The sequence below is a fragment of the Candoia aspera genome, chromosome 1 (assembly GCF_035149785.1).
Source record: "Candoia aspera isolate rCanAsp1 chromosome 1, rCanAsp1.hap2, whole genome shotgun sequence".
Classification (NCBI taxonomy): Eukaryota; Metazoa; Chordata; class Lepidosauria; order Squamata; family Boidae; genus Candoia; species Candoia aspera.
The window spans coordinates 304,694,084-304,838,262 of NC_086153.1; the positions used below are offsets into that span (position 1 = coordinate 304,694,084).

Sequence of the window (144,179 nt, forward strand, 5' to 3'; positions counted from 1 at the left end):
TCTGTATTTGCATACTATTCCTTTAATAAATCAGTTATCTTTAAGCCTGAGCTTGTGAGACTGAGTATTTGGGATTAGGCAACCATTACAACTCCTGTATTTTACCAAGTAAATCTCATTCTTCTTCTTCTTTCGTATCCAGATCAAACCTTAAGTTGCCAATATGACGCCACCTTCTTGGCTTTGTCATTGGCCCAAAACAAGTCACTTTCAGGGGGGAGATGGGCGGGGACAAATTAGATAGATAAATAAATAAATAAATAAATAAATAATCGGCAGGTCGGCCAAATTCGGTATCTCTCCACGTTCACATGGCGTGTTATTATCCATCAGCAATCCCCATCTGAGCATATTAGTCTTACACTTAGGCACTCCAACCCTCAACCTATACACAGAAGGAGCCTCCTTGAAGATTGTGAGTTTTGCTTTTTAAGCTAAAATATTGTACTATCTCACAATCGGGCATACCCTGGGCAATGGCAAATTTGTCCCGCCAGCTAATCCTTCACATGGATGGAAAATATAAAATGATTAGAATATAGTGCTGGGTGATGGGCCCCTCAACTCAGATGGCACTCAACATGCTTCTGAAGAAGAAGTGAAGTCTTTGGCCACATATAGTTTAACACAAGGGAAATAGCAAGAGAAGGGAAATGAGTGCAAAAAAGAGAAGTATATAATGATTTTCAGTTGTAGGTACTTGTAGTGTAGCAACATCCTACAGTGGTACTTAAAAGTTTGTGAACTCTTTTGAATGTTCAATATTTCTGCATAAATATGATGTAAAATGTTATTTGTTCTCCACACAATTCATTTATTGAGGAAAATGATCCAAAGCTAAAATAAATTAACAAGTATAATGGTTTTGATTCATTTGTTTAATTGGGTTCCTTTTATCTAGTTTTGGGACTTGTGTGGAGGGTTCACAAACTTCAAAACACCACTGTATATATATCTACTCAGGAGTAAATTCTGATGAGTTCTATGGGACTTACTCCCATGTACATATGTAAAGGATTCTAACCTTGGTTATAACAGAACACAAAGCTTGGGAGTTGTGCCAAGGACATTAACAATGTTTCTGAATATATCTAGTATGCCCAAAATAAATACAATCCCCTGTATGTTTTCTTTTAGTGGGTAGACATCCAAGGACCAGAACAGCAGTAGGTGCAATTTTGGGGCCACACTAAAACCCAGACTTTATCTCCAAGGTTACTTGTAATGACTATATATGACATCTGCTATTAGAAACCGGCTACTGCTGGATAACAGTTGCTAGGAAACACAAGCATGGGACCATGGTTGTATTCCTGTGCAGCTTGTGGTCTTCCTAAATACATTTTGTTGGCCACCATGAGAAAAGGATGTGGAATAGATGGGGCTCCTGTCTGATCCAATAGGGTTGTTCTTATCTTCCTATAAAATATTTATTTCCATTTATTTTTAGAAACATATTGTTGTATTCTTTCAATGACAATTTGTGAGTCTTTTGCATGGGAAAATATAGTTCAGTGGTTAGTTGTACCTGAAACCTGGCAATGGGGGTTCAAATTTCTTATTAGCCATACAGATATTTCAGTGGCCATTAGCCTAACCTGCCACATGTTGTGAGGATGGAGAAAATCTACATATGCCAACCTGAAATTCCTTGAAAGAGACATTATACTTATGACTCCAGAACATCAAAATTATGTTTAATGTGTGTAGTCCGGTTTTATGGCTGCACATGCTTCAAAAATGGTTTGGAAGAGGTGCTTCAGAATTCACAACATCGTAGAAACAGCATTTCTTTAAAGTGGGAGCCTGAAAAAAAACTATAGCCACTTTAAAGACGCACTGAGCAAACACTCTCACCTCTTCTTAAACCACCTCTTCCAAATAATTTTCAAAACCATGCACAGCCCTATTCAGCATACTGTGAGGACAAATCTTGGCTATGTTCTCATGTTGCACTAAATGATGGTATTGTTTTTTAAGTTTTTGCTTACTGCAGCTGTGAACTGAGCCACTACTGCTTGTATGTGCTGTTATGGAAGATGCTGCTAAGGATTCCATCATGAGGCAGATTATTATTTTTTTCTTTTTACAATAAAAGGTAATTATGCTTTCATCTAGCAGCAATGGAACTGCCTTGAATGATTACATTGTAAATTTTCGGCACTGACAAAATCATGCATCGTGGCCATACTGTTAATGAGAATCTAGTCTCAAAATCCAACCCAAAGTATTTTACACAAAATAGAGCACCAGGTCCTCTGCTGAGAATGTTTTTGAACAATTTATTATTCACGCTATGTTAGTACTCATTTAATTATTCATTTTGTTTATTTATAGTTGAGCTATTACAGATAATACGGTGAAAATCCCCAGCAACCTCAAACACCAGATGCTAGTTTTCTATCTGCAGTCCCATAAGGCAAACCTAAGCACCAACAAGAGGACTTTAAAATAAGCCCAATTACTTTTGTGGCAGCATGTTAATTTGCCTAAAAGAAAATCAAGCAAATTAGTAATGAGCTTCTAATCACTGTTTGCTCCTTCCTTCCTTCCTTCCTTCCTTCCTTCCTTCCTTCCTTCCTTCCTTCCTTCCCATGCACATAGAAGCATAGGAAGGTGCCCTATTCTAAGTCAAATTGTTGAGCTACCTAGCTCATTCCTACCAACGGCAGAGGGTGTCAGTTTGGTGTTCTCCATATATTTTGGGGTCCAATACCCTTCAGCCTCTACCAGCATGGCCAATACCAAAGGCATCTCTAATCCAAAACATCTGGAGGGTGCCAAGTGGCTTACTGCTAGTTTACATTGTCTGGCAGAGGCAGCTCACCAAGATTACTGGCAGAAATCTTTCCCAGAGTTACCTGGGATTCCAGGACTTTTTTTCTCCATTCCTTCTTAAATCTTATGAGAGACATTAAATAGAAAATGTGAATGAACCTCTGCAATGCAGGTATGCATCAATTTATTGAATGGAAGAACAAGTGATGATTAGCGTGGAATCCCAGCTCACTAATAGCAATGGAAATCATGTAATCTGAATGTCAGGAAGGATGAGGTGTTGTACTGGGTTTAAGAAATTTTTCTATTCTTAGGCTGAAAAGATTATTGGAAAGAGTTGCCTGATTCAACACTTGGAATAATTTCTAGCTCTTGATAAGTAAAAAGAGAGTCCTCAATGATCTGCTTTTAGTGTAGAGATGAGACAGGGATCCTGAAAAAATGGCAGGGGCTTTATAGGTTGGTTAAATTTAGACAGCATCCTCTGAATATATTCTAATCAAGTGCTAATTACTATGAGGATGCTAGCTCGTTCAGATCAAGCTGGAATTCTCCAAAAATATCTGTCCTGACATGTTTGATGAACCTTCCTGGTATGTGGTTTTCATATCAGAGTCAGTAACCAAAGCACATAAAATTGTTATATATTCTTGCAGGGTGAGTTTACTATATTTATCTGTTTAGAAAATGTTTTCATAGGTATGGCATTTAGGCCTACCAAACACACCATATTAAGCACCTCAGAATCAGAAATATGGCAGAAATAAATAAAATACTTGAGATAATTTTTATAAAACATTTACTGCATACAGTAATAACATAATTTACAAAATAAAATAGAACTTTTAGACAAAAATATCATAGTAGTAAGAAGATAAACATAACAAAGCTTTCTAAGGATTCTGAAGCAGCATGTGATTACTTTTTTCTTTTGAGCAAATTGCTGGGTTTTTCTCATGAAAAAAGAAATCAGTATGATGACAGACTTTTTTATCCTGAAATCTCTCCACATTGTCCCTCAAGTTATATGCTACATTTTCATCCAATTGCAAGTAATGGGTAGCTTGAAAAATGCCTCTGATTATCTCTTAACAAGCAAAATTCTTTGAAGTTCAGCTTATCTTTTTTTACTCACTATTTTAAAACAGTATATTTTTTCTGGGACTTCCGGTGGGGACATGGCAGACTGAACAGCTGTGCCCGCGGGGCACAGTATATTTTTCCTAAATTCCAGAACAAGATTTCTGAAACTAGTATTTTGACCAACTTTCCTTCCTTCCTTCCTTCCTTCCTTCCTTCCTTCCTTCCTTCCTTCCTTCCTTCCTTCCTTCCTTCCTTCCTTCCTTCCTTCCTTCCCTCCTTCCCCCATTAAAAACCCTAATTATAAACTATTTTAATTATTTTTAAATCCAATATGATTATATATATTAAGTCTCTGGTGGGAGGAGATGGGCGGTGACAAATTTGATGAGTAAATAAATTTAAAAAATCAGATTTCATACATATTTCTATTGTAAGCATTCATAATTCACAGTTATTTATACTGGTATATAATTCACACAGGCTTAAAATAAATCAAGTGGTTATACCTCATACCTCATGCTTCTTATTAATCTAGATACAACAAAAATAGACAATTTTACCTGTTTGTGTTAATTTTCAACATAAATATCATTTCCCCGAACCTCTTTGGCCATTGCCTTATCGGTGGGACATCTTTTTTGCCACCACTTAAAACCAACTGCTATGTTTGCAACTGTTAATAAATTAGTATCATTCCTTGACTACCTAGCTTTTTATGTAACCCAGGCCAACAATGAATGGATCACATCAAAATATATCTCACTAATATTTTCTATTATTATTTCTTCATAGAACTTAAAACACATTCTCACTGAAATATACATCATCTGTATATGGATATATACCACCTGATCTTTTACTGAGTCCTTTCAGTCAAATAGATTGGATGTTGATACTATTTCATACTATCCTGATAGTATTACTTTTGAGGCTACTTAAAAATGTGTTGATAAAAATTGTTCTTTAAACATGTGATTTATAAGGGAGTGTACATATAAATACTTACTGGAAAGTCAGTTTGGTGAAGCAGCTAAAGCACCAGGCTAGAAACCTGGAGACTGTGAGTTCTAGTCCCACCTTAGATGTGAAGCCAGCTAGGTGACTTTGGGCCAGTCACTCTCTCTCTCAGCCTTAGGAAGAAGGCAATGGCAAACCACTTCCAAAATCTTGTCAAGAAAGCTATAGGCACTAGTCCATGAAGTTGCCAGGAGTCAAGACTGACTGGAAGGCACCCAACCAACAACAAGAACAAGAACACTGTCTCCTAGTTTATTTCTAAGACTTCACTGAAATCAGCATAAATGAATTTCCCATTTTTGTTGATAGGTCTATAATATTGGTTTTGTTCTTTAAATAATGTGTAAACTCTCCCTAATAAACTTTTTCTTTATTTAGGTGACACTAACTCACTAACTTTCAAATAATTTCTTAGAACTGTATGTTAAAATATTACTAATTAATAGCATGTCTACCTTTACAATATTGGTAACAACTGAAATCTGCATCCATTTTTTTGTGTCTTTACTATTTCATGTTATACTGTATCCCCAATTCTGTTATTATTTCCTGCATTTGGTGGAAAAATACTGTTTCCAACCTTCCCTAACTTGCGCTCTTATTGCATGAGCATTTATGAAGACTCTAGATATCATTCCACGCATCTAGAAGGCTCCCAGACTCGGGAAAGCTGATCCACACTCTACCTCTGTTGTAAAATATTGCACATGTTGATGTTAATCCTGTGGACTAATTTCATTATTCGCTGTTTAGAATTCTATTTACTTCCATGATTCTTCCTTGTCACATTCATTCATTTCAGTGTTGCAAGCACAAATACAATATGATGTTAATAAGCTAAATAGATTGCTCTCTGGCTTCCTTCTGATCTAACCCGTTGCAGGTTTTTTTCCACAGTGAAGTAAGACCTGAGTGAAAAATGCAGGAACAACAAATCCTAAATTTCAATCAAGCTTAAACTGAGGATAATAGAGTAACAGTTTCATGTTACTCTTTCTGCCATGAAATATAAGTAGCAATTCACTTAAACCCATAGGATAGTAATACTTACGACAACTGTTATGATTGCAGGAAATTTACAATTGAAAATCTGCCCAAGATGCCAAAGTAGGAATGCATTAAAACACTATATCCTTAGAGTGATACACAAGTAAAGTCAAAGGCAGACAAAAATAAGGACTTGCACAACCTTTTGACTGACAAGAAATTCCATTTTTTCTCCTTGTAATTAATATTGGTGGAATTAGTGACCCAGAGGCACCAGTTAGGCTACCCACTTCCACCAAAGCAAGCATGCCATAGGCCCAAGGGCAGCAGGGTATGGGAGCATTTCAAGCTTGTAGGTGAAACTACTGTTTCCATCCACCGTTAAGTCTCAGGTCAGCAGCAGGAAGGACCCCTGGCATCTTTCAACCTTGGGAATGTTTAAGCACCGTTTCTGGCATCTTCAGGTATCCTTCCCACCGGGCAGCGCTAGGCAACCTGTGTTGCCAGTTAGAGGCAAGGTAACTGCTCTCAAGCACAGCAAAACCCCTGTGCAGTTGTTAAATCAGTTATCAGCCAGCAAGCAGCATGTGATCTGAAGGCATCAGACACAATCAGTACTATCATGCAGATGATGGCTTTGCATGACTAGACAGATTCTGAAACTTCCTCCATGTAGTTTCCTTGATAACCAGATCCTCTGATGTGCCCCCTTCAGCAGACAAGTTGTACAGGGAGCAGGTATCAGGAAATGAGAGTAGCAGGCCTGACAATGATGTCCACTTCACCTCAGAGGTTTGGTTCAGTCCAGGTAGACAGTGCACTAATCTCCCCATCACTAGCACTTCCCAAGATGCAGGACTCAGGCAGTTTACTGATAATTCATGCTGAGCTGTTGGATGTGACTACCGCAGATGAGGTGAACACAGCCAAGATCTGCAAGGTTGAGGGCTGTCTTTCTGGGCAAAACCTTAATCACAGCTTCATGGTCACACACAGTATGCCAAACATGGGAAAGCAGCCTGTCATGCAAAAATTACTGGCACTGGCTGCATTACTCATAAACTTCAACTGATTATTTTGTAGGAAGGTCTTGGCTTGGAAGGGGGCAGCACCAGGATCATCTCCACTGGGACTGAGGTTGCCACCAACACTTTTACAGGCAATTGCCATAAGATTGCTGGCTATGTCCACTAGAGTGTAAAGGGGAAGTCTACTGTATGTTAGACCAATGCCAGATAAAGTACTACATACCCCAACACCTGTTCTTTCTGGAAGCTGCACCCCACACCCCCATGGAATCCTGCCAACCTGCTCAAGCTGGCTGTGCGTGACATGACCAGGCATGAACTTCAGTAGAGGAGACCTATTGCCAAGCTGGTTTCTTGGGCCATTCTTTGTGATAAACTTCTTAACTACAGATAGTCATGCTGAACTAGGTTCTGCTCGTGGTTCTTTTTTTAAGAAAAGTGCTGGGGTTAACTCCAGCAGAAACTGGGCTCCAAAGATGGCAGAGCCTTGGCAGGCTGACTTCACACTGGAGTCACGCACTGCCTGAAATACTTGGGTGCCAAGCCAGCATTTTATAGAATTGTAGAGTTGGAAGGGGCTGCAAGACTCATCTAGTCCAACTCTTTGCAATGTGCAGAAAAAACAAACGATCTATGAGAGATGGTTTAAGTCTTGCCTCTGAAAAATCTCCCGAGAGGCAGAAGCCACAACCTCCACAGGTACAGTTCTGCTGTTATACAGATCTGACCTTCATATATGGGTAATGCTGATATCGATAATGTCAAACTCGTGACAGCCCAAACCAAGATTCTAACAGAGGCTTCTTTAAATAGACTTATTAAAAGGGAAAAGGAATTAGTTTACAGAAATCTTGTCAATATTTTAACCATTAGGATTCAATTTATTGCTGAATTTGTTAGGGTGGACTTTTAAAAAAAAATTGGTAACAACCCTTTGTACTGGTGACAGCTGTTTTTTAGATAAGAGAAGAATATGCAGCTGTTCTGAACTTGCACTGTTTTCCAAATTACCTCTTTCCCAGGCACCAAGAAAACCTTAACACTGAGCCCTAATGCTTGACCCAGGTGGTTCAGACAGGGTGTGCTGGCTCTGAAGTCACATCCACTCATATTGATTTCTAATGTTGAGATATAAATACAGCAAGTGTCCCTAAGCAGTAACAGCTAAGAGCATGCACAAAGTGCACATGCACAGCTAAACTCAGCAAGCAATCACCACTGTAATATTCAAGTTATTTCCCCCAAATTCTTGCTGATGGCTTGTTTTGCTTTGGTTGACTCTGGGCGGTTTTGCCTTCAGGGTGGTTGTTCATTTATGTTCCAGCACTTTGTGTGTTGCATTCTCTTGCTTTGGCTCTTTTGTCTGTGGACACTTCATAGTACATTTAAAAATACAAATATTTGTGTTGGGTGACCCGCTAACTGCAGGGTTACGCATGTACGGTGTATTCTTTTCATGCTGTTCTGCAATGTTGATTCAGTCCATAGTGCATTTTGGCATGCATGAGTTTGGGGTTTTTTTCACTTGTTGCAGTTTTTCTTTAGCAATTCAAGTGTAATCTCCAGCCACAGAGAAGGTAATGATTGCATTATGATTGAAAGGGTTGTCTTGTGAGAGATAAAAACCAACCAACCCAGAACCAGGCAGTTTCTCCTCACATTTCTTTCAATTAAAATACCAATAGCCCAGAGCAAATGGTTTCTTCTGAGAGGCTATAGCTGAGGTTACTGGATCTGGACTGCAAAATCTGGATGACCATTAGATGACAGCAAGGAGCTAAGAGCTTTCTGTATCTCTTTGCTACTATCTACTGGTTGTCCAGATTTTGCAGGCAAAATTGTTCTGAATCCCATTGTTTCCTTTTTACAGAACATCCAGATCCAATCCCAGTTCCTGATTATCTGAACTCAGAATAGGAAATCTGGATTTAGTTTGTCCAGATTGTGGTTGGCCTGGAATGGGAATGACAGAGTTCTGGGAATGAAGTGTTCTCTTCCATGTTCAGAACGAAGTGGGTTTTTCATTTAATTAACCACTTTTTCATTTTTTTTTCCTTTTCCATGTTCATGCAGTTCATAAGCTGTATCAATTGATTTTGCACATTTATTGAGGAAGAGGAACCAGAACTAAAGAAGTAATTAATGGCAAACAATACATTTCATGGACATTTGAAAAGACAGGTTTGCTTGTTTGTTTCCAGATCATATATAGATTTGTTAACTATGAAGAAAACAGTTTTGCAGCTTTTTGAAAGTGTTACTGTAGCTCTTCTTCTGCTGTTTACAACAAAATACACTTTAGGTAAGATGAGACAAATTTTCTTGCCCGTAGTTCATTGCTAATTCAAATTCATTGAAGCTAATACGGCCATCAGAATCCTGATCAACCTCCCTATAAAAGAAAAGCATTTTAGATACTTTAATTAATGAAATAGATCTATGATATTCTATAGCATGAAAATATGTGATTCTGTAAGGCAAAGACTGATCCCTAATTAACAAATATCTAAGGCAAGCACTTCAAATGTGCAAATGGACTTGTACAATTAAACTTTCTCTTTCCTTTTGTCCCCCAGAATGCCTTCAAATCTATTCGATTGTAATCCTCTGAAACTTATTTAGTGGGTATTTGGAAACTGCAGCAGAGAAGAATTCATTCTTCCAGAAGTGCCGGTTCCAAGGTAGATGGACACTTCCAGATAACACCCAATGAATCCTATACGATTAAGAATACACTGCGCTGTGTACATTGTCAAATGCTCAGATAATGAATGTATGATCTAGACTCAACACAGTACATATAAAATTTTGTAACTTTTTAAATACAGCTCTTCATATACAGCAAGTAATTGTAGAGAAATATTTAAAAATTGGGCATCTGCAAGCAAAGACTGTTCAGACTGTTCATGTAGTCTCCAGAACTTACTGTATTTTAACCAGTCATGTTAAATTTTCAACACCCAACCTGGCAATCTGGCACTTGAAAAATACAGGAATGGTATTTTACCATATATTAAGGGCTGATGATACATTGCTGAATATAAAGTTATTTGACTATTCTCTAATACAGTTTTTAATTGCTATGGTGATGGTGCCTGATAAAAGTCAAAATAGATCATTAGCATGACAGAAGAAGAGCCAATCGTGATACCATTCTAATGTTTTATCTTTTTCTGTGTGCAGAAAAACAACACTACTCTTCATTTCAAATATATTTCTTTTTTTAAACAATAAAAATAATAATTAAGTTTTTATCTGTATTCTGCAGAAATTCTCGAACTTTGGGGAACCGTAAGTGCAGACAAAATGAGGAGTAAAGCCCAGAACAATGTTGACAGCACTCCTGTCATTCCTGAGTGTACAACAGATATTTTTAACAGATATGTTAAAGCACTACAAAGGAAAAACAGTCTAGCAAACTAACAAAAAAGAATAGAACAGGATTTACAAGCTGCATAAAACTGAAGAATTTTCAACCTAACATTAGATTAATATTATACTGTAGATACTGAAACCAAGGGGGTTCTGGCGATTCCAAAGAGAGTCTTAAAAAGTTTTCATCTTTTTTTGCTTAAAGTTCAAATTTCACAATCTATACAAAGTATTATCTCTCCATGATCATTCTTTTTGGTACATTCATCTTTGGGAAAATAAATATTCAGAATCGATAACTGGCAAATAGAGGGAGAAAATGTAGAGGCAGTGAAAGACTTCGTATTTCTAGGTGCAAAGATTACTGCAGATGCTGACTGCAGTCAGGAAATCAGAAGACGCTTAATCCTTGGGAGAAGAGCAATGACAAATCTCGATACAATAGTTAAGAGCAGAGACATCACACTGACAACAAAGGCCCGCATAGTTAAAGCAATGGTGTTCCCTGTAGTAACATATGGCTGTGAGAGCTGGACCATAAGGAAGGCTGAGAGAAGGAAGATCGATGCTTTGGAACTGTGGTGTTGGAGGAAAATTCTGAGAGTGCCTTGGACTGCAAGAAGATCAAACCAGTCCATCCTCCAGGAAATAAAGCCAGACGGCTCACTTGAGGGAATGATATTAAAGGCAAAACTGAAATACTTTGGCCACATAATGAGAAGACAGGACACCCTGGAGAAGATGCTGATGCTAGGGAGAGTGGAAGGCAAAAGGAAGAGGGGCCGACCAAGGGCAAGATGGATGGATGATATTCTAGAGGTGACGGACTCGTCCCTGGGGGAGCTGGGGGTGTTGACGACCGACAGGAAGCTCTGGCGTGGGCTGGTCCATGAAGTCACGAAGAGTCGGAAGCGACTAAACGAATAAACAACAACACAATGAGTCTGGACTACTTCTTCTGTATTTATCCCATACTTTTAATATCCTGTTTATGATCAAGTCATCTGTTACAGGCTGTATAATTCTATTTATATTCAACCAAAGACATTTATGTGACATTCTGGGAATCCTGCTACTTCATCAAGTATATTCCTTAGGGCTGTAGGGGATCTCATCATTAGAAGCAGCAAATTCACCTTAGTAATACAACACGAAGAGAGAGTCAGCCTCACGTTCCCTCATCAATTTTCGGTTCCTAGAACTGAGTTAGTCATACAGGAGAGAAAACTCTCCAGGACAACTGTGCCTAATTCAAAAGAGCCTATTACATTTATAAACATTCCCCAGAATAATATTAAGCAAATATTTGTCTGAATAACTATTCTAATAAAAAATCCCAGACATTTTCTCTAAATACTTTTCAGCAGAATATGAAAGAAAAACAAAGAAAGCTTTTGAGACAATTATTTGGTTGTAGTTGTTAAGGGTAGTTCTTACATTCATTGGAAGGTGGCAGTTAATTTTTATGCTGGATCTGGATCAAGACTCTGCCATTGTACCCCCAAATTTCCCCAATTTAGCACTTAATTGCATTTTCACAAGCAAACTTAAGCCAGAGTGATTAATATGCTTCAACTATAAACTTATGGTAAAAACAAAACAAAAAAACAAAAACCAGGGTGCTTTTGCACTGAATAAAATGGTGACCAGAATAATTCTGAGGTTACAGCTATTTCCCTGTGAGGAACAGTTCAAGCTGGGCCATTTCACTTTTGAAGGACGTTGCGAGAGGACATGATAAAATTATTCATGGTGTGGAAAATGTGGATAGGAAATGTTTCCCCATCACTTAGAATACCCAAATCTGGATCATCCAAAGAAACTGAATGGTGGGAGATTCAGGGCAGAAACAAGAAAAGACATCTTCACACACCACGTGGACAAACAGTGGAGTCTTCTCCCACAAGATATAGTGATAACTGCCCATTGGATGCTTTAAAATATTAGGAAAATTCATGGAAAAGTAAGCTATAAATGGCAATTTATAATGATGTTTTTATATTATCTCCAACAAGGGAAAGTGCTGTTAAATCCATGTCTTGTTGGTTATCTAGGGCAGGACTAGATGGAATTTTGCACTGATCTAGTACAGGTTAGATAATATTGTTAAAGAAAAATAATGTATCATTGGAACATGTCCTTTAAGAGGTAACAACTACATCTGTTCGCCTTGTAAGCTACCCTGCTTTTGCTCATTGTTTGTGAAACCATTTTTTTGTTGCTGTGTATTTTTTTTAATGCTGAATTATTATATTGATGTTTGTAACTGTATTCACCACCCAGAGTCCTTACTTGAAACAGCCACATAAATTGAATAAAATATAAACAAACAAACTGAATTTGTGAGTTTCTAAGTACAATCCAGTACAAATGAGTAACTGTAATGAAAATTACATGTTTCATTTAAACATATGTTTGAAGTAGGCGAAATATTTATCTCTTTGATTCAGTAAATATAAATCAGTAGACTAGAATAACTGCTGTTTATTATTCATCAACTTTTCCTTGTAATTTTTAAAACTATTTATTTTGTGGCATTCAGCACCTAAGGCTAATCTTTTACTGGAATGGTAGAAGTTAGTATCACAACTTAACTCACTACAGAATATAAATTACCCTCTTATTAAATTAGATAATTAAAGCCTCCTGAAACTCTCCCCACCCTCCTGGCTGCATAAAGCCACCTCTCCAGCTGGAATTTTAAAATCTCAGTGTATTGTGTAAGCAGCATCAAGAATTATTATTTTTGGTATGCTCTCTGTTGCAACTGTGCCCCCTCCAATTAATAGACATCATTTCTGACGCAACACATTCTCCCACTCAATTTTCAGTGCTCTATTTCCAGACATTTTGGATATCTGAGACATTTCATTAGCTGCTGGTCTACCAGATAATTTACCGGTACCTGCAAATCTGAGCCAGATGGTAGGAATGAGAAGGAACAGAACAAGAGTAGTCTAGGCATACAGAGTAGATCATAGAATTTGCCTACTACCAAGTCAGATCATTGGTCACCAAACTCAGTATTGTCTGATGATGTGATGACTGCCTAGTCAGCTTACCATTAAATTTGATTCATACATGATTGAAGAAGAAATATCTTTAATGGAGTGTGGTATGCAATACAGTGAAAAAGTTGCGAATAGAAGTTCCCGCGCTTTCTCTAAGTTAAACAGCCCAATGAACTCACCCCCTCCCCTTTCTTCAGTATGCAGCCCCCCTTCTTGTGCCAGTTTGTTCAATTCTGTGCAGATGTCTCCAACAGCTCAGCAGCTTGACCCTGGAGGCCAGAGATAGCCCAAATAAGATGCTTTCACACTCCTGGCTTTCCCCCCTCCCACTTCTATTGACTCGCAAGTCTCGACACGTGTTGACTTCATTCATGCATGTGGGTCTGATCAGATGTTCTGGGAATGTCTGATCTGGGAGCATGACAGATTAAAGCAGTTTCGAGCATGAATCTTTCCCAGTCCTACTTGGAGAAGCTGAAGAATTCAAACTATAATCTCCTCCGTGCACAACTGCAGCTGATCTGTAGAGTACAATATAGGGAATATATCCAGTTTGCATCCATCAATTTGGTTATTTTCGCTCACTGGACAGAACAAACATCACTGTACCTGCATGTAATGGTTGCTATATTTTAGAGTGAAATTAGCACTACTGGCAATAGGCTGCATTTCTTGAAAAAGACTGTAAGAGAATATCAGCTGTGCTTTTTCCAGTTTGGGCTGCCTCCTGCAGCTGCTGTTATGGGTTTTCTTTTTATTGGTGAGGATTCTGTGTCCTTTCTCTATGTTGTAATGTAATAATTATCACAAAACTTATATTACATAATAATTGTGTCCCCATTCTATTTAACATTTATATGAAGCCACTGGATGCTACCATCAGGAGTTGTGGGACTGGGTGACACCCAGATTTACTTTGCCTTCCCTTCATCACTGAGTGTGCCAAGCTCTTTGGTTTACTCCTGCTTGGATGCAATAGTGGGCTTGATATAGAGGAGTACAGAGGTTACCTTAGAGAAAATATGAGGCAACTATTAGTAGAATATGAGCTCAGTCCAGGAAAACAGGGAAGCTGAGAAAGAAACTCAAGATTGAATTTACTGCCTTTACTGTCTTTGGTATACGTGGGAGGGAAGGAAATTTACTGTCAGATTTTCAAGATTCTGTTATTATAATCTGTGTCAATAGAGTTCTAGTATTTCTTGTGGTGTCTATTTCCTGACCTGGCCTGCTCTGAATGGCTGACATTGATGAGGTTAAAATTGAATTAAAAAAAAAATTAAAAAGTTAAAACTGAATTCTGGCAAGTCAAAGGGTTAAGTGGTTGGGGGAATATTCTAGAGGGGAATATGTTTTCCCTGAAAGGGGAGGTCTGCAATTTGGAGGTGTTCTGACTTGGTCTGGTTCTGTCCCTGCATCGTCAGGTCAGCACAGTGGTGTGGAAGGGTTACCTTTAATGGTATGTGATCTATCAATTGTGCCTCTTTTTGGAGAGGTCTAATTTGGCTTCCATTCCCCACATGTTGGTTTCCTCCTCCTTAGATAATTATAATCTTACTGGGGATGCTCTTGAAGGAAACTCAATTATAAAAGGTCCAAAATACAGTGGCCAGGCTTCTGCTGGGTGCTTCCAGAAGGAAGCAAGTGACACTTATCCTGCTAGGCTGGACTAGCTCCCAATAGATTTCCAAGTTGAGTTCAATGCATTGTATCAACTCTACCCAAGGAATAATTCGTACCAACTGTTGTATCTTGGGAACTATGACATTTGGCTAAAGGACTGCTATGTGGGACTTCCCTAAGAGAGGCTGCCAAGACAGAGGGTGCTCTTGATGGCTCTGGAATTCTCTCCCACAGTTTGATCTGCATCTTCATGGGCCTGTTTTAACTTAAGACTTAACTCCATAGCCTTTTCCCTCTAATATGCTTCTTAGTCTGTCTTGTGAATTCATATGATGACACCTTTTTATTTATATTCTACTTGATGGCTGTTTTTTAATCATGTTCTGGTATTTGATTTTTTGGGTTGGAATTTTTTTGTTGATTGGCATTTTTTGTTATTTTTCTGCTAGGAGAATAACATAAACAATTGTCAAAATAAACAAATAAGATGCATGAGCCAGCTCTTCCTTCATATCAGGTTCTTTGTCATATCCACAAAGAAGAGATTGGAAACATCTTCTTCTCTTTTTAATTTCAATTATTAATTGAATAAGCCAAAATTATAAACCACAGTTTGAAATGGGATTGTTTGGATAAAACATGGCAAACATATCACAGTTTATAAATTATAACAAATCATGGTTAGTTGAAAACAGAAGGAAATGTTTTTCATTTCCTCCTTTCAGCCATGCCATGATTGCAGAGTTCATTCCTGGAGCAGTAAATCACATATTGTATTCAGCCAGAATAAAATATTACAAGAACTATATTATTAGATAAGTGCAATGATGGTCCATGGATAACCATTAGCTGTGATAAACTTCTGAGCCGAGACTGCCTCTAGACATGATGATACAGACAAACAAATGGCTGATGTCATCTTATGCTACCCAGCATGTTGTCTTCCCTGGGACTTTTAGCTGCTAGTCCATGAATAAAAATTAAAATATTTCTTTTGAAAGACATTTTCAGAATCATAAACTATAGGTAGCACTGTTGTAAAATTACATTGTGCCATTTGTCATTATAATACAACTATTTCCTGGGATGTTAGGGAAGAAGGGAATTTCAAAAGGTCATCTAATCTATTTCCATTGCTCTTTTAAACCAGATGAGAAGGTTGATAAATGTACAATCCTTTTTCTACTTGATAAAGGTATATTTTTGCTGGCTATTATTATTATTATTATTATTTCATCAGCAAATACTGATTATCCTTTCAAACTATCAGCAAAGAATAAAACAAATAATGCAATAATGTTGATTAATTAGACACCCAACTGATGACTTGCCATAATACAATATTATTACTGTTTTCCCTTCCTCAGTGCAATCCTACAGATGCCTATAGTTTTCAGGAAAACTCACATTGTTTTTCACATACACAGGAAGGATAGATCCTTTTGTCTGATCCACCCAGACATCTGATAGATCTCGATTTCTGGAGGATACCTGGGGAGTTTCTCAAGGCATTAGTAAGCAATTCTGTCAAGGCTCTAATTGACCTTTCGAACATGTAATCAAAACAGACTGGTGGTGAGTATAAATAATAGATGAAGTTCAGTTTTAGTGCCTGAAAGTTGTGAGGGTCTAGGAGAATTAAAACAGGCTTAGACTCAGTGCCAACAAGACAGAGGGAGTATGGATGCAGAAGCCAACATATTTCAGTAGACTTTAGCCCCAGCTATAACTGAACTTCCCTATGCAGAAAACATCCACAATCCAGGATCCCTCTTGGATTCACAGCTTCTGCTGGAAGAGCAAATTGAGGCTATGGCCAGGAGGGCCTTTGCACAGCTTTATTTTGAATATTTTTGAGGGATTATTATTATTATTGGATATTATTATTGAGGGACCACCTCTCCCCAATTACATTTGCCCTTCCTATCAGATCTGGCAGAAGACGCATGCTTTGGATCCCGTCAGTTAGGGAACTACACTTGGAGGGCCTGAGGAGGCAGGCCTTCTCTGCCATGGTGCCCACCTTATGGAACATTCTACCACCCGAACTGAGGTCAGCTCCATTCCTACTTATTTTCTGGAAGTCCCTCAAGTTCCTCTATCAGCTTTGTCATCAGGCCTGGGGGTCCCAGGGGACTGGTGAGATCTTTAGGTGGCTCCCCTGTTAATCTAATTTTGTCAGGCTTCCCCCCTCCCCATCCAAGGATGGTTTCATCGTTTGATCCTGTGTGACTGCCACAATAATTTACTGCATGTCAAGAAAGGAGGGGGAGAGGTGGCTGGCAGGAATGCAAATTGCTGCTATTTGAGCTAATTGCCTGCAATCAGGGTCATGCCGGTGGATCTGTGAAGAAGGTGGGGACGGACTGTAGATACTTTTAGTGAAGCCGTTTGGTACTCCTTTCTCAGTCATGGCTTTTTCTTTTGCCCTATACATATGCTTCATTAAACCTAGAATCTGCATTTCACTTTCATGCATGAGATGGGTTTTTATTGGAACTAAAAGTGTCAGTGCTTACATAAAGCCATGACTGAGCAAAGTCTTTACCCAGGGTAGTTAATACCTCTGAGGAAAGTTAATCTCTGAGCTCCTTAGAGTCAAACTTTGACAGAATGGGACACGAGGATCTTAACAACAATGGAGTGGCAGCTGATTATTTTAACACAATTCTTCAGCACAGCAATTCCTGGAAAGTATCTAGACTGGGGTCATTCACACATACCTTGAACTCGCATCATATCATGCAAATATATATATTTGGAGGTGCTTTAGGCTGAAATCTTAAGTAAAGTAAAAAAATTATCTTTGTATTTTAAAAGGCAAATGGCTTACTTTGGCTAATCACTTCAGGCAAAAAGGGAGGAACACAACCGAATACAGTGCAAGTAACTAAGAAGACAAAACTGTTCTTGCTTGCTTCTTACTTTAATATGCTTCTTAATAAAAGTATAAACAAGAACTGAAGCGGCAATGAATTTATAACAAATTCTAAGAACCCACAGGCCTCTCCAGTCATGCACTCAATATGCTTTCTGTTTTGCATGCTTATTCCAACATGCTCATACCTCTTTTACTGACGGTACCTCCTATTGCCATGTATTATTTATTTTATTATTTATTTAGAAAACCCAACATTGAAAAACAGATCTCAGATGGAACAGTTAAAAGCAGTTTATGATAAACTAAAAACAATCAATTTATATTGAATTACATAAATAAATAAAAGCTTCTAAAAATAACATGCTTAAAAGCATAAACAGCTTAAAAGCTGTGAAACAGGGCAAAATAATGCCAAATCTGTAGGCACAGAAGCACCACTTTAATGAGTGCCTACACGACTAGATAAATCTTAAGCTACTGCTTGAAGATTAAAAAAACTCAGTGCCACCCACATCAGAACTGGGACGGCATGCCACGATGTTGGTAAAGGACTATCACATAATTTAAGTAGTATTGCTTCTTGTTGGAGAATGTATATTGTCAAACCTTTATTGTTAGTCAGTGACCACCTTCATCCTCTATCCTTTCTTTAGGCCTTTTAAGCATGCCAGTTTTTATTTCTGTCATGTGAAAAATATTGGTTGCTACCCGTATAAAGGGCTCTGAGATGAGAAAGTGGAAGAATGCCACTCATGCCTCCTAAAGCATCACAATTCTTATCTGCTATGATCAGTTCTAGGGACGCGGTGGCGCTGCGGGTTAAACCGCTGAGCTGCTGAGCTTGCTGATCAGAAGGTCGGCGGTTCGAATCCTCATGACGGGGTGAGTTCCCGTTGCTAGTCCCAGCTCCTGCCAATCTAGCAGTTCAAAAACATGCAAATGTGAGTAGATTAATAGGTACTGCTTTGGCGGGCAGGTAACGGCGTTCCGTTTAGTCATGCCGGCCACATGACCATGGAAGTGTCTACAGACAAACGCCGGCTCTTCGGCTTTGAAGCGGAGATGAGCACCGCCCCCTAGAGTCGGACACGACTGGACTTAATGTCAAAGCAAACCTTTACCTTTACCTATGATCAGTTCTAGGAGGAAGAGATACATGATAGCAACACTTTTGCTCCTACTGCCAAAGCAGGTCAGGAGACCAAGACTAATAGACACTTGTAGAGGAACTGAGGAAGCAAATGAAAGCCATACAGAAGAGAGGAATATCATAGAAGATAATTTGAATACCAAGCTCAGGGTTATAGAAGTCTTAAGTACAACAATGTTTTACAAAGGAGTTGGGGAAAAGTTAATGAAAGCTTGATTAAAATAATACTTATGATCGACAAATATTGAGAAATTATAAAAAAGCATTTTTTTACAAGCTTAAACTGGAAGCTGAACAGTTACTGCAGTACTACTGTACTGGCAAACTGATTGAACACTTAATGCACGGAGCCCTGCTGGGATGAAATGACCTACTGACTGATGTTTCAACGATGGCAACTTTTTCAGTAATGTCTTTTCCTCTAATAAATCAGCCACTCCTATCTATTTCTAATGCTTGTACCTTTGTTGATGAGCTTCCTGCAGTGCTCTGCAATTTAGTCAGAAACATGAGTATTAATTTCACTTTTTAAAAATATTGCTAAAGAAAATGAAATAAATACTTAACAAATGTAGAACAACTATTTAAAAAATGATAATGCTTTTGTAGAATATAGTATAGCTCTACCAACAATCAAATCCCTCATTTTGAGAGATGGAACGATCAAGGAAACATTTTAGTTGTCAAAATATCAAGATGTTAAGATCTTACTCCAGTTTTTTCAGCAATAAACTAGTTGAAAAATGAGGGGATTAAATACCAAAGGCAATATGCGAGATGAGCGGTAGAGAAATTAAATAAATAAATAAATAAATATTGTACTGAAGAAAAGGATTCAAAAATTAAATAGAACTGGTTCCTTTGTATTTGAAATTCTTTCTTTTATGTTATAGGATCCCAACTCAAACTATGTAATTAAGGAAAGCAATGTTTTATTATTTCTGGGCAAGGAGTTTAAAGAAAAACAAGGAAGCAAGAAAGCAACTTCCACTGACGGTTAGGATACTCATATAACATTTTTTAGAATAAACACTCATGTGCACATAAATCAAGTCTTCGATTAAATCAAGATGAAAGCCATTCGCTTACCACATACACATAGTGACACTGTGTTCTGCACATAGGAAGTGATCTTAAAAGTCATTAAACGTTTACTGGAAACCAAAGATTAAAAAAAAAAACTGTGTAGTCTTTTTAACTCCTGATTAGTCTTAAACAGGTAAGTAATTGGTAATAAGTTTTCAGAATCTTACCTGTCTCTTGGCTGTACGTGGAATAGCAGGGATTCATTATAGATATTTTTTGTGCAAAGCATGTGCTCAGCCACAATTTACAGCTCTTCCAGCTCTTGTGGCATTGAAGCAGATCAGCCAAGGAACTATCATATGTCTACGCATGAACTAGACACTTAGACTTGAATGTGTAAATAGTACTAGCTTTTTTGTCACTGGCACACACAAGACAGACTTCAGTGGATTAGTTTGGGGCTACAAAGAAGCCTTTAGATCAGCCTTTCTCAACCTTTTGGTTGAGAAAGGACAATCTAAAGGCTTCTTTGTAGCCTCAAACTAATCCACTGAAGTCTGTCTCGTGTGTGCCAGTGACAAAAAAGCTAGTACTATTTACACTTTGGAGGAACCCTTGAAATATTTTTCAGGCCTTGGGGAACCCCTGCACATTCAGGCTCAAATATAGGCAAGAAGTTACAAATTGTTATATTTGTTTCATGTGTAGGCTTGTATATATGCATTAACAGTGTTCTTAAACTAAAACTAAAGAATGAAACTTATCTCTTTAATGTGAAGCTGCCTGAATTTGAAATAATTTTTTAAATAAATTGTGACCTCCCGGGGAACCCCCAGTGACCTTTTGCAGAACCCTAGGGCTCCACGGAAACCTGGTTGAGAAACCCTGCTTTAGATTCTGAATATAAAGTTATACACTATGATAGTGATTTCCAGCTTCTCTTCAGTGGCCCACCATTAGTTTAAGAAAGGTAGACTAAGGTGCATATGACAAAATAACAAAATAATATATTGTCATATGCAGACTACTCTAAGAGAGCTATCTAAGCTAATCTTAAGTATGATGAGATAAGGGAAATGGGTCAATGATAGTCATAATTTATTCTTCTATTCCAACTGCTGAAGAACTTTTCACTCTATTCAGTATTTTTCAGGAAAATAAGTCAATGAAGATTCTCAGTCATCCAGGTGGAATTGTCTGTAGGCTGAGTCATGGCAACTGGATTTATTTTTGGTTGAAACGTTTCACTGCTTGTCCAAGCAGCTTCTTCAGTCTGGGCAAAGGTTGGTAAAGGGACCCCATATATGTCTTCCAGGGTGGCTGCATTGTCCCTACACCTGAATGGCTTGTTAATTGTGCCATGGGGGTGTGGATTGTCTTTGGGATGTCTTACTCCTAAATCCCTTGTTCATCCCCAAGTGGATCGTTAAGAGTGGCCTTCCTGGTAAACTTGTGAAGTGGTCTTAATCTTCCTGGGGGCTAATGAAAGGGCAGCATGAAAAATGGGGGACAAGTTGTGTCTGAGGCCTCCGCCTCTATTGAGGGAAGGATTTTCCACTTTGGCATGAATGGATTCCTTAACCCCTCTCTCAAACCACCTATCTTCTCTGTCCAAAATGTGAACACTGTTGTCCTCAAATGAGTGTCCTTTTTCTTTTAGATGAAGGTAAACTGCTGATTCTGGTCCTGTGGTGTTGCTCCTCCTGTGTTGGGCCATCCTCTTGTGTAAAGGCTGTTTGGTTTCTCCAATGTAGAGCTCAGAGTACTCCTCACTGCACTAGATTGCATATACTACGTTGCTCCTCTTATGTTTCAGTGTTGGATCTTTAGGTGTACAAACCTCTGTCTTACTGTGTTAGTGGGTTTGAAAAATACAGATATGTGGTGTTTTCCAAATATCCGTTTTATCCTTTCCAACACACTGGCCATGTAAGGAATGACCAGGCTCTTCCATTGACTCTGAGTATCAGCCCTGTCTGCCGTTGCTTTGGGTCTAGGGGTAGACTTAGATTTAATGTCCCCTCACCAACCTTTGCCCAGACTGAAGAAGCTGCTTGGACAAGCAGAGAAACGTTTCTATCAAAAAAAAAGAAATCCAGTTGCCATGACTCAACCTACAGACTATTTTTCAGGAAGCTATAATCCAGCTAGAACAAAAGCAAATTGATAAAAAAAAATATGCTTTCAGTTGCACAGACTTTTCACAATAACAGTACCTTCCATAAAAGAGGCAATGAACTACACCATGCTAATTTTAACAGATGGCACTGTAAGGGGAGAAGGAGAAGGAAAAGGAGGAAGAGGAGGAGGAGAAAACTGAAGAAATAAATGTGCAAAATCTATGCCTCTGACTGAGCAACTGAAATTATGTTTTTGTCAGTAACATCGCAAACGTTCTACAAACTTCAAGAAATGATCCAAACTACTTGGGTTTTTTGGGATATATTTCACAACTTATTATGAGTGCAATATTCCTGAATTAACAAATATTAGGTAGGCTAGAAATCTGAATCAAAATATTTAAATTTCAAAAGACAAATTATAAACTATTAGAGAACTGAACTTCTTAACTTTCAGCAGTTTATCTAATACCATATTTCACATATATGTAAATCTATAATGTTAAAGATGCTAATGAAATCTTAAAGTAAACAAAATGCAAATTATTTTGCAGAAACTGCCATATCTTCCTTTAGTTAACTGACATTGCAACAATATTTAACAGTTATAAAATATTAATTGGTGACTTCTGGGTAATGCTGGTGATCATTAATATGAGCTAATGGTTTGCTATCCATGCTGTTAGCTTCTTCAGAGCAACCTGAAATGTACTTGGCAATAGAAGTTACATCCCCATATACTGATTATGTTCAATGGAGCAAAATGCCCAGAATTATAAAAGATAAACTACTGCAAGGCAAATAGATCAGAATAAAAAAACCATACCATTCAGATGTAATTGTCAGGATGAGAAAAGCAAAAGAGTGAGATTTGGAATGGTGGACAAAACAGAACTACTCCTCTTTAATAAGGTTAAATTTCTAAAATTAAGTACCAAGGGAGTGTATAAAATCAAATGGAGGTGTGGGGGTAGTTACATTGGGCAAATTGAATGTTCCATAGGATGTGGAATTAAAGCACATGAGTGGAACACTAGCCTTAAAAACAGGGCAGTCAGCACTGACTGATCACCAATCATAAGGGCCAAATCAAAAATAGAATGTCAGCATCCTGGAACAAGATAACAGATATTTTCCTAATATTATGAGAGATGCACCAGAAATATATAAACATACAAATAATTTAAATAAGGAGAAAGGTTATCAGCAGTCACGTACATAGCAATTAGCAATTGGTTGTGGACATTTCCTGTCCCAGGAAAGGAGGCAGTATATAAGATCACGACACCTGTTACTGAGTTTAGTTTCAGTTCTGCTCTGAAGCAGCAAGCAACATAACTAATGAAACTCAGCATGTATTCATTGTCTCATATGGCATTACCCAGAAGCCATTTTGCCAAAATACAGCCGCCGTGAAAACCTACATTCTAAAAATATTAAGGCTGAGCTTAAAAATAGAAATAGCAGTAGTATTTTTACTGGGTATGCTCTTATACTTAAGGGCAGCATAAGAAGACATTATTGTCACATAAACAAGTGTGTCTATCTGTTTGTCTTTACCTACCCCCAGCACTTCCATAATTTAAATTGGTATTGGGTACTACAACCAAAAAGAATGGTTTTGCAGCTTTATAAAAGACCTGAAAAAGAAGCATTTTAAGGAACTTTTTAAGCCTCATGAACCTCTTCGTATCCTGGTTCCCCTGTCCTTCAATTTTAATTATTCATAAGATCAATTATTCCTTTGGAAGTGATACTATTAATTACAGTACATTAGTCACCATTGCTTTAAAATGTTGATCCTAGGAAACTGCCAACACAGAATATAATGCTGGGTGGAAAATTACATTCCTTCTAACATTTGTTGACACAATGAATATTAGGATCAATCTGTAGAAATATATTTTATAAAAAAAAAATGCTACAGCTTATAGTCATTAACAAAAACCAATTATTTAGGAGGTCAAAACAGAGTTGTTCACATTTAGATTTTCTTAGACCATATTATTCCCTACCCTCAGTGAGTGATCCCCCCCATCTGTTTAAATATACAAACTCACATAAAGGTTTCAGACAGCTAGATAATATAGATTGCTATTATAACTGTCCTCTCAGATGGAGCAACAGAACTTTATATTCAGCATATGCAATTGCATAAAATATGCACTTTAAAAAACACTGATGTGCTCTAATGTTTATTAACAGACAATTGTGCCATACAGCTACAAATCAGAAAATTGATAGAAATTATACTACATTAATCTATACTTTCAACATCTGCTTAACTATTGATTAAATTACGTCAGCTTTGTTCACAATAAAGTGTTAATAAATAGAGACAAATACAAACTTAGGGATGTTTTGCTCTATTCAGAAAAAAAGTATATACCACTCAAACTTTTTCAAATTCCATTAATTTCATTGGAAAGCAATCAATATTCTGGGCACTGTCTCACAAAACTGTCTCACAAAAATCTAAAGGACTTAACAAGAGCTAAGGTTTCTCTAGATCAGAGCTTTCCAAACTTTTCATGTTGGTGACAAACTAACACACTGCAGGTGCGGCCGCGTCACCGGAAGTCACGTGGAATCAGCTGTTTCGACCCGATTACGCATACTGCACATGCGCAGTACCTGTATGATCCCTTGACCGCGTGACACACCTACATACTGCAGCTGACACACTAACATGTCGCGACACACAGTTTGGAAAGCTCTGCTCTAGATCCTCCTTGTAGTTGTGTTCATTGAAATATTTCAGTGAACACAACAATGAACACAACAATGTAAAAATACTGTTTAGTTTTACAAAACAGTCCTAGCAATGAGATCCATTGTCTCTTTTGATGTGCAGGTAAAAAACATGTTTATGGGCAAGATTAAAAGCAAAATACCTTCAGATGAAAACTGTCATAACTTAACCTAGAGGCCTGTTTGTGGAAAATAAAAGAATATTGATAGTGTACCAATCTTACATGAGTTTGCTATTTGTGAACTTATTAGTTCATTTTTGCTCAGTTTAAGTAAAAACATTAGAAAGAACCAATTTCCTTCAGTGAAGCTGGTGGCACTTTCAGACATGCATAGCCCTATGTAGAAAAGTATCTATACATCACTTGTGAGAATATTTATTATTATGAAAAACTAATACATAATGTGTAAACCTTAGCTAAGAGTGTTTATTCATTTGTTACGTATCCTATCTTTCATTCATCTCCTGTTATTTAAAACAAATTTAGATTGTTTAAAAATATCACTTTTCAAGGTCTTTTTTCACCACAAACTGCCCCTAAGTTATGATTATGAATATCAGTGTACACGCTGAATATCTTACTCACTGCTAAGCAGAACTCATTTACTATCTGTGCAGATGCCTACTACTGATGCTACCTAAGTAGGACAAACACACACACAAACAGAGTTTACAAAGTAAAACAGTAGACTTAACAGCAGTTTTGAACATTATGCTAAAAACACATGACATAGATATATTTTATAACTGTAGAAATGAAACTTCATTCAGATCAATACATTTTAACACCAAAGCAAGAGTATAGTTAATATTAATAACACACACACATATATTGAATTTACAACACTTATATCTTTCATAGTTTCTCATAATATGAAATAGGTGGTTGATTACTGTTTTCATTATCAGAGTATTTTATAAAATCATACCATACAGAAAAAAGTATTTTTCTCCCTTATTTTCTTCATCTGATTTCAATTTATATGTTAATTTTTCCATTATTGCACTAGACCATATGTTATCATACCAATTTTTCTTACGTGCCCCTTCTAGAAGTTTCCAATATTTTGCTATTACTAATCTAGCAGCCATTCATAAAAATTGTAATAGTGCTTTGCATTTCAGATTTGTATCATTATCGGAACTAATGATAAAAGGCATAAATGTTTTCCCTATTCTTTGATTAGCAATTAATGCAATTTCCTGAAATATCATATTCTAAAATTTACTAACTTTTGACCATGACCTTCACAGATGTAAAAAGGTACTTCATCCTGTCAACCCCTCCAAAATTGAATGTTTAGATTTCTTATGTGTTTGTTTTCATAATAAATGATATATTAACTAGGGTAAGATGCCAGGAGGGTAAAATCTTTGAATGGGTTTCCTGCAAAGTTATTGAGGGCAACCTATTATGCTAATAGTATAAAACCAAATAAAGGACATGTGACTTATAACATGTTTAACATTGCAACAATTTTGATCCCTCGGAAGGTCTATACTGCTGCAAGTAAGTTTTGCAAATTAGAATCTTGAACTGACAGTTTTTCTTTTGGGCTTTGAAGCTAAAATAATCTAGGAAAAGGAGAAGAAAGAGGAAATCATAGTGGTCTCATCAGTGAGCTGTTAGATCTAAGTATCACCGCTCTAACAGTGTTTAATAACCTGATATGTCAGATGAAAACACAGAAATACCAATAATAGTGGAAACTTATTCCCAAATATCATTATTTAGGAATGTAAAACTGTCTGCTTCTTCAACATTTCTGTATTATAACATTTCTATCTACCAATCTCTTGCCAAAAAATTATATATGTAAATTGGCCCTCTAAGTATTTATTCTTCTTAAAGGAGAGGAAACTTTCAATAATATTCTTTTTGGTTTCTCTAAACTTGCTTTTTCTACATAATTTTTCCTTTTAAATTAGCCCCAACTTTCCAATTGTATAAGTGGGCCTTCCCCCTTTTTTTAACCTTGATTTTGTCCCTATATGTGTATACGAATAAAGCAAGAGTTTTATTCATATATACAAAATAGTAGTCAGTTTGCCTTCAGCAAAGGATTGTTACCTTGTTGTGGTGCTGGAGCTTCAGCACCTCAATGATGCCATGAGCTAAACCGTGAAGGGCCACCCAAGACGGGAAGGTCATGACAGAGAGATCAGACTAAATGCGATCCCTGGGGAAGGTAATGGCAACCCACCCCAGCATTCTTGCCGTGAAAACTCAATGGATCAGTACAACCAGAGATATGTCAGTATACCATCGGAAGATGAGACCCCCAGGTCGGAAGATGGTCAAAATGCTACTGGGGAGGAACAGAGGATAAGTTCAACTAGCCCCAGACGTGATGACGCAGCTAGCTCAAAGCCGAAAGGACGGCTAGCGGCCAACGGTGCTGGTGGTGAACGGTGAATCTGATGTTCTAAGGATCAAAACACCATTGGAACCTGGAATGTAAGATCTATGAGCCAGGGCAAATTGGATGTGGTTATTGGTGAGATGTCAAGATTAAGGATAGACATTTTGGGCGTCAGTGAACTGAAATGGACTGGAATGGGCCACTTCACATCAAATGACCACCAGATCTACTACTGTGGACAAGAGGACCACAGAAGAAATGGAGTAGCCTTCATAATTAATAGTAAAGTGGCTAAAGCAGTGCTTGGATACAATCCAAAAAATGATAGAATGATCTCAATTCGAATTCAGGGCAAGCTGTCATGAGTACTGATGGCGAGCGGGAGGGGGCCTCTATCCAGGGGGGAAAACGCATGCGTAGTACTGAGGAATTAAGCAGCCATTCAAAGAGACACAGATCAGACCCGCCTTAACTTTTGGGGTTTATCTGTCTGGGTTTTCCCACGCTTCTTCAGTTTGTTAGGATTGATGTCCTAACTGTCAGGAATCACGCTGAGACGAGGAGTAGGTCTCTAGTGTTTATTGCTGCTACATAAGTCAGAATCCTAACAAACTGAAGAAGCATGGGAAAACCCAGACAGATAAACCCCAAAAGTTAAGGTGGGTCTGATCTGTGTCTCTTTGAATGGCTGCACGCGGATTCGAACCGCCGACCTTCCGATCGGCAAGCTCAGCAGCTCAGTGGTTTAACCCGCAGCGCCACCGCGTCCCTTGCATGCTATATGCCAGCAAATTTGGAAAACACAAAATGGCCATCAGACTGGAAAAAATCAACTTATATCCCCATACCAAAAAAGGGAAACACTAAAGAATGTTCAAACTATCGAACAGTGGCACTCATCTCACATGCCAGTAAGGTAATGCTCAAGATCCTGCAAGGCAGACTTCAGCAATTCATGGAGCGAGAATTGCCAGATGTACAAGCTGGGTTTAGAAAAGGCAGAGGAACTAGGGACCAAACTGCCAATATCCGCTGGATAATGGAAAAAGCCAGGGAGTTTCAGAAAAACATCTATTTCTGTTTGATTGACTATTCTAAAGCCTTTGACTGTGTGGGCCATAACAAATTGTGGCAAGTTCTTAGTGGTATGGGGATACCAAGTCATCTTGTATGCCTCCTGAAGAATCTGTATAAGGACCAAGTAGCAACAGTAAGAACAGACCACGGAACAACAGACTGGTTTAAGATTGGGAAAGGTGTATGGCAGGGCTGTATACTCTCACCCTGCCTATTCAGCTTGTACACAGAACACATCATGCGACATGCTGGGCTTGAGGAATCCAAGGCTGGAGTTAAAATCGCTGGAAGAAACATTAACAATCTCAGATATGCAGACGATACCACTTGGATGGCTGAAAGTGAAGAGGAGCTGAGGAGCCTTATGATGAAGGTGAAAGAAGAAAGTGCAAAAGCTGGCTTGCAGCTAAACCTCAAAAAAACCAAGATTATGGCAACCAGCTTGATTGATAACTGGCAAATAGAGGGAGAAAACGTAGAGGCAGTGAAAGACTTTGTATTTCTAGGTGCAAAGATTACTGCAGATGCTGACTGCAATCAGGAAATCAGAAGACATTTAATCCTGGGGAGAAGAGCAATGACAAATCTCAATAAAATAGTTAAGAGCAGAGACATCACACTGACAACAAAGGTCCGCATAGTTAAAGCAATGGTATTCCCAGTAGTAACATATGGCTGCGAGAGCTGGACCATAAGGAGGCTGAGAGAAGGAAGATAGATGCTTTGGAACTGTGGTGTTGGAGGAAAATTCTGAGAGTGCCTTGGACTGCAAAATCAAACCAGTCCACCTCCAGGAAATAAAGCCAGACTGCTCATTTGAGGGAATGATATTAAAGGCAAAACTGAAATACATTGGCCACATCATGAGAAGACAGGACACCCTGGAGAAGATGCTGATGCTAGGGAGAATGGAGGGCAAAAGGAAGAGGGGCCGACCAAGGGCAAGATGGGTGGATGATATTCTAGAGGTGACGGACTTGTCGCTGGGGGAGCTGGGGGTGTTGACGACCGACAGGAAGCTCTGGCGTGGGCTGGTCCATGAAGTCACAAAGAGTCGGAAGCGACTAAACGAATAAACAACAACAGTCAGTTTGCATGATCTACTGATAATAAATTTTAAAATTTTAATGCAGATTTATACAAGGGAAGATAAAATACCATGTCCAATAAATAAAAATACTCTCATACTATTTCCAATACTAAAACGAAAATGCTTCACTTTTGAATTTGACACCGACTGCCACCTCTAACAATATTTCCACAGAATGGAAGCAAAAGCTTGATGCACTTCAGCATTAAAAAAAAAAGATATATTATAAAGCAAACTATATGTGACAAAATGAAAACATTACCTTTCGTTCTATTATTCCATTACTTAAATATGTTTCTTTTTACAATTTTATTTTTATCCATGATTGAAAACATTTAAAATATCATGACCAAACCAGGTTCCATTTCAGAAGGAACGATATAAACAAAATACAACAATAAGAGCAGACAGCCCATGAAAGAATATTGTCAACAAGGAGACTATATTCTTTGACATAAAAATGTGAGGTAGCACAAAATGTAAGCTGTTCCTATTTGTTTGGTTGAGTTTTCTTGCTGGTTTCACTCACATACCTACCAACACGACTACCAGAAATTTAACGAACAGTGATATTTTGATACTTTGAAATAAGTTGCAAAGCTGTAGTGCTTAGTATCAAGGACCAACTTTTGGCTCAGCTTCATTTCACTTACAGATTTCAACCCCCGGAACATGGGAGGGAGACAGAAGAGTGAAAACAAGCACCCTGAAATATGGGCTAAAATAAACACGTTTTGAATCAGAAATGGGGAACTTGTGGCCCTGTTTAGGCATTATCCAATCCTACTTTTTACTGCTAACAGTAGTAGGCAAACCACATTGCTAATTCCAGGCCAAGATTGAGAGTGTCTTCCACTGTAGCTGCCAGCACATCCCGTTGCCAACAAAATGCATCTCCATGTGTAGGATGGCTGTGGGTTGATGGGGGCCAGCACCTACAACCTTACAACAGGAATCATGATTGCCATCAATAGTTTTACAAACATATTGCTGTAAGAATGCCTGACGTTTCCAAAGTGTAATGGGAATGTGGATGTTTGACCAGCAGTGTCAAGCTTAGCCTTCCCCAGTGTTTCTCAATGTTAGTGACTTTAAGATGTGTGGACTTCAACTCCCAGAATTCCCTGTGAATAGGGAATTCTGGGAGTTGAAGTCCACACATCTTAAAGTTGCTGAGGAACACTGGCCTATCCCAATAAGTAATCTGTCAGGATAACCCCACCTAGTGGAACTCCACTTACCTGTTTTCAAATGGTTGCTTGAGAAGTGAATGGGTGTGCAATACATAATATAGAAAGGCAATCAGATGTGTCTTTCCTACAACTCCCAGGAGGAAAGATTCATGGCCTAGGCCATCTCTGCTTAAACCATTTTTCTTTGTAACAAACCTCTTGAGCTTAGAGAAAGCAATGCTACGCCAGATTCTACTCATGGTTCTTTTTCTAGATAACATTTTTTTTTAAAAATTGAAAAGACTTCATGTATTTAACATGTTTTTCATACCATTTTATTTCTCAGCCATAATAATATAATGTTTTGGTTGAGACAATAAGGAGAACTCTGGAGTTGCAATGATTTATGTTGTTGTTTTTACATTGTTTTCAGTTAACAGTTTTGAACTGAAATGTTTTATATGGCTGCATTTTATTCAGGATGGGATTGCATATTTTTGCCTTTTATTGTTTATATGTATTCACTAGAGATGATAATATTATGAAAAACTAAATAGACACACTTTTAAAAAGTAAGCCATACACAATAATTTTTACTAGGCAATTTCATGGAAGAATGGGTTTTTACAATTCCTAGAACATCAAAACAACTACCACTATTTTCTACCTAACACTTTCACATCTGTTACTCGGCAACAAACTTTACTGCTAATGTCATCATAGTTAACTAGGATACAGTAATTTTCTCCCAGGTAATAGTTTCTAGTAAGCAGTGGGAATTTTTATTTCCAGTTGTGGACGCAGTGTTGGTAGGATAGCAGTTTTCTAAAAGTTCTACAAATACTTGTGTAAGCAGTGTTCCCAACTGGTAATAGACAGTTATTAAATATTTCTTCCTATGTGAACTTTCGAAGTGCTGTGCAAAGCAAAATGAATTCAGCCTTTTCTAAAAGGAAGAAGAAAAAGTGTTGGTTTTGCCCTCATAAGTCTGTGATTATGAAATGGCAGAAAAAAATTAAAGGTAGCACAGACAGAAATTTCAAAGACTTTTCTACTACATACATACATATTAATGACAGATTAAATATATTAAAACGTACAGACAAATGGAAGTAAACTCCACTTTCAATCTTACTTACACTTTTCCAATTATTTGTACTTTTTTCAAAATATAAACAGTAAAGTTCTTTAATAACCACCGATTTAAGAAGTTTTTCAAGTATTGCCTTAATAGTAAAGTGTGAATACCCTATCTATGGTTTCTAATGCTAACAGCAGCAGAATATACAGGCTTTCTACAAGGCAAATATCAAATCAGGATTCTCAACCAAGTTCTCATAATCTCTTCGCAAATGCTGATCATTCTTCTGTCTTTCCACACTACTTATGATCTTGGCTCTCATCTTTTTGTTAGATATTTATTTAAAACATTTGTGTTCCACCTCCCATTGAAGAAAATCTCAAAATGATTTAATCCTCTTTTTCCTCTGTTCTTTTCCTTACCCATCCATTTTTCACAGATTTCGCTTTTGCCAGTATCCATATAGATTCATCTACGGTTCTGTGAAAAAGTGTTTGCTCCCTTTTGTATTTTTTTTTATGTTTCTGTATTTTTGCCACTGAATGTTTTCAGAGTTTCATGTGGATCCTCCTAATAAATAAAAATGTGAATGAACAGGTAACATTAAATTTTGATGCTTGCTTAATTTATTTTATAAACAACGTCATCTAACATGATGGGCCAGTGTGAAAAAGTATCATTAACACCCCCCACTGTCCCCAGTTCAGTCAATTCAATTGAAGAAATAACTTAGACCAGTTCTCTGACCTGGTCTCTTAGCGCAGATTTGGGGCATTCCTACATTATATAAATCTCACCTTTTACTCCTCTAATCTTAGTGAAGTCATTCTAATACAGATTCTAGAGGCATAATGCCCTGTTCAAAATAAATTTCCAAAGACCTCTATATTGAAAAAAATATTTATTTTTATTTGTTTATTGAATTTATATAGCCGCCCATCTCACTTGCATGTGACTCTGGGCGGCATGCACAATTTGTTACTTATTAGCTGGTAAAGGGTACAAACCCATTGGGAGGGGGTTGGACTGTTATGACTGATTTTGTCTGGGCTGTTATGCTTTGTGGTTATGTTTTTAATTGTTTTAAACTGCATATGGGATGTTATAAACCACCCAGTCTTTTGAAGTGGGGCAGCTATAATAAATCTGATAAATAAATTTCTAAAGTTCAGAGACTCCAGAACTTAGTGTTGAAATGAAGATTTAAGCCAATAGTGAATCTTCCCAAGTGTGGCCATGTCACCAAAAACACTCTAAAGCACAACATAAAATCATCCAGGAAGTTAAAAAGAAACCCAAAACAGCAAAACCAAGATCTACAGGCCCCTTCAGCTAAGGTCTGTGTTCATGACTACACCATCAGAAAAGCACTGGGTAAGTATGGGATTTATGGGAGTAGCAAGATAAAAACCATGGCTTAGTAGAAAAATGATATTTTTGTCAAGTTTGTCAAAAAGTACCTAGTTGAATTCTGTAGAAATGTTTTATGGACAGATTAGTCAAAAGCAGAACTTTTCAAGCTGTATATGTTTAGTTATGTCTATCAAAAGCCAAACACTTAATTCCACCATAAACCATCTCATATAAACTGTCAACACAAAGATGGTGGCATCACAATTGGGAATCCTTTGCTCCTCAGGGACATGGATGACTGAGGGAAGCCTGTATCACAGAACTCTACAGGAAATATCAGACTATCTGTCTGTCACCTGAAACTGAAGTTCAAGTGGGTCATGAAGCAAAACAATGATCTCAAACATACAAGCAAATCTACACAAAAGTGTACAAACAACAAATTCAGTGGGTCAGAATGGCCATGTCAGTGCTCAGACCTAAATCCCATAGAAATGTTCTGGCAGGACCACAAATGATCAGTTTATGCTAGATGCCCCTCAAATGTTATTGAATTGATGCAGTTCACCATGTAAGAATAGGTCAAAACTCCTATACAATATAATGAGTGCTTGATTACAAATTATAAGAAGGATTTAGTGAGGGGTGATTACATAGTACATCTAAGATTTGCTCATCACTTCGATAAGTAGTTCAACTTTTCAACTTGATAGCTGGAGCTTTATTTATGAAAAATGCAGTTACAATGGTTTATTCCATTTGTATCTTGCCTTTCTGCCCAGAGGGCACTTCTAAGTTATCTCCCTTCTTCAGGTCCACTGGATAGCCAATACAAGACACATGGCAAAGAAAAAGTAGTTCCTAGCATGTGCACTGATGTACCAAAGCTGGTTTGTGATAGCAATGGCACTGATACCATGGTTCTTCAGAATAACTCAATTGGGGGTTTATAGTACCTAGTCTGTGTTGTCGAGGCACCTAATAAACAACTACAATTGCTGGGGAAAGCATGATTTTAGGTGCAATATACTCTATAGCATAGTTGGGCAACTTTTTAGTGGCTGAGGACTACATGTAGCAGTTTTGGGGAGGCTGAGGGGCTTGGGGAGGGATTTCAGTGGGGACAGAAGTTTTTTAAACTACAATTTTCTTGGGTTTCCCATCTCAGAATTGTAAGAAACATGCCAACAAATTCTATCAATGAAGATCAGAAGAATAAACTAGATTTAAATATATTTCTTTTTCTTTTCTCTGATCAGATAACCTTTGATCAGGTTATCTTAACCTTTGGGGGGGGGCTATTTCTTATTCATTTTCTGAACTTTACATTTTTTGTTGTGCAAGCAAATAATACGATGTATGTATGTACACCCTATATTGGGGATAAGTAACATGGCAGCTTCCAGGCTGGACTACAAATCCTATAGTTCTATACTATTAACATCAGTATGTTGGGCTGTAGGGAACCAGCCCAAAACATCTGGAGAGTGTCAGGTTGCCTACCCCTGCATCAGACAAATAGAACAAGATTAACAGAATAAATTATTCTTTTGTGAATCATCCAGAGTCGTCGCAACACGAGATGGGCAGTAAAGAAATATGATAAATAAAAAAATAAATCCATTGGAAACATTTTAAAAACTCAGGAAAGTTTCATAATAGCAGATTCAGCTGGAAAACAGACAGAAAACTCTAAAGGAAGCTGTAGTATTCTAAATACATAAGTTAAAGGATATACTTAAAGCATGCCAAGGATTGCAATTGGTCTTAATCACCTTATTGTAGGAGAAAAGAAACTATAAACAAGTTTAAAGCCAAACTTAAGAATTTTTCTTCAGCTACTTTAATTTTGGGAAAGGCTCAAATATTAATACATATACTAGTAGTTCTCACTTATCAAATGCCTTGTTCAGCAACCGTTCAAAGTTACTACGGCGCTGAAAAAGTAGGGTTATGACTGGTCCTTGAACTTGTGGCCATCATAGCATCCTTGCAGTCACGTGTTCGCAATTTGGGTGCTTCGCAGCCAGTGTGCATTTATGATCATCACAGTGTCCCACAATCATGTGATTGTCATTTGCGACATTCATAACCAGCTTCCACCAAGCAAAGTCAATGGGGAAGCCAGCAGGAAGTCACAAGTCATGGTCATGTGATGCCATGCTTAACGACCTGTGGTGATTTGCTTAACAACCACAGCAGAACTGACATTGTAAGTCAGGTGTGGTCACCTGCCAGTTCACTTAACCACGTTGTTTAGCAATGGAGTTGCCAGTCCCAATTGATGTTGGTAACACATAATTGGCTTCGTACAATACTTGAACAAAGAAGTAAATATCAGTGTGCTACTCTCTTCACATTTAATTGTTTTGGAATTAAAAACCTGCTTAAATGAAATAATTTTTCCTTATTTTTTTGATGGCCTTGACAATGGGCCCAATTCAAAGTAATACTTATGTTTTCCATTGACTACTATGGGAAAATTAATTATTGACTTGCTTGAGATGACATGTGCAGGATCCTGAGACATGTTTCAGAAGATGAAAGCAACCCAATTTTGGATAAATAGTGCAGGGATTGTAAAATCAGACTCCCTTAAATATTTGTTTATTTGTTTATTAGAAAAGGGCCAGTAATTTCTAATTTTGGAAGGAATTTGATAATGTCTGCAGGCTATTGGATGATATGTATAGGCATATTATTTATCTCCTCTGTAGATAGACACTTGAATTTCCATCATTTACACAGAGAAATTTTACAAGGCAGGGGGTGGGTGGGTTAGGATTCATTAATCTTCTCTATTCTTTAGTGAGCAATATTGACGAAACTGCAGGTATTATAAATGTATTCTGTTGTAAGAAACCTACATAACAAAAGTTTTGAATAAAATTAAATGACAATAGTTAGGAAGACCACTATTTGAACAAATATTTTGATCTCTGTATTTTCTTAAAATATAGAATATCTAATGTACTGCAAATATTAGAATGTGGACACAGATCTCTAAAAATCTTCCAATGATTTCCTATGGTCATGTGGAATAAGCCAATGCATTGCAATGGAATTCAATGCACCTTTTTTTATATTCAAATTGTTGTAAGTAAGGAATTCCTTCAAAACACTGTATCTGTAATGCTCCAATGAATTTTTCCTGCAATTAGATGATAGAATAATAGTCACAGCAGTGGAAGAGATCTCAGAAGTAATTGAGTCCAACCCTGTTCTTGGTGAAGGATCTGTTAAAGCAATTCAGACAGATGACTATCCAGCCTCTGTTTGAAGACCTCAAGTTATATCATGTACTCGTCAAAGATGCTCTTATCTCCTTCAATCTTCAATTTGGTTCTTTAACCATTGGCTTCTTATTTTAGACAGTGCCAAGATTTTAAGGGTGTGGGGGAATTTAATACTCAATATAAATTGTTCTTATATGCTGATGAGATGGCTATCCTTGATCATTATCTAATGTCATTACTACAGCTTACTGAAATTGCATAGCAATATGGTTTATATTCTTGTTATTCCATTAACTGGAACCAGTCTAACTGGCTGCCTTCGGGATCCACTATATCTATAGACTACTGCAAAAGATTATGATTGACAATACTGTATGGATAGATTCTAAATATTTGGGTTTATATTTTTCTTGAAATGAATCACAGTATCTTGAATTAAACATGTCTTAATATATACAGGCAACTTCAGTAGATATAAACTGATGGTTAAACTTCCATTAAGTCTCTGGGGCAAGATTAATGTATATTTTAAGAAAGATTCCAATGTTAATCCCCATTAGGTATTTTACATGGATAGATAAATTAATGAGGATTTTTTTTTTATGGCAAGCTAAAGTCCCTCAAATATCCTTGGCCAAACTCAGATTATTTTATGATGAAAGTGGTTTTAACCCACTAGATTTTCAACTGTATCACTGGGCTTTTATTTTAACATATATTTTTTTCTAGAACAAGACCTTATATGAGTATTCCTCTTTCTGGACATTCTTGGAGAGTAAATGAATAATACCTGGAAATCTTGGCAGGTTTTATGGTCCAGATATATTAGAAAGGAGTCTTCACCTCCAGCCTTGAAAGCTTCCAGACACATTTGGTCATTAAAAGCTAAGCAATTATATTTTAATCCCAATTCATATGAGAAACTGATATTGTCAAATAAACCATATTTGAAAATAGTGGGAAATATGTACTGATGGTTGAAATGCTTTGGCCAAATATGAGATCAATACTTTAAATCAGTTGATTGGTGTTTTAAAGACTTTGAGAGATTGCTATTTGAATATGATTTACTGACATCATTTACTTAGCTATACAGACAATGGAACAGGTACTAACTAAACAGTATGGCCTGGATGCTTTACTAGGTGCATTGCTTTAATTTAAGCAAATCCAATTCTATAAGGAATTAAAAAGTAAAATGCAAGTTATATATCTAAATTGTAGAATGAAGAATTGGAATATCCAATATTGGGAAATCAAAGAGTCTAGAAGTTAAAAAATACAAAAAATATACTTCTTATGATTTAAATATGAAATTAAAACCAAGAAGGCAAAATGGCTGTCCGCTGAGACACTAGAAGTAGCCCAAGAAAGAAGGAAAGCAAAAGGCAACAGTGATAGGGGGAGATATGCCCAATTAAATGCAAAGTTCCAGAGGTTAGCCAGAAGAGATAAGGAATTATTTTTAAACAAGCAATGCACAGAAGTGGAAGATGACAATAGAATAGGAAGGACAAGAGACCTCTTCCAGAAAATTAGAAACATTGGAGGTAAATTCCAGGCCAACATGGGTATGATCAAAAACAAAGATGGCAAGGACCTAACAGAAGAAGAAGAGATCAAGAAAAGGTGGCAAGAATATACGGAAGACCTGTATAGGAAGGATAACAATATCGGGGATAGCTTTGACGGTGTGGTCAGTGAGCTAGAACCAGACATCCTGAAGAGTGAGGTTGAATGGGTCTTAAGAAGCATTGCTAATAACAAGGCAGCAGGAGACGGCGGCATCACAGCTGAACTGTTCAAAATCTTGTGAGATGATGCTGTCAAGGTAATGCATGCTATATGCCAGCAAATTTGGAAAACACAAGAATGGCCATCAGATTGGAAAAAATCAACTTATATCCCCATACCAAAAAAGGGAAACACTAAAGAATGTTCAAACTATCGAACAGTGGCACTCATCTCACATGCCAGTAAGGTAATGCTCAAGATCCTGCAAGGTAGACTTCAGCAATTCATGGAGCGAGAATTGCCAGATGTACAAGCTGGGTTTAGAAAAGGCAGAGGAACTAGGGACCAAATTGCCAATATCCACTGGATAATGGAAAAAGCCAGGGAGTTTCAGAAAAATATCTATTTCTGTTTTATTGACTATTCTAAAGCCTTTGACTGTGTGAACCATAACAAATTGTGGCAAGTTCTTAGCGGTATGGGGATACCAACTCATCTTTTCTGCCTCCTGAGGAATCTATATAATGACCAAGTAGCAATGGTAAGAACAGACCACTGGAACAATGGACTGGTTTAAGATTGGGAAAGGAGTACGGCAGGGCTGTATAGTCTCACCCTACCTATTCAACTTGTACGCAGAACACATCATGTGACACGCTGGGCTTGAGGAATCCAAGGCTGGAGTTAAAATTGCTGGAAGAAACATTAACAATCTCAGATATGCAGATGATACCACTTGGATGGCTGAAAGCGAAGAGGAGCTGAGGAGCCTTATGATGAAGGTGAAAGAAGAAAGTGCAAAAGCTGGCTTGCAGCTAAACCTCAAAAAAACCAAGATTATGGCAACCAGCTTGATTGATAACTGGCAAATAGAGGGAGAAAACGTAGAGGCAGTGAAAGACTTTGTATTTCTAGGTGCAAAGATTACTGCAGATGCTGACTGCAGTCAGGAAATCAGAAGACATTTAATCCTGGGGAGAAGAGCAATGACAAATCTCAATAAAATAGTTAAGAGCAGAGACATCACACTGACAACAAAGGTCTGCATAGTTAAAGCAATGGTGTTCCCTGTAGTAACATATGGCTGCGAGAGCTGGACCATAAGGAAGGCTGAGAGAAGGAAGATCGATGCTTTGGAACTGTGGTGTTGGAGGAAAACTCTGAGAATGCCTTGGACTGCAAGAAGATCAAACCAGTCCATACTCCAGGAAATAAAGCCAGACTGCTCACTTGAGGGAATGATATTAAAGGCCAAACTGAAATACTTTGGCCACATAATGAAAAGACAGAACACCATGGAGAAGATGCTGATGCTAGGGAGAGTGGAAGGTGAAAGGAAGAGGGGCCAACCAAGGGCAAGGTGGATGGATGATATTCTAGAGGTGACAGACTCGTCCCTGGGGGAGCTGGGGGTGTTGACGACCGACAGGAAGCTCTGGCGTGGGCTGGTCCATGAAGTCACAAAGAGTCGGAAGCGACTGAATGAATAAACAACAACAACAAGATGTAGGCAGACTATTTTTTGTTAGTTTAGTTGGCAGAGAGGAGTAAAATTATAGTGAAGACAGATAATACTTAACTGTTTGTCTTTTAACTGGGAAGGAATGATTATGGAACTATTAATGCACAGGCCATTTTCTTCAATTACTTTTTCGTCATTAATCCACATTTTTACTGCTTGTTGCTAAGGACATCAACAACATCAAAACAAAAGCATAGCAATAAGCATGCATAGTAATAAGATAAATGAATCTCTATCTTAAATACTCAGACACATCTAAGACACTTTCTATTTCCCATAGGTTCCATTTTGTTTCAATCTTTTTACTTTGTTTTCTGTTTTCTTTTGATGTTATTTAAAGATATTTTGACCAATATCCCAATAATATAAGTGCACCACTGAATATAAAACCATTTGATACCATAAAGTAGAAAAAAAAGCTGAAGTGCTCTTTGAATACTTATATTCAAGTATTTTCACAAATAAGTATTTTCTTACTTGGACAAAAGCTTGGCTTGCAGTGCAGCTCAGCCATTACTACTTTTGACAACTGCTTGTTTAGCCTGACATTTAAGGCATTATCCAATTATCATTGGATACAATTAATTTCCCCCTTTTTATTTTTTTCCAGAAAAAAAGCAGAAAAAGCTTCTCCACTTCCCAGCTTCTTGTCTGATCTACTCCAAGGAAGATTGGAAAAATAGGGGGAAAGGAAGACTTTTTCTCTGGAATTGTAATAATTCTGTAGCAACACATTCTTTTCCTAGTAAGGAATGAGAATATTTTAGGGTTTTTTGCGGGGGGGACACACATCAAGTTTTGGCTAGTAAAATACCATTTCAATTCTACAGAATAAGTACAAAATATAAGAATTAAGAAATACTTTAAAACATACATTAAATAAAAACAATACACAAGGAAACAGAACACAGGTACAATATGTAAACCATTAGAGAATATTTTGTAAAGATTATGTTATGTGAATATTGCTTAAGAAAGAAGATCAACGGAAATCTGCTGCAGAAATCACCAGAACTGAAATGATACTGCACTGTGTACCATGTTCCCATGGCAACTAGTCATGGGAAGATGAATGTTTCATATTCACTCTGTAGTATAGGTCTAAATCAAAATTTCATAAAGAGCACACAATCTTGGCTGAAGGTATCTACACAAAATCAGATTATTTTCATATTATTATATAATTTCAGGTAATTTTGGATTAGAACAGATAGAGACAATGTGCCTCTAGTGTGTGATCCTATTCATCTAAGTGTAAGTCAACTCGAAATGAGAAACAAAATATCAGCTTCTGTTCAAATATTACCTTACATATGCTGATCAAAAAACCCACAAAAGCAGCAATAGCTAACAGACCATTTTTGCCTCATGGCCATATGCAGATTGCAGGATATATAGGGACTGCTATGGGATGAAGCATAGGCTCTACAAATTACCCAAATACATAGTATTTAATGATAATAAGTTCATTATTCATCATGAATACCAACACACAAGCTTACTTTAATGGATGAAAAATGGAGTATCAATTCAATCTCAGAAAATCTGCTTCTGCAAAGGTTATTTACTAAAAAGAGAGTCTTAATTTTAAGATCAGTTAAAAAAAAAGAAAGGAACATAATATAGAATGTGTGTGTGTGTTGTGTCTGTGTGTATAAGGAGAATCTTCTTAAAATCAGGTCTTCATTTTAGGTACCCAGATATAGACACTGATATACACATAATTATAATGCTCAGTTGCCCTATTTTGTCAATTTAAGACTGCCATCTCCAATCCTGGAGATTTCCCTCCTTGCCCCAATAAGTATCTACAGGCAACATACTCATAGATTTTTGCATGTATATGTCTGCATGTGCATGCATGTGTGTGTGTATATATACACACGCGCGCACACACAGAAGAGATCTCACTGAAAAAAAAAGCAAGACCAGGAAAAATATTAAAGTACTATTAATTTAAGTATGTAATTTTTCTGTAAAATATTTACAGATAATATTTAAATTAATTGCCTATAACCTATAAAAATAGTTGATCACCCAACAGCATATTCACATATAAACCATTTTCCCTTACATATATAGACATGTGTATGTACAAACACATTCATACTGTATATATCCCATCTTCTATTACAAGAAAAAGGCAGAGAAAAGACTGTAATTAGTTGAGATGAAAAGGAAGCTGCATTAGGAAGGAAAAGAAAAAGAAGATAAAACAATAAAAACAAGATAGGGATGAAATAGCTGAACACAAGAAGACGGGACGTTTATGCTGGGCTTATCAAGCATGAAACCATGGAGGCTGACTCCACACAAAATCCTATTGAGTGTAATGGTCCTTTCTCCCAGGTAAGTGTGCATACCCTGCTGCTATGTTTAGGATGGAATTGCTTAGATCAGCTTAGACCATGCGGTAACAGTGGACACTGGGGAAGAAATGTATAGGAGAAAGAGCTCTTCGTAGTTTGCAAGAGACACGAATGCATATATTTTTGTTGAGCTGTAAGGCAAACACCCTAGAGGGTACATATGCATATCTACCCTGAAGCAGAAGAGAAGAAGCCAGCGCCATCATGTTTACCTGAGAATGAGAAATGTGGAAAGTCCAGCCACTTGTTTACATGCAGCTTAATGGCTCCATCCCTCACTTGCCCATCCTCTCATGTTCGAAAATGTTTGGCTCTATTCTGCAAATGTTATTTGTAGGAAAATCTTGGCTTCCTTTACAGGAAGCAAGGTTTTAACGGTTACTAAAATAAAGAACAGAAATCAGACGTGTATACACTGTTACTAATCCTCTCCACTCCTGTCTTATGGCAAGCACAAGGGGAAGAAAGATGCTGATTGGAAAGGTAGCTTGGCATTTATTATAAGCTGAGAACTGGCCAAAGGGAAGGAAATAGCAATTGGGACTGGCAATGCTGTCGCTAAGCAACCTGGTCGTAAAGTGAAATATCATGTGTCTGTGCCTGACTCACAATATCAGTTCCGGCTGCGGTCGTTAAACAAATCACAGCGACTGTTAAGCATGATGTCACATGACCATGATTTGCGACTTCCTGCCAGCTTCCTCACTGACTCTGCTTGTCAGAAGCTGGCTGTGAAGCCAGCTACAAAATATATTATTGAATGCGTACTATGTTGTTTTTTAACGGCATTATTAATATGAAAAATTTAAGAATTTATTCTGAAAAGCAGTATCATACCCAGGCAACAATCTAAGATAAGTACTACATTGTGAAATTATTTATATTTCTTTCACTGATTCTCTTTAAAAAGCTATTTAGCACCACCAAATGGTTCAGTAGATATATTGTCAAATTACTGTATGTTCATTTTGCTGTTCCATATGCACTGTGAAGATTAATGTACATATTAAAACTTACACTTACTTGTACGCATCTTCTAGAAACCTGTTGTTCTTCTATGAAATTAAACAAATAATTGTTTCCAGTGGCAGAGAAAGTTGTTTAAAGAAACACTGTGACTTGACAAAGCATGCTACAAATTACATAAAAATGGAGAATTTCAAATAGTAGGGCTGTGCAAAAACCACCTAATCCATTTTATAACTGGATCAATAGCTCATAAAGTAGCCAGCTCTGCCTTATGTGAGTCTGGGGAAAAGGCTGCCCCAACTCATTCAAATTCTGAAGAATGAATCAGAAAAAAGGAATTCCTCCCTCCTATCATCTAGTACAGGAAAAACAGATGCCTAATCCCATCCATAACATCTTTTTTTTAATCAGGATGGAATCAAATTTGCAAGAAAGTTAATCTACCAGGAGGGAGGAAGCATATGAAATGCTGAAAGTGTTGCATGGGTTTTTAAGTTACTGCAGCAACAGCTTTTCAGACATCTTTGGCAGCATTCTCAAAGCCTTCCTATTATCCTTTGCCAAAGCAATTTGACTGCGCTTTGCACCCTCCACCTTCTTGATGTCTTTGGAAACTGTCTCTAATACAATATAGTAATAGAGATAATAAGCAAGAAAGAAGGACAAAGTACAAGCAAGTACAATTAATTAGTGCATGCTGAGAGTGGGGGACAGAATACCGAGCTTTGATTATTTTGCAGGAAGGTACAATGCCTGCAATAGACCAGACCAAACCATGCACACTTTTTCAGAGCATAATCAAATAATTCAATTTGTCCTACCTGAATGCTTCAACAATGATCCTTTCTGGCAACTTTGGTGCAACAATACCAAAAGCTTTTTTGAAATCTTCGAAAGATAAAAATCCTTTACCTTGTTGGGAAAATAACATAGAGAAGGGAGTACAGGTTGAAAGATGCTTAAATACTTAGAATGTATTTTAGTCTTATAAACCAAGACTGAAAACAGAAATTTCTGATGCATGAGAAATGAAGGGCTTCACAATGTTTTGGAAACAGAATGCAAGTCACTTGATTTGGGGGATGAGGGAAAGTGCACAAAGTTTAAAGTGCACTTAGCTACAGAATTTGACTATGTCGTGAGCTAATCATTCCACATGGGTTTAACACCCAAAGAAAACCAGGAAATCTGACAACTTTCAATAACTTGATTTCCTACATTTTAATTTGAGGAGGAGAGCTTGTTAGTCTATGGTGGCAAAAAATCAGCAGCAGTCCCAGTTGCCATTGTTAGATGAATCCCACATGGTTGCAGCATCCTGTGGTCACATGATCACCATTTGTGACTTCTACCAACTTCCCCATCGACTTTACTTGTCAGAAGAAGGCAGTGAAAGTTGCATATCTATTTATTTATTTAATTTGTCACCACCCATCTCCTCCCACCAGAGGGACTCTGGACGGTTTATAACAAAGTAATCAATAAATCAATAAAACAATAAATATACAATATAATTAATATATAAAAATACAATATATAAAAATGCAAATACAAGTAGACAATAAATATAAATAAAAATAATGTGACCACAGAGACGTTGCAACAGCTGCAACCACGAGGACCTGTCATACATCCCTCTCGTTCACTGCTATTTTAACTTTGAGCGGTTGCTGAACGAGCGGTTGTTCAACTACCTGTAAGTGCTTCAAATCCTGCCCAAACAGGTGCAGAGTGAGATTTGCCTTAAAAGCCTCTAACAATATTGGTGATGGGAGGAGAAAAGTTTTTATGCTGCCCTGAGCTGCCCAGAAAAAAGGATATAATTAGAATATAATAACAAAACGTATTATCAATAAGATATTCAAATAAAGTTATTCCACATGGTGGGGGACTTACATTGTCTGTCAAAAGAAATGAATAACTGTCTTATTTCACTATGGTAAAAGTGTACAACCTTCTTCGTAGCCATAAGATTTAAAAATTCTTCAAATGATAATCCTAAGAAAAAATAAGGTTAGGGTTAGACAGGTATCAATAGAAGTAAATAATTATTCTTCCAACAAATAAATTCAAGCAGCACAGTACAGTCTACCATGTGTAATCTTCTGCATGTGGTCAGTGCAACTTATTCCTAATTGTGTCCACATAATTAATGCATTAAAATGTAACCATATATAAATTTAGATAAACTAAATCCCACTATGTTCATCACAAACCACATCAGAAATCATGATCACGTGACTGCAGGGATCCTGCAATGGCCACAACTTTGTGAATAAAATTGGTATGAACATTGTGGAAATTTCAATTCCACAGGAGTAACAGGTCCTGGATTTTTTTAATGTTGTGGTATAATGCACCGTTTGGGTTAACTTGAGGGTATAGACTAATAGATAAACACAATGAGAGTTTTAGTAGTATATAGATATTCTTAATTTAAACTAAACATTCTTATAAAAATCAATAGACTACTCATGACTACGTTGTGGCAAGGTTTGTGATCAAATCAAAACCAATGATTACAATTAACCATAAACAGAAAAACTGATTGCTTTTTCTGATGATGAGAACACATTGACTCAAAGGTGGTACTGGAAGTTCTTACTTCCCACCTAGATAACCTAAGAGACTGCCAGTATGTTAGGAGAAAGATGGAACACAGAAATCCTGTTATATTCTGAAAGTGAAAGTTAGTAGGAAGGTTTAATTTAAAAAAATAATAAAATGTAAAAATTAGCTTTAATTGAATAAAATGTAGGTTAGTGAGCAGTTTTTGATAAAATCAATATAAAAGTAGGAAGTCATACATATGAAGATAGTTTGCTTATAACAGCACACAAGAAATCTGAACTGTCCTGTTATCCATCCATCCATCCAAATTCAAATCCTGAACTTCTTCCCACCTTTTCAAACCAATGGACTTTTGGTGGTTCTTTTCTTGGCCCTGAAGCTCTCTCCCATCTCTCCATTCTCTACCAAATGTCTTTCTCTGGTATGAGAATCAGGGACTTTGCCTGACAGCTCCAATATTCAAACCTAAGGTCAGGAGTTTCCAACACTGGTATATGAAACTAGTTCTGGTGGAAAGTCAGTTGGATGTCATTGAATGTCATTCTAATTCTAATTCTAAGCTCCAAGACTAGCTAGCATCATCACTGTCATTGTCATTTTCAAACAGACAGCCCTTACTTTCAGGTTGAAATCTAAAGAGATACTCTATGTAGAAATACATGTTGCATAAATAGAAAGTACATGTAGTCCTCATTTAGTGAACACAATTGGGACTGGCAACTTGGTTGTTAAGCAAAGTGGTCGCTGAGTGCAACTGCAAGTGAGCTTATGATCTTACTTCACCTTTCCTTTGCTTTACAGACCTGCGAAGATCGTAAATGCAACAATTGGTTGTAAAGTTACTTTTTCATTACTGTCGTAACTGCGAACAGTCTCTAAATGAGGCATTCACTAAACAAGGACTACCTGTATACAACAAAGGGGATATTATAACAGTTGTTGTTTATTTGTTTAGTCGCTTCCGACTCTTCGTGACTTCAGGACCAGCCCACGCCAGAGCTTCCTGTCGGTCATCAACACCCCCAGCTCCCCCAGGGACGAGTCCGTCACCTCTAGAATATCATCCATCCACCTTGCCCTTGGTCAGCCCCTCTTCCTTTTGCCCTCCACTCTCCCTAGCATCAGCATCTTCTCCAGGGTGTCCTGTCTTCTCATTATGTGGCCAAAATATTTCAGTTTGGCCTTTAATATCATTCCCTCAAGTGAGCAGTCTGGCTTTATTTCCTGGAGTATGGACTGGTTTGATCTTCTGGCAGTCCAAGGCACTCTCAGAATTTTCCTCCAACACCACAGTTCCAAAGCATCGATCTTCCTTCTCTCAGCCTTCCTTATGGTCCAGCTCTCGCAGCCATATGTTACTACGGGGAACACCATTGCTTTAACTATGCGGACCTTTGTTGTCAGTGTGATGTCTCTGCTCTTAACTATTTTATCAAGATTTGTCATTGCTCTTCTCCCAAGGATTAAGCGTCTTCTGATTTCCTGACTGCAGTCAGCATCTGCAGTAATCTTCGCACCTAGAAAGACGAAGTCTTTCACTGCTTCTACATTTTCTCCCTCTATTTGCCAGTTATCAATCAAGCTGGTTGCCATAATCTTGGTTTTTTTGAGGTTTAGCTGCAAGCCAGCTTTTGCACTTTCTGCATTCACCTTCATCATAAGGCTCCTCAGCTCCTCTTCGCTTTCAGCCATCCAAGTGGTATCATCTGCATATCTGAGATTGTTAATGTTTCTTCCAGCGATTTTAACTCCAGCCTTGGATTCCTCAAGCCCAGCATGTCGCATGATGTGTTCTGCGTACAAGTTGAATAGGTAGGGTGAGAGGATACAGCCCTGCCATACTCCTTTCCCAATCTTAAACCAGTCCGTTGTTCCGTGGTCTGTTCTTACTGTTGCTGCTTGGTCGTTATACAGATCCTTCAGGAGGCAGACAAGATGACTTGGTATCCCCATACCACTAAGAACTTGCCACAATTTGTTATGGTCCACACAGTCAAAGGCTTTAGAATAGTCAATAAAACAGAAATAGATGTTTTTCTGAAACTCCCTGGCCTTTTCCATTATCCAGCGGATATTGGCAATTTGGTCCCTAGTTCCTCTGCCTTTTCTAAACCCAGCTTGTACATCTGGCAATTCTCGCTCGAGCGTATAGGAGTTTAGGGGTAAGTTCCCGTGACATGAATGTCCCAGACATTTCTTCCCCCGTTATCTTATCATTGTGCATCAGCAGCATATAACACATGACAGCTGGGTCTTTCATTAGCCAACCATTTTTTCTGACTTCCCAGATGGTTTGACCAGGGGGAGATGAAAATCAGGACAACCACAGACATAAGTAAGAGATCCCATCTTCACATGGTCTTTCTATATTTTCATCTCAATCAGATTTGGAATGACAATTCTGGGAAAGGAATTTCAACAATATTGTGGGGGTCTTAGTTGGCTGGATAGAATTAATTTAAGTCCAAATAAGAGAAAGTCTGTTTCGAGTTAAATCCAACTCCTGCAGACTTAACATACTGAGTAAACTACCTCCATTTGGAAATGTGCAGAATATGCTTATTCCTTCTTTACCCAGTCAAGCATGTCATGTGAATAGTGAAAATGATTCATCATTTTGAATGTTTAATGTCTTTTATAATGTATTATTTAGGTAAAAGATATAGGTACAGGAGTTAACATGAGTAAAAGTAACAAAAATATTTTTTAGTCAATTCCTTTACCCATATTTTTCCTTCAAATAGGGTAGGAAAAGCTAGTTACTTCTGTGGTCTCTATAAAATCAATCAACAAAATTTGCATCAATGAAAGGCTCTATTGCATACATATTAGCAATGCTATATTGCTAATCCCTGCTTTTGATGACATCAGTTGATCAATATGAATATCACCATTTCCAGAATTATCTAAAAATAATCTAATTCTTAGAAATTTGCACCTCAGTATGGTCTGGACCTACTATATTTCTATTTTTTTCTAATTAAAAAGAAGATTAAAAAATACTTTCTTTTGGATAAAAACTGTCTTTGAGGTGGTATTCTATTTTTGTTTTTGCAGTTGTTCTTATCTGCCTTCAAGATATGCCATAATCAAGTTCAAGCAGAGATGACACTATTGATCTAATCTCATGTGCACCATGAATTCAAACTCACACATCTGGAGAATGTTACAAGGTAGCTGTGCCATAAAACACTATGAATTCTCTCTAATGCGTAAGTCCGTAAGTACATTTTATTTCTTCAGTGTTTGATGACTTCTACCATACACAATATACATTACTTAAACTGCCCAGAATCTCAGTGTTAAATAGTACTTGTATTATAGGTTTCTTTTCCATATTATATTATTTCAGCCAATTAGAGCCACATCATATAATTTTTGTTTCACTGAGCTGTTAGTAATGTTATTTCCACAATTAATTTATAGAAATGTCATATTTATAAATAGGTTTTCTGTTTCCAGGATTACAGTATCGACTAAGTTTAGAACACTACAAAGGAAAGGAGTTTCTAAACACACTGCATTTCCTTGCGTGGATATTCAGTCTGATTAAAGCAAACTGTTTTTCTATTATGAAGTAACCAATGCTAAACAGAGTTGCAATTGACTATGATGTTTCAGAATAAGCTTTAGATAAAGTTAAATTCTTTTGCTAACTAATCTATATTTTAATCTCATGAATGTAATGTAGGGCAGAAATGTGTAAACAAAAGACTTTTTTGTGCCAACGCGGTGGCGCTGCGGGTTAAACTGCTGAGCTGCCGATCGGAAGGTCGGCGGTTCGAAACTGCGCGGCGGGGTGAGCTCCCGTTGCTAGTCCCAGCTCCTGCTCACCTAGCAGTTCGAAAACATGCAAATGTGAGTAGATCAATAGGTACCGCTTCGGCGGGAAGGTAACGGCGTTCCGAGTCGTCATGCTGGCCACATGACCCGGAAGTGTCTATGACAACGCCGGCTCCAAGGCTTAGAAACGGAGATGAGCACCGCCCCCTAGAGTCGGACACGACTGGACTTTACGTCAAGGGAAACCTTTACCTTTACCTTTACTATTATCAGACAATAACAACATGTTTCTATAATATCATACACTGTTTCTTTGCTTTACTCAATTAAATATTTGTAAACCAATTTAATAATTTATTGAAATCTGGAGAAAAGAACCACTGCTGGGGCAGATTTATCTCTCACTGTTGGAGGGCCTTCTATCTTCCCAATATGCTCAGGACAGCTGGGAAATAATCTTGAGCAGATCTGAGAAATACAGAGGGACCACAAAGGCAAGAATTCCTGTTGCTTAACGAAGTTGGGTTTGGCTCAAATTCTCATGCAATAACTGCACCACCTGTGTGCAAGTTCCCTACCATCTGTATTTTTAATATAAGCTATCACAACTAAGAATAAACAAAATGCATATTTGCAAGCTGATGTCCAATAGGTGTCTCAAATATTTAACAAAGTTACTACATCATCTTTTCAAACCTTATAATTTTTGATTAAGCTCTTATCAGTAATGCATAAAAAGAGAGTCTCATGCTTATAATACCAAATGGATTTTGTTTCACAGAGGCCATAACTGAATCCACTTCCACCTAAAATAGAAAACAAATAGTACCATCAACAAATGATTCCTTAAATACTCACATATAAACTAATTCTTCAAAATTATTAGGACAAATACATAATTATCTAATTAATTAAATTTTTATTCCACCTTTATTTTTGGTCCACTTCTTGTTTTCCCCACAACAACCACCCCGTGAGAACACAACCTTAAGAGAAAATAACCAAAGATTAAAAACCTTGAAGTCCCATTGGATTTTAATGGAAAAGTTAAATTTGTAAAACCAAAATTAATACAATTTGAAAGTACTTAACTGGGTGGTAACAATGGTAACAATGTCTCCAGAAACATATGCTAAAGAGTATATTAAGAAGCCATTATATTAAACTCTAAGAGAATCAATTTTTGCAGACCCAAAAATGCAGACCCAGTGAAATGAACTGGACCTAAGTTACTCATGACAATGAATTCCAATTCATTATATTAAACCAGGCTGTTTTAACCACATTTGTTAAACATGGGTGTAAAAATGGGGGTTAATGTTTGGATTTGTATAATATGCTAAGCCAAAAATAACATATGAATCAGACGAAGTTAATTCAGATATAATCTGTAATTCAAATTCCCCATGCAAGTCTGAATTATTGGCAAAGTACTAATTTGAACATGGCTTATAATTTTTGCTGGCAAACAACAGTTTGCTATAAATTCAAAACTATACAACATCATATACTACTTCTCTGGGTCCCATCACTTAGGTTGGAGCTAAGAGATGTGTCTTCTCTGTTGCTGCTCCTGTCCTTTGGAACAACAGCCTCGGATTCATCCGGCCCCAACCCTGCCCACCATTAAAGACTGGTTTTTTTCCTCAGGAATTGGGTCTGGGATTGATATGACCTGTTGGATGACTTTTTTCCTGGCACTTTAGACTTCTGTATGTTTCTGTTGTGGATTATGTTTTTCATGCTTTGTTTTATTATGTGTTTTACTGGGTTACTGTTGTTCTATAATGATATACTGACCTGAGTTGAGTGCTGAGTGGGCAGCTACAGTATATAAAATAAATAACTCAGAAATGGCAATGGGAAATCAGCATATGCAATAGAAGAACACAAGTTCAGGACTGACAAAACTTAGTTCCATGTTCGAACTGAAGTGAAACAATACAAATGAATATTAACTTTTAAAAATAATTTTGTCTTGATCAACATTCTCTTCTAGCATCAAAGGAACTACAGTTTTGATAAAAATGAAAACTCCAATTGCTACTTCTATTTCCATTTGGTTAATTATCACTGTAGTAGAAATAACTAATTTTATTCCCAAGCAGTATACAACTTATTTGAATATGGCATAATTGTATTTAATAACTTTAATTATCTATTATGATAGAAAGCAATTTTTGTTTGCCAAGTAACTCAACTTTACTTTGAATTAAGAGATCAGACCGGCTACAAATTCTTCAGAGTTTTGATGATGAAACTATAGGTTAAGACCTATAATTAAGACCTCTACTATGTTGATTTCTAGAGAACAGAGCAAATTAGTTTTTATTGGCAAAACAAGAATACAAGTCCCTGCATTACATAAATTAGAGTTACTGCAGCATACTCCTTTTAGCTTTTATTATTTTATTTTCTTATTTCAGTTTAGGCACTACTGAACTACAAACTGACTTTGGGCAGCTCACAACATGAGCAATGAAAACAGAGAATCCTACAAAAGCTTGAAGCCTGGCTAATTGTCTGGAATGTTAAGTCGAACATTAAACTCTAGTTTAGTGCACCTTCAGGAAGGCTCTTCGGAATAAGTAAAGACCCTACTACAATCAAAGTTCGGCATACTAGGTTAAGGGACACTGCTGTTACAGGATTATTTTTCATTGTTTTCCTTTTTTTGTTTTTTTGCATAGGCTTTTTGTTAGTCCCTCATAGAATAACTATGACTAGAGTAGCATTTCAATTGGAGTGAATGAAGAAAGAAAGAAAGAAAGAAAGAAAGAAAGAAAGAAAAAGAAATGATAAACTCCACATTGCTACAGGTCCTACTTGTCCATCATAATGACAGACATTCCTTTGAAAGGAATGGGGAGAGATGCTTGACCCATCATTGCTCCAAACCACATTATAGTGGAAGAAGTGAAATGCAAATGCAGATTATTGAGTTAGAAATTCCATTCATATTCCTAATTTTTCCCAGAAAAAAATCCTTTCCCCTTTAAAAAGCAGCAGTTTTGCCTTTTTGCCATGTTACTATTCTCTTCTTCAGTGAAAGATCAGAGACAAATGTAATTTATTCAAAAAGATCTCTTTATCACAGAACAAAGCATAGAAAAAATGTTCAAACAATAATTGTTGCCTAGTCCATGCAGAAGCTCTAACTGGAGTTGAAACAAAAAGTTAATTGGAAGGGTGCCAATCCCTACTTAAATTGTTTACTCTAATTTTCTATTAATTTTCATTCCCAAACTAATTGTTACTAACTCTGGTTTATGCTAACACACTGAGTGAAGGTTTGATTTGCTTAGAACTATTACACCACAGGCTGTTTGGCATTATCTCCTCAACATTCTGATCCACAGTGTTAGTCCCCAACCACACTGCTTCTTGCTGATCTGGGAGTGAGTTCTGCTCTTTTCCCTCTAAGACCTGCTCTTTCAACCTCAGCACTGTACTCTTCCAAACCAGCTTTCAGCTGATGAATGGCGCAGTTCTGGGATTCAGTTCAATATAAGATTTTTAGTCTAGCCAAGAAAATAACCTAGCTTGAGATTGGACCTTAAATCCAGTAAAAGACAAATGCTTACACAGTATTCTGAGACATTTTCCCATTGGCTAAAAGCATCAGATGTTCAGTTTTTTAAATTTGTATACAGGAGTGAGTACAAATCACGTAGCCAGAACATTCTGCTCTCAGCACAATTTGTCTCATGATGGCTGATATTTGCACACAACACTGTAACATATTTGTCCTCTCATTTAACCTAGAGGGAAAAATCTTTACACTTATAGTGGCAGCAGTGCTATAAAAGCCAAACAAAACTGAATATACCGCGGATGCTATTGTAGTAAAACTAGATGACATTTCAAAGTACAGAAGCAATCCTTTTAATCTGTAAACCAGATTGCCACTACCACTTTTGAGGGGCAGGGAAGTGTCCCTTTTCAGTTTGCCATGCCACATGCAGTTTGTGTGTCCCTCCCTACTTCTTCACAAAGTTAATAGTAAGGGATATGCTGGATATAACTACTGAATACTGCTAGGTTTGGAAGGCTGAATCTTAAAACAAGATTAAACAAGAAAATTACCTGCAATATTTCAAAAGGATAGCCAGAACCACCTTTTTAATATTTATAAATAGTTCTGAAAAACTTCTTTGAAAATTTCATATTAATAGAGATTGGATTATTTAATGTCTTGGGTTCAGCATATTTAAAGAATAAGTCAATCCTCAAGAAAAGAAATAAATGGTACCTTTGAAGGTTTATAGCCAAAAAGCATCACTATAGCAACCTTATAGTCCTCTCTGTTTAAGTATCCTTTGTTGTCTTCATCACATGCCTCAAATACCTAAATAAAAAATAAACAAAGATAATAGGGATTTTAAAAGCTCACCATTACTTATCTTGAAATATACTATGGCTGTGAAAATCCTTCAGAAAAGGTGCTTCAGAACATACAATAACATATTAGTTGGTGTTAAAACTATTAAAGTGACAGTGTCTTTTTACAGTCTTGCGCAGCTGCTTCAGAAGCTGTTCCCAGTTCTGTGTGTTTGTGCATGCACAACAACATAGTTATTTCACAATAATTTTAAATTAAATAATTTTTAAAGGGAAAAGTTAGCCAAGTTTGATCACATTTATGACTAAAACCATCTTGCAAACTAAAAACAGCTCTAGTTTGAAATTTGATTTTATTGTCTGTGATGTATAATGTTATGTATACATTACATACTATATAATATTATACAAAGTCCTAGTTTTCTGGGAAAGGCTCTAATGCTGGGAAAAATGGATGAAAAGAGGACGACCAGAAGCAAGGTGGATGGACTCAGTTACAGGGCAATGAATGTACCATTGCAAGACCTGAAAGACCAGGTTAGGGATAGATCGTCATGGAGAAAATCTATCTATGTGGTTGCTAGGAGTCGAAAATGACTTGATGGTACACAATCAAACAATCAAAATGTATAACGTGTTATTTTAATAAAATCATTGCAAGAATAATTCATTTCAATAGGACTTACACAAGTAAAGCTTTGATGACTATATTGGAAATATTAACAAAAAATATGCCAACTATCAATTGAAAGGTTTTATTATTTCTAGATATTAGTTTATTCACAACATTTTTATTTCATGTGTTAATTCAACATTCTCAAGGTGGTTTTGCAACACTATGTAAAGTAATAAAAGCTGATCAATTAAAAACAATGCTGGGGAGACTAATAAACTTTTGCCTTTAAAGTAGCAAACATGGCAAGAAGTAAGTGAGAGGCTGCCCACTATGAAGCAATCACCAAGAAGAAGAGCTCTCTCTACCTTTATCAGATAAACAATAATCTAGACATGGTAACATAATGGCTTATGAATGTGCAACAAATGCCCAACACAGGGTATATGTAGGACAGAGCTCGCCAGCCCAAAGCTAAACTGTCCACCTCTTTTCCTGTTTCTTCCTGCCCTCGTAAAGGTTGAGGTGTCTTTCTAACTCTGTTGTGTGCTACACTGGCTATTTAAGAGACTATTTTTCCAACAAAGCCAATGATGCAGTGAATTTGGCAATCCTAACCACAGCGATGTATGAATTTAAGACCAATAAAAAAGAATTTATAATGAAGATTCACAGCTTGAATATCTTTTCTCAACAAATGCTGCCTATTTTTTTCAGCAGCTGCTCAAATAATCACAAAATAAGAAAATGTCAAAGCAATCCTGAGTTGGATAACAGTATTAATGCAGTTCAGAAATACTTTGATATACTTTGAATGTATATGAAAGAGTTTAGAGAAATAGACATGAATCAAATAATGCTATATTTCTCATTAAATAAAGAGCTCTGCTTTTTTTAGTTACAGCATCGTGCAGCAACATGCCTTTAAAATAACCCAAAGAGAAAATAAAAATGGGAAATTGCCTACTGATTATCACTAGATGCACTTTGCAAAGAAAACTGTTAATGAAATCCATGAACAAATTATCAGGTCTTGAAAACACACCAGGGCCACTTCAGAATCTTTGAATAAACATTAAAAGGATCAGCCAATAAGCTTTGTTATTTTAAATTCTAAATATCAATTACAAATATATTAGAGATTATGAAACTTTCACAGTAGGTGAGTAAAAAGCAATTCTCACATTTTAGACAACTGGGAAAAATGGATCTAGTTCTAACTTTCACTGAAATATTTTATTTTATTATTTTATTTTATTTTATTTTATTTTATTTATTTATTTAAATTTGTATCACCGCCCATCTCCCCCAGCAGGGGACTCTGGGCGGTTTACAATAAAAATAATAATAAAAATATAAAAACCTAAATTACAGTCTAAAAACATAAATAAGATAATAAATATAAAATATTAATAATGATGTTAGTGCAGACCAAAAAACAAACTTCCTACCTGGCTAGATTAAAGGATTAAAAATTCGTATCTTCCAGATATAATGCATGTCTACAACTGTAACATTATTACACTAGTTCAGAGTAGTTTATTCAACATATGGTGTATGTCCAGGGTATCAGCATAGTACCAGAATAGCACTGATTGCACTTGTTGAGGATCTTTGGAGATTTATCTGTCCTGGTTCTTCTTGATTTCTCAGCAGGTTTTGACACCATCAGTCATGATGTCCTTCTGGACCAACTATGGGCTTTGGGAGTATGAGGAATTGTGTTGCAGTAGTTCTCCTCCTTCTTCTGTAATCTGTTCCAGTAGGTGTTGATAGGGGGGGAAAGGTCGCACTTTCTTTTTAGCATCGACATGAGGCCTCTGCGTGAGGTCATCCATCAATATGGGGTTAGATGAAATCAGTCAACTGATGATAGTTCTATACCTCAACCCCTGTTCAACCAATGATGTTTTCAAAGTCTTGTCCCAGTTCCTGGAGGCTGTGAGGGTCTGGATGGGGACAACAGATTCAAGCTCAAACCTGACAAGACCAAGTGGATTCATGGACCTCCCATTCCTGGGGATTTTGTAGTGTTAGTTTTGAATGGGATAACACAGTACACCTCTTGATGTAACTGGTGCACAATTAGGGGAACTTCCTGGATTCACAGCTCCTGGTTAAGGAACAGGTGGCAGCCATGGCCAGGATGGCCTTTGCACAAATCCAACTTGTGCACCAACTGCACCCATTCCTGAATTAAGGGCACTGTTCACAGTCATTCATGCATTAGTCACCTCTCATCTGGATTCTGGCAATGCATTCTACTTGAGGCTGCCCTTAAAGTCCATATGGAAGCTTTAACTCAGGCGTGTCCAATCCGCCACCCACAGGCCGCATTTGGCCCTGAACAGCTAGTAATGTGGCCCTAAAACACTGTAAACTTTTAACATTATTTTGCTATTTTTTTTCGAACCGCAGGCGCCTATTGTTGGAATTGCTGCTCCCGTTGCCGCTGCCTGGGAGCGAGAGCCAAGCGCGGCCCAAAAGTGGAAGAAAAAAAGAAATGGGGGGGGGGAGAAAAAGGGGAGGAAAGTGAAAACAAGAGGCAGAGAGAGCGGAGTGCAAGGGAAGTCACTTCCCGGTGGAAGCAGGGGAGGAAAGAAGAGCCGGCAGCGGGCGGCCGAGCGAGCAGAGGAGGGAAGAGGAAGGCAGGTGCGCAAGCGGGGTGCCCTCCTTCCCTCCTGGGCCGCCGGGAGGCAGTACAAGCAGACTATGATATGCCCATATAAAACCTCTGCACCTCTACCAGTAGGCTTCCAGGTGCAATTCAATGTGCGGGTTGTCATACAAAGCCCTCATGTTTTAGGATCCTGTTATTTGAGGGACCATTTTTCTCCCAGGGTTTCTGCCTATCCTGTCACAGTTGGCATACTTCATATCCCGTCTTTCAAGCATGCCTCTCTTACCGGACCTGATGGAAAACGTAGAAATAACTGGTGAGAGACAGTCCCACAAATAACCCGCTCCCATGCCATGACAGGCTTTTCAGGAGAGACCCAGTACCTTGAATTGCGCCTGGAAATATACGGGGAGCGTATGGGCATACTGAGGGAAACCTTAATGCCTGCCCTGCAGCATTCTGGACCAGCTGACATTTCTGGACGTTCTTCGAGGGCAGCCCCATGGAGAGTGCATTGCAGGATCCACTCAGGAGGCGACCAACACATGAGCTACTGTGAGCAGTGCCTCGCAGTCCAGGAAAGGGCACAACTGGCACACAAGACAAAGTTGTCTTTTGGTATGTGTTTGAGGAAAACTGTTTTTCTTTCAGTGTTTCCTTGGTACAGTACATATCTTTCGCAGGTGGCATTGGGAGGGTTGGGGAGCAGTTGGGGGTCTTTAAATGAGAGTATTTTTCTTAGGAGGAGAAAAGACAGGAACATCGACAATACAAGCCCCATTTAAACTACCTACCTTAAACCATCGCTTCCTGGGGTACTTCTCGGCCGGGCAATCTTTCGATTTCGCTGCTTCTTTAGGAGCCGCGCACATTGCCAACGGCAGAGGCACCACCAACTAACATGAAGTCTCCCTTAGCAACAGAGTCAGCCCCCTCAACTTCCCCTTCACGATCAAAATGCCGGTTGTCAGCGGCCAAAGGCGTGAGAAAAACCCATTGGATGAATCGGGCGGGAAAACTCTTGTAGTTCGTCCCACCAAGGTCTTGATAAGCCGCCCAATCATTGGAAGCGACGGGATGTCAATCATGGGGTCTCGGGAAGGGAGACTTACCCGGAAGAGGAAGCTTGTCTCCATAGCGCGGTTTTCTTTCTTTTTGAGCTGGTGTGGTGGGTGACTGCTGTTGGCTCGTAGGAGCCATCCAGGAGGAAGAAGTTCCCTTCTGGGGTGTTTGGGGAATTACTTTCTGTTTCTTGTCTTCCAGTTGTAGCTTCTTCAGGTTGAACTTGGAGCTCAGTTTCCCTTACTTCTCTCTTACACGAACAAGTCCCGCGATCGTTTTCTGTTCTGTGTTATGAAGCGTGTGACCTGGCCGGCGATGGATTTAGGTATATAGAAGCGGTGAAGGGTTTAAAAGAAGTAACTTCGGGAGATTGGATTCTCCTCACGCACCGTCTCTTGCCGAGTATATTGCGTTAATCTGCCTTACATCGCTTACGGCTTGCCCTTGGTGAAATATAAGGATAAAAAGAAAACGAGTTTGCCTGGTACAGACTTACTGTTTTTAAGGACGGTGGGTAGGGGGTGTGAAGAGAACCAAATACAATTGATTTCTCTTCGGATGCCCCTGAATGGGAATGTGTGGAAGCTGAAGGCCCAGCATGATAGGCAATTGACTGAATGGACTTCTGCGTCATGAGAAGGTGGGAGAAATAGTCCCCTCGCTCCTTTAAACTTTTCTGGAGATCTGTCCCTTCTCCTCGTTACAGGATATCATGTCTCAGGAAAGCAAGCATGGGAAATGGACAGTGTCCAGTAGTGATGACAGTATGGACGAGTTAGCTGATTGTGAGAAGCCTTCTACCTCTGCGATGCAGAGAGGTCAGGAACGTAAAGAGAGTGCCCCCCCTTACTTTTGCTCAGAGGCAAGGAAAACTGCTCATAAGAGAAAAATGTCTCCCCTGAAATATGTAGATGGGAACTTTCTACAGGAGGAAGCCTCAAATCAGAAACAGAAACTTCCTGGGGAAGACTTTGGCTGGTGTCTTTCCAGTAGTGAAGATGAGGATCTTAAAAACCCAAGCAGAAATAGGGATGCAATTACCACAGTCAGAAAAGCAGACAGTGGTACTCCTGTGGAGCTAGCAACAGCTTGTAAGATTTCATCAAGTCACAAGCCTGCAGACACATCTGAAGTGCAGGACACTTGGGATCTGTTGAACGGACAGAACCCTTTCAGATTCTTCCTCACTAAAGTCAAAGGAATTAAGTCAAAGTACAACTCTGGAGCCCTTCATATAAAAGGTAAGCAACATCAAGGCAAAAATACTGTGGGGAAAATGTGCCTAAATGAGATGCTTTGTTATTCTGAAACAATTACAGATGTTATTGTAGTTGCCATATAAGTAATGCAGTAACAGAACCTGAGACCCTACCATTGCACCTGGGGAAACTGCCTCCTGGCCAAGCTCCCAGTTTACCAATTTTTTAAAAAGATTAATTTACAAAAAAATGGATGGGAAGCTAGCATGCTGCAGAACATCAGTCTCAAGTATAATTTGCATTTTCAACAGTGCCTCTGGGCTCCAAATAGACCCCAGAAGCATTCTTGGAAATTAAATTGGGTTACGCAAAATGTGCCTGCTGACCAAGACTGGAAGATCTTAGAGTTTCTTTAATGATCACCAAATTGACTTGGATTTATCTGTGCTTTATGACTGGCATTGCAAAAAAACATTAGATTTTATTTGGGCAAAAGGATAGAATTGCTATATCTTGTTTGATATCTCTGATGGCTTGCTTATGTAAGACATCCTTTTAACATTTATCAAGATACTTTTTTTACATGATTTTTTTTAAAGTTTTACAAAGAACATAAAAACTAACACAAACTAATAGAGTGGAAGCCGGAAAGAAAAAGAAGAAGGAACTACAGCAAAAGTGCAGAAAGAAATAATAGAAATAGAAGAAACTTTCTATTTCCTTTGCAGCAAATATAAGTACAATTACAAAGTTATCTCTTACTCTATGATTACAGAAAAAAACTCACTTTTTTCTATTACCTAGGTTTTTTTAATCATCAAAACCACAAATCATAAGTGCATTTTTTTCCATTTCATGCAAAAATTTATAAAAGGTTTCCAGTCAACCATAAATGTAGATATTGTTTTTTCTCTGATCAAAGAGATTAATTTAGCCATCTCCTCAAGTTCCATCATCTTTACCAACCATTCTTCTGTTGGGGGTAGTGTTGAACCTTTCCACTTTTGAGCATATAATGTCTCGCTCAGTTGTCAAATATAAAAACAAAGTTCCATGACTTTTTTCTAGTTGTTTGTCCATTAGTCCCAAAAGAAAAGTCTCTGGTTGTCCTTGAATGTTTAAAATCTTCTGAATTAATGCATGTATTTGTATCCAAATTTTTTTGGCTTTTTTACACGTCCACCAAATATGATCAAATGTTCCCTTCATGTTTACATTTCCAACAAAGATTCAAAGTACCTTTATACATTCTAGACAATTTCTCTGGTGACAAATACCAATGATACATCATTTTATGAAAATTCTCTTTAAGGCTAGAACATAATGTAAATTCCAATCCTTTCAACCACATATTTTCCTATTGGTCCATTTGTATACTACAGCTAAAACTTTTAGCCCACTTTATCATACATTCTTTCACTTCTTCTTTTGTCTCGTACTTCAGGAAAAGTTTACACATTTTAGTAATAACATGTTCATCATTAGTACATAATTCTATTTCAAACCCAGTCATACCTTGTTCAAAACCATAAAACCTGCAACTTAGATTGTGACAATTCTGATGTTGCTAGAAATGAGTTTTCAGACTGAAAATTGTGATTAGCTTTTTTAATTATGGTTTAGTAAACCAAACCAGGACCAGAATCTTAATCTCATTTTGTTTAAACAAATCATGAAGTTTAAACAAGCTGCATTTTTCCTAATTTGGATAAACTAGAGTATTGCAATTAGCTGAAAAGAGGCCTAGTTGCTTTCAGTTGACTCATGGCTACAGTGGAGGAGACTGTTTATGTTGCTGTTTGACTGAACATGCCCATTGCCTGATAGGTTATAACATGTGAACTGCATTTACAAAACATACTAAGTGATGGTTTGTTTAGCTAGTGTAAATAAAAATAGCTGGATGGACTCACAGTGTGGTAAACCATAAACCATGCTTAACCATGAACAAGCAAATTTTGTTACGGAGTTTGGGTTTGGAGTAAACATTTCTTGCTGTCCCATGTCTGTTACTACATCATGGTATAAGTCATAATATAAATTATCTGGTTTGGGCTTCATGTAATGTATGAACCTGGCCTAGGTGAAATCTAGGCTTGGTTGCATGATGTTGCTAAAAAAAATTGTTACTTATTTCAGAAGAAATGCTTACTTGCAGTATATCTTTTTTTTTTTATAACAGATATTTTATCTCCTCTTTTTGGGACTCTTATATCTTCTGCTCAGGTACATTTTATGTTACTGTTGTCCTTTAAAAAATAAAATGGGGTTTTTCTCAAAATTCAGAATAGCCTTTTGGAAATGTATAATTAAAATAGCTGTTTGTATATTTAAAAAAAGGTCCAAAAGCATGGCAGAATGATAACTTTATTAAGACTAATATCACAATAGGTAGTAGTTCTAAAAAAAAAAAATCTTGCATATATATGGCTTACTTTTTATTTTAGTGGTATTTAAGAATATGTGTCAATTTGCATTATTGATAAACTTATGAATTTAGTTAAACATTCATTAGAAATGATGAACTACTTTTGTGCTCCTGCTCACTGCTGCTTGCCCAGATCTCTGAGTGCAAAAGTCTAAAATTAATTATGGTATTTTTTTTAATGTGCTATTTTCTTGGTTAGGAACCCAGACTTGTTATTCTCCAACAAACCAAGATTGTAATTAACAGTACAACCAGATTTGCAGCAATCCCTGTTAAGAAATATAAGTTGGGATCGATTGTTTTGGAAAATTGCTTGTTTAATTAGCTGCTTATTCTTGAGGGAAAAGCCAGGCACAAATAAATAGAATGTGAGGAATTAGGCTCAATTAGGAGAAACTACAATCTCCCAAAATCCTGGCTTAATTTTTTAATCCATTGTTGTACATTGTATAGAATGGCACATGTTACTTTTCTAATGTATTGGAGTGTTCGTGTATGTATATCATTCATAGGCATATTATTGCATTCACTTCCATTCTGATTTCTAACAACTTTCTTTTTCTCCATGGCAAAGTTTAACTATTGTATAGATGTGGAATGGCTGGTCAAACAATATCCAAAGGAATTCAGGTACATAAAAGAGCTTCAGTGTTTAATTTCAGCTTCCATTTTGTATTTCTGATTTGTGCTTCTAAGTTTACTATTGTGGTCAGTGTTGTGAGATAAATGTATTATTTGCTACAATGGATAAGAAAAATAAGTTTAAGGTTACAGCAACTGTGTCATTAATCTTTCATTAGAAGATGCCACTCTTTGGAGAAAACGTGTATTTTTGCACAGAAGAACTTTAATACTTTGCATGAATTGTATTTAGAAATATAAAATATATTTCATATTTATACAACTACATTTTTATTCAGCACTTTTCTTGAAAAATTCATAATATTTTTAAATTGAAAGTATTAGGATAACATCCACTTGCTCTGCGTTAATTGAAAATAGTAGTCACTTTGATGCAATAGCTGTTTTCAGTGCTTTCCCATAGAAAGGTAGAATATGCATGTAGTCCCCAGCCTATGCAAGAGTTCTGTTCTAGAGAACTTATTTAAGTTGATTTTTAGGCACCTTGGATTGTGCATTGTGCACAAAATGGCAGCTGTCATTTTCATAACCCTTTGTGTAATGTTCAAATTATGTGATTCAGGGGTTATGTAACCCAGGGATTGCCTGTTACTTGCCTACTAGGTATTCATATACAAGAAATCTCATCAGCATTGGCTGACAGATATGATTGAAAATTCTGGAGATGTAGTCCCAGCACATTGTAAAACCGAAGTTTCTCTGATCTTGAATGATTGAGCAACACATAGATAAGGCAACCTCTTTTCCCTCCCCATGGATTCTGTGAGGAAATGCACCTGTTCATTTTTGTTTACTCCCCTTTAATTGTCCTACCAATGTTCTTTAAATTGTGTGGTGCTGAATTGGGTCGACCTCCTTAATTCATCACATTTATGACTGTTGAGGTGAGGACAAATGGAAGGGAAACTGAAGTGGGGTTACAAATTTCTTTCAGAATCTTTGTGGGAAGGGGAGGGTACCATACCTTATTTGGTGCTTGCAATGCACAGAAGCTTTCTTCATGCTTGCATTTGCTTTCCTGGAATGACTACGTAATTATACAATGTTAGTGAGGTTAGTATTCTTAGAAGAAGTAGGAAGATAAAGTTGACCCTCCCATGCTGCTGTGAATGCAGGGGCATTTTTAAAATGGAAGGAAAAAAATAAAGTGTGATTGAAACATTTAACAGTGATCCTTGAGAATGAGCTCAACATATTTCTAAGATAATTATCATGATTTGAAACAGCTTAATTAACTGGAAGCTTGTGCAAGTGAGTTTTTTATAATTTTTTTTTATTCTTAGAGACAAACCTTTATTAATAGTCCATGGAGAGAAACGAGAATCTAAAGCTGAGCTACATGAAAATGCTCACCCATACAAAAATGTTCGTTTATGCCAGGTAATCACTTTTATTATCACTGTATTTACAAAAAAAATGTATGCAGTACTCTAACCTGATGATACTATTCTATAAAATTGGATGGAGCAATCTGCAATCCCCAAGGCCAGCAATCCCCTTTAAATTGCATATTACCAGTGAGCTGTATAAAACTTACTAAGCCAAACTTACTAAGTAAAAGGGGCAAGACTGGTATAGATCCATATGTTTGTCCCCTCACTCATTTTATACTTCCAACAAAATTGATAGCCAAACCTTTTAAAATAATATGTCAGTTGTCAAATTTACATGAAAAAAATGCTGAATTACTCTGTTCTTATAATTGTAAGAAACATAGTATATGTTATTCAAGACACTTTGCCATTGATTTGTTAATATAGCATTTTCCAACTCTTTATTTCAGAGCTCTTGCAGGTAACTAATATCCACTTTAGCAATATTTTCTACTGTTTAAAAAAAAATGAAGACTCAGAATTGGCGAAAGTACACTATAATATTGTTTTTAGTTTGTTAGATATGTATCCCTTCGTATCAAGGAGATTCAACTTCCTCCTCCAAATTTCTCCACACAACTACAGCCCTTTGGGGTAGGTTGGGATGAGAGAGAATCACTGGCCCACAGTCATACAGTAAACTTCTGTGACTGAGTGCACACCACAGTCTCGGTCTCCCAGGAGCCAGTCTAACCACTGAATTAGATGTTTTAGTCACAGCTATTGCAACATGATGAAACTATGAAATTTTGACATACTTATAAAAATAATAAAGGTAGGATAGAAAATAAATATTTTAAATGAATATGCATCTTCTTTGCGGTTTGAAGCCATCCATATTCCTTTTGGAATAATTCAAATCAGGGTACTAATATCCTTACTTAGGCATAACAAAAAAAAATGTATCATTTTCAAACGGGCTTATCCCAGGGAAAAAATTTATCATGTGAACAAGGACAGAATTATGCTTCTGGCCTAACATCTTCCAAATACGCCTTTATGGTAGGAAATCTAATACTGCAAAAACTGGAGCCAAGACCCTGCCACCCCTGCAAGAGAGCCGCATAGTAATTTTCTAATTATGCCCATATTTGGGGATTTGTTTGGCCTTCCCATTAAAACATTCTTAATTTTTTATCTGTCTACTTAAAATAGAGGTATTAGCCTAGAGTTAATTTTTAGTAAATATCTCAGTCTTGAAAACTAATTTTTTAAAAATGCTAGTCTTTCTCTATAAACTCAGTGCAACTTTTAACCATCTTCTATCAGTTTTGGTGGGAGAAAAAACCTTCAATATATTTTCAAACAAATGAAGACAATTTCCTTGGAATAACTATTCCCAAATATTTCAGGCAGCGATTGAAAACCCAATAATTACAAGTTTTTATACAAAAATTAGAGCCTACAGGAAGAATGGACGCAGTGGCGCTGCGGGTTAAACTGCTGAGCATGCCGATTGGAAGGTCGGCGGTTCAAATCTGCGTGACAGGGTGAGCTCCCGTTGCTAGTCCCAGCTCCTGCCAACCTAGCAGTTCGAAAACATGCCAATGTGAGTAGATTAATAGGTACCGCTTCGGCGGGCAGGTAACGGCGTTCCGTGTAGTCATGCCGGCCACATGACCACGGAAGTGTCTACGGACAAACGCCGGCTCTTCGGCTTTGAAACGGAGATGAGCACCGCCCCCTAGAGTCGGACACGACTGGACTTCGTGTCAAGGGAAACCTTTACCTTTACCTTACAGGAAGAATAAGAGATTTACTGCAGTTAATTAAATATAATTAAGTATATAATTATCAGTGAATCATAATATATTAGTAGCATGTAAGAGTATTGAACAGTATTTGAATTCAGTCCAGCCACTCTTATAACTAAATGGTCCTCCATTTGTTTAATAAAATGGACCAATGGTTCCAATATTGAATTAAAAATAAGAGGAGATAAGGGTATGCTTGATGAGTTCCATGAGCTATCTTGTGGAGATCACATCATTTGTAGTAACTCTAGCAGAGCAGAACGACACATGTAAATCCAACTGGTGAAAAAGAAGGATGTCAATATGTAGAGAAAACTTGTTTCAGAAATTTCTGTTTCATTATATCAAAGACTTTTTCCTCATCTAATTTAACCACCATCTCTGATTTCAATTTTTCTGAATATACATGCACAATGTCAATTAGTTGTTTGATATTATTGGATACTTGACAACTTAAGAAATCAGATTGTGCTCAAAGGTGATAAAAAGAACTGTTGTCTGTTTTCTACTTGTGGGAGTTGTTATCAGGGTGTTTGGGTTATGTTTAAAAAGAGAATCAGACAATAACTTGCACAATCAGCAAGATCATTACTACCTTCAAAACCATAGTTACATGGATTTCACTAAAACAAGCTGGATGAACATTATTTAAAAAGGCATCAGACGTCTCCAGTAGTGTTGAAGCAAATAACTTGGTATATTTTGTATCAGGCATTGGTATGACCATTTGGACTGGGAGCTTTTTCTGTTGTCATGGATTTAATGTGTTTCTTGGAGAGAGAAAGGTACAGCAAATAACTTTGTTCTTACATGATTCAGTGAATATTTTATTTCATTAAGTTCCTGTTTAGCGCACATAAAAACTTTATAGGTAGTCGTCACTTACTGACTGCCTTGTTCATTGACCAAAATTACAACAGTGCTGTCCCTAAGTCATGTGATCGCCACAGTCACGTGATCGCCATTACAGTCATTATCCTGTGCTTGATCTATTGTCTTTCTTTTTCCCCCCATTGCAGAGCAGAGAGATTGGAGAGGAAGGGTTTACAAGAGAGTAAGCAGGCACACAATGGGGAATATTGAAAGCAATATGCTGGCAGCCACAAGCGGCAAACGGCCCGTATATTCCACATTGTGTGCCTGCTTGATGGTGTGTGAAAAGGTCCCCTGTGCAAGCACCAAGTCATGTCTGACCCTTTGGGGGGACGCTGCTTTCACAATGTTTCCTTGGCAGACTATAGCAGGGTGGTTTGCCATTGCCTTCCCCAGTTGTCACCTTCCCCAGCAAGCTGGGTACTCACTTTACCGATCTCAGAAGGATGGAAGGCTGAGTCGACCTGAGCTGGCTACCCAAGAATCCAGATTCCGCTGGGATCGAACTTGGGTTGTGGGGAGTTTCGGGTGCCATAGTGCCACCTACCACTCTGTGCCACACGAGGCTTTGTGCCTGCTTACTCTCTTGTAAACTCTTCCTCTCCAGTCTCTCTGCTCCGGGGGTGGGGAGGAAAGAACAAGCAATTTTTGTAGGCAGTCTCCTGTGCCTGACCTGTTCTCCTGACCTGTTTTCCATTCACTGGAGAGGAAAGGATTACAAGAGAGCAAGCAGGCACACAATGGGGAATATACGGGCTGTTGCTAAGCATGCTTGCGGCTGCCAGTGCCAGCACATTGCTTTTGATGTGTATTCCCCACTGTGTGCCTGATTACTCTCTTGTAATCACTTCCTCTCCAATGAATGGAAATACATTAATTCCCTCTTGTTAATTATCCCAGCACCAGGGTGAGCTTTCCAAAGGGCAGAAGAGTGCTTAGGAGGCAAACAAAAGCAGGAGGTGTGAAACTGATTAGTTTTGTCAGTTTCCAGCTGGCTATCCCAGCGCTGAGTTGAGTATTCCAAAGGGTAGGAGAGTGGGGAAAAGGAAAGCACAGTCATGGTCATGTGATTTCCCACTTAGCAACTGCTTCGCTTAGCAACAGAGTTGCTGGTCCCAATTGTGGTAGCTAAACAAGGACTACCTGTATATAATTCTGATGTAGGTCATCTAGCAAATATGCTCAAAAATTCCTTTTCCCCCCATATTTTCATGTTCAACTTTTTGAATTTTATTTTTTTGTGTAGCATTAGTAATAATGTGACAATGTATACATGCCTTAAAGTTGTTCTAAGCAACCAATAAAATGACAAAGCATCTTTTGTAAGAAAAAAAAATTAAAACTTTTGTTGCTTTGTTTTCTAAAAATGATCCTTTAATAATGGGACATAATTATAACAAAATATAAAAATATTTTTAAAATATAATGAAAGGTATCAGTAAAATGAAAGAGGTCTTTTTCCTAATTTTTCTGTTCTCTCTTCTTCTACCTCTTTTCTCTCTTTTCTTGCAGAATGTTCCACTTCAGCCTTCCCTAACTTGGCACTCTTTGGCTATATTAGGACTGCGGTTCTCAAAATTCCCAGTCGTTATGACTACAGGGAATGCTTACTGGGAACATTGGGAATTGCAGCTTCAGCACATCTTGAAGACAGTGGTTTTGAGATACAATCTGAGAGATTGAAAATGAATGTGTGACAATTGTAGAAAATGATATGTGGAATACCTTTGAATTGAAGATTACATTTTATAATATTGGCTATAAAAAGGCTATTGTGCAGTTTGTGTGGCAACCACCAGAGTGCAGTAAACTAAAGCAAAAAAGAATATTTCTTAGTATCACTTTCAGTATTATGACAGGGGCCCTATACTGAAAAACATGTTTTTAAACAATATTCTTATTTTAGGCGAAGTTGGATATTGCCTTTGGAACCCACCACACGTAAGTAATTTATAATATATGCAGAATATCAGCTACAGAAATATCTTAATTACTGTCATAAATGCCATTGAGGTTATAGAAATAAACAACATGCTGTTGTGTTTAGGTGCTGAGAGAATACCAAAAAAAAAAAAAAGCTTTCAGATAAACTGATTACCTTTTCCCTTCTATCTATTTATTCCTTTTCTCCATCCCTTTTGCCTCACAGAATATTGTTTTAAGGTAATCAGAGAGCTCTTTGAATTAGTAAACTTCCCCTTCCAGAATTCTCAGTAGTGACCATGCTGGGGAATGAGCATCTGGAAGGTGCCCTCATTGGTGAAGGTTGCTTGAGAGTGCTATCAGTAATGGGGGGGGGGGGATTCCCTGGTAGGGAAATGCTTTATTACAAGCTGATGAGCTTATAATAAAAGATATGATCCTATAAATCTCGGCCCTTTTAGTGTTGAAAATACAGACATCAGCAATAGCTAATGGTTTATTTAAAATAATTCAGACACATATAGATTGTCTACAGATAATGTTTTAATTACTGCATTTTCAGTTTTTTGTCAGATTCAACCAGACCTCAGTTATGCTTCTATCTTATGACTGCCGATGCTTTGAAAATGTATCTGAAGAAGGACTTTAGATTGCCCATGAGCACAACACTTCTTTTCAGTTTGTTAAAGGAGCCAGACAAAACAGAGCCACTGCTTTAAGAGTTGCATTTATCCACTTTAATTAGTGGATTTCATAAAAGCACCTATTTTTTCTTCTCAGGCTTCCAGAAAAGCCTGAAAAGAGTAGGTCTGTCATGAGCACTGATGGTGAGCAGGAGGGGGCCCCTATCCAGAGGGGAAAACGCATGCATAGAGAGAGTTTGAGCTGTCATTCAGAGAGACACAGAACAGACCCGCCTTGACTTTTGGGGTTTATCTGTCTGGGTTTTCCCACGCTTCTTCAGTTTGGTAGGATTTTCTGTCTACTATAGCAGTAATAAAACACTAGAGACTTCTTCCTCGTCTTGGCGTGGTTCTTGCTTAGTCAGGACAAGGTCTGCTTTAAGGAATAGCAGAGTGGTGTTCCACTTGTGCAAGATCCAAAGCACTTCTTAGAAATAATTCTTGAAGTGTGTAAGACCTGTTCTGTCATCTTTACACATCTGTCCACAGAAATTGCTGACTAGGGTTCACAACTTTATAATTTTCTACGTGATGTGCCTTTTAACAATATTCTGGGACTAATGAATTTAGCACACTTTTCCCAGTATGTTAACAGTATTGTGAAATGTTACCTGTTTAAATTCTGGATATCCTTCATTAAAAAATGTCTGTTCTGTACTTATTTGTAATGTTTTACTAGCTAATCTTAACTGCTCATACCTAGGGTTTGCTAGATTGTGATGCCAAACCCCAGTTCAAAAATGATAAAACCCAGTTTAAAACGCCAAAAATGACTTCCAAATAGGCAGATAAGATTTTATAAGCTGATTTCTTGTAGGATGAGTGGATGGATAGACAGAGAGCTGACAGATACTTTTTTATGGTCATAGACCAACACAAAAACAGTATATATAAGAACATTTGCAACCAAATCAATAAGGAAAATTTTACTGTTAAACATGATGAGACTAAAAATTCTAAAACCAGAAAACAGTAAAAACAAGATTACATTTAAAATGAAAGCTCTGTAAAAATGATAAAAGTTATGTCTAAAAAGCAAAACTAACTAGTGATAAATAGGGTGAGGATTTCTATGACATGTCATATTTTTTCTGGAACCTTCATTTGAATTTATAAGTAAGTTAAAACATGTTTTAGAGTAATCTGATAATTAGATGCTTTTCATTTTGCCTGAAAAGTCATATTTTAACTTTTTAAAGGTGTTATGTCATATTTCTGCTTAATTTTGCAACAAATGTCATATTGTGGTCATAGGCAACCCTCCTGATAAGCCAGCAAGTTCGAGCCAACAAAGAAAGTGATAATTTGCCTGTTCGTTTGTTTTTTCTTATTCGCTCCCCAACTCAGGGAGGTGTGTGTGTGTGAGAGAGAGGGGGGTGGGGGTGGGGGTGGGAACAAAGGCTTCTCCCCTGACCAGGCCTGAAAAAAAAGTAAGAATTTGCCTGTTTTGTTTTCTTTTTCTTATTTGCTCCCCAACTCAGGGGTGTATGTGAGGGAGGGAGGGAAAGGGAAAAGGCTTCTCCCCTGACCAGGCCTGAAAAAAGAGTGAGAATTTGCCTATTTTTTTTCTTTTTCTCATTTGCTCCCCAACTCAGGTGTGTGTGTGTTTGAGGTGTTGGAGTCATGTGAGAGCTGCAATCTGATTTCAACATGCCTAAAACTAGATGTTCAGCAAGTGTGAAATTACGGCGTCTTGTTCAAGAATTTGGGCAACAGATTTTCAGTAGCGATGATGATATTTTGCTTTGTAGATTGTGTGAAGTTAAGGTATCGGCCCCAAAGCATTTTAATATTCAACAACATTGTGACAACGCAAAACACGAGTTGTTTAGCAAGATTTACCTTCACTGAGAACAGGCAACGTCTCTTTTTCGAGAGAGCTGCTTCTTCAACTGCAGGTTCATCAAATACCCAGTCAGAATTTTGTAATTCTGTACAAAATTCCATCTGTACAATGATGGTTACTTCAAATATTCCCTTAAGGAAATTAAGTAGTGGTAGTCTCAGGCATTTTTTGGAGAAGTACACCAGTCACCCGATTCCAAATGAATCAACTGTAAGGAAAAATTACATCTCTGCCTGCTATGAAGATGTGTTAGGAAAGAGAAGATCTGCTGTTGACAACAATAAGATATGGGCTTCAGTAGATGAAACAAGTGATGTAAACGGAAGATATGTAGCCAGTGTTATTATTGGCACTCTGAAATGTGACAAGCCTGGTGAAGTATTTCTTCTAACATGTGAAACTCTACACAAAATAAACAATTCCATTATTGCTATGGTCGTTGATGATTCTATGAAACTACTCTGGCCAGATGGTATAAAATGGGGAAATATCCTTCTCTTTGTAACAGATGCCGCTCTATACATGACCAAAGCAGCCAAGGGACTTAAACTACTTTATCCAAAAATGATCCATATCACATGCCTTGCACATGGTTTACACAGAGTGGCCGAAGAGATTCAAAGCAACTATCCTGATGTAGATAATTTCGAATGGGAAAAAAATGTTCATCAAAGCTCCACTTTGAGTACAGAAGTTCAAAGAAATTGCTCCTACTTTGGCTCTCCCTCCCCAACCTGTCGTGACACGTTGGGGGACTTGGCTGGATGCGGATTTGTATTATTTGCTTCCTTGCAGCAGATAGTTAAGGAATTTGACTGTTGTGAATCTTCCTCCATCAAGATTGTGCAAAATTCCTTTTCTGAAACCTTGGCTGGAAACTTAGCATACATAGGATCTCACTTCAGTGGATTATCAAGAGCAATCACCTGCCTTGAAACTGTAGGATGGAACTTAGTGATGCACTGAACATTATAAAACAAACAGAGTGATTTAAAGCAAGCAAAGGGGACAGTGGCTGAAAAAATTAGTGATAAACTGCAAAGAGTGCTGCAATCTAATCTGGGTTATTCAACACTTTGCAAAATAAGTAATCTCCTAAATGGACTCGAAGCAAAATTTGAAGACTTCGAGCCAGAGTTTTCTCCAGATGAGTTTGCTTTTTTCAAATTTGTTCCTATAACCTCTTGTGATGTCGAACGGAGTTTCTCCAGATACAAGAACATACTGGTGGACAACAGAAGGAGTTGTGAGTTTGATAACCTCAAGATGCACGTGGTCATCCAATGCAATTCTGCTGTTAATGAAAACTAATCCAGGGATGACCATTTTACTCTCAAAATGTTCATTTGACTCTTTCAATACTAGCACTTCTGCACTGGAAGTGAAGAAGAATAAACCTTTTAATTTGTGTGTGGGTGTAAGTGTGTAAGCACAGATTTTTAAAAATTGGGTGCTAATTTCAGAAAAATTGTAAAGTCATATTTTTGCTTTAGAAGTCATATTTTTGGTTTAATTGGTCATATTTAAATAGTTTTACGGTCATAAATGCTTGCATATTTCTAACAGTTTAGGTCATAGAAATCCTCACCGTAGTGATAAAAATATAAAATTTAAGAAGGCAATTGGCCAGCTTTAACGAAGTTGTTGATTGTGTGCTATTAAGTTGGTGTTGACTGTTAGCAACCGCATAAATAGATTTTCTCCATGACAGTTGTCCCTGATCGAGTCCTTCAGGTCTTCCAACAGTGCACCCATCATCGCTTTAATTGAGTCCATCCACCTTGCTGTTGGTCATCCTCTTCCTCTCTTTCTACCTTTCACAGCACTAGAGCCCTCTCCAGTTATATTATAAAATTAATCAGATTGCTATAAGGCAAAAAGAGGTAATATTAAAGTTAATAAGAATAAATAGCAGACATCACTAACACTTAAGTTGTTTGGATTCTATATTCAATGTAACATAATTTAGAAACATTTAAAGAAACTACATCATTGTGATCTGGCAGCAGGTATTAAAGCTAAGGCAAATCTGAATGCCCTCAGAAATTAACTCTGAGAAGAAAGATGTTCTCAAATATCATATTTGGTACAGTATAAAAATATTGTATCTGGTACGGTATAAAAGAATATGAGCTAGGGTCTCAATATGTCTCATCTCATGGGCATCATAAGGAATATTTTTGTATTTTATCTTCTAATACCACTGTTGATAATACATTAAAACATCCTAGTGTCAAGGCTCTTCTATTTTTTGGAGATTTCCATGTGTCTTAAATACTTAACTGTACCAGAACTAATAGACTGATTGCCTATTAGTCTATTAGAAATAGACTAATATTTCTCTTAGCAAGTTGGAATGGGCTTATATCTAGCATTCCCTTTCTGAGCTCTACTGTAGCCCAGTCAAAGCCTAGATTAAATAAAACTTTTTGAGAACCCATAATTATGCAATTTTTGCAGGATGGGTCCTTTTAATTTAATAATATATTTACCTTCTAAAGTTAACAGAACTAAGCTGGAAAGAAAAACATTTAGCCAATGATTTAAAATATTAATCCATAATGCAGATTCTAATTGCCCCTGCTTCTTGTCTGAGGACCTGTCATGAGTAAGGATGGCGAGCAGGGGGCTCCCATCCAGACTGTCAAGCGCATGCGTAGCACTGAGGAATTGGTCAGCCATTCAAAGAGACACAGATCGGGACCGCCTTAACCTTTGGGGTTTATATGTCTGGGTTTTCCCACGCTGCTTCAGTTTGTTAGGATTCCTGTTATGTACTAGCAATAAACATTAGAGACCAGTTCCTTGTCTCAGCGTGTTTCCTGGCTGTTAGGACAGGACCTCATTATAAATGCACTGAGGTAAGCAGAAAAATATTTCTTAGAAGTTTTGATTGTAATGACTGCAGTGATGCCATATTGTAATAGGAACCTAACTGAGCTTTGTTATGTTAGGGTTTTACCCATGAATAATTTAATAGCTGTCCAAATCTACAAAGAACCTCTGCTTTAACAGAAGACTTGTATAATCATCACTGATCTCTTGAGCATTTGTAAAGATGTATTCTAAGCATATACTGTGCCCGCCAGAAGCTCAGAAGTCTATACCTAAATATTTAAAGATTTTAATTAATTTCAATCTCCAAAACTAGATTTTGAGGCATTTTGTAAAAATAAGTATTTTTGTTTTATAATAATTTATATCTAGGCTATCCTTTTGGCAAAATGCATACTTGCTCATCATGTTGTGATTTCATTGTTTTTTATACTATACAGCACAAAGAATTGTCCTCATTCTGCCCTTATATAATTCATGCTAGGAAGAGGATTATGTATTAAGTTTACCATAGAAGTACTACCATAGGTTTCTGTTGCGAATTCTCCCTCCTTGCTGTAGAATCTAAGAAACAGCAAATCAATGTATGATTTTTCTTGCATATGTACCACTTCATTGACTGTCCTGTATGGGGATCTTGCATCATGATAACACATTTGGATTGTACAAGTTTTAGTGGACAATAGGTTTGTGCAGTAAATTTCCCTGAATTATAGAGCAGCAGAGTTCGTATATACTGTAATTTCAGATTAGATACATAAACTATTAGAATATTAAAAATATAAAACAGTGGTGCTAGATAGCCTAGCCATTTGTTATCCACAGTGCCCTACGAAGGAAAAAGGTGCTTTGGAGTGCATGAAAGTATGTATGTATGTATGTATGTTTCTTTTCTTGGAATCATGGTAATTTGTAATTCTGTTTGGGAGACAGGTTAAGTCATGGTTGGCAGCAGCCACTTTCTGCAAATGTGTTCATGGTTGCTTGGTTTACATACAACACTAGTCCATTGTGTGCCTTTTCAAATTATGCTATATTAAGAGCTAAAAAGTCATATTATGCCTTAACATTGTATCTGAATCAGGCCAATGTGTTCTTTTTTTCTCTAATGTTCTATAAAGCCATAAAACAAGATAGGTATCTGACTGATGCTTTAAAAAAGAAGTTGACCAGATAAAGTGTTTGTTATAATAAAACATGTTTTGAGGGATTAAGTTTAGCAAGCAAATTCCTTTTTATCTGAGTAAAGGGTAGTGATATTCATGTTTGTTTGTTTGTTTGTTTAAAACATTTATATAGCTGCCCATCTTGTACCAAACTCTGGGTGGTTCACAACCGAAACATAAAATAACATCTGTGTACAATAAAAAATATTAAAACTGTAAGTATTCAAAACAAAACAAAACCTGGCACCTTAGCTAAACTTTCACACGCAGCCCACAATTTTATCTCATCAGTCTCGCCCTATCCAGTGCTTGGGAGAAAAGCCAGATCTTAAGAGCTTTTCAGAAGGGGGCCAGCCAAACTTCAGGGGGAAGGGTGTTCCATAGGGCAGGGGTTGCCCTGGAAAAGGCATGCTTCTTAGATCCCATAAGATGGCAGTGTTTAAGGGAAGGAACTAGGAGCGTGCCCGCCCTATCCAATCTGGATCCAATCCTTAGGGAGAGGCAGTCCCACAGATAACCTGGTCCCATGCCATACAGAGCTTTAAAGGTGATAACCAGCACCTTGAATTGCACCCTATGTTCCTGAGTTTTAAGTTCCAAAGATTTGGCCATGGCTGAATAACCACAAGATGTTTGCCTTGTTTTAGCTAAATAGCACATAACCACCATATACTATCCTTACTTATCCTTCAGAAGTGGTTTTATAAGTCCCCCTGTGGGGGAGAGATGGGCGGTGAATAAATTTATAAAATTAATATTAAAAAAAACTATTAATCAAAGTGTTTGAAAATTGCAAGCTCAAATTTCCTTTGAATGGCATTAGGGTAAATTGTTTTTAAAAAATGGCCTTCTTAGAATAAGCTTTGTAATTGTTGCTGTGTATTTTGTTACAGATTGGTAATTAATATTTGCTTTAATTTTTAAACTATAGTTATTTATAACACTGAGAGCTAGTTTGGTGTAATGGTTAAGTCATTAGGCTAGAAACCAGGAGACCATGAGTTCTAGTCCCGCTGTAGGCACAAAGCCAGCTGGGTGACCTTGGGCCAATCACTTTCTCTCAGCCCTAGGAAGCAGACAATGGCAAACTGCTTCTGAAAAATCTGCCAAGAAAACTACAAGGACTTGTCCAGGCAGTCTCTGAGAATTGGACATGATTGAAAGGATTAAAAAAAAATTATAATACTAGTAGTACTATGTGTAATCATGCAGTGAGTCAGTTACATGAGCTAGGTATATTTTTATTTCAGTGCATTTTCATTCTCAGGTGCCAGTTTCTAAGGCAACCTAACTGTTTGGAGGAAAACTCCAGGGTAATGTAAGACATTTTCTATTTAGCAATCTATGGTAACTTAATGATTTTTTTTAAGTTGTTGCAAAAATAATAGTACAAAAAGAGCATGTGACTATTAGATTTAATTAGCAATCTTTTTTTTTTAAGTGGATGGCCATATTTATATAAAAGATAGCAGGATCTCCTTGCAGATTGTGGAAACAATCGCATCAGGGTACAGTTTTAAAATGAAATATATTAAATCCACGTCCATTAAAATTAGACTAGCCATTTAAAATGACAAATATCTTTTAAAGTGTCTTTATTTAATTCAGTTTTATCCGCCTTTATTATTTTTATAAATAACTCAAGGCGGCGAACATACCTAATACTCCTTCCTCCTCCTATTTTCCTCACAACAACCCTGTGAGGTGAGTTGGGCTGACTGAGGGTGACTGGCCCAAGGTCAGATGGAATTATATCAGTGGAGAATTCAGACAGTAGTCAATTATATGAAAGTCCTGTTCTCCAGTAATCCAAAATCTTTTAATGGGGAGATTAGAGTCCCTGAAATTTGTATATGTGTAAATGATCCTTCAAATAATCAGTACAAGTTTTAAAGGAAAACTAATGCTTTGAACAGGCCCCCAGTGTAGCCAATAGAACCAGCATAATACTTGTCATTAACTAAGAATTACAGAATTCTAATTTAAGTAGAGCTACTCAGAACAAAAAGAATACTGCAAGAACACTAAAGTGGTATTGGAACCTGCTTTAAATCAACCCCCTATGTCCTATAGTTTATAGTGAATGCAGTACATGCTATAGTACATAAAGACTGCTCAATATGGTGGCAGTTGGTAATTAGGAAGAAACTAGTATTTGTACAAAGTTTGGAAATTCTGGATAATATAACAGGACAAGTTTCTAGATTAAAATGCAGATTAGTAAACTATACATTACAGAAATGTTAGGCACTAGCATCACTGATCCTATTGTTTAGAGCTGTCTTGAGTCTCTTGCCCATCTAGTCTTTCTGAGAGCAATATTATATAGAAGCATGTACAAAGGTGATGTCCCCAAGAATATTAAATGTAAATTACATGCCAGTTTGTCTTTTAAAATTCACAAAAGAAAGGGCAAGAGTGTAGAGAATAAAGAAGATGATGCAGTCCCAGAACAACAAAGCGAAAGATCAATTCAAGCACAAAACAACCTGAGGGAAGGAAGAAAAGACTCAGACGCCTCCATAGTTTCACAAGAGTATAAGCTGGCGGTTGAGGGAGTAAAGCACAATCAGACTTGCAAGATTCTGTTACAATAGTCCATCTTAATAAAAATAGTTTTAGACTTCCCTGCAGTCTGTTTCCTGGTCTGGTCTACATATGGGGCTGATAAAGAGTGAAATTTGGTCTAGCCATTCAGTTGGGTAATCAAGACTAGAATGGATTTATGGTGATTTGAATATTATCACTATTGAAGGAAAATTTTAGCAATTCTGTTTACAAGTAAATGGATAGATGTCATTATCACTCTTTTATAGCTTTATTGCATGGTTATATGTAAATATGCTCAGCATTTTTGGCCTTGGCCTTTTTAAATTTTTGTAGTACCTCAAGTGCCACTTTCTGGGATACTTAAATTATTCTTTTTTGTGTAGGAAAATGATGTTGTTGAATTATGAGGAAGGCCTTCGAGTCGTGATACATACATCCAATCTTATTGATGAAGATTGGTTCCAGAAAACACAAGGGTAAGAAAAATGTAGGACCTTTAATTTTCGTAACTGATTGCTACATTGCCATTTCTTGAGTTGCTTTTTAAAAAAATGTATATTACATGTACATGATTACTAATTACATAGCTCCTTTAATGTTTTATAAAGATAATTTGATATTTTGGTTCATGACTGCATGCCATGGATTAGAACCTTTTCAACAATCATCAAGCTGGTTATTCCCAGAGGATTCATTCTTGTTTAGGTATTAGTTATTTCTTCCAGAGTTCAAGGCAGTCTACATAATACTTCCTGTTCCAATTTTTCCCACAAAAACAACCCTGTAACTGGGCTGAGGGAGAGCGACTGGCCCAAAGTCACCTAGTGAACTTTTATTGCTGAGGGTGGACTTGAACTTGGTCCTTCTCCTCTCCTCCTCTCCCCTACACCCCACCCCACCCCACTCCATTCCTAAATGCAATACTACACTGGCTTTTATTGGCTTGATTTGTGTGATTTAAAAATATAGCAGCAAATTTCCTGGTCATACAGATTCAAAAAGCAGTATGTGTAACTAATCCTTTTCTGTATCACCTAAGGAATTTGAAACAATAGTAATGTTACCCAGAGAGAAGCATTTCAAAATAAAAGATTGCTTATCTGTAATCTGGTCTTGAATGGCATAGATGAAGTCTGAAACTGTAGTGAAGTTAATTACTGTATAACTTCCCAGTGGGGAAAATGCTTCCCTAGAGCTCATAGAAAAATGCTGTGAATATATTTATAAGATAATATATTCACAGCATTTTTCTATGAGCTCTAGGGATGTCTGTGACTGAGGAGGCAGTGCTTTGCTCTATTTCTCATGCAACTCAAAAAGGTAAAGAGTCTTTTCATTCAGGATAAAGGGTATTTCCTGTATATAGAATGTTTGCTGTTAAAGGGGAATGACAGAAAATGTTCAGCTATTATCTACATAATAGCTATTTGCCTCATGTACTGCACATGCCCAGTTTCACTCATCAGTATAAACAATATAATTCTAGTACTACTGGTTTAACGTCCTAGGAGTGCCTTGATGACCCTTGCTTGGGTCAGACTGTCCTGAACCTCTGTGCATATGCATACCTGTCTTTCCTTGCTACAGAGAAAAATTATGGATGAGGAAACTGTTAGGAAATTATTATGTACCTTACTATTCTGTACACTCTCTGTTTAGTGATATTGGGAGGAGACTTGGGGCTTTGTGAATCCTCATTTCTTTCTTATTCCTCTTCTTTACCACTTATATGGGGGCAACACATTTACAGACTTCCCTTTCATTCTGCATGGAGTGGTAGAGTACTCAGCATGGTGGAAAAAAATTTATTTCAAGCCCAGATGTATTTGCAAGTAGGTTGGGGAGCCTTTAGTATAACAGAAGCTATCTCTTTTATAGAATTGAAGGAAATAACAAAGAAACACTAATTAATTTTGCCTGTTGAAGTGTCTCTGGATATTTATACTTCCTTTTTTTTTTTTTTGCAATACAGTTTCAAGATACAGTAGATTTCATAGCTTAAGTTGATAGAATGTGAAAGAAGTCATAACTGAGTTTAACTTTGCTTTGCGAAAAACACAAATCAGATTTCTCAAAAAGTGAATGTAAATGTCTCTTCTTTTTAAACTACAAAATATGCACTTGGTAATGTTATTTTATTGCTTTACTTTTTAATATTTTAGAATATGGCTAAGTCCTTTGTATCCAAGATTGCCTCCTGGGAGTGCTGAGTCTGATGGTGAATCTCATACGCATTTTAAGTCTGATCTGATAAGCTATTTGGTATCTTATAAATCTGCTACTCTGAATGAGTGGGTTGAAATAATTAAGCGACACGATCTTTCAGAAACAAGGTATACAATTCAATGTATATTTATATTAAATAATTTCTGACAGTTCCAGTCTTCATTACAGTTATATAAAAGATGTCTGTTTCAATATAAGCAATTTTTAAACTGTAAAATTGCATTCATTGAAATAGGTTACAGCATTGAAAATGCATTGTTATAAGTTGTTTACGAAATGAAATGAAGCTGTTTCTTCTGAAAAGCAACTTTTTTTCTTACATTCAACAACTTAAGTTAGACTCTGGGTAGAAGCTTTTTGTGGAGATGTTCCTAGGTTTTCTTATTGCGCAGTAATGCAATTTGGGAAAACAACTGTTTTGAGGTACACTATATTATATTGCATGCAGGATAATTACACTATGATAAGATATGCACTGTGATGCAGTTAGGGAAAACACTAAATTTTGTGTTTGTTTTTTTTATGCAGAGTATATCTTATTGGGTCAACTCCAGGTCGATACCAAGGTAATGCAAAAGAAAAATGGGGTCACCTTAAACTGAGAAAGGTACTAGATGATTATGCCTGTCATCTTTCCTGTCTTTCTAAGTAAATATTTGTAGAATTTTGGAGACTTGGAATGAATTTCAGAGGTTATCTGGTTACTTGTTATTCTTGGAATAACAAATACAGAGTAATTATTCTAAAGTAATATTCCAGATTCTGTCTATACTTTCCAATAGAACATCTTGCCACCTATTTTTAGACTTGAATTCTTCCATAAGGTTACATTTTCGTGAATATCAAAATTTGATCTACAGCCCCCCAAACCCCAAACATGTCTAGCTGTTCTCAATCCTTGAAACAAAAGGCCCATTTTACTATATATCAACCCAAATAATTGCCAAGATCTTAGTGGAAATAAGTAATAACTTTTGGATGAAACGCACAAAGATTAACCCTCTATTAAATTCTCATTCCACATAAATGTGGATGATCAGAGGTGCTTTTTTTGAGAATCTGTTACACTAAAACCACTGCCTTCAAAAGATAAATTTATTTAGCCAGTGAAATCCTTGATGGCCTGTTTTCCCATATAAATGGGATGATCTGTCCCCAACTGGCCCTTCAGGTCTTCCAATGGTTGAGACCATTGCCACTATAATTGAGTCCCTCCACCTTGCTGCTGGTTGTTCTTTTTTTTCTCTTCCTTCCATCTTTCCCAGCATTATTGACTTCTCAAGACACTTAAGTCTTTGCATAATGTGTCCACAATCTAATAATTTGAGCCTGGTTATTTGTACCTCAAGTGAAAACTCTGAATTTATTCATTCTATGATCCAGTTGTTTTCTTGGCTATCCATAATATTCTCAGGAGTCTTCTCCAGCACCAAAATTCAAAAACATCAGTAGTCTTTTTATATTATTTCAAAGCATGATTCTGACATGTATACACATCACAGCCTCTGAATACCTTTCCCAAGGCCTTCATTGCCTTGCTGCTCTACCAAGTCCTAATGTGTGGTGACTGCTGCTGCCTTTACTGTTGATAATGGATACTGAAAGGCATTATCCATCCAGCACTTCAGTATCTTTATTTTCAATTCTAAAGTTGCTGCTGTTCCTGTAATTAGTTTGTCTTCTGTTTATTTAACCTTAGTCCCATGTTTTCATTGTGCTCCTTGACTTTCATTATTAGAGCTTGCAGTTCATTTCAGCTATAGGTATAGAGACATCAGCGTAGTAAAGGTTATTGACGTTTCTTCCTCCAATTTTAAAGCCACACTTATTTTCTTCCACTCCAACTTCCCTCAATATATATTCGGCATATAGGTTGAATAAATGAGAGAATATACAACCGATTTATTCCTTTACCAACCTGGAGCCTGTCTGTTTCACCATCTGGACTTTGGACTGCATAGGTTTAGCATGAGATCAATAAGATGTTTTAAGCTTGTGACTTGGGGTGGCAATCTCCACCCTATCTTGTTTCACTTATGTAAATAGCAGATTCATAAGAGATTTGAGCTTATTTTTACACTTTCAGTGGGGAAGGTTAGAATATGATAGAAATCAATCAGTGTTTTTGACCAATTGCATACCACCTTGAGTTGTTTCAATTATGCAGCCCTATATTGTTGTTGTTGTTATGTAACCCAGAAGTTTATGCCAAAAATTTGTATTTAGATTGCTGCAAGGATTGGTGGTTTCAATTCATTGTCCTTCAGTTTACAAAAGGGACTGGGAACTTAATTGGTTTTATGTAGAAATTGAATTGTGGCTTTCCCACTAAAAGCAGCTAGATATGTTAGCCTATATCTTCCATTACCTGTGCGGGCTCACTAACTTAACAGCTAAAGCTCAACACATCTGGAAGATATTCAGGGATGTAAGATTTCAGCACAAATGTCTGCAATAACTTTACTGTTGGATAAAATCAATATTTTATCCAACAGTGCTGTTATTGCACATGCAACTAATTAAGGAGCGCAATTCCCTCATAAATGATCATCTGTGTCTCATCTGTTACTTAATTGAATCATTGTTGAGTGTGATAAAGTGCTAATGTTTTATTGGCGTTGTCTCTCTTTTCTCTCCAAACAGCTTCTGAAGGAACATGCAACACAAATACCTGATCAAGATTTGTGGCCTATAATAGGACAATTCTCAAGTATTGGATCAATGGGAGTTGATCAGTCCAAATGGCTGTGTTCAGAATTTAGAGAAAGTTTGGGGACTTTAGGAAGCAGTATGAAGACTCTCACAAATGAAGTTCCTATCCATCTGGTATTGGCTGCTTGATACATAGACATACATGTGTGTGTGCATGTGTGAAAGAGTGTCTATGTGTATTTATAGTCTTCAGAAAATTTAGCACAGCAGAGCATCTGCTACTGGGACATTTATTTATACATTACCATTTAAAAAACACACATGCATATATATTCCATTTTTTAGAAGTTTCTAGAATCCAGTGTACAGAAAAATAGTGAGGTTTAGGCCCTTCTGTGCAATTTATATATAGCTGAGTTTTCCTGAAATATACATACAATTGCAATAATGGATCAGAGGCCATGCTTCAGCTTGATTATGCAATGGGCTGCAGGAAGCTAGTGCATATGACAGTAATGTCACTTAAAGGGGTAGAAGTGAAATTTTCTTTGAGGGAATAAGCAGGAGACCTGTATGGGGCAAACTGCCACCATTTCTCCCCTTAATCTTCTCTATTCCCTCTCCCAGACTAACCAGAAATTGCTGATTTGGAATCATTTCAGTGGGGTTGATGGCCTTAAGGGCAGGGGTTCAAAACGGTAGTCCTTATTCAAAATGTCTTGCTGTCATCCCCACTCTTAAAACTGGGGAAAAGTCCCAAAATATGAAACCAGCACACCCCCCCCCAGTGGTTGCAGTGGATAGATAAGGGTCAGAAGAGCAAATAATTGCACCACAGAAAATGAGCCATTTTGCCATCAAATTTTAGGAGTGCAGTCTGGATCTGTTGATTGCTCGCCCTTCCTATAATACCTTGTTCATCTTCACAAAACCTCTATTTCACTTTTTTTTAAAAAATTATAATTTCAAAATGTTTAATTCTAATCTTTCTCAGAACTAATACTGCGATTTAGTCATGCTTTGAATAGACATACAACTCTGTCCAGAAATTAGTTTCTCTGTCACAGATTTTAAAAAAAATAAATTGTAGCTGAAATCTCAAACATGATAACAGATGTGTTTTCAGCAAACCAGTAGCTGTATCAAATTTCACTGGTATATACTCATGCTCTGTTACTTTGCAATATTTTGGTGATTGGTAAATTGTATAAAGTGGATATTTATATCAATCTGAAACAATCATGATGCACTTCTTATAGCTACCTGGTACTACATTTGCTTTTTTTTGTTTAGATTTTCCCAACTGTGGAAAACGTGAGACAGAGTTTAGAAGGTTATCCAGGTAAAATAAATATATTCCTGCCTTTGAGAATAATGTTGGAAGGCCACATTTTGAAATTAAATAATTGATCTTTTCTTTCTCTTTTAGCTGGGGGTTCTCTTCCATATAGTATGCAAACTGCACAAAAGCAGCTTTGGCTGCACTCTTACTTCCAGTAAGTGCAATGTTGTCTTCATGGTGTTTTTAAAATAAAGGTGTAATCAAACCTTAAAGACTAAATTTATTGTGCCTTATCTTTCTAAAATGTTTTAGAAAGATATTTGTATTAATTTTGACTTGGAGTGTTCATCATAAAAATCCAAATGGAGATTATATAAATTGAGTTTCAGATGTACTGCAATTATTAACCTTTTAAAAATGGCTTAGTTACTGTCTCCCAATCAACTGATTTCCCAAAAATGAAGCCTAGTAGACATCTCATATTTCAAACCAACCCACAGTGGAAAACAGTAAAGTTACTTTTTCTTATATACAGTAGTTTTCAAAAATTTCCTTTTAAATTTATGAAAAACTGCAAGTTGAATATAATAAATCTATCCCTAGTAGGACAAAAATATTAATAAATTATGTCCAGAAATCAAATGCCAACATATACACATCAGTAAATGTTGCCATTTTTTTTCCAATCCACATCCTTATTCATTTCATATGCATCCATTCATGCATGTTATACCCCTCAACGTTTAAATATGGCTTTAGGTGTAAAGTATGAACAACTAAACTGAGAAGGGGAAGCTAAAAAACATGGTAACAATATTTTGCGTGTCCCTATTTAATCCTGCTATATAATTATTGGAATTGTTGCAGATTACAGCTTTGCGTATGGTTGGTAAGGATATCTAAATCAGCCTTCCCCAAACCGATGCTCTTTCATGCTGAGTGGGAAGGCTCAGAGTTTTAATCCCGGTATATTTGGAGCAGGATCAGGTTATAGGACATTGGCCTAAAATATACCTGAAAAGCTTATGTCTTTTCTATCAACTATTGGAATATTTATTTGTACTACTTTAATATAACCATGTAAATGAAATTTGATTAGCCAGGTTCTTTGAATGTGTTGGGTTATGGTTCCCAGTACTGCCTGCCACCAGGAATGCAACTTTTTAGTTCGGGTTAGTAAGAACTATTAACCATTACATCTTGAAGTCGCCAGGTTAGCAACAGCGGTACACATAATTTGCCCACTCTAACTAGAATATTTCAAGTTGAAGAAAACAAGGAAAAATAAAATACTTCTGGCTATGGATACTACATTCTAGGAATCTGAATCTGAAACCTTATTTGAGGTTTAATCTGAGTGACTTTTCCCCCCCCCAAGCAAATGGTCAGCTGAAACTTCAGGTCGTAGTCATGCAATGCCACATATTAAGACTTACATGAGAGTATCACTGGACTTCCAGAAGATTGCATGGTTTCTTGTGACAAGGTAAGTCTTTTATGTTTACTTCTATGTTTTCACTTCAGGATCCTTGCATTCTGTGCATAAACAGAACTAACTTTTTTCTTCTCTTTCTTGTTTATGCCTGCTTAGTGCCAATCTTTCCAAGGCTGCTTGGGGAGCTTTTGAGAAAAATGGCACCCAGCTGATGATCCGATCATATGAACTAGGAGTTCTGTTCCTGCCTTCGGAATTTGTAAGTTCATTCTAATCATATACAGGGTTGCGATGAATGCAAACAGAGCCAGTTTGCTTTTTAGCCACTGCTCAAGAATGTCAGAAATGTAAAAAGAAGGTAAAAAGAGTATTTTTCAATGTGCAGCTCAATTTCCAAGAAAATTATTAGTTACCCAATATTAAGTAGGTTCATTTAATGACTGCATTAAGTTGCAAAACTAAATTATACTTTAATGCTAGGAAAGGAAGCTTATGCGAGCCACTGATTTGTGAATTTACCCCCGTCATCTCCGCCACTGTAACTGGAAGATTCAGTCCTTGATTAATCACGCTTCATGCCTGTATTCAACAGGATAATTTTTTCTGGACAGTGACTACACTTCAATCTTAAAAATAAATTGTAAGTGCATTTGAGGGCTGCATGGAAACGTCCAGTGATGTCATTGCAGACACAAAGCTTTCAGCCTTTTAGTTGGGAAGATGAAGTTGGGTGAGGCAAAAAAAGATAAAATTATATGCTGCAGAAATTTGCTTGCAAATTGATTATACAACCTGGGATTCTCCAAGTGTGCAAAATACTCCCAGTTGTATCTGCCTGTTCAGTAAGATCTGATAGCACAGCCTGTTTCTGTATCCCCTCTCTCAGGAAATGTCATCAACTGGGATCATGGAAATGAACCTTTATATTTAACTTACGGAAGTTTATGCTCTAATCTCAGTATAAACAATTGGGTGCCTTCCAAAAGTTTTGGTTATAATTTTCTGAATTCCTTGATACTGGCTATAACGGTAGTGAATGTTACAAGTTGTGCTTAAAATGTCTGAAGCATGGCCGCCTGTTCTTTCTTAATCATTTGAATTTCCAAATGTGTCTGTATGCAAGAGCTGCTGTTTTGGAGTGGATAGAAAAAGTTTGGTAGATTGTAAATACATTGTAAACTGTTCTATGTATTGCTTAGTAGTTTTTCTTAATATGTACTTCTATTATACATGGGAATGTTCAGGTCTTAATATACTATAAGTCAGCACAACATTGGATATTAAATATTATCTCTTGGTGATTTATTCATTTAGAAATGCATAAGGCCACCCAACTCTACAACCACTCACGGTGATGTACAGTAAATGAAAGTCATAAAATACAATTTTAACAAAACCCAAACCTGGAAGAAAAGCAACCATTAAAAAACAATCAAACACACAGGACCCATCATCCCAGGCCTGGGGAAAGAGCTAGATTTTGAAAGCTTTTTTAAATACAACCAGCATGGGCATCAAATGTATCTCAATTGAGATTATATTTATTCTCCACGAATGCAGATTCAGTGTTTCCTTACTGGTATTTTTAAATGTGGAAACAATGTACACCACTCTCAGTCTCCACATTCATTGTTTAATGGAACCAACCTACAATATGATGCAGCATATTTTTCCATTTCAAATCAAGACAGTTGCTAAGTTGGCATTTTGAGGTCTTGGTTAGTTTAACAAAAAATAATTACTAGCTAATAGATTATCTGCTTTTAATTGTGGAAGACTGATTATATCTTAATTATTTTATTATAGTTCTATTTAGGCAACCTCCCTAATATACATAAATTTGGCAGCCTGTTACTAAACATCACCATATCACTATATTTGTGTGTTTTTAGTTTTTGGTTGAATGCAATGCTCTTTTTTTTAGGGCTTGAACACAGGGTATTTCCAAGTAAAGGAAAACATGTTTTCTGATACATCAGTATTGTCATTTCCTGTTCCTTATGATCTGCCCCCTGAGAAGTATGAAAGCAAAGGTAGGTCATTCTCCTTTTACATAATTCTTTTTGCTACATATAAGGAAAATTAATTTTCTTCTTGAATGAATGTAAAAGCATTTAGAACAATAAAGAATGTGTAGTTATAGCTTACTGGAAGAAGAGAAGAATGACATCTAGAAACCCTAAAACAGACAAGCATAGGTAGATTTTGGTACGAAAATTCCCTAACACATTTTTTAACTAGATCCCCCATATGACAACTGTTTAAATAACTGTGGAAACAATTGTTTGTAAGATTCTGTTTTCAAATCAGGCTGAACCCTAAAACCTTTGCACATCATTATCGCTTTGTCAGTATGTTGTTTTAAGCTTTTTGGTATAAGGGTGAGATACAATTTGAATAAATCCATATGCTGCTTTAAATTTTAAGATATATCAGTGTTATGATTCATTTGTGCTATGGTACTGCTATTGAAAGTACTACATTTCACTTCCACTTGTACTAAAGTACTTCCCTTCAGATTAAGTGGGATTTTAATATATCATTGTGTACAATAGAATTCTGAGGATAGATGGGTTTTAAAAGCTAATACATGGAAATGGAAGATCCCTTAGGATCTCTGGAAGGATTATTTTCAAAGAAAGGCTTTATTACAGGCATTCCTCTTATTATTCATCACATTTCTGTTTTCTGATAAGCAAAGTCTCACACAGCAGTCAAAGGGTCACATTATTTTATCCTATGGCAGGCTTATTAATGTTATTTCTTTATACATATATACCTACATACAGTTTAGAGGCCACCCAACTCCCAACAATTCTGGGCAGCTTACAGATTAAAAAACGAGAAAAGTACAAAAAACAGAAAAAAAGAAATCCTGAGCAGCCTGAAGATAAACATGTAAACAAAAATACCCATCCAGCAGGTGCTCAGACATTACCCTGCCCCAAGATGTGAGAGAATAGCCATACATTTAATAGCTTCCTGAACATCATCAGGATAGGAGCCATCTGGATCTCTAGGAGAATATTGGTCAAAAGGGCAGGGGCTGCAACTGAAAATGCATGCTTCCTGGGTCCTGACACTACTTAATCAATAAGACCCAAAGTGTGCCCACTCTACAAGGTCTCAGTAGACAGACATAACCAATAAGAGAGAAGTAGTTCCCCAAATAACCAGGTTCAATGCAATGAAGGGCTTTATAGGTGATAACCAGCACTTTAAATTGTATCCAGGAGCCAAATGGTTACCAGTGCAGCTCACAGAGCACTGGAGTCACATAGGCATAATGAGGCATGGCCATCTCTGCCTGCAACACTGCATTCTAAATCAGCTGTAGCTTCCCAGTAGTCTTCAAGGATAGTCCAGTGTAGAGCATGTTACAGTACCCATTCATGAGTGACTAAAGCGTAACTGTCTGAAGGGCCTCCCAGTCCAGGAAAGGGCCCAACTGGCATTCTAGATGTTCCTGTACAAAGGCCCTCTTGGCCAGAGCTGCCACCTGCTGTTTGTGCAGGAGCTGTGAGTCCAGTTGACCACCAGATTGCACCCCATTCTTGAAGTGCAACCCCATCCAAGACCAAAGATAACCAAAGAACTTTTTGATGCTGTAATTGCTTTTAAGGCTATTTTGTATAACAATGATCACCCATTTAAAGCTGATTTTAAAGAGCTGGTTCTCTGTTATGAAGCAGTAAGTTTAAAAGCTAATTATATTTCAAATAAAAGTTATTCATAAACTTTTTTATATATTTATACTTTTTTTCAAAGTATCAATACCAGATTATTTAAAAATAACTGGTTGGTAAAAAAAATAGCTAGGCTTTAAATGGCTAGCTTTAATATAAAGAAATTTTGAAAAGGGAAGTCAAATTTAATTTTTCTCAGTTCATCTCCATTCTCTTTGCAGATCGCCCATGGATTTGGAATATCCCTTACACCAAAGCTCCTGATACACATGGCAATATGTGGGTTCCTAAATGAATAGTTCTTTGGTTACTTTATTCTGAGTCATTTGAATACCTGTAAAATGTTACCGTTTTTATCTGTACATTTTATTATATATCTGTACCCTTGATAAAACTTGTTTGAATAAAATAAAATTCTTCTGATTATTATTACTAGCAGCATTTTTGGAGAAAGCTTTGAAAATTAGCAGTTCTAAATCTCATGGTAAATAATATGCTTTTGAAATTACATATATACAGGTAGTCCTAGTTTAGCAACCATAACTGGGACCAGCAACTTGGCTGTTAAGCAAAGTGGTCGCTAAGTGAAACTGCAACTGTCCGTATGAACTTACTTCAGCTTTCCTTTGTTTTACAGACCTGTGAAGGTTGTAAATGCAAGGATTGGTCGTAAAGTTATTTTTTCATCACTATCATAACTGTGAACAGTCGCTAAACTAGGCAATCACTAAACAAGGACTACCTGTAAATTGGAAAATTTTGGAACTGTCATGTAAATCATGTCAGATAGCTCTCTCTTTTAGCCAGAACATTTTTAATCCTTTTGTTTTTTTCTTGAAATTCTGAATGTGATGAAATAAGTATACAGAAAATAGAAATAAATTACTTGGCTACATTAGTAATAAAAAAAAATGAGGTCAGATCTTTCTTCTTTGCAAATATTAGTGTGACACATTTGTATAATTTCTGAGGACATAATGTCTTCATTTATTTTTCTCCAAGGCTGTAATACTGTTAGAAGCATATAGTATAAAACACAATTTGGTGGTGGTGTAATAATATAAGAATATCAGACATTCTAAATTAGAAAGCAATAACTTGTTTCATGGAAAGAATCCAGATTGAAGAACAGCATCTCCAGGAATAGATGAACATGGAATATTTAGGTACAGCTTACCTTCTTCTAACTCTTTACTGTACCAGTGCTGGAGAAACCTCTTTGTGGGCAGAACAGAATCTTTGTTTACCTGTTGTGTGGGAGGGGGTTGGCCACAGAGGCTGTAGTGATAATTTCATTGAATATTTAGCCCTGTAATGAAGTTCCAATCATCCACGGAAAATCTGTGTGTGCATGAAAAAACAGCTATCCTGCAAACTTTTGTGCTAGTAGTTTGCCACCAGCACCTACATATTAATATTTTGAGCATGGTAATACTTAGAAATGGTAACTCTAAATATAATTTGGTGTGCCGTCTATTAGTAATTCCTACATAAACTCCCTTGAACTTCCAATAATCCTGGATGAACTTTATACTGCATTGGACTCATGAGTTATCAGATGTTATATGATATGTAAAAAATGATTAAACCATATAATTCTTAACCAATCATGGAGTTAATTAGCTAACTAGACACTAGCTAAAGAGACAACTTATCAATATGAAACAACCTATAGAAATAGAGTTCATTAGTGTATAAAGATATTTTTTTAAAAAATAGTGAAATATAAAGTTACAGCAGCAAAATAAAAGGAAAAAATAGTGATTATACAATGAAGAAAATCTAGATAGGTTATAGTGATGAAAATAAACTAAACATTACAAAATACCCTAATTAATAGAAAAAAGATACAATAACTATAGATAATAAAAAAATAATAATCCAGTCCGGAAGCTTAACATTAAATCTAGAACATATAGACACATACTGGGTCATCTTGTCATTTTTAGAATATGGAAGCTTTTAAAAAAATAGATGATAAACTCATATCCTGGCTTCATTCCTTAAAACCAGGAGAATAATTTATTTCCAGTAATTTCTTCACTATGCCTCAGGCTTGGTACAGCCAAACTCTTTGTGAGATTCCTGGTTTTAGGAATATAGTTCAGTATTACATTAAGATTCTTAATAGTGATATTTCTTCCCAAAGTTGTACTGACATACTGTATGTATTTGAAATTAAAACTAGGCTGTAGCTGGACAAGTGCAGATCATGAGCTCAAGAACCTTCAAATTCCTTGTACCAGGAGCACTGCTAGCATACCGTACAAGGCACCTTCCACAGAATTCCACTTAGCAGTCCCCTAAAAAGCCATTTTTAAAAAATATTCCAGCTGTGTGCATACTTGCCCATTAAAAACATTTTTTCTTTAATATTCCAGCCACACACATGCATGCTCATCCGCTGTCTAGTTGTTTTTTTAACCTTGCAACTGGTACCCTGCCTGACGTGGCTCTCTTGTACACTGCACAATTTGCACACTGGATTTCAGCAGCTCTGAATAAAATATCTGATGTTCACCCCTTTTAAAAATTATTTGAGAGCTCCAGTAACCATGAAATGATATTTTCTGACAAATTAATTTTATTTTTATTTTTATTTATTTATTTATCCAATTTGTCCCCGCCCATTTCTTCCCATCGGGGGACTCTGGGCGGGGACAAATCGTAAGTATATTTCACATTTCTTGACAACTAGCCCCATAGATTCTCCAAAACTGATTATCCATGCTACAATTCAGATATATAACATACTTTCATTTTACTTTTTAACTGCTTACTATAAATACTTGATATGTCCACATATAACAAAAATGAATCTTTAATCATCTTTTCCAAATGTATAAAATTAGAGTTATCTTAGTCTTTTTTTTTGTTGAGGTAAAAGCAATAATACATACGGTAATGGATGCCTTAAATGCATCCCAAAGGGTTACTGTATTAGTAGAGCTTCAATTTATTTATTTATTTTTAAAAAACATTTCCTTAATATTTAAAAGAAATATTGAAATAATACCTAGAATTGCCTGATCTATAATTAGAATATTCCACAGAATCACTGGAACATGGTCTGAGATTGCAGTGGACCTATGGAAAAGTCCCTAATTCTATCAGAACACAAGAAATTAAATAAACCTCTAATCTGAAACAATTTCGATGCGTGTGAAAAAAAAGTATATTTTCTACTTTTTAATTTAAAAAAGCCAAATATCTATTAAATTCTAATATATATGCTTGTAGTGCCTTCCAATTGAGAAAAATGACGTATTTTTTGAAGTGCTTCTGAGAATTTTGAATTAAATTAACATCTCCAGCACCCATTATATACTGATGGTTTTGCAGACTATAGTTTTGAGAAAGAGATACGAAATACATCAGCAGTGGGTTTAATGGGGCCATTAACAGTAATCAGAACAATAGTGAACACAGCTGTCTTAACTATAAAAAGATGCTTTCCATCACAGCATTTGTATTCCATATCAATTTTAAGATTGCTGTTAAAGATAACAGCTACCCCACATGCTTTATTTGAATATACAACATTAAAGGTATGCCCAATTCAGATCCTAGGCCTCAAAAAGTTATTCATTATGTAGAATATGTGTTTCTTGCAACATAATGATTATCTCAAAATTTTTGCGGCTTGTTGCGAATTGTTCCTTTAAAAAAAAAAAAAATTAAGTCCATTCACATTCTAAGTACTTTAAATACCATATTTCCTTAGAGAGTTTCCCACCAGTGTGCCCTACAATAAGCATAGCAGATAGTAAATACATAAAGACAAAAAGTATTTGAATGTTAAATATGGATCTAAGTTTCAAAAACACACACGCACACAATAAAACAGAAAAAAGATACCCACCCCCACCATATTAATATTAAAAGAAAAATTTACTTTATACCTGTTGTTTAGCTGCCCCCGCCCCATGTATCTTCTAAACTTGTATAGCAGTAAAATAGAGGGAGAGTGTCCTCCTAAGACTAACCACCAGACAGGTTCTCAAAGAATATTCTTCATTAAATAACTATTTACAATTAAGTCCTTGATATGCGAGACTGGGTTAAGCAAGCCCAGCTGGGCCGACTGGATCCGACTGGAACACGAAGGCTGGAGGCAACAGTTCTTGAACTGGAACAGTACTGGAATGGCACTGACGCTGAATCTCTGACTCACTGGATCTGAGATCAGGACTACGAGCAACAGACAGGGATGAACTGAAGGCTTGGAGCAGGACCCGAACTCAGAGCAAGGTTAGACTCGGCTGGTGGTTCTAGACTAGGCTGGGTACTCTGAACTGAAGACTTGAAGACAAGGCTTGTAACTGGAGCAAGGCTGGACTTGGCTGGAAGCCCCGGACTAGGCTGGATTCTCTGGGTTGAAGGCTGGGAGCAAGGCTTGGAACTTGGAACTCGTCTGGAAGCCCCAGACTAATCTGGCAACCAGATCCTGAACCCGATAGGTGTGATATTCCCGAACACAACAGAGCATGTGAAGTGTGGGTGTGCAGGACTGAAGGCAAATGGTGGTGCTGGAATGTCAAGGCTTGCCCACGCTGCTGAGGAGATCATGGAGTTTCACGGCTGGAAGCAAGGTGAAGGCTGCTGGGCACAGCTGACGCTGATTCCTCGCTGGCAGCAGATGCAGGATTCGTCTTTGGAGCTCGAACACTGGTTCCTCTTCGGCCACAGACGCTGACTCCGACACCAGTAGGGACTCTTCTCCTGAAGCTGCAGACTTGGAGGATCAGTTGTCTCCGGCAGCTCGCTCTCTGCATGGCTGCCTTTTATCCCGATCTTCGGTGCGCTTGGACTCTCCTGCAGCCTATCAGGCTGCCTTCTCCTTCGCGCGTTTTTCAGCCCGTCTCTGGCGCGCGCTGATTGGCGTATTCAAATCCTCCTCCAGATCTCGCCCAATCAGCATTGTGGATTCTTCCCGCTGAGTCATGCTGGAGTTTCGTTTCTCCGATTCTAGCCCGATAAGTTTCCAATTCCTCCCCTGACTCAGAACTAATTTCACTTTCTGAGTCAGAGGCAAGCTTGGTTCTGACAGAAACAAACCTGTTACTCCTCAGGTAAATTTAGAACCTTATCTGGACAGCAGATGAGCTGGTAAATGTTTTGATCTCATCTCCAAGAGGGAGGCAAAAGATTGCTGGATACAAAATAAAAGTATTTTACTTCTTTCTTTCTTACAAGCGTACCTGCAAAACTGAAGCCTTTCCATAACTAAGCAATTGCAAAGATGTAAAGTTATTATTTATCTAGATAAATAGTAACTTTACATCTGTGTTGTTTCAATTCAGTAACCTGTCTTGACAGCTGTAAAGCTGATCTCTAGTACAGGTATCCCCAACCTCTTCAGCTCATCCACCCCTTCATGAAGCTTCAGATTGTTCATTGACCCCAAACATATTTATTAAAACTAATTTATAAATACTTTAAATAATAATACTACACATAATAGCTAACTTCATACAAATAGATATTTAATATATGAAAAGATGCTCTAGTACTCGACTTCAGAAATCTAACTATTACAGGGGCAAATCTCTGAGGGATTGTCTCTTTATATCTGTAAGTGTCCCTTATCTCATGTAAAATCAGCCAGCAATGATGCTGTTCAGCATCCAAAGATAAGGTAATCATTTTTTAATTGTACCTGGGGAGTTGCCCCCGTGCTTTAAGTAGTTCAGTTTGCAAATCTGGAATAATTCTATCATGAGATTGATCCTTTTCTTCTACAGTCTTAATTTTGGCTTTGTAAGAAGTTTATAGACAATTCTGCTGCTTTAAAAAAACATCATTGGAAAATAAAGTAAAAGTGTGTTTTCAGCCCAATTCTAACTGTGGTTACTCAAAATAATTGATTCCAAATGTGCATGTTTAGTGTTGAAGCTTTAATGAATTGTATGAGACATATTTAACCATGATGGGTTGTGTGCATGAACCTTGAATAAGACATCCTCCATGCTGTCCTTTTTTTTAACAAACAAACTTGCTATTCAACCTGATCTGGGTAGTTGACTAGCCTTTCAAGATGGTACTACAAACTAGGTAAATGGCTTGGAGGGAAGCATAAACCATCACTTGCTGATAGAAGTGACAAACCATACTTTGGTTTGAATATTCTGTGATACAAAACATCAAATAACCCTTGCTTGTTATTTTCCGTAGGGAGTACAAAGTAGGTGAGGTGCTAGTGTCCATACTACGTGCTCTCTATCACCCAGTTGGTAAAATTGACCATAAGAGAAGGAACCAGTTGGCAGGATAATCACAGAAGAGAAATAAACCCCAAACTCATTCCAAATTACATAACATCAAGATTTGGAATTACATATGAACAAAGCTCAAATCAGAACAAGACAACACACGGAGATCTTCATTGGATTTTTATTAGGAAATACAACTTTGTTTGGAAGTTACAGGGATTTAACGTTTTAACATTGGGTAGAAGTATTCTAACATAATTGTCATTTTAGATAAATTATCATCGTAGACAACTTTGAACATCAGAAACTCCTGAAGTATTTAAAATAGTATTACTGTTTACAAAGGTCTCATAGGAAACCAAGCTACTATCACTCACCCTGATTCAATATGCCTTCAAAATATTCTTAATGAAGCAAAATTGCTTTTACAGCCTACTGTATTAACTTAATTAAGGGAGTAAGCTGGCATACTCTGCTGTTCCAAACAGCTTTCAGAAGAATGCAGGAGCAACCAATGCCCACCCCAGTCTAATTCACCTTTATGAATCAGACAATCTTTCTTCTCCCTACCCCCACCTCAGGCAAATGAAAGCCAAAATCAAAAGGGCTTGCAGATTAGGAAATATTTTTTGTAGCTACATATGTCTGGCAACAAACTACTTTTAAGATTATCTGCAACTAATTTGCTGTTGGAAACGAAAACATTGTGCTTTCTACATTCTGGCTATAGTTAATTGAGGATAAAATGAAAATAGTGTAGGTAAAGTGCACATTTACTATATCAAGAAAATTGTAGAGCTTTCAAATAGCTTAAGTATATAATGGGTACACTGTACAGCTGCTGGTAATTCGTGAAGACTGAGCTTTTTCCTGCAATAACAGTAGTTTAACATGGATTATTTGTGTAAAATGTTAAAATGGGAGGTTAGCAAAGTGGTAAGGATTCTATGTGAAATTTGTTGGAAATGATGCTTCTGATTTCTTGGCTGTATCTCTCCCAAGTTCAAAATGCATGTTTTTTTTAATTACCTATATGAAACAATTAAACCAGCAGTTTTTCCTGCATGCACACTGCAAGCATTTTTTTAAAAAAGTTATCTCTGTGGTCAATTTTACCGATTGGGTGATAGCACGTAGTATGGACACTAGCACCTCACCTACTTTGTACTCCCTATGGAAAATAACAAAGCAAGGGTTATTTGATGTTCTGTATCACATTCATAACAATGCAGAATAAAAACCTTGAATGTTTTGTTACAAGCTCATAATACCTGAGCTTGGAACATTTCTGAGCTTGGAACATTTGATTATGTGCCATCAAGTCAGTGTCGATTCTTAGCAACCACACAGATTTTCTCCATGATTATCATCCCTAATTTGGTCTTTCAATGGTGAATGGTGCACCCATTGCCACTGTAACTGAGACCATCCACCTTGCTGCTGGTTGTCTTCTTTTTCTGTCCAGCTTTCCTTTAGAGCCTTCTGCAAAGAGCTAGGTCTTCATACAATGTGTCCAAAGTAGGATAATTTGAGCCTGGTTATTTGTGCCTCAAGTGAGAATTCAATGATCAATTTGTTTGTTTTCTTGGCTCTCCACAGTATTCTCCTACACCAAATTTCAAATGCATCAATACTCTTCCTATCCTGCTTCTTCAAAGCCCATTGGAACATTTAGTATACTTTAATATTCATGTGTTTGTGAATCACCTAGGGAGACAAGCCAATAACTCAAACATGGAGCAAGAAACATTCAAGTCAGTGGGATTACTCATGAGTACATTACATAATTGATTCAAGATGTTCAACAATGTTAGTGTTTTGAGACAAAAACAGCACAGTACTTTCTTTTAAGGGACCACAAGGCATACTGTTGCTTTTACATCATTGAGCTTTATGGTAAACATCAAATTTTGGAGATTCAGCGAATCTTCAGGTACTGCATGTTGTATTGTGAGCATTTTTTTTTTAAAAAAAGCATTGTTTCCATAATCAACTTAAATTTCATGAAAACCTGGAATTATTATGAAAAACTTCAGGCTTATTGTATTTACACTGAAGTATTTAAAATGAATCATTTAGAGTAAGAGTTTATGGAGCTTACAAATGTCTTGCTGTAGTCTGAGAAAAACCATAAAATATTCCCATTATATTTCAATAAGTAATGTTTGGGAATAGATATGATAGGAAAAAGCATTCAAGTAGCAAATAACAACATAGATGAGTTAGGGATTACAGTGTTACATATGTATTTTTATTTATATTCCCTTTTTGTTTTTGCTTTTTCTGTTTTTTTACTTAATAAAATAATTAATGTTTGAACTGTTTGATACTGATGAAAGTTGAACACTAAGATCATTGTGACATGTAAAAATGGGTAGGGCTTCAATCAGATGGTTCTGACTGCCACCTTGACTTAAAAAAGACTCCTCTGCAAATACCCATTGCATAGTCAAAAGCCAAAATTTGTTGAATACTTAACAAAAATTGTACTAAGTAATACGGAAAACTATTCCCATCATTACTGTCTTCACAATTGTTAAAATATTTTTTTATTTTAAGAATTTATATCCAAATGGGAAGCAAAAACATAATTTAACTAGTGTCCAATGTTGCCTAGCAATTTTTTCCCTGATTTTTATTCAGGCAGTAATTTTTTTCAATAAATTATACTGTAGCTTGGTCAGTTCTAATGAATCCCTTCTGGTGAGATGGGCAGCTATATAAATTGGATTAATAAATAAAAATAAACTAACAGATGTCTCTGTTCACCGAAAGCATTTGATCTAATGGAGGCTCCTATGTGGGGGAGGACAGTTCCCACCTTTCCGTGCAGTCCTACACACTATCCTTATGTTGAACCTGAGCTTTCCCAATAGTTGCCAGAACAGTTGACAGGGACTGCAGGAGAAAATTTTGCCAAACCCACCTTTTCCATTTATAGAAGTATCCTCTGAGAGTTTACAGGAATTCCCAATCTCTCTCTTTAAACAGGAAAGGTTTGATCTCTAAAGGAGCACCATCTTATTACTTACCTGTACTGTGCCTTCAAGAGCTGGGTTGGTGAGAATCAGGTCTGAATACCTAAGCAGTGTTTCATACAGCAAGCTAAGCCAGAGGTCAGCAAACATTTCAGGCTCTCAGCCTTTTACCTGTTCACCTGAATTTTCATTTGAGTTGTCACAGAGACAACGGAGTGTCTGCAGCAAGGACTCAGCTAGTGATGGCCGCTACTTTAACTGTTTACCGGCCCCTCCCTCTCTACTTGTTTGTTCATCCCCTCTCTTTAGCCAGTGTAGCAAGAAGCAATTGGTTTAGTAGGACCAGCCAAGCATATTTTATTAGTAAACCAAGATTAGGCAAACTATGACTTGGTATGTCATTTAAACAAATATATAGTGTTTTTCCATACAGCGTGGAAGGAGGAACAACTGTCACAGCCACCTACTCCCTCTCTTTTTGCATTAGTGATGGCAATGAATAGCCTAGTTGAGGCTAATCCCGATAACCACCCCCTCAGGAAGCGGGCAGGATGAGGTAGCCACTTTTCATCAGCCTTCTCTTAACTAAACAGCAAGAGAGTTGGTGATCAAATAATCTTGAGTAGGAGTTTGGGTATTGTGTGAATCCTCTCATATGCCCAGAGAGTTGAGCAAAAGAAAGGAGGCTGAATCACCAAAAGGAAGAAGACCAAGAGTAGCTATTAAGGTGGCGCTCCTTTCCTACTCTATTGTGGCTCCAGTTGCAGGGCAAAGGAATGGAAGTGAGATCTCTGCTCCTCAGTAATCAAAATCAAAAGGAAGGTGACAACATAAAGCACTATGTATACCATACATACATACTCATACTTGGGCACTAAGTCCCAGTCCCAGGTGTAATGGACAGAAGGAATAACCTTGAGAAACAGGAGGAAGAGCTGTAACTAAGACAATGGTCAGATTAAAAAAAATATGATTCAAGACCAGAACTGTACTCTTGAGTAAGCATTTCAGACAAGACCTTCCCTAGTTCTCATGAAGATAAAGAGAGGGGGGGGGAAGTGCATTCATTGCAAGATTGTTACTATAACCTTATAATAAAAGTAGCAGGAGCATGCATGACTTTGGTTTCCTAGTCTGGTCTACCTTGAAGCAGGCTGACACCAGGACCCATTAATCTGCCACTGGAGTCAATCCTCTCTGTGGAAGGCTTGCCACCTCAGGGCACAGAAGAAACCATTAATATAGTGGGAACAACGCCTGAATGAATCGGCCAGTCTCCAAAAGGCAGCCAAAACTACTATATCCCGGGAACGAAGTTTCTGGATGAGGACTGGAGATGACTCTGAGGAGTGGGAGAAGAAACAAGGTGCAAACAGAGGCAGCTGCTCTGCATTTATCTCAAGGAAACTGGAAATATAGACGTGAGACATCCCTGCCTCTTACAGATCAATCCGTCCCGAATTCGGTAAAACCGGAAAATTCGGGACTTTAGCGAGGCGGCGTCAAAGATAGCCTGGCACACTCCCTCTTTTGATTTTGGTTTCTTGCAAACCGGGGTTAAGATAAATCATGCCTAGCCACCATCTGCAGAGATACTGTCCACAAACCCGGCTGTCCGTTTCTGGACAATGACGATCTTTATTTTAAAGTGCGGACGTAAACGGTACCTCGGGGATGCATTTCACTTGCTTGCAGCCCTAAGTACCTTAAGCAGCGCCACTGCCAGTTTTCTCGCTCGATTTCTCCAGAACGACATCCAGATCGACCACGATATTCCAGTAAATTCGAATCCGGGCTTCCGAAGCTGACCTCTCCGGCCAAGCGCCACAGCCAAACCCGCCGCGAGTGGCTCACGTGCTTCCATGAAACAGCTTCGAGAGGCCAGGGCGCGCGCGCGCCACAGGAAGCGAAAGACCCGCGCTTGGCTCTCTTCGATAGCTTTGGGAAGACACCAGGAGCGCTTTAACGCGCTGCCCCGTCTTACTTTGCCGTTGGCGTTGTCCTAAGAGTCCGGCGGAAAAACGGTCCCTTTGCGAGCTGCGTCGATTCCCTGGCGAGGAGGAGTCGCCCCGCACGTGGAAAAGGACGCGCTTTCGGTGTTTTTAACGACTTGGCACGTGGGGAGGCTGAGCGCTGGAAAGAGGCCCCGACCCGGCGCCCGCCAGTTGTGACATGTGGCTGGCGAACTTGATTCAAGCCCAGCCAGGGAAAGGCCAGCTTGCCACGTGCTTCCTCGGGAGAACATCGAGGGGCACGAGTTTCGCTAACCGGAGGACGGCTGGAGACCCAGCGAGGGAAGCTAGGCAGCATGATCCTAAGGGTGTGTACCGTGGGGACAGGCTCGCTGCCCTCTGTGGGACTTGGCGGTAGGGTTGCAGCATAGTGGTCCGCGCCTTGTCCCCTTGTCCACTCTTAGCTTCGGAAATACTTCGAAGGGGGCCTTGGGCTTGGATCTGCCCCCGCAACGCGCGCCCCTTCGGGCTGCGGAATCCTACCCGCTGCCAGGGTCCCCGCTGCCGTCTGCGTCGAGACAGAGGAGGGGCTGGTCGTCGGGGCATAAGGAGGATGAGCCGTTGAGGGGAGTTCGGGGAGGGCGGATTTCCAGGGGCGCCCGGCAGGCAGAGAAGGATGGCGTGTCGCGGTCTCTGCTGCTGTTCCTCGCCCGGCTTTGGCATCTTCACCGAAGACACTGCCCGGGTTCTGCTCCTGGCCGCCCTGAGTATTCTGTACATGGGCTGCGGAGCTGCCATCTTCTCCGCTATAGAGCGGCCCTCTGAGCTGGAAGCCTTTCAGAAGTGGCAGACGACGCTTGAAAACTTCTCCCAGAAGTACAACCTGGCCTTGGCGGAGCTGCGGGATTTTCTGTTGGAGTACGAGGCGGCCCACCTGGCCGGTATCCGAGTAAACAAAACGCGGCCTCGATGGGACTTAGTGGGGGCCTTTTATTTCGTAGGCACCGTGGTCTCTACTATAGGTAAGTGAGGAAACTTCCAAAAACGCTTATGCACCTTCACTGCCTCATGCTTTCTGGCTCTTGTTGCACTTTTCCAGCTCAGAAAATATTGCCATTCAGAAGAGAAGGACAAAACATGAAAACGCGTCCACATTTCATGATCAGCATCAGTGCTGGAAGGTAAAGCTTGTATGGCTTATGTATCTGTATAGGCAGCTTGTGAAATGGCTTAGAAGTAACTATAACTAAAATGTGCTTTTCAATGTCACAAGGTATTTACAGGGTTTGGAGTTTTTTTCCTCAGATAACCATGACAGTTGCCTCTCCTTAGAGTAACTTTGTGCAAACTTCCCGGTGGAAAGTCAAAGTTATTCCACACGGTACTGAGACAATAAGCAAATTACTGTCCCTTCACTCTTCTCCCACTAGTTTCCTCTTTAAGAATCTCTGAACAAGTTATGCTCTTGTTTCCTATGTTAATACATATTGGAAGGCCAGGTTTATTGAAAGTTCATATTGACTTCCACCCACTTTAATCTTGTATGCTCTTGAATACATATCTCAGTTTCTCATCCTTCTAAATGGCAACACAATTGGCAGTGTTCTTTCTCTTATAGACATGAGTTAAATTCCCAAAGGTATCAACCTTATCAAAGAGCTATCTCAGCAAGTGCTCATTTCCTCCCACCCAATCATTTAAAAACATTTTTTCTTGACAAACCATGTCACAAAAGAACAAGCACTGATGATATCTGAACTGATGAGTCTTCATAATAACAGCATTTAGCAGATGTAATTGGCTTTTAAGATGCCCCAATTGTGCAGTTGTCTTGACAGTGAACTGAGCAAATTAATATGTATGTTGTAGGTTTTTTGTGTTGTTTTTGGTGCCTCCAAATCAGCACTGACTCCTAGTGACTGCCTGGACTAGTCCCTGCAGTTTTCCTGGGAAGATTTTAGAAGTGGTTTGTCATTACCTTCTTCCTAGGGCTGAGAGAGAGTGATTGGCCCAAGGTAATCCAGCTGGCTTTATGCCTAAGGCAGAACGAGAACTGATAGTCTCCCCGTTTCTAGCCTGGTGCCTTAACCACTACACCAAACTGGTCCTCTTGTATGCAGTGTATATTTCATGTCATATCTTAGATGGTTTACAATTGAACATGCTGAAGAGCTGCTGAACCATTGGGTTGCTAATAATAATAATTAACACCATCAAACAACATCTGCCTATCCCGGGTCCTTGGGAAGGACTCAATAGGTAGATAAAAATGCCAAATCAAGTCTATCTGGCTGACTGTGGGACCAACCATAACAATAATATGTACTTTTGGGTGGGTGGGGGCTATATACAATGTGAATAAAAAATTTAAAATCTACCTACTGACTAAAATGTAGAGTCCATTTTGTAATTAAATAAGACAGACTTACAAAGGATAGTTACCCAGGACTTATATTTAGCAAGACCTACACTAAGTGACAGTGTATACAGTGTATCTGTTTCGGAAACCAGTCAGCCAGCTATGATCTTTTTCAATATACTCCAATTAGTTTTTGCCCCCATCAACAGTCAGACCATCTTCAATATAAATTAGTTAGGTTAGCTTTCTCTCTTTCCATTTTTCCTTTTGGGAAAACCTTTGGGAACTTTCCCAGAATTTTTGTGTCTCTGCAATTTTATTTTAGCTACAGTCAAAGAATCCATTATCAAGAATTATACAAAGCTTTGAACTTTCAAGTTAGAGGTGGAGTTGTCACTACATATCGGTAGTAGGAAGCTTTCAGTATGGGTGGGTAGTTGTCTCTAGACTCACTTGTGGGCTTCCTAGAAGCATCGGGCTGGTCACCGTGGAAACAGGACTGGCTGATCCTTCCGCTACATTTCCGTTTTCCTTTTCCACCCACCTCATCCAAACCTTCACAGTATAGATGTACCACTCAAGAGCACAAGAAACTTACTGAGTAGAGGAGAGGTAGACAGAGTGATAAGGTGTGTGCCCAGGTTGGCATTTCCCATGGACCCCTGGGTATTGTCATGCGCTGCCTGCCGCCGAGTAAAACACAGACACTGATTTCAGGGAAGAGCAGGTTCCGGTTTATTACAGCGTAGTGCTAGACGTGAAAAAAGCTGAGAGTGAAGGGAGCGCGCCGGTGCGGGGTTTAAATAGCCCGCGCCGGTCAGCGCCCCTCCTACGTCGGTTTGCGTCATCCCCCCTTTGTCCTGCATGCTTCCGTGCCGGTAGGTGAAGGGTTGCGGGGCCCCTGCTGGTGCCCCGGGCTTGCCCATGATCGGTTCCTTTCTCCGGCCGGTGATTGCTGTCAGCTGGGCGATCTCCGTTGCGCTATGCTGACAGCTTCAGGTGTGCCTTGTGACCCGCCCTGTCTTTTGTCTTTCCTTCCTCTTCTTTTGTGACTCGATGGCTGGGTCGTCCGGCCGGGGACCTTCCCTTCTCCTCGGGGTCTGTGTCTTTTGTTGTGCGTGCTTTGCTTATCCTAAATCCCTTCCCCTGCTTGATAGGTATTGTCATGTGTGCCGTTGTGCTGATGCCTTCAGCTCAACGGCACTCATGACAGGTATCCCCATACTGCTTGATTGCGCTTTAGTGTGTAAACACTAAGGTCTTATGCAGATTAAGACTTGACTGTTACAAATTAAATTGTGCCCATAGATTATTTGAAATTTCAAGTAAAAAACCTGGAGGAGGTACACAGCTAGGATAATAAACCAATTCTTACAATGGATGTATCCCAGCACTTGCATTAATAAACCAGAGGAGTATCAAACTTATTTTTTACCCACCTGCCGCATTTCCAGTTATTTTCCCTATCATTTATTCAGTCAATGCCTAAAAAACCCCTGTCTTTTTCATGGCTCTGCCTAATAATTAAATAGCACAAAACCAGAATAAATGTGAAGTTGAAACGGTGCCAGGGGAAGGGGGACAACTTCCTGAGGCTTCATATGTGGTCCATCTGAAGTTTGATTCAGTACCTACAGTGATCAAGTGGCTCAATATACTGTATTCATTAAAAATAGTAAAACTAACAGCAATAATTGCAGCATTTTGAATTTCCCCACTTACTGCTTTATGCTGGGCCATTAATTTCACTGGGGGGAAATGGGGAAAAAATGTGTTGTTGGTTCAAAAAAAGGCCCTCTGAGTTGAAAATCTTAGCAGTTAAAAGGAATGCTATTTGGTGCAAATATAATTGGCCACGCTGGATCCTGGCTTACTCAGCAGAGGCAGTTATACCCAAACTAACCTGCTGAATAGGACTATGTCGTTTTTAACTGATCATTGATCATGTTAATTTTAAAAACTAAACTTTGAAGGCAAAGTCTAAAGCAGCTTTGTTAAACTTAAAGATCAGATGTCTTTAGTCTTCATCTTTGAGAATTCCCAGCCAATATAACCACTGCTGAAAATCCTTGGTGTTGAAGTCCACAATGTAGGGAATTCCTAGGTCAGAGAAGGCTGACTATAAGTTATATCATGCGGCTGGGTTGAAAGAGAACTTGTATGGGAGTTTTTTGTGAAGCTACATACATAGATTTCATTCTTGGGTAAAAAGAGAACTAAAAATTGCTGAACCATTTGATCCAATGTCATCTCACCAAAATCAGAAAAAACTTTCAATACAAATCAAATAATAATAGTCGTCTTTCGGGAAATAGTCATCTTTAGTTCTGGATGAGGTTGCACTGCCCCATACAGACTCAGTGCGTAACCTGGGGTTCTCCTGGACTCATGACTCCTGCTCGAAGAGCAGGTAGCAGTTGTGGCCAGGAGGACCTTTGCGCAACTTTGGGTTGTGCACCAGTTATGCCCGTTCCTGGAACGAGAAGCCTTCCAAACAGTCACTCACGCCCTGGTCACCTCCCATATAGACTACTGCAATGTGCTCTAGATGGGGCTACCCTTGAAGAGTATCTGGAAGTTTCAGCTGGTCCAGAATGCAGCCACGCAGGCCATTTTTGGTGCCCCTAGGTTGGCACATATAACACCTTTGCTGTGCGAGCTGCACTGGGTGCCAGTTTGCTTCCGGGTCCAATTCAAGGTGTTGGTTATCACCTTTAAAGCCCTACATGGCATGGGGCCAGGTTACCTGAGGGACCGTCTCATCCCCATTACATCAGCCCGCCCCACCTGATCATCCAAAGAGGGCATGTTACAGACCCCGTCCATAAGAGAATTTCATCTGGTGTGGTCCAGGAAACGGGCCTTCTCTGCAGTGGCCTCTGCCCTTTGGAACATCTTGCCCCCAGAGGTGAGGCAAGCCCCTTCACTCCTGACCTTCCGGAAGGCCCTGAAGACTTGGTTCTGCCGTCTCGCCTGGGGCGGGAAAGTGGGTAACCATTCTTGGGGGTGGCTTGCACCCTAGAGTCCCTCCCACCAGCTTGGAATTTTATACCCTCTTGGATTTTATATTTATTTATTGCATTTTATAATAATTGTAATGTGGCTGGTTTTATGAGATTTTAACGTTTATGATCGTAGTTTGATTTTATTGTAAACCGCCCAGAGTCCCTCTTTTGGGGGAGATGGGACGTAATTAAATTTGAATAATAATAAAAATAAATAGGCAGTGCTGCTTTTCTGCGGCAGCACCATTGCTTTGGAAGAGCCTCTTCTTAGAAATCAGATTTCTCCATCCCCTCGCTACTGGCTTTGAGAAAGTTGTTGAAAACTGAATTATTTGGGTGGGCATATTTTTTATTTACTGTATTGCACCTATTTTTTAATGTTCATTTTTCTTGCCATTAGTATTTTTTATGATGGATATTTAACTGCTGTAGTACTGTATACTTTGGAAGCTGCTGAGAATAGTTTAATTGTAGTAGGGATAAAAGTTTGATAAATAAATAAATTGTGGCAAGTTCTTAGTGGTATGGGGATACCAAGTCATCTTGTATGCCTCCTGAAGAATCTGTATAACGACCAAATAGCAACAGTAAGAACAGACCACGGAACAATGGACTGGTTTAAGATTGGGAAAGGAGTACGGCAGGGCTGTATACTCTCACCCTACCTATTCAACTTGTATGCAGAACACATCATGCGATGTGCTGGGCTTGAGGAATCCAAGGCTGGAGTTAAAATCTCTGGAAGAAACATTAACAATCTCAGATATGCAGATGATACCACTTTGATGGCTGAAAGCAAAGAGGAACTGAGGAGCCTTATGATGAAGGTGAAAGAAGAAAGTGCAAAAGCTGGCTTGCAGCTAAACCTCAAAAAAACCAAGATTATGGCAACCAGCTTGATTGATAACCGGCAAATAGAGGGAGAAAACGTAGAAGCAGTGAAAGACTTTGTATTTCTAGGTGCGAAGATTACTGCAGATGCTGACTGCAGTCAGGAAATCAGAAGACGCTTAATCCTTGGGTGAAGAGCAATGACAAATCTCGATAAAATAGTTAAGAGCAGAGACATCACACTGACAACAAAGGTCCGCATAGTTAAAGCAATGGTGTTCCCCGTAGTAACATATGGCTGCGAGAGCTGGACCATAAGGAAGGCTGAGAGAAGGAAGTTCGATGCTTTTGAACTGTGGTGTTGGAGGAAAATTCTGAGAGTGCCTTGGACTGCAAGAAGATCAAACCAGTCCATCCTCCAGGAAATAAAGCCAGACTGCTCACTTGAGGGAATGATATTAAAGGCAAAACTGAAATAGTTTGGCCACATAATGAGAAGACAGGACACCCTGCAGAAGGGAGATGCTAGGGAGAGTGGAAGGCAAAAGGAAGAGGGGCTGACCAAGGGCAAGATGGATGGATGATATTCTAGAGGTGACAGACTCGTCCCTGGGGGAGCGGGGGGTGCTGACGACCGACAGGAAGCTCTGGCGTGGGCTTGTCCATGAAGTCACGAGTCGGAAGCGACTAAACGAATAAACAACAAAAATAAATAAAATGTTCATATATTTTAAAAATGCAGCTAATATAAAGTATTACTTGTTCATTGTTATCACTTCCTGGAAGAACGAAAGGTACTTCTGAGATTTTACTTGGGGCAAAAATAAATTGATCAGCCTTGGGTGCTGTATGCATTGACTGGGATGGATGTGTGCATTTGGCACTCTACCTGAGAAAGCAACATCTCTTGTATTGGTCCTATGCATACTTAGGGTTAGGGCTTCCTTCTACTCCACCAACCTTTAAAAAAAAGTATTTTATGTAAAAGTCATCACCTCCATTTTCTTTATAAGTAATCTTACTGGTTTCACCTTTATTGTCTGCAGCTGTAAGCTGTCAATTGATTGATCTGCAACTTTTCATAAGTATGGATAAGATTGCCCAATAATGCAATTACCCAGGAATAGTTGTCTGTAAGATGTGTTTTTGTAAAAACAAACAAAAAAAACCTATTTGATGTCCTGAATTTGTTAATACAGTAAAGGCGGAATCAGTTGCCTCCAGCTGGTGTAAAGTTTTGTTTAGTTGATAATGGCTGAAATGAAATCAATAATTTTTCAGAATCTTTGTCCCCCTCAATTGAGCTCTTATTATATATCTAATTAGGGGCAGGTGTGGTTATTATTAATAGCTAAGTCTTAAAAGACAATGAGAAAGTTTAATAATGTTAAAAGTTTCAGTGTATTTATTTAACAAAATTTAACCAAATCAACCCCATCTCTGTCTTGCCATAGTATTTATACATAACAGGCAAAAGGAAACTCCGATCTGTGGTCCATAGAAGCTCCCCATGTGATATGTGAGCAGTTTGGGAAAGCTGAATGTAATATTCCTTATAACAATAGGACATTAAGTTTCTGGCATTTTTTGAATTGGTTGTAAGTATCTCCAGAAACCTTCCCAAATCTGATTGAACCCGCAGTCTCTCACTTTTTTTGAACAAAATAAATATTTATTCCATTATTCTCCCTCCAGAAATTAGGATGTCCCCAACCCTGTTGGCCTTTCATAAGGCTGTGAAGACTGAGCTTTGTGCCTGGGTCCTCGAGCGTGTGGATGGTCCCGCCTCTTGGCTGTATTAACACCCATACATTGCTTACTTGGCAGCCATGTATATTTATTTTGTATTTATTATATATTTTATTTGTTTTAATTGTAATTGTTTTAACTGTTTTATAGTTTTATTGTTGTAAGCCGCTCAGAGTCACTTGCTGAGATGGGCGGCTATAGAAATCAAATCAAATCAATTAATTAATTAATACCTTCCTGTAGAGTGTAAATATACTCTCCGTCAGTTGGGTCAATTCAAGCAAATTTACACTTTTAAATGCCATTTTTTCAATGGGATATATTTGAATATGCACTTTGCTCTCCTGTTTATCTCAGTGGGTCTTGAAAATACATAATATTGGCTGTTGTGCTCTGTATATTAGACAAATATGGACAGATAACAATATGTTTTTCCCATATAGTTAGATAACAAAATTGGGCTTTCACAAATACGTTGTCTTTCCATGCATCTACTTCTGAGTCAGATAGTTAATGATGTGTTTCTGATTTGAAAATATTGACATGAGACTGCTTGAAGAAGCATTTATATCAGTTTTTCAAAGAAAGAGGGTTTTCGTTTTTAATGTTTCCATGGCATAAGGAAGTAGCTTATCTTATCAGCTTGCATTATGTACACATGGCAACCACTTCCTTAGTTTAGATCCTTAGATCATTTAAAACATTATTTTAAACTGTTGTTTTATATAATGTTCCCTGCCCCTTCCATTTTCCATTAATATAGTGGTGCTTAAAAGTTTGTGAATCTTTTTGAATTTTCCGTATTTCTGCATAAATACTGTATGACCTTAAATATGATCTGTTCCCCACACAAGTCCTAAAACTAGATAAAGAGAACCAAATTAAACAAATGAGTCAAAAACATCACACTTGTTCATTTCTTTACGAGGAAAATATCCAAAACTACGTATTTCTGTGTGGCAAAAGTATGTAAACCTTTGCTTTCAGTAACTGGTGTGCCCCCCTTGGGCAGCAATAACTGCAACCAAACATTTCTGATAACTGTTGATCAGTTGAACACATTGGCTTGGAGGAATTTTAGCTCATTCCTCCTTACAAAACAGCTTTAACTCAGGGAAGTTGGTGGGCTTCCTCGTATGAATTGCCCACAACATTTCTATAGGAGTAAGGTTAGGGCTTTGGCTTAGCCATTCCAAACCATTAATTTTCTTCTGCTTTAACCATTCTTTGGTTGTACAACTTCTGTGATTTCTACATGACCCACCTTCTTTTGAGCTTCAGTTCATAGTCAGATACCCTGACATTTTCCTGTAGAATTTGCTGGTACAGTTCAGAATTCATAGTTCCATCAATGATGGCAAGCCATCCTGGTTCAGAGGCAGCAAAGCAGGCCCAAACCATGATACCATGGAGACACCACCATGTTTTACAGATGGGATAAGGTTCTTATGCTGGAATGCAGCATAACACTTTTCATTCTGATCTGTCCACAGAACATTCATCTAGTAACCTTCTGGCTTATCCACGTTGTCTTTCGCAAACTGTAGACAGGCAGCAATGTTATTTTGGAGAGAAGTAGCTTTCTCTTTACAGCCCTGCAATGCTGCATTGTTGTTCAGTGTTCTCCTGATGGTGGTCTCATGAACACTGACATTCGCCAATACAAGAGAGGCCATTAGTTCCTTAGACGTTACCCTGGGGTTTCTTGAGACACCCCCCCCCCCAAGTATTACATACCTTGCTCTTGATGTGATCTTGGTTGGTCAACCAAGCAACCAGGGTAATAATGATGTTGAATTACTTCCATTGTACTCATTGTGCCTGACAATGGACTGGTAGAGTCCAAACTCTTTGGAAATAGTTTTGTATCCTTTCCCAGCCTGGTAAGCATCAACAACTGTTTTTTGGAAGTCCTCAAATCTTCCTTGTTTGAACCATGGCACACTTCCACATACCTGTATTATGAAGATCAGACTTTGATAATGAATACCCAGAATTCTGTTCTTTAAATAAGGCAGGAGCTCCCACACTCACACCTGATTATAATCCTATTGATTGAAACACTTGACTCTAATTTCCCTTTGAAATGAACTGATAAGAGTTTCACATACTTTTGCCATGCACAAATATGTAGCTTTGGATCATTTTCCTCAATAAATAAATGAACAAATACAATGTTTTATACTCACTTTTTAAATTGGATTCTCTTTATTTAGTTTAGGGTTTGTGTGGAAAACAGATCATGTTTTAGGTCATATTTATGCAGAAATACTGAAAATTCAAATGGGTTCACAAAGCCTTAAGCACCACTGTACAATCTATAGATAATGTAACTTCTGTCAGTTTGTAAGAGTAGTTAATTTAAACAGAAAGCAGAATAGAGTACACACCTCTGCACTTTATGGGGTAGTAATAGGACATGAACTGCTGTCAACAAGTGTTCTCCAGGTAGGGTTATGACTTCCCAATTGAAGCTGAGTAAAGGCCCTTCAGACCACAGCCTCCACCTATCTATTTAGTAGTAATTGTGTCCAGGAGGACACCCAAGTTGTGGACATGGTTCTTAAGGGGGAGTGCTCCCCTGTCCAGAATAACCACTGGAGCTGACAGGGAACTAGATGGACAAGAACAAGTATATCTTGTTTGTACCAAGTTGAGACCTCAACAGAATCTGCTGCTCAGCCTTGAGTGGTGCTGTGTAGCTGGGTATCAGTGTACTGGTGGCACCTCACCATGAATCAGTGGATGAGCTCTCCAGCAGTCTTATATAAATGTTAAACAGTAGAGGTACGAGAATTGATTCCTGTGGATCTGTACAAGGAGTGCTGGTGGAACTGACTTTTCCTCCCCCACCAATACTGACTAGAATTAGAATTGCCCATTTAGGAAAAAGCAAGACCATTATAAAATTCATGACTCCTGCTTGAGGAAGAGGTGGCAGCCATGGCCAGCGTCCACATTTATGGAATTTTTCTTTGTAGTAAGCTTTGTTAAAACATGAAATACTTTTTTTACCTGGTTTAGGTTTTAGTGAAGCTGGTTTAAGATTAAAAGTTGGAATGAATATGTGCGTCTTCTGTTGGTTTTTTTCCTCAGTGATTTATCCTGCTATAGATTCAAAAAATAAAATCAGCATTTTATTTTATTTTTATTGCCACCTGCAGTTTGATACTACTGTTCCATGAAATTGCAGTAGCAATTTACATTCATCGCAAAAGATCATCAGCAAAAAATAACAGGTTCTTTCCTGCAAGATCTGGATTCCTGGAAATTAGCAAAACACTGTACAGGTGACTCATTCCAAATGATTTCTTTAGTTATTTTGACCAAGAATACTCAATAGTTTTGCTTCCATCATATTTTTATACCAACAACAGTCATTGTCTGCTGAGCTAAATGAATGCTGAGTAACACCCTGCAGAATATATTGGAGGCTAATACTAAATAAATACAGCTTTGTTTTAGCTGTATTAAGAGTGTGAATTAGCTGGAGGCAGGAATGGATGGATGGTGTGGGCATTCCTATCTCCATAGAGAAAAAAGCTTTTCTAAGTGAAAGCAAAAGCTTAAGACTGAGGAAAATGAGTCACTGGGTCCACATGCACAAATATGCATGTGGGCCCATGTGAACACATTCACAAACAAAATTCCTACTTGTTATAGGGCAATGCAACCTACAGTCTATGTCTTCCCCTGACTTTGAAAGTTTCCTCTTAATATCAGACAGCTTCATAAATTATAGGTAAGCTCATTGGCTGTATATGATGTTATCAACAGCCAGTATGTACTCTGCCAGTGTAAATGCCTAGATAGTGTCTCAAGTATGCATGCCTTCTCCCAAGTATGAGATTAACACATAAATTCAGTGGATTATCTCAACCCCTCTACTCGTAGACAGAGTAAACAATGTTCTTTTAAAAGAGAATAACTCTCAGAAACAGAGCAAGATGTTGCTGTATTTCATTGTTGTTATTTGAACACCTCTGCACAGATAGGGTGTTCTCTTTAATTTCAGAATGGGTTCCAGATGATTTGTTTTTACATTAATATCTTGTGAATGGAAATCTAATCTGGGAACAAGATCCCGCATTTATTAAATAGCAGATGGTTTAGACAATGCTTCTTTCTCAGGCTATTTAATAAAGAGGATTGTGATCCACTTTCATAATAAATGGATTAGTAGTAAGGTTCCATAAGAGTTTTTATTGCTCAAAATATTAAAATAACTCTTGGATTCCATTCTTATTTATTCATTTTACTGCCTTGAATGAAAAATATTGAGCCATTTATTTCAAACACTGAACTATACTTTGGATGGAACTCCTTCTGTGTGGGGGGCATGGGGCAATTGCTCTCCCCTAAAAATGACTCTGAAGTGATGGGAATAGAGAAGTTTATGAGGATCATAAATCTCTGTAAGGAGGAATGGGGCTTAATAAACAAAGTTTTAGGATTATTCTTTTTCTCTAGTTATTAATCAAGGCAAGCCTTTTTGGTTCTGGTCCTTTCAAACAACTCCCAAACCATTTGAGTACCTTCTCCCACACATCTGCACCAGCTCATACCCAGTCACTCAGGTGAAGCAGAGGCCACTTTTCCCTGTAGGTTTCTACCCATCTCACCAGATCCAACAGGGTAGAGGCATTCTAGGTGCCCTCTATCAAATAGTGTCATCTGGTGAGACCAAGGAGGCATGTCTTTTCTGTTGCAGGGCCTGCCCTATGAAACAGCCTGCCCCCTGAGGTCTGGGAGGCCCAGAGGGTTGGGCCTCCCAGAAGGCTGTGAAAACCTGGTTCTTCCCCCAGGCACTGGGCTGGCATGTCTGTTGAGCCCAATATAGGTGTGGTTGTATTGGTAGTCTGTTATGATGCCTCAGTTGATGCATTGTACCAGTGTTTTATCAGTTTTCTAATGTATTTTTATGGTTTGATTGTGAGCCTATCTAGGATTATCTATTTAAGATGGGAAGCCATATAAATTTTCTAAATAAATAAATAAAATTAAAAATACCTTGCCTGTCAAGTAAACCCATTACTCTTTCATAGTATGTCTTACCCTACAGAGAAAAAGTTGAGATATAAATCCCTTGGATGAATATGGAAGAAAAGAAAAGTTTAATTTCTTACTTCAGGAAAATCTCCTGCAGTGCTATTCTGCAGGTTGCAGTGAATACAGGCAGTCCTCGTTTAGCAACTGCCTCATTTAGCTACCATTCACAATTACGATGTGTAGGATTAGAAGTCATGTCTGTACCTCCTCTTCGTACAAAACAGCTGAGATCAAATAAAACAAAATGTATTTATTAATGAAACCCCACACATACTTCAAGAAACTTGACAAATGAGGAAAGATATGCTTATTGTTTTCTTTAGCTCACTGATAACCAAATACAAAACCTGGATCTTTTAAGAGGACCAGAAATGAGCCCCCCTCTGCCAGATTAATTCCGGAAACATTATTCAAAGCAATCTTGCTAAACAAGTCCCCAAAACTCCAAATCATCCTTTAACTGGAATGTATACCGTATACATAAAACTATAATAATAAGTATAAAACTAATGTGTGGAGGGCATATATGGCTAAGCTTCTTAATCATAAACCCTTTTTGACAGAATATATAGTTTGAACTGGGGCCAACAAATATTGGTGCCCAGAGTACATCAGCTACTCTGTGGTCATGGTAGATGAACTCTGAGTATCTCTTAAAATTCTCTATTCACAATAATTGTTTTGTATGCTGTGGGGAAGGTATACAGATTCAAGGTTTGCTTATACATCTTATTGTATGTAAAGCTTACATTTCAAAGCCATATATAAATTGGGCATAACATTCTTAAAGTCACATTGAGTCCACAGCTTTACCCACTGACTACCACATAGCTTTGACTGAGAAGTTATTGCTTGCTATCTTAGAGTGCAGGGTTGATGTTCAAGGAACTCTAGCACTGCTCCTTTGCAGAACTATAGCTCATGTCTTGGAATGAGTATCTCAAGAAAAGCATTTCAAGGCTGTGTGTTTATTCTTTCTGAATTATATATGTTTTAATTGTGATTTTATTGTAAACCGCCCAAAGTCCCCTTTTCGGGAGAGATGGGCAGCGATAGAAATTTGAAAAATAAATAAATAAATTAGTTTTAGCGGTTCCTATCACCATGTTGCATTTTTTGGAGAGGGTGTATATATGTCTTTTAAGACTTTTAAGCCGCACAGTACCTGCACTTCTAAAAATCCCTACTAAAACCCAAAAGAAATTATATTTGTCTTATGCAGTGTTTATTGATGAATTTTAGTGATGCAGCCTGGAGATGTGGGTACACCTAAAAAGGGTTTGGGGAAACATGTACTATGTGGGCTTTAGGTTATCCATTCCTACTTTATGCAGTATAAAGTATAATGTTGATAGTTATTTCTATTGTTCTGTGTGAGCCTTAATGGTGTCACCCAAACTCTTCCAAGTTTTGTGTTTGTGTGTATAGAGAGTACTTAGATTTTTCGAAAGGGCTTTTTTGTTTACAGTATCTAGATAAAGACCAGCTGCCATGAGAGGAAAGAGCGGGAAATGGGATGGATCAGACAAAACTCTATTGAAGGAGGTTTATATGTCTGCCTGAAATAAAAGCAATCTGGAGGGTCTAATATCAGTCCCTCCTCCACAAAATGTTTACAGAAACTGCTATGGCCCACTTGCAGTACTACCCAGGCACCACTAAGTTCAAGTAACTGTAACTGATGGGTGGTGGTAACACATTTCTCTTGCCAAAGCAGGTACAGTTGTTATGAAGTGGTTGCCCACCATAGTCACCCAGTATCAGGATGCCTACTTACTTTAGTGGAGTGCAAGTAATCTTCTATTTCATTACAGCATGTAGCCAGGGTGGCCTTCGTTTGCTTTGAAATTGCACCTTATTCCCATATGCAGGTCTTCTCTTGGCTTTGTGGGATACCACACTGAAGTTGAAAAGCAGGCTGTTCACTTATTAATTGTTCAGTGATTAAAGAACATGGGCAGGCAGCAATGCTCTCAGAAGCTTTAATGAAAACTCAGAGGGACTCCAGCTACAATCAAAGACCTTCATAGAGGGTGAGCGTGACTCAGCTGTGGCTCTGAATGTTCTGACCCTGGAAGGGTTTGATTGTTAGGGAGAGCATTTTTTCTGTGGGTTCCTCCTCCAGTTATTGAAAAGAAGCCCAAGTATTGCATTGGCACAAATCTATTTACTGGTACAAGTCACTACTTGTACACATTAAATTATTGGAGAATTCCTATTACGTTTTTCACACTATTCACCCCAAATAGGTGAACACAGAATACCTGCAATGTGAGTTCCTCTTTATTCATCAAGGTCAGAGGATAGGAGGCTATTTATTCTTTGAACTTGGCCTTCAGATTAGATATGCTGCCTGTCCTAATGTTAGGACCTTTTGGGTCATATGTACCACAAAAGAACTTGGTAGAATAAGTTTGTATAAAGCAGAGGTATGCAATCTGAGGCCCCTGAGTCATCTGTGCCTTCCAAAAGGCTTAAGTGATTTCCTCAGAGACATCCCAAAGTTGTTACAAGAGTGGAATTGTTAATGTTGTTAGAATAAAAAATAAATAAAAATATGGAAAATAATTTTAACTAAATTTACTTTTAATGAAGTGTAATTGTAAATGAAGTGAAATCAGGTTTGTTTTGTCCTGGCACTGCTCAGTATTTTTTGTTATTGAAGCCCTGGCACACCTCTCAAAGACCAAGCATGATCCTCAGCCCCAAAAGAGTTGCTAGTGAAATTCAGTGTAACTTTATTTCCTTTACTAATTACTGTAAATTTGAAATTTGTAGTCCAACGCCAGTCATTCTGATGCTTTGTTTCAGGATTTCTGGGGCAAAAAAGAACTTTACAAGACTAAGTAGGCATTATTTTATATAGCATCTGTATGAAGCTGCTGGGAGAGGTCCTTTGAAAGTTTGAGACACAATATTATCAATTTTGATGGTTGTACCTAAATTTACAACTCTATCTCAGACCACTCAAGAGATGCAATGGAAGTCTTGACCTGTGTTTGGAGCTGTAAGGATGTAGGAGGAACACACAGAGACTTAACCTGTTAAGGTGGAATGACTATTGGTTTAGAGCAGGGTTTCTCAACCAGAGTTCCGTGGAACCCTAGGGTTCCGCGAGAGGTCACTAGGGGTTCCCTGGGAGATCACAATTTATTTAAAAAATTATTTCAAATTCAGGCAACTTCACATTAAAGAGGTAAGTTTCATTCTTTATTTTTAGTTTAAGAACCCTGTTAATACATATATTCAGGCCTGCACATGAAACAAATATAATAATTTTGTAACTGAAACTGTATTTGAGCCTGAATGTGCAGGGGTTCCCCAAGGCCTGAGAAATATTTCAAGGGTTCCTCCAGGGTCAAAAGGTTGAGCAAGGCTGGTTTAGAGGCTAAGTCCTGGATAGTATTAGCTTTAGTTCTTGATAGGATTATGTTTTCCCAGAAATAACAGTTGCACAACTTGGGGATTCTCCTGGACTTTAAACTCATGATGAAATATCTATGGAAGCTTTGGCCAGGAGGACTTTTGTTGAACTTTATTTGGTGTACCAATTCTAGTTGTTCCTGAAACAGAAAATGTTGGCATTAGTCACTTAACGCCTTTGTCACCTCCTGGTTGAACTAATCTAATGAATTTCACACTGTAATGCCCTTGAAGATCATCCAGAAACTGCAGCTAGTATAGAATGCAGCTGTGCTAAACAGGACTATCTGATGTAGCTCTATAACACCAATATCCCAGGAGCTGCATTAGCTGCCAGCTGGTTTCTAAGGTAATTTAAAGTGCTGGTTATCCCCTTTAAAGTTCTGTGTGGGTTGAGGCCTTGTTTTCTTCAAGACCACTTACTCCAAGTGGATTCTTCCTGTATAAGGTGTGCTTGCTGAGAGCCTACATTCCATATGAGGTAGGACAGGAGGGGACTCTGATAAAGATTTTCTGCAGGAATTCTGTTCTTGTGGAACACACTGCTACCTGTTATAAAATGGAGCCCTCACTTCTCACATTTAAGACATAGCTGTTAACTGTTATTATGATGTTATCAGTTTTGTTTTAAGTGAAGTATATTGAAGATATTGTAGTTTCATAGATTTGATTTTAAGTGTACCATTCAAAGATATTGCTGTATGAAGCTTAGAGTTGTACAATTGAAGCCACTTAAAAGTACTCTAAATTAATAAATACCATACTTAATGTTACCGTCTGTAAAAATGATACTTAATGTTACACTCTGTCAGAATAAGGACAATTTCAAATGTGCAACTAGTCTTCAGTCTGTACATGCAAATGAGAGTTGCAGGCAATCATGTTTTCCTGAATATAGTGCTATAGTGCCATATGCCACCATTCCCACTTGTTGGTAAGAATCCTGGGAGTTGCAGTCCTGCTACATATGGAGAATGTGGAAATTGGCCTTGGTTCACCAATTGTCTTTGCTGTGTTCAGACTTCACATTTTAAGTGCATACCTGAAATATCTTAGGTACTCTTCAAAAAATGTAATATATTCAGTGGCTTTACATTTATACTGACCTTAAGAGTTAAAAAAAGAATAGTGTATATCAGGTACATGCACTATTTATCCTAACTATACTAAAGTTGTTTTAAGACTTACTGTTTCTTTCAAACAGATGTCCTAATAACAAATTATGCTGGGTTTTCAAATTCTTTTGCCAGTCCTGGTGAATACCTCTAAACCATGGGTGTCCAACCTTTTGGCTTCCCTTGGCCACATTGAGTGAAGAGGAATTGTCTTGGGCCACACATAAAATATATAATATAGTTGATATACAGTATATAAGTAATAAAACTTCATTTATTTTTTATATTTTTTATTATAAAATTTTTAAAAAGAGGGCAACATAAAACTAGTGGAATATTTGATCTTGTTTTTGTGAAACTAATGCATCAATGTCTGGTTCAATGAAAGTGGTTGCAATTCTCAGTGAGTTCTCAAGGTGCTCGTCAGAAATTTTAATTCTAATTTTACTCTTTGCATACTTCATCCTTGGGGCCACATTACTAGCTGTTCAGGGCCTCATGCGGCCTGGAGGCCACAGGTTGGACACGCCTGTTCTAATCTTCAGATTAAAAACTTGCTTCAGTTTTCTGTTTTGAATAAGAATCTATCCCTGGGCAATTAATAGCAAAAGTACGCCACCAAAATATACTGAACTACCCACACCTTTTAGAACACAATTAAACAAAACAGATTATAACAAAAGGGGAGGTAGGCAGACTGTAGCTTTCAGTAATGCTTAAGACATGAAATAATTATGGCTTTTAGCAATCCTGTTAGAGCTAGATGTAAATTTAATTGACTGCTATGGTCAGTTTACTGAGTAGGCACTAACCAAAAAACTTACAGATAGGTCAAAGTTTCAATTATTTCAGTTCCTTTCTTTTAATATTTTCAGCCTGGTGGAAGAAATTAGTTCTTCATTGTTGTGACTTGTTATAAAAGCCATCAGTCTTTCACCTTCAGCATCTTGCATCTGTATCATCCTCAGAGATAGAGTGACTTAAATCTATTACTTTCATACAGTAGTAGGAAGAAAGGATGTAGCCATTAATGTAAACAAATTCAACATTAAAAAGTTGATTAGAAGAAACCTTTGGCTGTGGAGGAAGGGCTATTACAGGTCAAGTTACAACAGCAATTGGGACTGGAATTTTCATCACTAAATGATGTGGTTGTAAAGTGTGATGTCACATGACCACATCACGTAGAGGCAGCAATCCCTGCAGTCCTGGTTGCCACTGTTAAGTGAGGATCATGGGTCATTAAGCGAGCACCTCACAACTTCCTGCTGGCTTCCAACAACCAAACTCAGTGGGGAAGCCAGCAGGAAGTTGCAAGTCCCAGGTGGCTTGCAAGCAGGCTGTCAGGCAGGTAAGTGGCTGTTGCTGGGTGGGAGAGGGAGCGAGGGAGTGCGCAGGTGGCCAGGAAGGTGCGGTGTGAGCATGGTTGGAGTGGCTGCTGGCAGGTGGGAGAGGGTGCACAAGGGTGCACTGGTGGCCAGGGAGGGGGTGGCTGGCTGGCATGGTGTGAGTGCAGAGGGGCTGAGAGAGGATGCAAAGGTGAGGGAGACTTATCCAAGCAACTTGCAACCTTCCCTACCAGCTTCCCCATTGACTTTGCTTGTGGGAAGCCAGCAGGGAAGGTCACAAATTGCAATCACATGAATGATCACAGGATGCTGCAGCTGTTGTAAATGCAAGCCAGTTACCAAGTGCTCATATTGCGATCACGTGACCGCGGGGTTGCTGGGACGGCCAGAACTTTGAGGACCAGTCATAACCACCACTCATTCAGCATTCTGTTCAGTTGTAACTTTGAACGGTTGCTGAACAAGTGGTTGTTAACCAAGGACTACCTATATACAAAATTTTTTACTCAGTTAAAGTCTGAATGTCACAAACGTATTGATGGAGGAGATGGTTCCTTTGCAAAATCTTGTTCTGAAATACGGTACATAACAGGATTGAACTAGTACGCTGTACACAGCACAGTGCAAGGTTTAATGCTTGGACATACCTGTGTGCAGTATTTATGAATGGTAATGTGCTGGGAAGATGGAACTGGGGATCAGGATTACAATTACTGTAAGGAACTGGGAATGTCCTTGAAGATCACCCAGAAACTGCAACTGAATGTGGTCTCCCACAGACTGATGGGTGAGAACTGATTCAGTAGTTTTATACTTAAAACTACTGAATCCTCGTTTAGTGACACAATTGGGACTGGCAATTTGGTGGTTGAGTGAAGTGGTTGCTAAGTGAAAAATCATGTGACTGCAACTGTGCTTACAATTTTACTTCAGCTTTCCTTTGCTTTACAGTATCAGAAGGTTATGACCCCAAACTGCCAGATGAGCCCAAACAGCAGGGAAGGTTTCCAGAACTCACCTCACAAGGAAGCGGGTAAAAGGACAAATCTTATAGCTCTTTTTCCCCACTTCCCCCACCCTTTGGAATGCTTAGCCTAGCATTGGGATAATTGATACTTGCATTTGCATTTGCATTTAATTTAATTAATTTGCATTTAATTAATTTAAATTAAATTAAATTTCATTGCATTGCATTTACATTCATTGGAAAGGAAGGGATTACAAGAGGATAAGCAGGCTTACAATGGGGAATACACATGGAAAGGAATGTGCTAGCACTGGCCATTTGCCTAGTGTGCTCCTGGCTGGAGCCACCAGCCACTTAGGAGGCAAAAAAAAAAAGCCTTTAGTGCTATTCCTGAAGCAGTGCAAAACATTAACCTCCAAGAGCCCTAAATTTTTTTGATTGCACCTCTTAAGAAATGGTAGAATCAGATAAAGATACTGTCATATAATTAAGAGGGATGTGGAGAAAATACCTCTGAATTTTCTTACAGAGCTCTAGAAAATATGTCTAATTGCTTAGCAGGAACAGCAGAAAAATAATTCATCTTAAATTATGATGCTGAAATTTGAAAAGCTTTAAATAAATTGGCATTAGCCCTAACTCCACTGTCCGTATATGTACCAATCACCACCTTCTCCCCTGCTTCCTGGGCTCTGATACGACTTTTCAGCTCTGTGACCTGAAGAAAGGATGTAGTGATGGTGAGGCAAAGTCCCTCCATGAACTAAAACCCGACCTGAGGAGGGAGTTCTAACACATAAGACTGCACTAACCTCACACCTGACTGCCAATCACAGTAATCTATTAGTTCTGTTCCCCTTGTACCAATGTAAATTCCATCTTTCAATTTAATGCATAACAAGATCAGAAAATCTGTATAATTGCTTTCATCAGAGAATTGTAGAGAAAGAATTCCACTGCTGTGTAGAATTGAACAAGATGTTCCTTCATTTTTTTTCTTCCATTTCTAGAACAAAATATTAAATATTATAATCTGTTTAGTAGTCATTAATAGGCTAGTGATTGTGGAGCTTGTACTGGGCAGTTAGATTTTTAAGCATAATCCAGATGAACATTTCTGATGCATAGATTTTGCCAAAGCACATTGACTCCCTGGCCTGGATTTTTCTTGTTGCCACAGCTCCACTGTTGCTTGGTGACTAATAAAGCCGGCTTGATGGTTACAAATGTATAAGGATACAGAACAATGCTGTGAGGATTTTTCTTACTGGTCTTGAATTTATTGGAAAGTGAACCAGATTTGACTGATATTTTACATCCACTTTCAGAATTTTGACATGTGTGCTACTCTGAAAGTGGTGAGGCAGCTTGCAGCCACTCTGGAGTTGGGAAATACCTAATTGGTATATTTATTGTGCATAGCAAAGCTATAGATAAAAAAGGGCCTGCAACAAAATGCTAAACTGAAGAATGTTGCTGTCAGACCAGCTGATCTCTTCTAGAATGCTTAATTTCATCTTAATGAAATTATATAATAGAAGCTATAATAAAAAAATTTGGAAGGTGTCATATTGATGACATTTGGTATATGATATATCAAGGGTGTCCACAGAGTATGTTCAAAAAAGTCAGGATGGTAGCCATGACGGTGCAAAGCTCTTCTCATTTTTTTATGTGCATCACTCATGTAACTTACATTAAAAAAAAACATGCAGAACTTTGATCACATCATGGCCGCCATCTTGACTTTTTTTACCGTACCCTGCAGACTCCCCTGTGATATCTTATCAGTCTGCTTTCATTATTCTTTTAGCAAGCTTGTGCACTTGCCCCTACCCTAGCCTACCTTTAGCTTTCCTGTGAGGAAAGCTGAAGAAGGCTGAAATGTCCTTTGCATTTGACATCTCTGGAGCCTTTACAGTGCATTGTTGGTAAAATAATGGAACATTCTTGCTAAGCTAATTAGAGGTTTGCATGCTACTTTGTAACTTTTTTGCTTACTGTCTTTTGGTTGGGTTTGATTTAGCCTCTGATAACATGGAAGGTTCAGAACATTGTGGTCATTAGCTTCTTACTTAGCTGGTGGAGCTCCACTTTGACTGGCATTATTGGAGGCAAGCTGAAGTAGATGTTGCTATAGGCAACAAGCAGGTGAATGTATCTTTCAAGCTCAGAGAACCACAGGGATGAAAACGGGAAAAGCTCCGTAGAATCTGATCTTGTAAGAATTAATAACAACTCAGCCACTCATATTGTGTTTTGTACTGCTTAACAGGAGTTGCATGGGTCATCCAATATTCTTGAGGGTTATCACTTAATTTTATCAGTAAGACTACTAGTTTTTCTTTTCTTTTTTTCTTTTGCACATTGTGTGCAATTCAGTAACCAAAAGAAATTTATTAAAAACCTTGCAAATAATTCTGTGTAACAAAACCAATCTGATCCAAAAGTATGCTGTGCTCAAAATTTTGAAAGCTGTCTTTCAAAATCAACTAAGAATTTCAGCTAATGCAGAAAGTGGTAGCCTACCTATTCAGCAACTACTGATTGATATTCACACAGATAACATTTAGAAGCATCAGCCTTGGCTGCCAGTTTGTTTCTATACTGAGCTCAAGGTACTATTTTTAACAGCAAAATGCTTTAGGCCTTCTTATCTTGGGAGTATTTTTGGGAGTATTTTTATTCACATAGACCTTTGTGGTATCTAAGATCTTTTGCTCCAGAATTGGTAGAGTCATTTTCATTTTATATATATATATATAATTCGAAGTGAAAAATTTTTGCATAGATAAAAGATAAGCATGAAAAGAGAAAGAAAAATTAGAAAGAAAAAAAAGATAGAAGAGGAAGTACAAACAGCAATACAGTTAAGAGAAAGAGAGAAAAAAATAGTTAAAGAAGTTACTTCCAGTCTTCTTTGCAGCAGTTACAAACTGCTCCTCCCTCTTTAAGATTATATTACAGAGATTCCTTTTATCCCACATTCAAACCTTCTTTCAATCAGCATATCCAAAAATCACCATTTCACTTTTTTCCATTTTCAGCAAAAAGTCCATTAAAGTTTCCCAGTCTTTTATAAAAAGTACTTACTGTTTTCTACCTCACCAGGCAGGTCAATTTTGCCATTTCTGCATATTCTGCCATCTTTACAATCCAATCCTCCATTGTGGATGTTTCAGTATTTCTCTATCGTTGTGCATATAATAATATTGCTGCAGTCGCCATATATACAATCAATATTCCATAAGTCTTTTCTAATTGATTATCCATAAATCCCAATAAGAAAAGTTCTAGTTTCATCCTAATATTTATCTTTAAAATTCTCTGCATCATTACATGTATTTGTATCTAAAATTTTTGTGCCTTTTCGCAAGTCCCCAAGCATGGTCATTCTCATTATTTTCTAATGTGGCCTCATTGGTACAGAACAGCCTTCTCCAATCTAGACTGCAACTCCTAACATTTCCAGATCAAGACCATGATGACTGGGTTTTTTTGGCAGGGGCGGGGGTGACTGGGAATCCTGAGAGGTGCAGTCCTTGTACATCAGATTGGGGAAGGCTTTTATAGAGCAGCATTTCAGTGGAAGTTCATACTGTTTTATTACTTTTTTGAAGATGGATCCAACCATTTTATGTCACTTAGCTTTTGAAGCTGAACAGATATATCCCTTGTTTCATATCTACTTTGCCTTTCAATTTCTGCTTCTAGGATAAATAAGTATTTATGTTTTATTGTAAACCGCCCAGAGTCCCTCTTGGGAGATGGGCGGTGATAAATTTGATAGATAAATAAATAAACGAACAATAATATTGGTATTCTACGTACAGTAATTTGAATATCTATCTACATGAGTTTGCCACCTGTTCCCTACACCTCCCATTGGTGTTCCCATTTGTTGTATGTTTAAAGGGAACATACAACAAATGGGATACCTCCCATTGGTGTTCCCATATGTGGTATGTTTAAAGAGAAGAATATCTGGACTTTCCTCCAAATATCCCTTGGTCTTGGATATTTGCTTTTTTCTTGCATATCAACAGTAGAAAGAAGAAAGTAGATAAACCATTATTTATTTAATAGTGCCACTGCCTCTCTGAAAATATTACAGGATAAACCACAGTTTGAACATCAAAAAGTATTTTGATCTGCAAAAAGGAGCAAAACTGAAAACAGAATAAATTTGCCCCTCCTGGTTTTAAACTGAGGTACAGTGAGAAGAACTGTAAGTGCTCAGACCTGACTGGCAGATGCATCTTCTCACTGGATAGAGAGCGAGAATGTGATGTAATGCAGTGATTAAGAAGTTAAATCACGGCTGGGGAAACCATCAGCCATGGACATTCTCTGGATGGCTTTGGGCCAGCCGCAGTCTTTCAGTCTGCTTCACAGGATTGCTGTTGTAGTGATAAAATAAAGGGACAGACCCATATAAACTACCTTGCTTCTTGGAAAAAAACTGATATATAAATTTAACAAATAAATAAAAAATTCTCAGTGTGCAATGAAAGCTTGAAAACATAAAATATAAGATTACATGTGCTTTCTCATTCGTTTCTTCTCCTAAGGTGCCCAACAGAGGCAATAGTGCGGAATCATGTAATCTGCTCAGTACTTTTTGTCCCCTTTAACCCATTTCAAGGATTAAATGAGATAAGTTGGTGTCTGGCTAAAGAAAAAACATTTTTACTCACAAATGCTTCCTACAGGTAGTCTGTTTTCTCCTGTCCTAACAGTTGACTGTATTTGGTTTGGAAGATTTGTTCTTATTTTTGTAATATACAGTACTACTTGTAGGATGATGATGATGATGATGATGATGATGATGATGATGATGATGATAATGATGGAGCCTAGATCCAGTAACGTAATTTAATTTGGGGAGGGGGAAAGCTTGGAAAAAATAACATAGAACCATGCATCAGCTGAAATTTCTCATTTTTTTTTTCAGGGAAACAAGTACACTCTGTATAGTTTTTTTTCCCCCTAACATACCATATGTGGACATACCAATATTTTATCTTCATTCAAACAGTATATAAAGAAAGAGGTGATGTAATTGAACAAAAAAAAACTATGAAAAATTGACTTTGCACTCATGCACTCAAAAAGTTAACAGATATGCTATTTCCTTCTGTGGAAAAATATACCCTTGGTTCTAATATCTAGTATTGTCCCCTTTGGCAGAAGCAACCTCAAGCAGGAGTTTCCTAGAACTGTCTACCAGTCTCTGACATCAACCGGGAGGAATTTTTTCAGCTGTGTGATGTTTGAAAGGTTTCTTGTGTCCACAGTCTGTTTCAAATCAACCTACAGCATCTTTATGGGATTTCAATCCAGGCTTTTACTTTCCCATTCCAGGACACCCTCAAGTTCTTTTTTGTTTGTTTGCTTTCAGCCATTCCTTGGTGATTTTACTGGAATCTTTAGAGTCATTGTCACGTTGAAAGGTCCACTTTCAGTTGAACTTTAGTCTTATTGATAGATGGCCTCACATTATCCTCAAGTACCCTCTGGTACAATGAAGAATTCGTAGTAGATCCTGTGATGGTGAGCTGCCCAGGCCCTGATGCAGCAAAGCAGCCCCAACCATAACTTTTCCACCACCATGCTTTACAGATGGTATGAGGTCCTTCTGGTGAAATGCTTTCTTTGATTTTCACCATGCATGTCTTCTGGTACTATGGCCAAATAACTCTACATTTGCCTTGTCTGTCCAGAGCACATTGTTCCAGAAGTCCTAGTCTTTGTCTAGGTGTTCATGAGCAAACTTTAGTCTTGCCCTGGTGTTCTTACATATGAATAGCCCATATTCACTCTATTGGTGCAAACCAATATTAGGATACTTAGGTTAACAGGAGTGCTAGGTTCAGTTGTATGCATATGAACCAAAAAAATCCCAGCATGTTCATGGGATGCTTGATCTACACTTGATCACATCATGTGCCAAGTAGGAAATAGTGATTGGCAATAGTCAAGATTATGGAAACCTCTATTGCTTGCTTCTGGTCATATGCAAAATGGCAGGAGAGGAGATAGCAATTATTGCTTAACTTTTTCCCAGTCAATTTTTTTTCTGCAAATCCATATCACTCCCACTTGTCTAATTAAAAGATGGGAGAGGAATTAAACATTTGTTCTTCTTTGCAAATAGTATCTGTTCCCATTTTAAGGTGCTGTTGCCAGTGATTAAATGTGTCAGCTATCTAACATCTTGAACTAATAATGCAACTGTTGCTGTTCACAATAAAATCTTAATTTTTTTTAATGAGTCTGTTAGATGATTAATTAATTTATGATGTGATTTTGCTTTTGTTTTTTCCTGCTCTGGATTCAAGTGAATGGACTTTTTCCCTGCTCTGTAGAACAAGACAGCCAAATTCTCAAAAATATGAAATGTCAGTTTTTTCCCACAGGAACTGAACTGCTAAAGCACACAAATTCTCAGTTTCCATGTTTTTGTGCATGCAGCCATTTCAAGTTTGTTTTTTCTAGGTGAAACAACATCAGGAGTATAATCTCAGAGGGAAAAGAAACAACAGCAGAGCAGTCATTCTAACTGTAGGCAGAATTTTATTTATTTATTTATTTATTTATTTTATCTAATTTATCCCCGCCCATCTCCTCCCGTCGGAGGCCTCTGGGCGGTTTACAACAAGTGATTAAAACCATCACGATAGTACAAAAAATAAAATACAGTAAAAATACTATAAATTGAAATAAAAAATAAAGAATAAGAATTAGTGAGATGCCACAGGCCTAAGTAAATGTTAAAGATGGAAAAGGTATCTGCAGGGAGAAATAGGGGTAGAGATTTTCATGTAACTGAGTGGGGTAAAAAGACCAAGAATCAAACCTATATTTCTCCACAAAAGAGGGCATATTTAATCTGTTGGTTGCAATAAACTATCTGCAATCAGAACTTCCTCCTAAATTCAGGTTGAATTAAAGTTTAAAAAAAAATCCCCTTCTCACCCCTATGGGTGGTATGTGTCTTCTTCAATCTTGGGTCCTCTACCAGACATCATGGTAGTAGACAAAGACCAGAAGACAGTGGTGATGATAGATGTAGCAGTGCCAAGTGACAACAACATCAGGAAGAAGAAATTTGAGAAGCTGGACAAGTACCAGGGCCTAAAAGAGGAACTGAAGAGGATGTGGAAGGTAAAAGCCAAAGTGGTCCCAGTGGTGGTAGGAGTACTCGAGGCTGTGACTCCCAAGCTGGGAGGGTAGCTCCAACAGATCCCAGGCGCAACATCAGAGCTCTCTGTCCAGAAGAGTGAAGTGCCATGAACAGCTAAGATACTGCTCAGAACCCTCGAACTCCCAGGCCTCACCCATAAGGGTGAGAAGGGAATTTTTTTTAATATTGGCTACAATCATTTTATGTGATATCTTCCTTATATGTGTCTATATAATGTTATCCTACAAGATGGCAGTTTCTGGGAGAAACGTTTACAGTATGAAATTAGTGTATACATTATCTCAGCCATATACCAGCATATTTCAGTTGTACACCAACATATATCATAATAAAAATAATGTAAGAATAAATGAGGTAGATTGGCAGCTAGATTCAATAGCTTCTTATAGCTGAGGAAGTCCAAGTTTTTGGCTACAAGTGAGCTGTTACAGTAGATATGGTAATAATAATAATAATAATAATAATAATAATAATAATAATAATAATTTATGAAATTTATATGCTGCCTGACTCCCATCAACTCTGGGCAGTTGCAGGTACAATGTATGTGTTTCTTTCCTGCCTTTCATTACATGAGAGGTAGCAATCATGGTTGGCTGAAAGCTGTACAGGTAGTCCTTGCTTAACAACGGTAATTGGAATCAGCAACTCCATTGCTAAGCAACACAGTTGTAAAGTACAACATCACGTGACTGTGCCAACTTACAACAGCAGTTCCGTCACTTCTGGTTGCCATCATTAAGCAAATCCCACACAGTCGTTAAGTGTGACATGTTTGCCACTTGTGACTTCCTGCTGGCTCCCCCATTGACTTTGATTATCGGAAGCTGGCAGTGAAGGTCGCAAATGGCGATCACGTGACCACAGGACACCATAGCCATCGTAATTGCGAGTTGGTTGCCAAGCACCCGAATTGCAATCATGTGACTACAGGGATGCTGTGATGGCCACAACTACGAGAATGGGTTGTAAGTCTCTTCATTCAGTGCCATTGTAACTTTGGTTGCTGAACAAATGATCGTCAACTGAAGACTACCTGTACTTGTGCAGGAGCCTTAAAGGAAGATTGCTTTCACAGTAGCAAACAGTGTTTCAGCCCCATTTAAGCTATTAGTGCTTATAATTGCAGCAGTTTATCAATAATATTGATAGCAATGTTTATGTCCTTAAATTTACCATAACTGATAAATACAATAACAGAATGACAGTAAACAGATAAATGTCCTTTTAGGAAAAATATGAGATTTTTGTTTCTATCCTTTTTTTATAATAACTTTATTTTATTTTTAAAGTAAAGATAAAACACAAAAAGATAGAAAAAGATACCTATTTCCTAGAGGAACTGTACCTCCTTTACCTTTACTTCAGCATGAGGATAGAAAGCTCAGAAGTGCTGACTTTTTATACTGGCATGAGACTTTATTAATAAACCTTTGGTTGTTCTTTTGGACCTTAAGCATCATATCTACATGCCATAATGAGTTTGGTTCAAATTACACATTTATGCTCTGCTGACCCTAGCAAATGACTGAAAGATTCCAAGTAGGGTTATCACCCCATTTTCCACACATGCATCTACTAAAAGACAAACTAGCCTGGATGCTGCTTGTCAAGTTCACCGATTTATGAATGCAGTTACAGCAGCTTTCCCAAGAAATCACATGGCATGGCTAAAGGGTTGTTTTATTACAAGCAAGTTTAGTGGCCAGTAAGTCAGTTGATCAGATGGAAATGAGAATAAAAAACTTTAAATATATAAACATATTAAAACCTATCTGTCAATTTTCCTGCATTTACCAATCCAATTCTAGCTTTACGTTTCTTGCTGGTTTCCTCCCCAGCTAGCATTTTCTGCTGGAACATCCAATTGCAGAATTTATCACAAAGGTGTCTAGCATACAATTGACTTATTTATTTATTTTTCAAACTTCTATTACCGCCCATCTCCCCCAAGAAGGGGGGACTTATAATGCTTAATAAGCTAATTGGCCAGAAGTTAGCCAAGGAGGACTTAATGCCTTTTTTTTAAATGAAAGATGGTCTGTAGGAAATGGGCAGTATGGATAAATAAGAATACCAGCACAGAAGCACAGCACAGTTTAGATGTCTCAAAAATGTCTCAAAATATAAAATAAAAAATACATTAAAACATGGCACAGAACCCCCATCCTGCAGGCTGAATTGGTCTTGCCAGACAGGCCCTTCTATCTGGCTCATTAAAATCTTCCCAGTCTCTGAAGACTCATACTTAAAAACAGTAAGGGGATTGGGGAACTGGCTTACTTAGGCACTGCTACATCAAGCTGCTTGGAATATCTTGAAGTAGCTTTTCTTGATGACTTATTTTGCTCCTCCTCAGAAGATGAAGAGCAAAAGAATCTGCTCTGATTAAGGCGAACACCTCATTTGATTTCCGGTCCACAATTTAGAAAACTGTTTACCCAGATATGTACATCTGTTTGCATACAAATATGAATTCTATGTCCCTGTACACACAATATGTTGAGAGTATTTGGGAGAATAGCCATGACCATTTCTCATTCTGACTACATCTGTTTTGTTTCAACTATCTATGCATCAGAAATAGAAAGTTAAAGAGATTACAAAACATTTTTGAGATGTATTAATAATCTATACAGACAGAAAACTCTGATATTGTATTAACAAACTGGAGCTAACTTTATGACAAGAGCTATGCAACAGACAAGAATCTGAAACTCTGCACAGTGGAAATTGGAAATGGAATGAATAATACGTGCACTTGGTAACTAATGTTAACAGATACAGTAAAATACTCTAAAAGGCAAATGATATCTGAATTAAGTGTATTATTAATTTAATATGATTTTGCTGCTCTTCATCTCCAGAATGACTCTGGGCAATGCCAAAATAGAATTAAATAATTAAGTGATAAGTGATATTTGCAAGAAGAGCATGCTTTTAACTTATACAAAAGCAGCATAAATCTGTTTAAAATAATGGAATCAATATATGTAATTAGAAGAATTAGAACCAGTTGATACTACCCTATTTAGGTTGCATTCTGCCCTCTACCATTACTTTAATCTGTGGATATGAAGTAAAGGCAATCATATGTTCTTCCAATTTTTTACTACATATGCAGCACCTTATCTAGCACACTTTTAAATAAAACCTTTGCAAATATGTGCTGTCCTGAAATAACAGCCTTCCACCAATAGCATTACACATTACGGCACTAAGCTCAACAATCAGCTCTTCCATTTGCAGATTGACTAGGCTGAATATGTTATTAAGTGTGTGTGTTATTAACGTACAGGTAGTCCTCCCTTAACAACCACAACAGGGACTGGAAAATTGGTTAAGTGATACGGTCGTTAAGTGAGACTACATGACTGGACCCAATTTTACGACTATTTTTACAATGGTCGTTAATCACGGGTTGTTAAGCAATTCCAGTTTCCCCAATGGGCGTTTTTTATTTATTTATTTATCAAATTTGTCACCACCCATCTCCTCCAACCGGATGGACTCTGGGCAGTTTACAACACAGAATAAATATACAGTAAAAACCCAAATACACGATAAAATTCCAATAAAATCCCATTAAAACCAAAACAATTTCGTAACTACCCCAGCTCATAAAATCCAGATGGCTATGATTTCTTCAACCATCGTGTAGGAGGGGCACTTCAAGGCACCAGCCAACCCCAAGTATGTCGATTCTCCTCCCTGCCCCAAGCCCGGTGGCAGAGCCAGGTCTTCAACTTCCTCCAGAAGGCTAGAAGCGATGGGGCTAATCTTACCTCCGGGGGCAAGATGTTCCAAAAGGCAGGCACTACTGCTGAGAAGGCCTGCCTCCTGGACCCCGCCAGATGAAATTCTCTTATTGACGGGATCTGCAGCATGCCCTGTCTGCATGAGCAGGTGGGATAGGCTGATGATACGGGGAAGAGGCGGTCCCTCAGGTAACCAGGTCCCATGCCATGTAGGGCTTTAAAGGTTATCACCAACACCTTGAATTGGACCCGGAAGCAAACTGGTATCCAATGCAGCTCACGTAGCAAAGGTGTGTGTGCCCTTCTAGAGGCGCCAAAACTAGCCCGCGTGGCTGCATTCTGGACCAGCTGAAGCTTCCAGATACTCTTCGAGGGTAGCCCCATGTAGAGCGCATTGCAGTAGTCTATATGGGAGATAACAAGGGCATGAGTGACCGTCCGAAGGGCTTTTCGATCCAGGAAAGGGCGCAACTGGTGCATACCACGAAGCTGTGCAAACGACCTTCCAGCCACGGCTGCCACCTGTTCTTCCAGCAGGAGCCGTGAGTCCATGAGGACTCCCAGATTATGCACTGGGTCTGTCTGGGGCAGTGCAACCCCATCCAGAACTAAAGATGACAAAGTCCTGGATACAGAGGAACCCTTAACCCACAGCCACTCCGTCTTGCCAGGGTTCAGCCGAAGCCTGTTGTTCCCCATCCAGACCCCTACAGCCCCCAGGCACCAAGAGAGGGCAGTCACAGCATCACTTACCTCACCCGGGATGGAGATATACAATTGAGTATCATTGGCATACTGATGATACCTCATCCCGTGGTGACAGATGATCTCGCCCAGCAGTTTCATGTAGATGTTAAATAGGAGAGGAGAGAGGACCGAACCCTGCGGCACCCCACAAAGGAGAGGACGAGGGTCGGATCTCTCCCCCCCATCACCACCGACTGGGACCGGCCCTGGAGGAAGGAGGTGAACCAGCTCAAAACTACGCTGCCCACCCCCAACTCCCTAAGCTGACCCAAAAGGATACCATGGTCGATGGTATCGAAAGCCGCTGAGAGGTCAAGAAAAGTGATGGATGCACTACCCCCATCCCGCTCCCACCAGAGATCATCCACAAGTGCGACCAATGCTGTTTCTGTCCCATATCCTGTCCTGAAGCCTGACTGAAAGGGGTCTAGATAATCTGTTTCCTCCAGAATCCTCGAGTTGTAATGCCACCACTTTCTCAACCACTTTCCCCAAAAAGGGGAGGTGGGAGACTGGATGAAAATTATCCAGTACAGTAGGGTCCAACGATGGTTTCTTGAGGAGGGGTTGTACCAGCGCCTCCTTAAAGGCAGCTGGAAACACCCCCTCCCTCAAGGATGTATTAACCATCGTCTGGACCCAACCACATGTCACCTCCCAAGCTGCTTTCACCAGCCAGGAGGGACATGGATCTAATTGGCAAGTGGTGGCATTTACTGTCTGGAGGATCCTGTCCACTTCCTCAGGTCCAACAAGATCAAACTGTTCCCAGATAGCATGATAAGTACGATCCCTTGGTATCGCCACAGACCCTGCGTCACACTTGGAATCTAGTGTAGAGCGGATCCCAGCGATTTTGTCTTGCAGATGCTCCGAAAACTCCTCTGCATGGCCCTGTAGGTGGGTCACTGCACCCACCTTCCCCAAAAGGGATTGAGTGATTTTAAATAGGGCCATTGGGTGGCATTCTGCAGATGCAATAAGAGCGGAGAAGTATTGATGCTTCGCCGCTTTTATCGCCACCAGGTAGGCCTTAATAGCGGCTCTAACCAGTGTTCGGTCAGATTCGGTCTTTGTCTTCCTCCAGCGGTGCTCTAGACATCTCTTAGTCCTTTTCAAAACCCTCAGCTCCTCTGTAAACCACGGTGAGCATCGAGTATGATGAGGCAAGAGAGGTCGCACAGGGGTGATCCTCTCCAAGGCCCCAGCCGCCTCCCTATTCCAGGTGGTGGCCAGGGCCTCCACTGGACCGTGCAGCAGATCCCCGGGTATAACCCCCAGATCCCTCTGAAACCCTACTGGGTCCATCAGTCACCGGGGGCGGACCAATCGAATGGGTCCTGCCTCCCTGCGGGGTGGTGGTGGCATAAGAGAATCTCAAGGCCACCAGGGCGTGATCTGACCATGACAATGGGGATAGCTGTAACTCTCCCCTCAGGTCACATTGCCACTGCTCCGACAAGAAAACTAAATCCAGCCAGTTTCTCGAGTTGGGTCATGAATAATCTGAGTCAGGCCCATGGCTGCCATGGTAGCCATGAATTCACGAGCTGCCTCAGAGGCCCGCCCCAGGGAAGGCAGGTTGAAGTCCCCCAGAACCATAAGCCTGGGGAACTCCACTGCCAACCCTGAGATGGCCTCCAGCAGCTCAGGCAGGGAGGTTGCCACGCAGCAGGGAGGCTGGTACAGCAGCAACACTCCCAACTGCTCTTGTGCACCCAACTTGAAAAACAGGGTCTCACAACCGGCCACATGTGGGGCAGAGTCCCTGAAGGCCACCAGAGACTCCCGGATGACAACTGCCACCCCTCCCCCCCTGCCCTGGAGTCTCGGCTGGTGCCATACCGTAAACCCGGCCTGGCACATTTCCGAAAGGGGCACCCCCACCTTCAGGGCCCAGCCAGGTTTCAGTAATACATGCCAGGTCTGCCCCCTCCTCAGTGATCAAGTAACTTATGAGGGGGGCTTTGTTGTTAATAGACCTGGCATTAAGTAGCAACAGCCGAAGACCAGGGCCCCTGTGGGTCTGCTGATCAGGGACCTGGGTCTAAGCGCAGAGGGCCGGAACACACCACCGGGGGCGTCTTCCCCAAAGATGGCCCGCCCTCCGGCTCCCGCCATAACATCCCCTACCCGTCACCACCTCAATAGTATGGCCCGCCCTGCAGCCCCCAGAGACTCCAAATCCACCTAGCCCCATTCCAGCACTTCCGGAGTCTCCCGCTTGAAGTAGAGGTCCCTCCATCCACTCACACACCCTCACACACACACAGTTACCCACAGGGCAATGGCAAGCCCTCTGGCACACCAGCTCGTGCTCTTGGTGCCATCTGGGCCCAGCCATCACCCACCCATTCATTCTTCAATCACACTGCTCCCTGTTCGGCCTTTCTCACCGGTCGGCCAGGGGCATCTCATTCGCTCCCCCTCACCTCCTGCCTCTCACTCAGGAGGTGAGTGCTCTCCCACACCATCAGACACTTCCTGACTCCCCCCCTCGTCTCTCACCCCAGGAGGGAGTCCTCATTCACACTGGAGGGGCCCCAACAGCTGTCCACCGCTTCCAGGCAGGTAGGGAGTGGATGGCCCAGATCTCCTTGCCCAGCTCCCTCCATGTCCTAGAAACCAGCAAAAAAAAAGGTCACAAATTGTGATCACATGCCCGCAACTACACGCTGCTGCAAATGGTCATAAATGTGAGCCAGCTGCCAAGTGCCTGAATTGTGATCACATGACTATGGGTGTGGTCCGATGGTTTGGGACAGTCATAAGTGTGAATACAGGACATAAAGCACTTTTTCCAAGGCTGTCATTAACTTTGGACTGTTGTTAGGCAAATGGTTATTAAGCAAGGACTACCTGTATACTTAGTATGGTTTGATTGTATTTATTTTTTAATATATTTATTTTCTTATGTGGGATGTTTTGTGTAACTTTTACTGAATGTTTTTACCATAGATGCTTTAATGTTACCTACTGTGGATGTTTTATCTGCATAACTTTTTACCCTTGGGACTCCTATTTGGTGGTATAGTAAAGGTAAAGGTTTCCCTTGACATTAAGTCCAGTCGTGTCCGCCTCTAGGGGGCGGTGCTCATCTCCATTTCAAAGCCGAAGAGCTGGTGTTTGTCCGAAGACACTTCCTCTGTGGTCATGTGGCCGGCATGACTAAACGGAATGCCGTTACCTGCCCGCCAAAGCGATACCTATTAATCTACTCACATTTGCATGTTTTCGAACTGCTAGGCTGGCAGGTGATTTGGTGGTATACAAATATACAAATAAATAAAATGTAGTATGCTTTGGCTTAGGGTGATGAATGCCCTATCATTGTGGTTTGTAAATATTATAGCAAGAATAGGCAACCTTTGGGTTACTGAGGACTATGATTTTTATGTTGCCCAGTTGCTTAAGTTTAGAGTGGATGTGGTGACATAACTACATTGCTGGTGGGGGTGGGGTAAACATTTCAATCCATTTTCTGCTTGGGGTTTTTGAGGTACTGTATATGAGGGAAGTAGAGATTATTAAACTGTGATACATGCTTTATCTTACTGAAACTTAACAAAAATATTTCCTTTCATTTTCTACTGAAAATCAGAGGGAAATCATGCTACTGTTATCTGATGGTTTGCCCCTGACTTTTAAGAGTGATTGACTCTTGGAGCCTCTAATTCTAATGCCAAAAGGCAGGGTAACTGATTTCACAGGTGCTAGCTGTGATTTCTCCCTTTCCTGCCTGAGTAATGAAGGTGGTATTTTGCTGGTATGCCTAATCTCCATAATTCGATATGAATATAAGAATATTCAATCTGTCTGATTGCTTTCAAAGAAAAAAAACTGGTATTCCTGAGAAAATGCAGCAGACAAGAACAAAATTCTGACATGAGAACTTTGTCAACTTAATCACAGTCTATTTGGGATTTGTAAAACGCTAACTCAGTTGAATGAAGTAAACACCCAGCTGGCATAATTGGAATGCAATTATATCAGCATCACTGCATTTTTGTCAAGCAGAAACAGCGTATGACTACGGAGTCATTTAATTTGATTTTTGAGAAATAAAAGAACCAACTGTAAATTAGCTGCATTTTACCTTCACAAATTCAAGTAGAAATATTCCATTACTGAAACAGTTACATCTTGACTTTATTTTTGGACTTCTAAATTTTCCCCTTCTAATTCCATTCTACAATAAATTTGTCACTTGACATTCAAGAAATCCTAGTCTGAATGCTAGACTTTAACCAGGACAATTAAGGTTCAAATTCCCATATCCCTACAAAGCTTAATGGATAACCTTGAACTGGTTGCTATTTATAAACTTACCCTACCTCAAAAGCTCTATATAGTTTAGCACACAAAATAGTAGATGTGGGCATTAAAACAATAGGTGTACTTTAAAATAGATGTACTTTAAAATATCCAAGAAACTTGTGGTTCAAAAGGAAAGAGAGTGGTTTCAATGTTTCTCAGGCAGTCCCCCCTTTCGGGGGGGAGATGGATGGTGGTAGAAATTTGAGAAATAAATAAATCATCTATGCCAAGGACATGATTTTTATATGTTTTATAAGATCTTAATGAACTTCAGCAAATGCAAGCATCCCACAAGTTAGGAAATATTTCCTATTGCTTGTTTTGAGTCTACTCTAAGCATTTTAAATGGTGTGGGGTGGTGGGGAAGCAATGATTATCTTTGGACAGGATGCTTGCTGATTGTGTTTATAAGCATACCTTTAAGAAGCATCAAAACAGCTCATTTGTTAAGCCATTTATTGCCTGCACTGCATAAGACCTCTTCAATAGAAGAAATGTATCAAGTTTGATTTAGCTTAGTTTCTTGTTTTCCCAGCTACAAGATTTGTCAGTAATATTTACATATAGGTCTGCATTTTTTCTGAAGAGCCTGCACAAAATTTTAGACAAAATTTCATCCTCATACATTTCTTCTATTTCTTCTATGTCCTTTAATGTATACCTTTTCATTCACATATAGATATATACACACAGACATACATACATATGTATTGTATAAGCTTTCCATAATAAGACATATTCTGTCATATATTCTTTTTTAAGTTGCAGACTGCATTGCATTAGTTGCATGATTATAGATATTGCATAACTATGTTCTTGTTCAAAAATAAGTTATGGAAGTGTTCACCTGTTTGTAAAAGAGAGTAAAAGAAGTTAGGATTTTAAAAAAAAATACTTTATCGGCACTGTACAAGGGTTTTGCCTTATTTAAATACAGTACTTCTAATATTATGAAAGATATCTTAGGAGAACACAGTTCATTGCCTTACACTGATACCAGTTTGATGCTAAAATAGTCTATCCTCCACCAAAAGTAATGTTATTTTATTTATTATTTATTACTGAGATTTCTGTGCCGTTGTACTCCAGACAGCGTTGAACATAATGAAGAGTAATAAAGAGATAGACCTCCATAGGATTGCTGGGTCTGGGGAAGTAACTTGAGATGTTTCCAATTGTTTTTTATTTTATTGTACAATTTGATTAAAAAATTCCAAATGTTTATCAAGAGACATTAATACATTAATATCAGCAAATATACTCTGTTTGGCATCATTACCCACCACTCTTGCTGTTGTAATACAAACAGGATTCTTCGTCTGAAAGACAACACATACGGGTTCAAAATAGGCTTTCCTAACCCCTCTTTGGGATAATGGCCACATTTGGAAATTTGAGAACATTGCAAGTGCTTGCACAAAATGACTGCTGGGAAACTTGTAAGTTCATCAAGTAGTTTCTATGGAGAAGTAATCAGATACAAAGCACTGATTTACCAAAATATTGTCTTGTACCATAGTTATCCCCTTTCTTCCACTTTATTGCATGACATTCCCTATAAATCACTGCTTATTTTTTCCTTTTTCTGATATGTGGGCACACTTTGAAGCAAATTACTGAGATACAAACATACATCATCCTTATTTCTTAAGAAAGCTTCTGGGAACCACACTAATTTTTTTGAAACATAGATGTAAAATGGTGCATTATTTGAAAGCATGTCAGTTTTTAAAATGTATACAGTAAAATGAGACAAGGAATCTAGTGGGTGCCAGGAGGTTTTGTACATGGATTCATATCTTCTGGGTGTCATAATGAGTGTCCCAGACCTAATGATCTGCTAGCTTTGTGAAATGGAAGAAGGCATTATTTAAACAATTATTACATGAATTGGGATCTGTGAAAAATAAAGGGAATCTGCCCCTATTAATCTGCCAATTCCTCCCTAAACTATAAATTTTCAGATACACAAAATATAGAATACCAATATAGACTTCTGCTTCTGCAACAAGATGGTCTTAGTTTTATAAAATCCAGGGCCAATTGCTTCTGACTTCAGATGTAAGAATTCAGGACAGAAACCACATTTTGAGATAAAATTATTAATTAATTTTTAAAATTAATTTTAATAATAAATTAATTATTAAAAGATAAATTAATTATCTTTTTTTAAGGCCACAATTTTTAATTATTCAAGAAACGAAAATGTAAGACAAGAGATGGATAAAAGTTGGGGAAGGAACTGATATTTAACCGCAAGGATCCCAAAGGAGCAATCAAATATCTTTCTAAAAAATCAGTTGAGGCATAAACTGCAATACAAACTGAAGTAGAATCATAGAATAAATGCAACCTAAATCTATTTTTAAAAAACTCAATTGAAGACTAAGACTGCAAAACTAAACTTGCCAGTAGTAAACATAGCTGAAATCAATGAACACAAATGGTTTGGACTGGCACTTGATTCATTTCAATTCACATTTATATACTGTTTTAGCCCTAATATGTTTTTTGAAAGGGTGAAGAAAATCAGACAGGATTTGTTTGCTGTAGTTTAAGGAGATAGACTATTAATTTGAAAAAACATCACAGAAGGAAGCAATGGTAAAACACTTTCATATGCTTAGAAAATGGCATGGATACAGCTTGACTTGAGAGGATCTTTATCTTTTTAAGGAAAAGTAAAAGGAATCATTTAGATACATATACCACTTTAAATCTTTTAAGTTTAAATGGAATCGGTGCAGTAGTGTAATAGATAAGGTGTTGGACTCGGGTTCAAGTCCTCTCTCAGCTATGGGTTACCTGGGAAACATTGGGCTAGCCCCTCTCTCTCAGCCCAGTCTATTACACAATGTTGTTATTGTGGGGTAAAATTAGAGGAGACAATGCTATATATCATACCTTGAGTTCCTGGTAGAAAAATGGGATTAAAAATCAAGCAATGAAACTAAAAGAGGTATGTGGTCCTTTAAAACACATGCTCTGTAATGCATGTGTTAATCTTTAAGGCAGTGCTGTGTGCTCTCTCAGGACTTTAACATGGCCGCCGCTTTGAAAAGACAATGTGGTCCAAATAATTTTTTTGCTGTCACTTAGTCTTTGGCAACTGTAGACCTCACTCTCTGGCTGTGGAGCTGGTACTAAATGCTATAGATGTTTCCTCTACATTCTCCAGATAGTTCCTTTTATGGATTCCCTTTGTTCTTTTCTGCTCTTCCTCTCCCCAGTCTTCAGTTACTCACTTCTGAATGTCATTACCTCTGGACACTTAATCTGGCTGGACCTTCTTTTTTCAGTCTTATTTGAGCCATGACAGTCCCATCACTCTCTCAAGCTCGTGCACACTGGTGTAGTGATAGCGATGAGAAGCTTGTAAGGTGAAGGTGAAAGGTCCCCTGTGCAAGCACCGAGTCATATCTGACCCTTTGGGGGGATGCCACTTTCACAACATTTTCTTGGCAGACTATGGCAGGGTGGTTTGCCATTGCCTTCCCCAGTCATCACCTTCCCCAGCAAGCTGGGTGCTCATTTTACCAACCTCAGAAGGATGGAAGGCTGAGTCAACCTGAGCCGGCTACCCGAGAACCCAGCTGCCGCTGGGATCAAAGCCAGTTCGTGGGGAGAGTTTCGGTTGCAATACTGCCGCCTACCCCTCTGCACCACACAAGGCCGTTGAGAAGCTGGTAAGGAATAAGGATAATGCTTGTGAAGCACTATAAAGTTTTACACAAATGCATATTATTACTATCGTTCTAATATACTACTGATAGACAACTCTGATGAGATACTGACATTTTATATGCCACATCTTGCAACATCTTGTTGCTCAGAAATCTTGTTTACATAACATTTTCTTATTTTATCTTCCAGGATTCGGCACAACCACACCAACTACCAGAACAGGCAAACTTTTTCTGATATTTTATGGCCTCATTGGCTGTGCAGGGACCATATTATTCTTCAACTTATTCCTGGAGCGTCTGATCACAATCATAACATGTGTTATGAAGTCTTACCATAAGAAGCAACTAAAGCGAAAAGGTACACATCCTGGAAACGTCCAGCAGGCTGTTGGGAATGATGAACTGGGCAGCTTAGCTGGATGGAAGCCCTCTGTGTATTATGTCATGCTTATCTTGTGCCTGGCATCAGTCATTATTTCCTGTAGTGCCTCTGCTATGTACTCAGCAACAGAAGGATGGAGTTATGTTGACTCCCTCTATTTTTGCTTTGTGGCCTTCAGTACTATTGGTTTTGGTGACCTGGTGAGTGGTCGGAATACATACTACAAAAATCAGCAGCTTTACCAGTTTGGCAATTGTGTCTTTATACTCATGGGGGTATGTTGTATCTATTCCTTATTTAATGTGATCTCCATTGTCATCAAACAATTCTTAAACTGGATATTAAAGAAAATGGGCAACACATGCCATAAGTGCCGAAGAAAACTCTTCAGGTCACGGAGGAATGTTGTGATGCCAGGGACTGTGCGGAGCCAGCGCAACATATCAATTGAGTCAGATGGTGTCCTTGAGAGTGACACAGAAGGACACAGAATATCTGGTGAAATGATCTCCATGAAAGACCTCTTAGCCTCTAACAAAGTATCACTTGCCATCATGCAAAAACAGTTGTCTGAAATTCCCTCTTGTCATGGACCACCAGGTCCAACTTCTATACACAATGGATTTGCAGGTAGTGTAGGTGCTTTGGGAATTATGAACAACAGGTTGGCAGAGACAAGTACTGATTGGTAAACATTCACATGGGAAAATGTCAGTAAGTGTGGGAAGATAAGGATCAAATCACAGAGACAGAGCTAACCAAGCAAGGTGCTTTTCAGAAGAGCAATCCCTAGTTTTGTGGCTGGCAGTTAATATGTGTTGCATTTCGCACATAACGGTCTGTTTTTGCTCGGTAGCCCCTGTTGAAGAAGATTCCAATGGTATCATTTCATGTAGCCACACTTAAAAGCTTCAGCAATATGTGTCAAAGGCATAAGAAAGTAACTGAACAAAACTCCCAACAGGCTAATTGCTTCATTAGTAATTTAGTCTTACAAGCTGCTGTGCTAACATATCAGCTCATCAGATTCAGCACAGCATACAAGTGCTGACATGAGAAAGACTTGGCTCCTTGAGCCAGCATGGGACCTTCCCCATCCTACATCATTGTAACAGCTGCTGCAACTGATTGCTTACCCTGTTTGTCATCCTTCATTTGATTAACTGCTTCTCTATCCTTATTGTTTTAGCCCAAGGTTCTAGCATAGCAGTCAAGAGGGTTGTGCAGCAGAGTAGAAGCCCCTATGTCAAATTTGTTTTTACATTAAATGGCATGTACAAACCACTATTTGCTCTGTATCAGTTAGAAGCCTACTCATGGGATCAACTAGCAGACTGTGAAATTAATTTCCCTTTCAACTAACAAAAAATTTATTCAAAAGGCCAAGCTATTATTATTTTAATTTATGTCACTGGGAAACAGTTGTTCTTTGAATTTCCTTTTTCAGATTTATCTCTAAAGATTATATGTTTTCTGGCATAAATGTAAACATTTAAATACTAATCCCAACCCAGAGATGCTGTGCATCACAAAGTATGCCACAGAAGAATATCAGGAAGTGCAGTCAACAATCAACACGGATCAGAGAACGAGATCTAATCAATGCTCAGCAACAGACATTTGCTTTTGAGTTTACATGTGAAAAGTTATTCACTGCTTATTCAGATATTTGTAGCTTTGACAGGGTAGTGTGCTTCTGTGTGATGAAAGCCTTGTGCATTTTGAGGTGGAAGAGGGGATCTCCTTCATCTGCCAAGATTATTTGTTATTCTGCACACATCAGAATTCTGCACTGTGTAGTGTGTTTGCAAGATTTAATCAGTACATTGATACAGAATGGCATCTTGGTGCATAAAACCTTTGTTTTGCCCATATTATCAGGATCAGGTACATAATCTCTAATGGCAAAGTTCTGCCATTAGAAATAGTGAAATAAAGTTAGGTTAAACCGAATAGAACGATAAAATACCTTAACTTCCAAAATGTGTCTGCTAATCTCCAATTACAAAGCCTGATCTATATACTGTATATTATTATCACTGATAGATTGATCCCTTTGAAAAAGTTGCTATCCAACAGCAATTGCCTGCAAAGGGGATAATAAAATAAAAAACCTGGGAATGTGACCCAGGTGCCAGTACATACCAAAATCAATTAATAATCAGTCCAAATTATAGTATGTCAACGAGAGAGAGAGAGAAGGAGAGATGGATGACGACACTGGAATTTGTTTAGGCACTTTGTTTACAGCTTTAGGTGTTCTTAAACAGGATATTTTCATATGAAAGAGGAAGAACCAATGGAGCTCTTTGAGAATCGGTATGGCCTCTTTTATTAAATAGTTTCATTAATAAGGATGTGAGAATTTTTTATTGGAACTGGATTCCAACTTAAAAGGTGTTGCAACTTCTGAAAGAATTCAGAAATTATGCTGAACTAATTAGATGACCTTAGACAGTGAAGTGATAAAAATGGAATGAAATTCAGCATTGCAAAATGTAAGGCCATGTATTTAAAAGCAAACAATAAAAGATGTTTGTAATTTGTTGCAGAGTTATTTTCTAAACGCAATGAGTAGGGGAAGAGAATTCAGGCTATTGGTTGAACTCAGAGCTAATGTTAAACTACAGATAAAATATTTCAAAGTAATAGGTGAGATATTTCTAGAAGCTGTAGAAAAAATAGGTACCTTTGCATATAGTCCTTCTGAGATTGTGTTCTGCATAATATGTCTGTTTTAGTTACTCAAAAAAGGAAAACAGGTTGCAAAACAGTGAACAGAACAGCAACAGAAATAATGACTAGAATGGAAATACTATGAATGAAGGATAGGAGAGATTTAGGTTAGGAAAAATAACAAAATTTGTTGACAATATATTCATAATTAATGAACGTAAATGTATATAGAAACTTAGATGGGCTCTGAGTCACATGTACCTTAATTTAATACAGAGTTCTTCAAACTGTTGTATATCAGATAAAAAGATTTTAAACTGTAGAAATATAATGTAATAGGGGTCAAAATGGTTTTTGGTACATATGTACTGAACATTTTAATTTATTATTCCATGCATCCCTGTAATCTTGAACTTCTAATTTAGTATATTCTAACAAACATAATTATATATTGCTAATTACTATTTCATATAGAACATGTTAAATTCTATAGTGTTAAAAGAGTCTCTGAGGCTCTTAGGCCTGTTGGCCAATACTGAAACAGTAATGTTTTAAGATAATGCTACTCTGCATTTTTGGCATATAATACTTATATCTGATCCTATTAATTGTTCTAAAATATACACTCCACCCAGGTTCTACAACAATTTATTTCATTGATTAAATACTGTTTACAATAGTCTAATGAACTTAAATTGACTACTATTAGCAGAGGGTGAAAGTGCTCAGTTATAACAACAAAGATGTGCCCTGGATCTGATTGTGGAACAGATCATGAATTACTCATGCAATTCTAAGTTAAGCCATAGTGGAAGAAGAAAGCCACTCAGTGTCTGCAGTATGATCTTGAGCAGATACACACCATTTTCAAGGAGAACATCAGGGATTGCTTCGAAGTCCTGAACCTCATTCATAGGGAACCAGAGGAATTGTGAATGAACTTAAAGAAATGTAAGATTAATGTGAAAACAGCCTGCCAGAGAGTAAACATCAATCTGGATGTCAGAACAAACTGTGGAAACTGCCAAGAAGAAAAGAAAGCCAAAGCCAAGAAAGACAAAGATCTCAGAAAGGAACTTAACAAAGAATTTCAGAGACCTGCTAGAAGAGACAAGAAGCAGAATTACAACATCTGTAAACACATCGAAGATGGAAAAAAGCACAAAAAACAAAATATTCCAAAAGATCTGTGAACTCAGGAGGAGGTGTCATGTTCACCGTTTCAACGTTCTGTTAACATCGTAACGTTTCACATGTCACAGCTCAGATCCGTGTATTGCGGGCTTGCAGGCTTGCTGGTATTTTTCCGTTTCTCTTTGTTTCTTATCTTGCTGCTTAGGAATGTATGTTTGGGTTTGTAACTCTGTTCAAGGTTGCTTTCTCAGGCCGATGTGGGTAACGGTTGCTAGCACCTGGGAGGGGGTGGTTGCTAAGAGGGGATAGGGGCGGGATTGGTTTGGAAGCAAGGGTTTTTAGTTTGTATTTGGCGCGCTTTTGCTCATTCTCAGCTTTCTCTGTATTTGCACACTATTCTTATAATAAATCAGTTATCTTTAAGCTCTGGCTTGTGAGACTGAGTATTTTGGAGTAGGCAACCATTACATAAAGCTGAGAATCATAAATATATTTTCCGCTAGCCCCATCCAAGTCTTTGGTGAAGGGGAGCGCTAGCGATGACAGAACCCGGGCTGCGAGAGAGTGAAGGGAGCGAAGAAGAACCCAATACCACGAAGGCTATGGTGACCCCGAGCTCCCGAGCTCAGAGGGCAGCCCGCCGGGATAAGCGGGGTATCCAGATGGAAGACCGAGGTTCACCGTCTGAAGTGAGGGGCGCTACAGGGGGTGGCTATCGAACCGGGGGGGAAGAAGACTCCGAGGTCGAATCGCCACAAGCATCCTGGGAACCGGAGATTCCATTGTCACCTACGGTTTTGGTGACCACGGGGCCCTTGGAAGAACCGGTCACCCCTGCCTGCATGAAAGCACTAGAGGAGAAAATCGAATCTCTGGTGACCATGTTAAAGGAAAACCCCAGAGGGTCGGGGTCCCTGCGAGAGGGTCCGGAAGAAATTCCAACCCG

The 144,179-nt window shown here is 38.2% G+C and overlaps 3 protein-coding genes across 6 annotated transcripts; 2 read left to right on the top strand and 1 right to left on the bottom strand.

Annotated features, from left to right (window-relative positions):
• Positions 1-8,979: 8,979 nt before the first annotated feature.
• Positions 8,980-57,734, bottom strand: EFCAB11 (EF-hand calcium binding domain 11). Of its 3 annotated transcripts, none has more exons than XM_063290214.1 (6): positions 57,517-57,734; positions 53,401-53,496; positions 49,909-49,954; positions 44,691-44,792; positions 43,616-43,706; positions 8,980-9,285 (listed from the first exon to the last, which is right to left on the bottom strand). In XM_063290214.1, the coding sequence occupies exons 1-6, from the start codon at positions 57,592-57,594 to the stop codon at positions 9,192-9,194; spliced, it is 507 nt and encodes a 168-aa protein (XP_063146284.1). In that variant the 5' UTR covers positions 57,595-57,734; the 3' UTR covers positions 8,980-9,191. The 3 variants fall into 3 exon arrangements, with proteins under 3 accessions (XP_063146284.1, XP_063146285.1, XP_063146283.1); XM_063290215.1 differs by lacking the exon at positions 8,980-9,285 and adding an exon at positions 10,415-10,533; XM_063290213.1 differs by lacking the exon at positions 8,980-9,285 and adding an exon at positions 16,280-16,443.
• Positions 57,735-57,892: 158 nt separating this feature from the next.
• TDP1 (tyrosyl-DNA phosphodiesterase 1) lies at positions 57,893-88,680 on the top strand. 2 transcript variants are annotated; one of them, XM_063290221.1, is made up of 16 exons: positions 57,893-59,025; positions 61,166-61,209; positions 61,986-62,041; positions 63,337-63,433; positions 67,960-67,994; positions 75,774-75,824; positions 77,440-77,532; positions 79,219-79,389; positions 79,811-79,889; positions 81,926-82,108; positions 83,228-83,276; positions 83,364-83,430; positions 84,595-84,702; positions 84,808-84,910; positions 86,576-86,684; positions 88,559-88,680. In XM_063290221.1, the coding sequence occupies exons 1-16, from the start codon at positions 58,497-58,499 to the stop codon at positions 88,630-88,632; spliced, it is 1,848 nt and encodes a 615-aa protein (XP_063146291.1). In that variant the 5' UTR covers positions 57,893-58,496; the 3' UTR covers positions 88,633-88,680. The 2 variants fall into 2 exon arrangements, with proteins under 2 accessions (XP_063146291.1, XP_063146292.1); XM_063290222.1 differs by lacking the exon at positions 75,774-75,824 and having other exon boundaries at positions 57,894-59,025; positions 88,559-88,678.
• Positions 88,681-100,155: 11,475 nt separating this feature from the next.
• Positions 100,156-140,115, top strand: KCNK13 (potassium two pore domain channel subfamily K member 13). Its single transcript, XM_063288982.1, has 2 exons — positions 100,156-100,501; positions 139,229-140,115. The coding sequence occupies exons 1-2, from the start codon at positions 100,156-100,158 to the stop codon at positions 140,113-140,115; spliced, it is 1,233 nt and encodes a 410-aa protein (XP_063145052.1).
• Positions 140,116-144,179: the final 4,064 nt, after the last annotated feature.

Bases quoted from the DNA above. Each gene is read 5' to 3' on its own strand.
- EFCAB11 (XM_063290213.1), bottom strand. From the start codon at position 57,594: ATGTGCGCGGCTCCTAAAGAAGCAGCGAAATCGAAAGATTGCCCGGCC. The intron at 53,497-57,516 runs GTAGGTAGTTTA...TTTTTTATTTAG, and splicing joins CCAGGAAGCGATGGTTTAAG to GTATTTGAGGCATGTGATGA. The intron at 43,707-44,690 runs GTAAGTCCCCCA...TTTCCCAACAAG, and splicing joins CATTTCTTTTGACAGACAAT to GTAAAGGATTTTTATCTTTC.
- TDP1 (XM_063290221.1), top strand. From the start codon at position 58,497: ATGTCTCAGGAAAGCAAGCATGGGAAATGGACAGTGTCCAGTAGTGAT. The intron at 79,390-79,810 runs GTATACAATTCA...TTTTTTATGCAG, and splicing joins CACGATCTTTCAGAAACAAG to AGTATATCTTATTGGGTCAA. The intron at 84,703-84,807 runs GTAAGTCTTTTA...ATGCCTGCTTAG, and splicing joins GCATGGTTTCTTGTGACAAG to TGCCAATCTTTCCAAGGCTG.
- KCNK13 (XM_063288982.1), top strand. From the start codon at position 100,156: ATGGCGTGTCGCGGTCTCTGCTGCTGTTCCTCGCCCGGCTTTGGCATC. The intron at 100,502-139,228 runs GTAAGTGAGGAA...TTTATCTTCCAG, and splicing joins CACCGTGGTCTCTACTATAG to GATTCGGCACAACCACACCA.